This window comes from Drosophila simulans, chromosome 3R (genome assembly GCF_016746395.2).
Source record: "Drosophila simulans strain w501 chromosome 3R, Prin_Dsim_3.1, whole genome shotgun sequence".
In the NCBI taxonomy this organism is placed as follows: domain Eukaryota; kingdom Metazoa; phylum Arthropoda; class Insecta; order Diptera; family Drosophilidae; genus Drosophila; species Drosophila simulans.
The window spans coordinates 24160863-24275428 of NC_052523.2; the positions used below are offsets into that span (position 1 = coordinate 24160863).

The 114566-nt window shown below is 44.4% G+C and overlaps 1 protein-coding gene across 5 annotated transcripts; it reads left to right on the top strand.

Moving 5' to 3' along the window:
* The first annotated feature begins 9598 nt into the window (after window positions 1-9598).
* On the top strand, window positions 9599-67988 carry LOC6729912 (RNA-binding protein 208). Of its 5 annotated transcripts, none has more exons than XM_016177690.3 (10): window positions 9599-9879; window positions 13410-14324; window positions 26076-26265; window positions 52673-52760; window positions 55175-55250; window positions 55621-55717; window positions 59987-60176; window positions 60323-60715; window positions 61639-61792; window positions 64071-67988. In XM_016177690.3, exons 2-10 carry the CDS (start codon window positions 13599-13601, stop codon window positions 64110-64112), a joined length of 1956 nt encoding a protein of 651 aa, XP_016036669.1. In that variant the 5' UTR covers window positions 9599-9879; window positions 13410-13598; the 3' UTR covers window positions 64113-67988. The 5 variants fall into 5 exon arrangements, with proteins under 5 accessions (XP_016036669.1, XP_016036673.1, XP_016036672.1 ...); XM_016177694.3 differs by having other exon boundaries at window positions 9729-9879; window positions 62605-67988; XM_016177693.3 differs by having other exon boundaries at window positions 9730-9879; window positions 62584-67988.
* The last annotated feature ends 46578 nt before the right edge of the window (window positions 67989-114566 follow it).

The following is a 114566-nucleotide window of genomic DNA, read 5'->3' on the forward strand; positions in this document are numbered from 1 at the left end:
GGCGACGATGATGAACGGCGGCCGGTTCACGGGGCGTATGAGCAATGGCCGGGCATTAAAGCGCGTCCATGGGGCGTATACGCGTCCTTCGGCTGGACAGAAAATGAACAGAAGAAAAACAACCGCAGAGTGCCACAAATTTCGCACTGATTTCCTGCGGTCTTTGCTGACGGAAATGTTTTAGTTTTTCAAATTGTTTTCAGTAGCTGACCGCGTTGCATTTGCTTCTCTGCATGGTTCTTCTCATGTTTTGCTTGTTTTGGCCATTTTGTTAATTTTCTTCTATTTTTTATTTGCCACAGCAAATATTTTTATTAGTTATTGTTATTGTTTCGCCGGCCCTTGTTTGCCATTTATTTTTTTGTTGCTGCTGGTATGCTCGCGAGTTTCATGTTTGTATTATAGTTGCCGTCGTTGTGCAACAAAAGTTAATTAATTGAGTTTTGCAAACTTTTGGCTATAACATAAATTTAAATTGTACAACATAGTCGGAGTTCTGATTTCAGTCGGGTATGCGTGACTTTGCAATCGCAAAGGGTTTTCCACATCTGGGCAGTGTGTTAACGTCCTCGGCTTCTTTTCGTGCCCCGCCAACTGGCGAATTTATGCCCTCTGTTTATAAAATTGCAATTTCCGAACTCAAACTGTAGTGCAACTGCAGTCATTTACAGGATACTTGATGGGCCCTCATTCTCATTTGCTGGGCGCAAAAGTTTTGGGGGCCAAGGAGTTATGGCACTTGCGGTGGATATTTATGAGGCGTTGGCTCTTATAAGCACTTGACCACCGCCACCACCGACAAAAAGCTGAGCAAATCCGCAAACAAATTTGCGTTAACCGCATAATCATTGCGTCTTTCTGTGCCACGTGTGACATTGCTCATACGCCCCATCTGCCCGTCAACGGAAATCCTTATTTATAGCTTTCAATAAGTCGCCGCAGGCATGTCGGCAAAGAATGGGGTTCGCTCGAAATGCAAAAACCATTAAAGGCATTACGCGGCTGCCATTTTTTCTCAGTCCCGCCAACAGCCGACTCCTCTCGATATTTCGTTCTTGTTTTTATTTACTAGCCTCCTCTATGATTTTTTTTCGTCTCTTTGCGCTTGCGGCAAATTAAAAACGATAAATTTGCACTGCGCATACGAGTGCATCTCCCCGAGCTGCGACTTCCGGCTGCCATAGACAAATCCACGCGCATCAAGATCCGGCATACGGATCCCGAGGTCCTGCACTCAGAACAAACTGTAGTGCCTTCAAGTGCTACTACAAATATTTGAACATTATATGTCTATAAATGACATTCCTATCCAAAATAAACCTTTTTCATACTCTCTACTCTTAATACTGGAAATAGGATATTTTTCTTGTAATATTTAGGGTTAACTTTTTACGAGTGTGAGCTTGGCATGTGAGGTTGGTTGGAGGTTTCACAAACAAATGGCCAAATAAAAGCGAAGCTCCAGCGGCGGAAATTGCTTTGCATTGTCATGGCTGTCGGTGTTACACGGCCCGAGTTTCGAAGTCCTGCTCCTGTTTTCGGGGTCCTGGAAAGCCTGCGCGACAAATTTTTAAGTCATGACTGCACAATAACAATAAAACAAACGATGGCCGGCGGACAAAGTATTCTTAAGCCCGCCGTTCGTTCGACCAAACGGTTAGTGGTCAGCGAATGCGGGACATAAATTCGCGCGACTTTTGGGCCGACAAGTGCCACATAAATTCTAAATGCATCCGCCCGGGCCCAAGGAATTTCCGGGAAGTTCGAGGCCTTGCTCTGCGGAATTGCAATTGTAAAAACGACTGGCAAATTATTTCGGTGGGCTGACTTCGACCCGGCAAATTACACATCTTTATCCAATTTATATTCATATTTCCTTAATTGCCCGATTGCGGCTGGCAATAGATTTTTATGCCGGCCATAAGCAAGGCTTATCGCCCTGAGAGACCGAAAGTCGACTCGAATTTCCGGCTGTATTTCCATGTATTTGTAATTCCCTTATTGCATGGCACTGTGCAAATATTGATATATAAAAACATGGCTCATGGCATAGATTTAGCTAAAACCCCGGCCAGGCCGCAAAAAACGAAGCCAAATGCGTTGCCAACATGGCAATAACAACATGAACAGTGGGCCACAAAAAAAGACAACAGGCCAAACAAGGCAATTACAAAGTGCCAAAATGGCACAAGCCATAACAGTCTAAGCTCGCCCCCCAAACCCAAACCCAAACCCAAGCACAAGCCTCCTCCAAAAACCCAAAAACAAATAGCCAAAGCCATTTCAATGTATTTAGCCAGGGTCGGTCCACATATGCATACCCAAACCCATCGCCATCGACCCATGGACCCATGAACCCAGGGACCCATAGAAGCTGCTGCGGCTTTTGCAACTGACTCTGGCAAACTGTCATCAATTTGGCGACTCGCCGTCGCTGCAACTGTGTGCGTGTGTGCCGTGGTGTGTGTGCAGAGAGAGAAATATTTAAATATCAATAATTGCAAGATGTATATGAAAGATGGCTGTATATCGTTCTTGTGCCACTCAAGGACTTAAACAAATAATACGGAAGTATGAACTTTCAAAACTACAGATTACAATTTAAGTAAGGAAAACAACGATTTAGTTTTCCGCTTTTACTCATGATGCACGTCATTAAAATCAAAACTTTAAACATTTTTAAAATCTAATTACTTTTCAAATATATATCCTTTACTGTTCCTTTAGTAAATAATTTTATTATGATGCTTTCCCTTTGTAACTATGGATATATGAACTGCGCCAATTAATTCAGTAATTTTTTTGCTGATTTTCGCAGTGTGTTGGCCAATGGCCATATTGACAATATGTATTGAAACTCACTCAAGCTATTAATGCTGAAAGCTTTTACGGCCACTTCAGGCAGCCAGTGGCAACCATGGATCGCCCGCGGGGGCATGAGGGGGTGGTAGCCTGAGGGCGGCGATCAGGGGCGCCCCCCTCGAGGACGACCGCAGGCAGGCACCAGCTGGTGTCAAACTCAAAAGTGGTTTGTTCTCCTTTTTTCTCGGCCACTTTTTCTATTATTTTGTCCAGCACACTCGACTACTCGACTAGAAAAAACATTAGCCAAAATATAAACATGAACTTTACATTTGAAATATGAGAGTGTCGTGCATTTTGCGAGTGGTGGCTGCGATGTCGACAATCGCTTGAATTTTAAAGGACAATTTGTCCAGCCGTGTGTAAGGCTGCAGGACGACACGGCGACTGGCGGAGATAAGGCACGCAGCGAAAGGAACTGTCTACACAGGACGCACAGCTGGCAAAATAAGCGGAAAAACTGCGTTTAGCGGCAGACACGAGATTATGGGTCGACAGTCGGTAATGGGAGGAGTTTGTGATAGGGGGTAGGGGGGCTTTTGCAATTGCAAAGTTAACGTGTCAATGGCAACCATTGAAGCGTTTCGCCCCGCTTCGCCTTACATCCTTGCATACAGTTCCAGATCCCAGATCCCCACTTCAGCACAGATAAAGGCACGTAAAGAAAGGCGGCGGCAGCGTCTGGGAAAACTTCTTCAGAAAGTTTCACTTTAACTTGAACAATTGACTTTTTTCGCCAGGACCTTCGTGGGTGAGGAGTGTTGTTCCTGGACCCACGCCCGAAACACTTGACTTGCGGCCAAAGACAACCGGTTGCTCCAACATCCCCGGAAAACTGCTTTCCACATTACACTCAGATAAAAACCCAAACACTACCATTACTCAAATACCAATGATTTATGAAGACGGATATTAATACTCATTTACAGTTCTCTTCAAACTTAACATTCTACTAGTATCCTTTCTTTCAGTGCACAGATCTCATCCATCTATCTACTCTTTTGCTGCCCCGACAATTGGAACGTGGCTGAATCTTGGTATTGAAATGTTTGCAGCCAAGTTATTGTTATTGTTATGCGAATTGCTGCCACCGATGGTGGTTTCTGGGAATGGGTTGGGCCACGGTGGTGCTGCTGGCAGTTCGACGTCTTCGCCACTGGAGTGAAGCGATTGTTGCCCCGTGCCCATGAAACTGTAAGCGAAAAGTTTGCTTTACTTTTGTGTCATGCTCTGTTGCTTCCCGCGCCCCAAAGAACGAGAAGTCAAATTGAAAATGTTCTCATAATTTCTGGCCGTAAAAGATTTCAATCGTGAATCGCGAAACTTTGCGCCGCCAATTCGAGTTTACTTTTTACTGATTTCTCAATTGATTTTAATACACACTCACCACAGCGCTCCAGAAAGTTGTTGAAATCCTGTCGATTCAATCGTGCAACTAATTGAAATTTTTGTTAATGAAATTGTTTGGCAAAATGCGTATTAATTCTAGGTTTATTCATTTCAAGCGCCTCTTTGATTAGCATAATGTAAGGAAAGTCGTAAATGGCCAAAGCAAATTCTGACATTCCACTTAATCTACCGGAATCATGTCGGTCATGCGGTCAGAGGTGACAGCGCAAAAACAAAGGCGAGACCCTAATAAAGTCGTGTCGCAGACAGTCAAGCTGAGATTTCAATCCAAATCTGTGAAACCCAACTCAAACTTATCATACCCTGCACCCAAAAAAATGCGTGTACTTTCCTGGAATATATTGAATAAATTCAAATTTTGAAATATTGGTTATTAATATTTTTTTTTGTATATTTTTAAGAGCCATTCGATTAAGATAAGTAATCTTCTTTTTAGACTACAAAATTATTCTGAGTGTGCCAAATCTCACTGCAAACTGACTAATGAAGAGCCCTCAAAGTGCGTGGCATGGCAGTGTCGCTAAACTCCTGGAAAATGCTCTGATTAGCCGCCATTTGGGTTGGCAATTCAAGTGGCTGACAATGTGTGCAGGCGTGCGACATTCTGGCCCAAACAGCCAACTACCAACAGCCAACTGCCAACCGCTGATGAGCTCGGCTTTCGAACAATAACACAGTGAGATTTTCGGGGATTTATGATGTTTTCCGTCTGTCGAGCCTTTTGTTTTGGCCGCATTTCCCCGGAGTTTGTCCTGTCTTGCGATTTGTTTGCCCACAGTTTGTTGTTCCTTTTGCATGCAGACAATCAAACGGCCGCCGTTACTCATACGCCATGCTGTCCGCTCGTTAGCTGGTTACACCGATTGCCTACTGCGATTCGCCATTGTTGTTGCACAGGTCCCGACCACCCGCCCGCCTGTAACAATATTTATTCATGTTAATTAAATTGTGTGAATATCACAATTTTCCATATGACTGCGCACATTTATTGTCTTTCAATTTGCGGCTGTGGTTTCAGTTTCGCTCTAAGCGCTGCCGTTCGAATACCTCGTTATTGTGGGCGAAATAGTGATTCGAAGTAAAGGATCTTTGGTCTACTTGTAATTATAAAATGAATAATAAATTGTGCTAACATAGAAGATGAAGAATACTTTGGCAAATACTTTTTTTTCTGTTTATTGAGATAGATGTTTCGTATCTTTTGTTATTTTACAGGGTATTAGTGGGCTGCAATTTTCCCCTTTTTAATAGTTAAAGCAGCGTGGCATACCCAACACTTGCTCGGTTTTGATTTGGTTTACCTATGAGCACGGGCTTTCATTAGAGCTGGTTCCGCCCGGACAGAGACTCCGGCCGTAGTCCTCGCCGTAACCGTATGATTTCCCTCGCTCGACTTTTATTACTGTAATCCGGCGAGCGGCGAACCTGCAACGCATGCAGAAATAAGCAATAATAATCTGTGTTCAATTTCCACTCGCCTTGGCCGCAAATTGCACGCAAGTGACGACTGCGGACCGGAAACGAAGTGGAATTCGAACTGGAGACCCAGCGCCACCACGTTTCCGCAGCTGACAAAATAATTCGAAAGCAATTTCGAGCCCCGGAGGATGAAAAAAAAAGGGGAAGAAAAATATCCAAATGGGGAAAAAAATTGTCAAATTCGCACTTTGCCGGCTAGCGAATTTTCGGGCGCACTGCAATAATATTTCAATATGTAATTTGGCAAATTCAAATTTTTGGCCAGAAACTGCAGCCGAAGTCTCTGGCCCTCCGACAGCGATAATTTCCCACAAGAATGCAGCATTAACACGAGACACAGATGGCCAAAGGGCCAACCAAGGAGTGGATTAGATCGGAGTGCTCAGGGAGGAGACTTGGATTGGGATTGGGAAGGGTTATTCCGGACAATATAGCCGGGCTCGTACTGTGTGTTTGTCATATTTGCATGCGCAACTAAAAAGGTTTCTGGCTGCTGGCAAATTGATCCCAGCTCACTGGCTTATGAAGGACACGGGCTGTACTATTGTCTGGCTTTCCTTGGCAGGGGATGCGGATGCGGATGCGAATGCGGAGTGGGGCTGTGCGGATAATAAACGTTGCCGGAGCAAAAGAAGCTGGAGCTCTACAGCTCGAGCAGCCAGGCGAGCAACGCAAAAAGCCAACTCTCAAAGGACCTGTGACAGGATAATGCATGCTTGCATTTTAGATGACAATAATGCATTTTTGTTTTAAGGGTAATTTTGCAGAATGTTTTGCTGGCGGCACCGCCGCTGGGGGATTTCATTATGCGCAAATATATAAAGAAGTTTTGTTTATTCTCTGCGATTTGCAAATGTCTCTCCAACTTCGGTAAAGTACTGCCATCAAACGGTGGGCCCAACTCTTCCCTGCACAACAATTTAAAAATGTATTAAACTCGCCGAAAGTTAAAAGTACTTGAAACTTTTGCAGCCAATTAAATGTGCGAACATCGTCCTTACGCAGCTTACATATTTTATGGCACAATAATTTTTCAATTAGAGACAAAAACATTTTGTCTTCTCCTCGGAGCAATAAATGAAATATTGGGCACCAACTTAAAAGACATTTTTGAGTTTATGCTTTTAAGTATCTGCAAATTATGCCAACCACAACCTTTGGTTTTCGACGGGTAGCACAGTGCAGTCATTGAGATCCCCAGTTCATAAATTAACTAAATGTTTATTAATCTATAAACTTATGTCATTATTCCAAATATTTATAAATATAAGAACAATAATAAATAATATAAATTTTTCATTTATAAAGAACTTAAAATTTAAAAACAGTTAATAATATATTCTGTACTGTTCCGGTCTCGAAAACTCTTGCACTTTAAGAGCCCAGCTCATGAAATATTCAAGACTAACTTCTGGTCGTACATCAAGCCGGCAGACTTTAATTAAAGCCACTTTAAAGCCTTCCACTTGGCAGTTAATCGATTGGCGTTAGGTCTGTGTTATGGTTCTGTGCGGGATTAAGTGAAAAAGTCTATAAAAATATGCCGGAGTGGGCCGTGTCTGTTGTGCGTTTCCGCCGGACACGGTGACGGTGCTCGCCAGCTGCCGTGTCTGGGAGGCTAATCCTCGACAGAAGCACGTCCTCGTGCTCAACGGAAATCGCCATTCAAAAATTACAGGGGTTGGCCCGCTCACATGCCGCCAAATGTGGCACGGCAGCAGCTTTGTTTACTTTTCATTTCCTTCAAGCAGATGCCACATGCTCCTCATTCCGGTCGTTCGATGGGTAAATAAACGGCGGGTTCTGGGATTTCCCGTATCTCTGGGGGTCGCATTTTTTTCGTCACTGGCGGACTAATTTGCAAGACAATTAGAAGGTCTCTGGCCGAAGCAGACGACGGTCGCTAATGAAAGCGCGCGATAAGAAAACTTAACAAATGTCAAATGGCCGAAAGGAGCGATGGAGATTGCAAGTCGGAGGTTTAAGCGCCGCCGGGCCACGCTGTCTGCGCTGAAAAGTAAAGTAAATGTTTACTTGGGAAATCTGAAATTTGCATAATTTGCCAAAGAAGCAAGGAGGAGACTGTCTGCCACCGATAAAGTCGCAGTAATATTCATGGCCTTCTCGCCGGGATGGATGACAAAGTTTTGGGCCAACGATGCCACCGTTCGATTGTGTCACATGTGCCCCTCTGACCAGCGGGAGATAATGTCCGGAAAGTGTCAAACTGGACGCCGGTTTGACCATCGGCCTGCCAGGATGTCGTCGATGCCGGCTAGCAGGTGTCAGGTGCTCTGCCGAGTCCTGTCAGCTGATTCCTCGGGCCAGGCTCAACAGGATGCCACGTGCTCATACCACAGTTGTTGCTGGCTTGTATCGCAGTTCTGCAGCCGAGAGCGAGCCGAGGAAAATTGCGATACAAGGAGCACTAACTTTCGCTCTCGGTGAGCGACTCTTCGTGACTTGTATCGCATTTTCGCCGCCAGCCTGTTGTTGTATTGCGTCTCGCCAGCAAAACAACTCGTAAACAAAGCGCAGAGGCGTCGTTTTACCTGGGGGTTTTCACCGGAAATGATCTTTTTCGAAACTTTCTACGCTTAAATCATCCGCCATTTTGTCCTTTCTTTGGAATACTGAAGCTCTGTAGCGACTATATACTCTTGTTCGATGGCGCCTCCCCTTTGGATACATAAGGCTTTGTGACTTTTACATGACCAGCGTTCAGACTCCGCCTCTGTTTCGTACATGCATTTCCACTGGGCTGCGAGTGCATTGGTATTGGTGAGAATCCTTGCAGCATGCGGAGAGCTGAGAGAGCTCACGAAAACGTGGTGCTGCTCCTCGGTGGTGGATGCAGCCGAAGGACTTCAACGAATTCGGAAAGTGCGCTACAGTTAGTAGGATATGATATGATAGGTAAGAAACATAAAATACTAGTGAATGGTAAGCCATAAAATCCTTTGATTGTTGAAGATTACAATTAAGTTTTTATTTTTAGTTTAAAGATGCATTCAAATAAAAATTCAATGACTTAAAATATTTTGTAATTAAAAATGTTTTTGAAATCACTTAATATTATTTTAAAAGTATCCCTGCTCCGTAAGGTGGTGGAAATCTTGTTCTCGTCTTAAGCTCTAAATAATTAATGAAATCCCAGAGTGTGTCCATATGACAAAGTGCAGCTCATCAGGCAACTTAACCTGCTGCCACTCAGGACTCAGAACACGGGCGCTCTGAAGAGCCATCAAAACAGAGATACTCGTGAGCCACTTGGCCAGGAGCAAGGCAGCAGGACGAAGGAGTTGGCGATGAGCCGGCCCCGTTCAGCAGCTGGTCATACTCGCACCTTTGCGTCCTGGTGGTGGATGTCCTTGCTCTCTCTTTCTCTCTCCCTCTCCTTCTATCTAGCTCTCTCTATGAATATGTGCAAATTAGCATATCAAATGCCATAAATGGCGCTAAGGCAGATAGCCGTGTGTTAGTGACTGTGTGTGTGAGCCACTCTCCATTGTTACCCATACGCCACGTTGCACGAGCGAATGAGCGCACGAAGGGCGGTGCAAAAAGGACGGGGGGTGGGTGCACCTGCAGCTGTGTGTGTGTGCGTGTGATTTAGTTGCATGCGATAATGTCAACCACAGAGAAGAGCCGTTCGCCTTCATTCCGCTGCTTGGGTTGGCTCGCCTTACGTGCCCTGTATTGGTGGCACACGTGTGTGTGTGTGTGTGTGATGGGTCGCCTTCTTCTTCTTTTTTTTCGGTGGTGGTGCAGCGCTGCCACTTCAAAAGCTACTGAAACTGCTGGACGCCGACTTTGGCGACTGGGCTCTTCAGTGTCAATTCGTCGACACGAGGCGCTGCTTTTCGCTCAGAACTAATCGTTAATGTCTTGGGAAGGATATCCTTCCTGACTTCCCGGTTTTCACGGCTGCCACGTGCTCGTCCGCCTTCTCGTTTTTCCCATACTCATCCTGATTTGTGTTCCTGCCTCTCCGAGTCGCGAGTTTTGTTGTGCGGAAGTATAAAAATTCGATACAAGCCATCGAAAAGTGGGCCATTCGGGCGGTGTCCTGCCAGGACCTGCACTAGTGTGAGCGAGCACTGCACTTTGGCGGAAGAGAGAGAGAGTGTGAGTAGAAGGCGACCGCTCTCTTTATTGTGCTACGTGATTTGGCCTACGTGTTCTGACCTTGTTTACATTTTTTTTAATAACCGCAAAGGACAACAGCGGTTCAAAGGGTGCGCATGTGTACAAGAAAACAGATCCTTAAGTCAGATAAATATCTCGTGTCATATTGAGATGCTTTTGTGATCTTTTCCACGAAAATATAAAAAAGTTATTTAAAATTTCATCAAAGCAGAATATATATGGAAACTTTGCATCTGTTTCTTAGTATTTAGACTTTTATTTTTTAGAATTATATTACCACTACCGCTATTAATTTAAATTATTGTTCCATAAATTTCAACCAAAATGTATTAAAAAGGGATTATGTTAACCACCCCTCTTCACTGAAGTGTATTTTAATTACTTTAATGTTAACCTTACTATTTCAAAATCCAAATTGTAGTTCAATGGAATTTAGAAAGATTTTCCAATTTTCCGTTTCGTTCTAATGCATTTATAATCAGCCAAGGATTACACATTTAAATGCCAGATTTAAATCACAACCCTTCCCTCAAAAGCCCTCCCACATAATTTATGTAAAAACTTTATAATCCAGGAGAGGTTTTTTGTTGCAACGGCGCTTCATTAATTTATGAATATCAAAGTGCATTTTGACATTTGCCAACAAAAACTATTTAAAACTTGTCCCGGCCTGTGCCCGGCGCACAATGGACTTGGTCCCTGTCCCAGGACCTTTTCCAGGACCCCCATCCTGGCCATTTCTTCGCTTCCCCTGCCATTGGCGATTCGGTTTGATTGAAGCACCCGCATGTACAGAACATTTTAAATATTTACAAAGATATTTCAAAAAACGCTTTTGGCATGTTTTGTTTTTGTAGCCAGTTCCCTTTATAATTGTTGTTGCTGTTCTGCTGCCTGTTGTTGGTCTGTTTGTGTGTGTGTGTGTCCAGAGGTCCTCGGAGTTTTCCCCCCCGGTTGGTCGAGTGTTTTGCTCACTTTTCGGTCGCTGGGAAAAAAGGGAAAACGAACTTCAAATGTGGCATGAGGGCGGCTCTTGAGTTTGTGTGTGTGAATGTGTGTTTGTGGGCGGGGCACTTGAGGGCGCGTGTGTCCTTTTAGGAAAGTGTCAAAAACCGTTGGTCAAAAAACCGTATGGCAATTATTCAACACAATTGAATATGAAGTGTGGCGATGGCAAGGGCGGGCATGTGAGGCGCAAAAAAAAGTTGCAGCGCTGGGCAAATAATGAAAAATACACCCACATCAGTATTTTTCGGCTGTCTGCACTCAGGCGCACACACACCCACCCACTCACACATTTGCACCCTTTTCATGTCCTGCTGCTCCTGCCGCCGCTGCCGTTGTTGTTGCGCAGTTGCTGCCGCCTGGCAATTTTTCGGTGATAAAATATTTAAATTTAATTAAGGCCACCGACGAGCAACACGATTGCCGGGGCCAGCGGCCAAAAGGGAAGATGAAGTGGTGCCGTTCCTGGCCGGACCTTTGACCCTGCATTCCCGTTCCCAGGAAACAGGGGGGGAAACACGCGGGGCTGGGGGCTTTGGACTGGGGGTCCAGGTCCTTTTGCATTTGCGTATGGTGCGTTTTGCAGGCTTACGGCTCTGCTGGCCGGCAAGAAATTCATTAAAAATTTTTGCTTTGATGCTACCAAATTCTTTTTGTAAGTTTCTTTGTACTTCCAGCTTTGTATATCTCACGGACAACACAGGGCCACAAAACATACTTTCAAAGGACCTCGGCGGTCGGTCTGTGTCCTTGCCAGTGATTATGTGCTCGGACTAAACCCCTTTCGGTTTTTGTAATTAAGCTGCGAGCGCCACAATAGTTGCATATGCACGCGTTTCTTCCCAGATATTGTGCACACAAATTGAACACGATTACAGCGGAAAATTGTTGGCCAAAAAGCAAACTTTCCACATGCTGGCAACTTAATCGCCGGCAAGAAAAGTCAGAAAGTTGCTGTCTTGCTTGTCTAAACCCTGAAACTAAACTATTCCGGCTCTGCCACCAAACTTTTGATCTTGAGTTGTGCAAATATTTTTCATTATGCGGGCCAAGTATTTATGGAATTATGGAAATTTGTTTTCAAGATATTTGTTTCCGTTCTCCGCAAAATGGGAAGTTCAAACCTGTCAGATTCAAGAGCGGATTTCGGGACATAATCTGGTTCGATTCGGAGTCTGTTTGTTGTTTCTAAACACCTGAGGTAGTGCCTCTCTATTGATTATTTATTTTCAATAAATGTAATGCATATCAAAACAGTTTTACTCATTATGTTCTGATTTACAAAACTGAACTTCTTCTTAGATCAATACAAACTGTTCACATCGTTGACCGATTGCCAGGTCCCTGGAATTATCCCCGTATTCATTTCAGACCTGCAATTTTAGGAGTCCTCTGTCAAGTAGCCCATCGACTCCTGATTGATACTGGACGTATGTTGTAAAATGGGGATTTATGGCCTGCAGCCAGTCTGACAATTAACCATGGCCATTGCCAACTGGCTGAGGCGAATGCAAAGCTCCCAGCTCAGAAATTTGGCTACAGGCAGTTGCTACAATGGCTGGACACGTGCACCTGTTTTGTCACATCTAATATTCCATTGTTTGGTCTGTGGCAAGGACTCGTTGCTGGCCAAAATGCGTTTTGGAACATTCCAAGAAGCGAAGCCAACGGAGTCAACAATGCTCTATGGACAGAGGCATGCAAATTGGCCAGGAAAAGGGAATGGAATGAGGGCTGGCCAGAAGGAAAAAGGGCACAGGCCCAGCCAATTTTTCTTGCATTTACCTTCGAGTTTTTCGGTTTTTCCCGTGTTATTGTTACCCCTGCCCGTCCTGTTTGTCCAAGTTGCCATTTCAAGCGTGTTGCAATGAAAAGCAAACTTTCCATCGCACACGCAGTTCGGGTTAGGCATTCGGTCTTCTGTTTTCGGTCTCTGGGCTGTTGGGCTGTTGGGCTGCTTCTCTGCTGGACTCAACAGGCGAACACGGGGCGTATACGAAATTAAAATGCACTCAGCTGAAAAATTGGTTTTCTCGTTCTTGACAAACTTTGAGTGATTTCTGAAAGCCTCCGACGGATGCCAGCCCATGGAGGGCGAATCGGCAAACGAGGCGCCAAAACCCCACCCACAAGAAGATACTTTTTGAAAAGCCAGCGCCTCCTTACCTTGTTTTCTCAAAGATGTTTTAATAAGGCGTACATTTTAATCAAGCGTGCCGAAAATAACTCATAAATTATGGAAAGCCAAAGTAAGCAGATGCCGAGGCCAAAGGAATGATAACAAGAAGCCCGAAAATTGCTTGACTCATTAAAAATAAATGGTTTGGTATTTTAAGCCCTCTTCTGAACTTTACTGGCTGTTGCCCACTAAATGGCTGATTGATAATTTAATTGTTCATAAGTTCGCCATTTGATTTTAACTTAAAATATATTACCAAATGACGTCCTCTAACTGTAGTCATTAATGAGCATACATTTTTCTGATTTTGGTATTTTATTTTCAGTTAAATATAGCTGACCTTTCTGTCGAGGCCAAGATAGCGAACCTGTCGACCGGAGTATCGACCAGTCCCGCCTCGGGACTGGGAATCGTGGGCATCCTGCCCTGCTCGCTCCATTGGCAGCCGCCGGGCAAGGCGCCCAAGTTGCTGAGTTACTCCTCCGGTGCCCGTGCAACCAGTCAGCCCTATGCGATGTCCGCCTCCGGGAACAGTTGCTGCAGCACCAGGACACCAGGTTGCTGCCAGGACTGCAGTGGCTACCAGCAGGAGTACGAGCACTTGCCTGTTCCGCGTCTGCAGCACCAACAGCCGCCACCGCCGCTCTACCAAAATCAACAGCAGAAGCAGGAGCATCAACAAGGCAGCTGCCTTACCACCTTGCAGCAGACAACCACAGCTTCATCCAACTGTTCATACGGCAATTGTCTGATGCCAACAACTGCAACTACGAGCACTTATGTGAGCAATATTGGAACAGAGCAGCCGCTGTTGACTATGCAACATTGTCATTCTCATTGCAACATGCAACATTGCAACAGCACCTGCGGCAGCAACAAGGCACCTGCTATTTACAATAACATACCTGCCCAGTCGATGATCTTTGTACCCGTGATGTTGCCCATGCAACAGCAACATCCCCAACAGCAGCAGCATCATTTGCATACGCAACCTCCTCTGCCACCGCCGGAGGATTGCAAGCCATTGTTGCTGGCCAAGAGCGTACCACCGCCGCCACAGCCACCGCCTATGCTCACCCACTTCCAGGCGATGATGCAACCACCACCACTACCACCTTCACCGATGATGCCTCCACAACGTTTTCCCAGCAGGACTCCTACCACGCCCCCCCTGCCGGGTACCTACCGCGTTCAGAGCCTCAAATCCGCGGCTGCTGCGGCGGTCAGTGATTACCAGCGGGTAAGTACAAATTTAAACTATCTGAAAAATATGAGAAAAATTTAATTTAATTTCTAATTGTTAAACCAAAAATCGAATCAAAGTTTGGCCAAAATACCTGTAAGGTGTCTGACATTTATCCAAGGGGCTGGCTGTAAACCTAGAATATTTGTAGTACATCAGCGGCACTTAGTCAATGGATGCAAATCCTCCTGGGCTACTAAAATGTTGCAATTTGCGAAGCACAGCAGAGGCAGGGACAATGCCACGTATACTTAATATTTATGGGTGTACTGCTGCTGCTGCTGCTGCCAAACTTCAATTTACATAAACATAAAAGACAAGCAACATCGGAGGAGCTCTGTTTCTTCTCCTACCCCTTAGAATCTGCATGCATGTTGTTGGTGAGATTTAGCGCAGCGACAGGACACAAAAAATCAAAGCTACAGGGGAGGGGGTGGGGGCTCCAAATGCAAATCGGAACGAGCGGAAGTGAAAGCGCAGATATGGAAAGGTATATGGGGGGTTAAGGCGGGCTTACGGCGAGCACGAAAAACTAATGCATAACCTAGTAAGATCATCAACACGAAATTTTACAGCAAACTCATGTCCAAGGATGCGGAAATAAACTAGTTGTTTTTGTTACCAGGTCCGCTACCTCTGCCACCTCCTCGCCCGCCACCCTTCCCCTCCTTTAAGTTCCCCCTGCCACAGTGTTGTCCTGCGCTCAATGACTTTTGCATTTAATATGAGTAAAGAAGCGCAGGACAACAAGAGAAACGGGCAGCAGATAAATACACTGGAAAGATTCAGAGTTGCTACGATTATTCGAGCTTTAAGTTTTATTATATTTAATACTCAAAGACGTCTTAGAGTATATAAAAATATTTATCAGATTTTTAAATTTGTCCGTCATTTAAGTTCATCTGTTTTTATATATTTCTTATAGTGACCTTTTCTCTGTGCAGCGGTGAGCTAAAAGCTGAGCTGGACTTGAGGATTGGTCTTCGGCCCTTTACGGCGGGTTGAGTCCTGGCCAGCGACATGCAAAACGTGCTGTTTAAATTACGTTCCTGCCTGCAGATTTCTGATTTCGGATTTCAGGTGGGGCCGCCTGCAAGGACAAGCAGATATTGTCTGCTGTCCGTTCGGCTCCTGAGCTGCTGAGCTGCTCAGCTCCACAGCTCCTTCCTTGCCAATTCTTGGCCGTGTCCGACGATTCGTTTATTTGATAGCCTTGCTGTTGATGCTCCTGTATAGCGGATAAGTTGGTCCTGATTAAGAATCTGCAACAGAATAAAAGGGAAATCGCGGCGTCAAAGGTTCGGTGGTGGTCACCTGGCCATGTCCTCATGTCGTGGATAGGAGTCGCGGTAGAATTTCTTAGAAAAATGCATAAGTTCGCTGCCAGCAGTATGCTCTATTCACATTTTTGATGACAACTCTGTAGCATCTTATTTGCAGACCTTCTTCGAGTGATATTTATTTTACAGGCGAATTAAACATGAGAGAAATGCACATCATAGTCCTGCATCCTTAATGCTGTTCATTCACATGTGCTTAAGTAGTTTTATTTAGAAGGAGCACAATCGCACACAGAGGACTCTGGACTCTGTATCTGCACATTTGAATGTTAAATCTTTTATGAAATGCCATTTTTTTCGACAGTCCGTCTGTCTGTCCGTTTGTCCATATCTAATACATCCAGAAAACGCTGATGTGAGAGTGGTTTTGTATGGTCATGTGTGTGTGTGTGAGTGTGTGCGTCGGTTTGTTGTGGTCTTTCTGCAACTTAACAATACCTTTTCCTCACTTTTCCCAGCTTTTCTCCCGCCTTCCATCCGCCGGCATTCGCTTTCGTTTGTTTTTGCATTTCCTTCCCCTGCTTCTGGAAAACTGGGCGCGCTATCATGCACAAAGAAAGCATTTTATGTGCTGCCTTTAATGTTTGCACTAGCCCACAGTTATAATGTACTCTCACCCAGCGATGTATGGGTGCATATAGTACATGTGAGTCTGTATGGAAGAGCATAAATGGGCACTTGAAAAAATTACTACCCGTTTTCAAAAAAATTTTTATTTTAAACACATAGACACTTACTGTATGTTAACATTCCTTCTAATTGACATTGAAATCTACATTTTAGTACCCAATAACAGTTTAGTAAGATTATATCATATAATTGTTTTTTTTTTTTTTGTGCACTTTATCCACAATGATTTTGGTTCCTGGGCCCCTGCATTAGAAAGTTTTCTCGGATCTGTGGTGCATTCGGAATCACTTGAATCCTGGGAATCGTCTGGCTGTCTTTGGCCGCCCACTTGACCCCGCCCACGGCATTGTGTTGGAAAAACAGTTGGTTTCCATCTAATAATTGTTCTACTCATATTCCATATGCACTTGCGGAGTATTTCAAAGCGGATTTGGTTGTTGGGTTTTACTTGTTTTTATTTTCCTACTATTTTTTTTTGTTTTTGGTTATGATTTGCTATGCTGTGAGCTATTCCATGTTGTTTATTTGGGCTGCCGAAATTTCTTACTTAATTCCGCTCCCTGGAAACGATGTTTCGGGGAAGTGTTACTAAGTACTTATATCTTAAATATAAATACAGCCCAAAAAACAATTAATGCTAAATGAATGATAATGAAGCACAGAGTTTTTATTCTGGCGGGCTTGTGCACAATTTACTAAGAGGATTTGGGTAAGCCCACAATTATGCTCCGGATATTAGGCTGTGTCGGTTTTTCCTTTTACAACTCTAATAAATAAGCCAGGAAAAGAGTTTGGGACAGCTAGGCATATGGTAAATGTACATAACGCTTTAATCCATTGTATACTGTACTATGTATACCAGATTGACTTCACTATAAGAAGCTAGTGCCCAAGAAGTGTTAATTGCGAAAGAGTCACAGCTTCAGCCACTTGGATATTCCCTTAAAAGAGTGCAGTAGTGCTAAAAAAAAAGGATACGAAGTAGAGGGGCACTCCGAAATGGGAATCCTTCAGCCGACAGGAGCAGGAGCAATGGTGACTTAATGGCCTCGAAGGGTCGCGAGTGATGCGTAAGTGAATCCATATTTCATATGCCGCGTTAACGGGCCAGCAAAAAGCAGACACACAAAGTGAGGAACATATTTCGAGGAGTGCCAGAATGCGTTCACTTTATTGGAAGAAATCCAAGGAAAAAGTGGAAGATACCAACCAACGAGGCTGTCATTATTTCGCTCTCAGCAGTGGCAAAATGAAACTGAAACAAAACGAAATAAAAGCGGAGGAAGACGTCTAGCGGAGGAAAGTCGGCAGTGTCCTTCTTGTTGCTTAAGTATAAGAAATTTGATAGCTGCGCCAAAGGATGCGATATCAAAGGATTGCCTTGTGGCCAACGAGTGACAAACGGCGAAGGAAAGTCGGAGGAAACAGTTGACAGCCCCAAACAGCCAAACTGGCAAATTGGACAAGCGCTAGACAGGACGAAAAGAAAGGACCCTGCAGAAACCCGCAAAAAACGCACCCAAAAGCGCATATCCGAATCAGAACTTGGCCTTAAGGCCAGTTGTAGTTTCCACTCGCTGCCAAGCAGCCAAGTTGCGGCATTAACAGAATGTGGTGACTTTCTCGCCTTTCACAGAGCCTGTAAATGTGCTCCATTGCTCTCCAGAGGATGTGGCGTCCGCCCCCGGAATGGGAACTCTATGCCGATCTCACCATGAGAATCTTGGGTCCTCTGTTAATTCAATCTGCTGGCTGACTGGCCGCGAGATGGCGCCCCAAAGTGCCAGCCACTGCTGTTGAGTGGCCCGAATCTCACCGCATCTGATTGTGTGAGTGTCCGCCGCGTCCTTCATCCTTGGTCCTTCGTCCTTTCTCTTGTGCGCGCCTGTGTGTGCGAGTATGTCGCGCACTAGCTTGCCAGAAGGCGATTAACCCATTATGAGCTGGGAAGTTTAGTCTTACGGAGCTGTATATATAACTACTACTACAGCTCTGGATGAAAAGTATAAAGCGCATAGGAGCATGTATATTTTTTATTTGAGATTTACTTTGATGTTTCCCAAAAGTGCACAGTATATTACAAGGAGGTATAAAAATCAATTCAGCCAAAAAGATAGAATAATTAATCAAAGCAAAAAAAATCTGTTGCAAACGAATAAAAAAGTCGAATAAAGGCTGAAAAATCGAACAAAGCTGAATGGCTCTGGCCAAAAAATAAAAATGGGTTAATCCTCGCGAAGCAGATAAAAAGGACGCGGGCGTCAGGAGCAGCATCTCCCTTCTTGTTGTTGCTGCTGCCACTTGAAAGCTTTTACCACAATGCTTGTGTATCGGTGCGTGTGTCCGTGTATCCCTATGTGTGTGTGTGTGTGTGTGCCCATCAAGTGCTTCTTTGTTTCTTGCTGTATGTGCGAGGGCGCCAAATTTCAAAAGCAGCCGTGCAAAAGCTTTTTTCGCTGCCAAACGGTTTATTTTGCACGACACTCGACATGGTACGCATCCTTTGAAAGTGTAAACGCCGTCAGCAGCTTCACTTTCAATGGCAGCCCATGCGGCGTATACTTGATACTGGCTGCTACAGTTGAGGCGCGCTCAAGCTTCGTCCCTTAAAAACCCTGGCCAGTCCTAATTTAATTTATTGTAAATTCAGTTTTTCTTCTTCCACTCTTTTTTGTTTTGCTGTTGTGTGGCTCGCTAAGGTCAAACCGCCAGGAACAGGGCGAATTAAATGCAATTGACAGTTGCAATTTCCAACTGGCTGTCAGGCCAAATCCCACAGAAACTGCATTCGAAACAAGGGAGTGGCGCAGTGCTAAGTCCAAACTCGCTGTAACACAATAAAATGCAACCTCAACTGACACAAAGAAAATGTTTTACCGAATGTGAGCCAAGAAGGCGCTCGTGCAGGGACGAGGGCGGGCTCAGGTCCAAGGGGGCGTGGCTAAAAACAAAAAAAGGGAATAGACATCACGTAAGCGGAAAAACCAATGCCAAGCCAAGCCAAACCGCCGCGGCTGTCAAATTAGAGGCATTCAGGCAGGCACCTCGGAAACTTTGTAGGAATTTCTCATCAACTAGTCGTAGCCGATGTTTCCAATCCCACACCTATGTGTATGTGTTTCCGTTTCCGTTGGACAAATGAGGTGATACCCGGAGAATTTCCAGCATGAGACGACATAACTCGCATTGCAAGTGAGAAAATCACTGAAATGTATTCACAGATTATTGAATCAATCATTTTGGTTAAGTAAACAATTTGCACCAAAGGCGTTGATTCATATGCTACATAGTCCATGACCACTGTGATTTTACTGGCCAGCTCACATGTAATCATAATTGAAATACCCCGGCATTGTTTAAATTAAAGTTTTGCCAGCACTCGTCCTAAGTTGTAATTTAGTTTCGTTGCTCGACAGAAACAATAATGACCGACGCGTCGAAGTTGTTGTCGCAAATTTGCCTGCAGTAATGAATAGGCTGGCATGTCCTTACACCGATAGAAACGACATCCTTAATCAGGATTGATCAATCTCAATCGCACATTGTTTGTCATTGGGGAAAACAGCCATTTTAGGTCACTTAAATTCAACACATTATGTCCGAGTATTTTATTGCAAAACAGTAAAACTAATATTTGCTTTGACTTTGATAATAAGATTAATTGTTGGTACATTACCTGTATTGCATTTGATATTATAAATATTGTCAGCACATATTTTTGTTTTCAGTGCACCGAAAGTTAGGCAACTATCGATATCTGTCTCAGCTTACTGTTTGTAAAATACTTTCCGAAATTCTGTCCAAGCTTAGAATAAAATTTATTTAATGGCAAATATTTGCCGGGAAATTACCTAAGTTGAAATGAATGCGAGCGAGTAGGTAAATTGGAATGCAGACACAGGCAGGGACTTTAAATTTCATCTAATGACTGATGCATGTGAGTTGTTTGTTTCATCTCGATGCATTTTGTTGGTCAATTAATTTGCATGTCGTTGGTGGCCGTAACTAAGGATAACAGGGCTCGGAAGATCTTCGAGTGAACACGTCGTCCACTCCCAGGTGGTATTTCTTCATTAAATTAGTGTATGTGGTGACTTTGACAAAACGGCTGTCTGTCTGTTAGCTCATACCCTGCGCTTTTCCCTCGGTGTATCCTTGTTGGCAGTCCAGGAATGGATGGCCTTGTTTTGTTTGTCTTTTGCAACGTGTTCGGGCATCTTTATTTTCAATAACAAATAAAAATGCCCAAGTGGAACGTAAAATAAATTGCAGCCACGAGCCTGCTGTCTGCTGTTTGGGCCTCAGTTTGCAGACTGTCCTGGATTCCAGTCCATTATGTGTTTCCTCGCATTTCCTTTGCTTTTCGGCATTTAATTGGCCGTATAATTGATTGGAGTTGTTGCTGGTGCTGTTTGTTGTTGTGGCCACTTCCCGGCATTCGATCCCCTCATCTAACTCATTATTTGTGTGTGGACTGTGTGTGTGTGTGTGTTTGCAGCAAAACATTTCAAAATACCAGCCCAAGTGGCAAAGTTTTCTTTGGCCAACTATTGAATTGAATTGGCCCGTGGCACGAGCCTTTGATAGACTTCACAGCCCCTTGCCCCATTTTGCTGACTGGGCTTTCCGTTCCGACTGCCTCTATAAATTTGTATTGTGCCGGCTTGTTCTCTGCGGTGCGTAATTAATTATATTTGCTTCAGCCTCAAAATGTCAGTCGGTCTCTAATTATTATTATGCCAATAGGGGGAGAATGGCCATTGGCCTCCAGCCCCAAAAGCGATGCCAAGTCTGCATATCTTTTTCGGCCTGGCTCTCACAGGTTGCTTGACATTAATTGATTTATTTGCCTTTTACATAAATTAGGCGCTGAATATTTCGATTCGGTGCCGAAGTGCTCATGGGATGAGATCTAGTCTATGGCATCTGATTTCACTTGGTTTAAGCATTAAAGTATTTTCTATCTTACAGCAATTATTTATTGAAATAACTAGAAAACATATCTAGTACTATGTAAAAATGTAACGTTTTATTTAGTAATGTATACATTAAGTATTAATTGAGTAATGCCCATTAATAGCCCGTGTAATAAGGAAACACATTGTAAGGCAGAATGTGGCCAACACAATTGTTGTATCAAACTTTTGGCATTATGCCAGTTAGCCGTTTTGGAGCAGACCAAAGTCCGTCGCTTTTTGGCGTTCGATGAGCTGGAAAACGCGATCGAGGTGGGAAGCGGAAAAAAGGAAAACTTTTTGACAGCGCAACATGCAAAAACAAATTACCAAACAGTCAAACTGTCAATTACGGGGCAATTAGTTGGCTTCGATTAAATGGCAGTCGCCGTTGTAGTTGCTGTCGTCGCTTAAGCCGTTTTGGCCCCGTTTACAATGGCAGCACGTCGTCCGCACTACCAAGTCCCCAACTTCGAAACTCCCAGCTGGGAAGCAGTGCGCAAATATTTGTGGCTGAAAATTAATGTCCGACAAGCCAGCGGCATGGACAACTTTCTGTGATAATTGGCCCACTGCACTGGGCCCGCTTAAGTGGCCGGCCAGCAGTTTGATTTATTCCCGCTCCCTGGGCTGAGACTCCGGCACTCGATAGCCAGGTGCACGGATCGGATGCATCCCCGGTGGCCACTCAAACGGCAAATACACAACATTTACAATTGTGCCGGCCAAGCGTCCAGCAGTTGCACAATGCACTTTCGGGCCTGGCAACTGATAAGAAGATAAATGAGCCCGTTCGGCAGCCGGCAGGAGTTAAGTCCTGCACTCAGAAAAGGATATGCCGTGACTTATCGAATTTCGCAAGCAATAAACTTTTTGATAGCACTACCAAATGTGAAGAATGTTCGAAGGACTTTGTTTGCATTAATAAGTCGTTTCATTACTTTCCATTAAGAAAAATATGATTATATTTTCTCTGGAACTGCAGAACCTACAATTTGAATTAGAATTACCCACAGCTGGGTATTAAATTACAACCTTGAAGTCAAGCTTAAGATTCGCTTGAGTGTACATCTAATAAATACTTTCAGATGGCTATAAGAAATGGCATTTGAAAGTTTTATGATCGTATAAAACAGCGGAGGGCTGTCTCCCATTTAAGCAGCACAGCCCTGCCAGGATATGCCACAGGATATGCAAAGTGGAGCCGAGACGCTATACTTCCAAAAAGCCGCCACTCCTCTATCTTTGTTTGTTGGCTCAGACTGCCGTAGGCTGGCATATGCGAACTGGAAATTATGAGCGATAGCATGGCCCGTGCGTCTGAACGGAGTCTTGGGCTATATACCCCGATCCGGCCTTGGATCTGGCTCCTCTCCCGTGCATCGGCACATTTGGCATTGCTCATACGACGTGTGGTCGCAATATGCATTGTTGCGTGTCCTTCCGGAAACAGCTGTCAGTACACTGAAACTATTTTCAGTCTGGATTATACATTTTATAATCCTTAATATGCATTTCTGTATAATCTCATCTGAGTCTAACATTCATGTGATTTAAAAATGGCTGATACCGATAGTAGTTGAGATAGTAAAAAATAGTTGGTTCGCCAACTTTGCTCACATTTTTTCTCTGTACTGGATGTACGAAACTGCATGCTGCGAGTATCTACGGCACTGCACTCTTGCCGATTGATGCCTTTGGCATGCTTTTGTGTGTTGGCTCCAGCTGCAGTTTCGTATCCATCCTCATTCTCATCCGCATCCCCATCCGCATCTCCATCTCTTCCCAATGCCGCACCCTGAGTGATGTGGGGCCTAATTTATGGCCCGGTTTGCCTGCTGGCCCGTTCTGCATACCGAAATGGCAAACGGCCACTGTCAAAGCAGGAAAGCATCAGAAACTGCAGCGGCGACTGCAGAAAATTGCATGGCATTAGATCGCCGATTGCCCCCGCAACTGGGCTCCTATAAATTGCATTGCATACCTCGGCGCGCTGCTAATTATGCAATCCGAACCGACCCGACCCGCCCGCTCGATCCAATCCAATCCAATCCGATCCGATCCGTTTCATGCTGGTGCGGTCTCAGGAGAGCCAGCTGCTAGCCTCATAAATATGCATTACAGCATATACTTTCACCTGCCGCTGGACGCGACATCAATCAACGTCCATTAGGCCGAAGAAGTGCGCCAGGAAGCGGAAGTGTGGCACATATACGCACGTACGCAGGTGCCACTTGAAGGACGAGACACGCATGAAGGAAAAGTGGAAGTTTTGTTCGTAGTACTTACTTACCAAACAGAGAACAATTAAATTTATTTATTCCTTTATTTGTTCAGTACAACAGTTGATAATCTGTTTTTCCGATAAAAAATCCCTTGGTTTTAAAGCCTCTTGAGCTCATTTGCCATGCAGGAAGTTTCGCTGGAATCAAACGTAGCGTATTTAACATGTCTGCTGGTCATCAACTAACAAACAATCTGCCTCCGTTTCCTTGGGCTGCCCAGGAAGGCAGCCATGTCAACTGAGCCTGCTCCAAGCCTCCGAGTGAAAAGCGCACACACACACACACTCACACACACACATCGTCGTCCTGTCAGCGGCAACAACAAATGATAAAATGTTTGCGTCCAGCCAGCGACTTTCTCTTACTTTCATCTCCACGCGGAGTGAGGTTGGGGAAGGCGAAATAATTTAATTTCGCCTGCCATGTTCGCCGCAGGCCGTCGCCCGCTGAATTTGTTTTATTAAAAACTGTGCACTATACGCTGGCTGGCAAATGAAAGAAATGAAATCAAATACTCAAAAATGAGCAAATAAGGCGAAACGAAGGCGGCGACAACGCAACGAGAAAACAGAAACAAAAATGTACAAAATATGTACCCGATGGGGCTTGGCAATTTTGTAATTTCTTGGGGTAAATCGCGAAACGCTTTGTTTTGCAGATTTCCTTTGACGGTTTGACGGTTATTTAATTTGCTCGCCCCCAGAAATTGGGCCACGAAATCTACGTAATCCCCAGTTCCATGACAAAATAGCAGGCGGCGGAGGGTTCGCGGAGTTGATGCTAATGCTATAAATGCTCGCCCATCATTTGTCTTCATTCATCTTTGGCAATTGTCCACCCATTCGAGTTTCGAACGCCACTCGAAATCATTAATTTCAAATATTATCCCCGACTGACTGAAAGCCCCACAGTGAATGGTAAATTGTAATACGAGCGGCATATTCATAAATATGAAATAACTTCGGTGCCATTTAGCGGCAAATAATTTGCTAGGGCCGCGCCCACTTTTCAGTGCGGGAAAGTGTTGCTACACAGGGAAAAATTCTGGTACCTCTCTGCCTGATTTGTATGATTTTATAAGATATCTTAAACCAAAATTTGATAAGCAAGTTGTTATATAATTTGCCTTGGAGAAATGATTTCTTTCAGCGGAAATTAGATTGCATTTTGCTTAGCTTAACAGCAATCAATATTTAGTACTTTTGTTTTCTTTTTCTTAGAGTGCCTGGTCCTTTTTTCATATTTATCGTCGCTTTCCCCAGTTCTTTATTAAGCAAACTAATCATGACCCTTTGTGGCCGACACGTGGCTGATAAAAGCGAACCCGGGGACAGCAAATAATGTGCGCTCTGATGGTCGGAATGGGCCCAGGATAACCGGCTACAGGACTATAGGATCCTTCGCAACAGCCTCTGAATTCGGCATTCCCATAACGCCGAGCATATTCAAGGTTCGCCCAGGCAAATCCTTTAAGTGTCATTCGGTGGCCCCCTGAATTCGGTTGCATCGTTTGCTCTAGTTTTTCCTCGGGTTTTTCCTCTTTTTTTGCCCAGCATTTTTGGCCGAGTTGTTTGCTCACTTTTTATGCGTTTGGATTTGCACATTTGGACACTAGTTAATTATGTTCTTAGTCCCTTTTATGTCACAATTTTCATTTGGCAACATCAAATAAACTAAATGTCCGGCAGGGGCTCGGCCGGAAAATGCCGCCCGATTTCGGGGGAAAACTGTCTACCGCAATTGTCGTGGCAAGGTAAACAAATATGCGTGTACGGCTGGCTGGCTAACTACATTGCCCATTGGCTGCAGTCCTGATCCCGGGGTTCCTGGGGTTCCTCGTGTTCTCCGGGTTCCAAGTGGGGTGGCTTGGGATGGCTTTGGGGTGGAACAAATGTGCCTATTTGTAGGTGGTGTGGGGTCCTTTGGTGCGGTCGTCTGCTATAAAATTCTGTGCGGAATGGACATTCGGACTTTTAATATGCTCGAGTAATGTCTGCATTAACAGAATTCATTTGCAGGACATGGCCAGCAGCCAGGACAACCCCATCCATGTGTGCTTGTGTGTGTGTGTATCTGTGTGCGTTCGCATGTTGTGTTGGTGTGGAGGAAACAAATTTATGTCGTGCTACTTGCTGAAATTGGATTTCTGGCCGCTGCTCCCCTTGGTTGTTATTGTTGTCGTCACATCGTTGCTTTTTAGTCACCGAAATGAGCGGAGAACCCAAGGAGAAATACAAAACTTAACCCACAGGACAGGGGTTGGGGTGAAGTTTGTTTCCATTCCTGGTTTTAGTACGTGTAATCCTTTTTCATGATTTGCACGCCACTTCAGAGGACATTTGTCGGCCTTGGCATTAGTCTCAGGTTAGTCGTTTGTCCTCAGCTCAGCTCTCCCAGTCGTAATCAAGTTGAATGCCTCAATTAGGGTCCTGTCTCTACCTCGAAATTGGAATGACCTGGCACGTGTTTTTATTTTCATCTTTATCTATTTATTGTCTAATTTTAATGGTCCATCGCTTCGTTCGCTCTCCGTTGCAGAATGGCAAATTGCCCAGGAACCTGCCCGCCCTGCGTGCCATGGAAATGGCGTTGCGTACCAACTCCTTTGCCACGCCCCCTCCACCGCTCCCTGTCCCACTACCACCGCCTCACGCAGCAAGGACCGAAGGAGGCGGACAGGACATGGAGGACTCTGACGAGGAAATGGAGTACATGCCGCCGCTGCACAGTGAGTACAGTTGCAATGCTGCAAACTTAATATAGAAAAAAGAAAACAATTAATATGTATTGTTAAAAATAAGTACGAGTTTTATATATTTTACAATTTAAATAATTTTTTTCATATTTCATATCATAAAAAATATCATATTGATGAGAATGTGAATCATATGCCAATTATTTCTCTAGGAAAAGTATGTGATGTTTTTGAGTTATAAGCTTACACCTTTAAGCCAGCAATCTGTCAATATTTTCTCGCGGTGTAAGAGAACCTTCCCTGTCCAGTGGCAAATTCAATTAAAAATTTTTGAAACTGCTCCACCTGCACGTGCGTGACGAGCTTCTGACGTCCGGCAATGATGGTCGGGAGCAGCAGCACCTGGCCATCGTGGCCATCCATTGGTCCTTTGGTCCAGTGGTCCACTGGCTCAGTGGTTCACTGCTCCGTTGTCAGAGGCACTGTCAGGCGTTTCAATTTACTTTTATGTCTCGCAGCCTTATCGCGGCGCAAATTGAAATGAAATCTTGACACAATCAGCATGCCCATGCCACCGGCAGCTCGGATTCCCACATACAATTAAGTTAAACGCTGACCATCAATTATGGGACGGGCTCTAAGGCAGCTGGGTGCCGGTGTGTTCCGCAATGGGGCAAAAGTTTGCAGCCCAAATATATATCTCTGTATATTTATCCCAGGGTGGTAAATAGACAAGCAGGACTGGAAAAAAGCCAAGTCAGAGCGGCAAAAAATTGTCAACTTATGAGAAGTCCGCTCCCTTTTCACCCCAACTTGCCGGGATGTTTCGCCATAGATAATATCAAAAACTTTGCTGGGCAAACAAAAGCCTTGGTAGCACTGGCAAATCGTACCGAAATCTCCTCCAAACCCGCCTGTTTATTTATATTAATATTTTTATCATTTTATGACGACTCTACAAATGCGAAAGACGACGTTCTGACCACCTTGAGCCGGGATTGTGGCCGAAACTTTCTGCAACTTAAATTCACTTTATTTGCTCGTTGTGTGTTGAGCAAGCGTATTAATCCGCTGCCAGAGCACCATTTACATTTCATTTGTGCGCCACGCCCGTGAATATGATAGAATAATGAATATATAAATCAAACGAAACTTTCTCCGTTACGCCTTGTGTAGTTGGTGTTTAGCATTTTGTGTAATAAATCAATTGTGGGATATATACTGTTGTACGGTTTGGGAACGTGCTAGATTTAACTCTTTTCTCTCAAGGATTATGGTGTAGTTTGGTGTATGCAGCGATTTCTTTATGACCAGTTATGTTTTAGGTCATTTAATTAACCTACTTAAGTAACAGAACTGTATAAATATGGTTAAACAAATGCAGTGTTTTTTCATTGCGATCAAATTAAGAGAGCTCAAATTCAAGGGGATATTAACATCAGCTGGCTTTCGTCTTCTCCTATTTTTTACCTCCTTTAAAAAGCCCGCGGCAGCAGCTGTAAGTGCTTCGCTTTGCAGCTGTTCCAATTTTTAGTGTAAATAACCCCGGCAGCAGCAGCAGAAGCAGCAGCCTTGTTTTTGTCCCCTGCTTGAGTTTTACCAGCCACCCGCCAACCCATCGCCATCCGCCCACCCATTTTCCACTTTCCACGCTTTCCCTCTTCGGCACACTTGTCAATATGAAAATGTTGCTGCTCCTGCTGCTGGGCCGCTGATGTTGCCGGTGGCGCTGCCGTTGCTGCTGCATTTTTTCGCTCACCTGAATGTTTGTTCAGTCAGAAAGTTTTGATTTATTTACGGCGCAAGTTTTACATTTTACACGACACTCGCCTCCAATTACACGCCGCTGCCACTGGCACAGCCAGCAACCCTTCCAACTGAACTCATTTGCACCTCAGCAACCCTCGGCTGCAGCCCTAAAAAAGTGAAAAAATGCAAAATAAAAAAAGGGAAAACTGAAATGCTTTCCTTCAGATTTTAATCGCTCACGTGAGTCCTGCGAGTGTGAGTGTGTGTGTGAGCGCGCAGTTGCTGTTTGTGTTCTTACATATTTAGTCGCAGGATAATATGTCGCCAGGCTGCTATCGCTATCGCTGTTGCTGTGTTACTTTCTGATTTTCCTGCTCATGTTGCTGTTGCCGCCAACTTTCCATCATTGTCGTCACGGCGCACTTGGTCATTTGCATATGGCAGTCAGACGTGGACTAGTATGCCTGAAATAGGTCTATGCTAATCAAGCATTCGATGGCCTATATATAATATAATAAATTATATTTACAAAAATATCTTATATCACAAATTAGCTGTTTCCTTACATTTCAAATAATTTGTTTGTTGTTTCATGCAATACACCCAGCTAAAAGTTTATTTATAACATTTAAGTTATGCGTGCGACAAGTTTCTAACTTTTTGTTCGCTTTTCCCAAGCTTAACCCCTTCTTTCATGAAGGTTTTTCCACTGGTGTTGCATGCAATGCAGCCGATATCTGTTACACCATCGACGTCATTTCGTCCTCGTTTGTGTTTGTGTTTGTGCCTGGCCCATGAATATGCAACGCAGAGTTTGCCTCGTTATTCCGCCTTGTAAGATTGGTATGGGTATCCGTATCCGTTTCCGCTTTGCGGGAAATCGATCAGGGGTCGCTTTGAGATACCGAAAACAAGATTGTCGCTTTGGAGGCTCGTCTCGAAATTACAGGGAAGCTTACTTAAATCGAACCAATGTGGTAATATTATGTGTTAGTACTAGTAGTCTGATAAAATCCTTACTATTTATATTACCCTCAACCTCTCTAGGAAAGTGAGGAAACATTCCGTTTGCCTTATGAACTTAAGAAGTTCTCCCGTATTCATGGTCTTAAGTGACCTTGAAGGCGGTGGAAAGGAATATTTCAGCGGCAGTCTCTTTGCCTTTCGTCTGACCAAAAACCAGAGCCATTTGCGACTTAGACTCATCTTGGCCACTTTTCCCCCCACATGGCCGCAAACGCCGCCCAGACTTTTGGGCCCAACGTCTTTGGAGGTCTGCGTCTAATACGCTCTCGGCGAAGAGTAACAGTTGCTAAAATGTTTTCCATTGTTTTCACGCTCAACAAAAGGCAGACAATTAGTTTTCTTAAACGACAAATCAAGTAGAAATTAAGTGGTGGCGGGCAAGGGCAAAAGCAAAAGCAGCCGCAACGAGCTGAGTGCTGCGGGTGGTTGGGTGGTGGGTGGTTTACTGGGTGGCTGGGGAGTGATAACAAAACAAAAGTGGATTATTGGCTCTCGAGCGCATAAACAATGGCATGTGGGCCTGTGTGTGTCTGGGCCTTTGTTTGTTTGCCTAGTGTAAAGCGTTTAAGAACACTCCACTCACGACTGTGCGGCTTTTGCATAATGAGTAAAAAGGCGCTAATGTAATCGGCACTCGAAAACGCTGTTAGAACTAGACCTTATTAAGAAATATGATAAGGCAGATTAACAGAGTGGTTTCGTATAACACACAAGTATGCCATAATAGTCAGGAAAAGTAGGGAAATTTTCCTAAGAGTTAGCACAAGGAAAATCGCGGAAAATCTTTAGTCAGTACAGCAACCGTTTCGAAATTCCACATGCGCATGCCTGGGAGAAAGATTTTCCCAACAGGACTTCGGCCGTCGCTCGGGACTTTTCCTTTTGGCCAGCACGAATGGCAAGCATTCGGCAAGGATGGAAGATTTTCGGAGCGGCAGCGACGCCGGCAGAATAACGGTAAACGACCGGAGCGGTACGATGTGTTGACTATTTGTGAGGCGGACGAAGGCGCTTCGCTTTCAGTTTGAATTGTGTCCTCGTTAAGAAAGGATATTCGTTACATTGTTGTTAAGTTGTTATTATAATTTCACAAACAAACCAACCAACCAACCAAAAGCAAACCGAAAGCCAACTGCTCGCTAAAGAGAATTCAAAATAAAAACCGAAAAGTAAGAAAAAGCGAGAAAAAGGAAAATCCAGCAATCGACGAAGTGATACAAACGAAAGCCGAACAAACGAAAAACTAACTATGAATTTAATAAAATATAAATTTGCAAAAATAAATATTAAAGCTTGGAAATGAACGAAAATACTTATAAATTAATTATTTAGTAACAAGTTTTTTAGTTTTATTGTGCTGGCTGTTATAGTGTTTCAAAAAGATATATGATTTCGTGTTTCTGGTTTTTCAAAAGACTTTTGTTGCATAAACGTTCCAAGTGTTTCGAACTTAAAAAATATCTGTGAATCGGAATTTAATAAGTGTGATTTAGAGACAGGATTTTTTTTGTACAGCTTTTAAAAGTCCCTTAAACTTTGGAAATGATTTTTCTAGAAAATCTATTTGAGTTGTGCATTTTTGAAAACGCCTAACCCGTTTTGAGTTCCTTGGCTCCGTTGTCACCTAGGCGAGCATCGATTTTGGCCATATTTACATAGCCAGCCAGAACGCTTTTTGCGTGCATGTATTTTGTTGTGCCTGTTGTGTTTTTGGCCATATCCACATTATGTACAACTACAGGCGTCTGGCACTTCGGCTTGTGGGCCACATAAACCGACAACGAGCAGCCAATAAATGCTGCCTGCCTGCCGACTGGGTTCCTATATAAAAAGGACACTGCAGCTGTGTGTGATTCATACTCTCATACACACTCGCACACACACAGAAATACACTCGCCCGCCTGAATAAAAATGAAGGAAATGCTGGGTGTCGTATGTATTTTGTATTTTTGGTGTGGCCCTTGCACTCGTCCTGGTTTTTTCTTCGTTTTATCCTTGCGGCCGCGAGTGCTTCCGTGTGTCCTGGGCCCCCAAATAAACATAAAAATATAAGTTTATATTTATATTTATACATAGCATTTGTCTGTCCGTCCGTCCCTCCGCCTGACTGTCCTCCTCGTGCGCGAGATATAAAAACCGGAAGCGTCTGATCCTGACACTTGCCAACACTTGGGGCGTACAGGGTGTCAGGACTCAGGACTCGCTTTGTTTGGGCTGCTGGGAATGCCATCTTTCGGGGTCCTGTCGTAAAAGCCCAGCTCGGTTCCTTGTGCGTGTTTTTTGGCACTTGTATTCCGCTGCTTTTATTATTATTGTTATAATTTTTTTTTCGGCTGGGAGCTGACTGAGCTGGCTGAGCTGTCTGTTTCTGCTTTTGGCACTTAGACATTGCGTTACGCGCATAACTTTTTATTTTTTGTTGGCTCATGTTTCGCTTTGTATGCGTATGCCGGAGCACACAAATCGTAAAATATTAAATTTAATTTTTCAAATGATGTGTGAATGGCTTAGTCTTGATATATGATAATGGTTGTGCGCGCTGCCAATAAAAACAGGGCGAGTCGTCAGTTTTATTTACTTTTCTTATGCTTCGAAGGACTTTGATCACACTAGCAGCCAGGCGAAGTTAATTATCCTTGTTTGTTCGTTTGTACTTATGATTTACAGCTTGCGGAATAATTTCATTTTTCGTTTGCAAATATTTCGTCAAGCTAAAGAATTGTGTGCTTTAATATTTCCATAGAAAAATATAACCAAGGGAATCCGCTTGCCTTGAGTGCTGGGGATTCTGCCTGGAAACATAATTCAAAAACCAAATGAACTTTTCGAAAACAAAATTCATTGGTCTGTGATAAGTGAAGGTCAAGCAAAGAGGAAATTTTTTATAAAAACTAAAAAACTAAAACCAACCACAAACAACACGAAGCGGAACAAACGTCAAGGAAAACCACAAAAAAGGCAGCATTTTCCAAATTAGCAAAATTGTAGAAATTATTTAATGCATCAAATCGTTTGACCAAACAACAAGCAGCAGCATCACAACAACGCTGCGGTTTCACACAAAAAGGCGGCCATTCAAATAAAAACCCGAACGTAGCCAAATTATAACACAATTTATTTATATCATCAACTGCAAGGCGCCAGGCACTTCATTAAGCATTAAAGCGAGCTGCGTTTAACCGCAGAACGTGCAAATTTCGCACCGCAAAAGTACCAGCACCACTGAGCCAGCCGGAAAATGTTGGCCATGCCCACGCTGATGATGCCAGCCACCGCCCAGATGACGCTCAGCGCCGCCCACGGAAAGCCCTACGAGACAAAGCTGCTGGCCATCCACCAGACGCACCTCCAGCAGCAGCAGCAGCAACAGGCACCCGCCCCCCCGCAGCAGCAGCAGCAGGTGCAGCAGTCGCAGCAGCAGGCGCCCAACGGCAAGCAGCAGTCGCAGCAGATGACCATTGTCACCACCCAGCAGCAGCAGCAACAGCAGCATCCCCAGTCGCAGTCGCCGCACCAGCAGCAGCAGTCGCAGCAGCAGGCCGCCGCAGCAGCCGCCGCTGCAGCCGCAGCAGCCCACCATCAGCAGCAGCAGGCGGTGGCCGCCGCAGTCTGTGCCGCCCAGCAGCAGGCGGTGGTGGTGCAGCAGCAGCAGCAGTACCAGATCCACTCGCAGCAGCAGTCGCCGCAGCAGCAGCAGGTGCTCTGCATCTCGCCCAAGCAGGGTAAGCCAAAGAATCAGCTAATATTTCGAATGGAATCTCCACCCTTTCTGCATCATTATGTTCTAAGACTAATGGCAGCATTAATATTAGTGCTTCCTGTGCGTAATTGTCATAATCGATATGTTGATGGGCCAGCTAATAAATTCGTACCCCAAAACTGGGCAGCTCCCTTGACGATTCCCTGATGGATGAACGTTACCCATTGAGGTGTGGGCTCGTCCCATTTGTTTACGAGGACCACCAACACTTTGGGCACTTATCGATTGGCTTTTATTGCCTGCCTACGCCTATGGCCGTACTCCATGCCCATTCCCAGTCCCAATTTGAGTCGCAGGTCCATACAAATTTCACGAGTTTTACGAGCAGCTTGAGCTGTTCAAGTAATGCTTTTTATGGTCTTCGTCGTAAAAGTCGGCCAAGCCTCTAATAGCTGTCTAATGTTATTTGGCCCCAGAACGAGGGCCGCGTGTTTGTCAAAGTTTACGTTTTCACTTAGCCTCTAAATATAAAGAAAAGCAGCCACACACATCCACCTATAGGTATCACTATCACAATTATAGAAGCAAAGGTGTTTGTCTGCCTTTGTTGCCCAGCTAAATCAAATAGAAATCAATTTGAAATTATTGACAATTTCCACACTGGCATTGGCTCAGTCAATCGACTCGACTCGATTCGATTCGATTTTGATTTGGACTCCCTGATTCTTCGATTTTGTCATAGTTGGCATTCTGACTAAACGAAAGGCAAACACACTCGTGGCAAAAGCAAACAGACGGCGTGGGTGGCAATGTAAATACCAGGATGGGGCGTGGCACTTGTCTGTCTGCTGCTCTTGTTTCTTCGCTTCTTTTTTTTGTAGACTCACAGTCAGAGGAAAAAGTGCAAGGCAAGACGAGCCAGTGAAGTGCGGCGGACAACGCGGCGTATACGTAACATTTAAACGCACGTCCACACTTGACCAGCTTTTCCGAGACAGGGAATTGAAAATCGAACTGGCGAACTGTGGAGCTGTGCAGCTGTAGTGGGAACTGTAGAAAGAAAAGTTTCTTTCGCAAGTTTGCTGGCGTTGCTTTGCGGCAAATTTGTTTTTAAATTTGCCGAGTGTCTGCCGAAATTTTCAATTGAATCCGTTGTTGGATGCAGAAACAAATTGCCAAAAGCGAACGACGACACAAGAATGTGCAACTCGAAAGTTGTAAGCAAACAGACAAAGGCAGCGTTGAATTTGGCTTATAAAGTGGCTACTCTTTTTGTCTGAGTGTCGCAACCGGCAAATGTCGTCCTTTGTTAAGGACGGTAAGGACGTTGACTGATGCGTTGGCACAGCTGCCAAGTAGCCTGGCCATTGTTGTGCTCCCAGTTTTCTTTTTTGATTTTTTTCCCCTGGCTTGGGTGGGCCAACTTTAAACAGGTGATCGATTTTTCACTTTGTCGCCATGGCGCTTTTCGCGTTGGCCGAGCGAAAATTTAATAAAATGTGGCGGGTCGAAATTTAATCCGCTTGCAGGCGGCTTGCGACACCTATCGTATATTAAATATGGCATATTTAAATTATAAAATAAAGTGAAATAAAATTGAGCGCGCCGAGCTGGGCAGATTATGCCTGAATTTGAAGCCCATTTAGCTGTTGCCGCTGCCATAATGCAAATTATTTATATTATTTTATCTACCAATTTTTTCCTAGCTCTCCATCGATTTGCATATTCATGTTCCTGGCTGCAGCGATAGTTTTTGCACACTCTTGCGCCTGAATGTAATTGAATAAATAAGCATATTAAATGTTTACCGACAGCCAACATACATTTTTTATAATTACAGCTTAAGCCGGGCTCCTTTTTGCTGGGCAGACCTTGAATATATTGGAAAACACTATAAATTCCGTTGGAGAAGCCATTAAGAGCCCCGTAATTAGGCTGATGAATTCAGAGACGCAATTCGGAATAACAATTGGTGGGCGGGAAAGCACCCTTAAAGTGGAGAATAAATTCAGTTCGGCGTCTGCCGCTGAGTTAATGCATTTTCCGCTTCCATAGGCAGACACAAAGACCGATTCGTGTGCAAAAGTCGAATGTCCTTTGGCTGCTCCTGCTGCTACTGCTGCTCCCTAATGATAATGATGATGATGATTACGATTATTATTGGCAGGCAGTGCATTGCATGCCGAGTGCATTTTGTCAACCTGCTCAGTGCTCACTGCTCGCTAACTCATCGGCCATTATCGTCATTATTGTGGCCGTTAAGTACGTTTGCCGCCATTATCATTCCGCAATGTCCTGGCATGTCCTTGCTTGCAGTTATTATGCTTTAAATATGCCAGCTGCGTGCTACGTATATCTTGGGCATTTTTTCTGCCACAACGCCTCGCCGTTGCAGCTGCTCAATGGTTTTTAAAATTGAAAACTATATATCAATTGTGCCTAGGCCAAGGGGATAGTTTGTCGTCTGGACCGGAGGCATTGGCATTGCCATCGCCATCTCGTCCTTTGTCTGGCTCCATTTTTTCCACCCAGCTTCTGCGAGCTGCTCTGCTTTCTCCTTATGGGCTTTCATTTATTTGCTATTAACCTGTCATTGTTCATTTTTATTATTGTGTGGTTTTTATGCTCGCTTTTTGCGCTTTGTCCTCGCCATTTGTTGTTGCAATCGTGTCTCGCGGCATTTTCTTGCACGTGTATGTGTGGCTGTTATATGTGTGTGTGTGTGCAATAAATTGTTATTATCGCCGCGTTGCAGCATGTCGTCGTCGTCCTTTTGGAAGGACTTCGCCTTGTCCTCCGCAGACCATGCCGAAAGATTTATAACTTTTATTATTATTGAAGCTTATTTGCCGCTTTATCTGGCGCCCCCGACTTTGGTTCACAGCTCAGCCATAGTTTACGACTGGAAAATCAATCATACGCCATGTTTGACGCCAAGCCAAGTCAGCTGACCATCACCTGCCAGTTTGCAGAAGGAAATGGAGTCCCCAGGGATACCCCTTTGTTTTCCCCGGTTGTCAACGTCGTTTTGTATTAATTTTTCACCGCCACCCGACACTCATTGATGTTGGCTGTCATTAATGTCTTTGCCCTGCTGTCCATTCGCTGTCCACTTTGGCAGCGACTTTGTCTGGCTGCCAGGAAGGTGCTGGAATGCAGCAAAGAATACCCAATACCCAAAGGGTGCACTCGCAAAAATTGCACTTTAATAAATGAAAAATTTCTTTAAATATTTAAAAATTGGTAAAACAGGTTGAGTCAGAAGTTCACACATCTATTAAAGCTTTTCATAATATGATATGATGATCCATATAAGTTAACCATTAGTAGGCGGCTTTCCGCCTACTCACACTTTCCTACCTCACACTTTTCTCCGTGTGACAGGATATAGAATACAACATATGGCATCCCATATACATAGTAGAGAATGGGACATTTCTTTACGGGCTGCTCTCTTAATTCAGTGGGCGGTGCAAGTGGGCAATGGATTAGTATGCCAAGTGACGTCCAGCGGCTGATGCCTTGTTATTAAGTGGACGCTGCAGTTCCACTTCCACTTGCAACCGGCTGGACAGAGGGAAAACTTTTTAACAAACGTCACTCCTGTCCAGAGCTCCCTGGCATTCCGCCTGATTTTCCGCCTCGCTTTCCTCGTCCTTTCTTGGCTCCTTTGCTTTTGTTTTTTTTGCTAAATGCCAGCAAACAACAAAAGCAGCATAAGGCAGTTTGGACAGCCGGGATGAGCATACAACTACGTAGCTAATACTTTAGCAGCCGGATTAGGTTCAATTGGAGCGGGCAGCGGGATGAAGCGGAGAACGGGGCGTAGAAAAAGAGACATCCCGGCTGGAAAAAAATCTCAAGCCCACACACACACACACACCCACCAACCAACACTCACATGCAACAAGGACTAAAAGAGAAAAGGAGGAAGGAATAAAAACTGTTGTAGCAGGCATTAAAGTTTAAACGTTGGTAAATTCCTACAGCTTCCGCTTTGTTGGACTTCATGACAGTCACAGCGGGGACAATGGACCGCTTGACTGGACAAGGCCAGGTGGTGGCGGTGAAGGCGGTGGTGGGGTGGGGCAGGTGAGGTCCTGTGGTCTGGTCAGGTGCGTCGTGTGCGTGATGGGTGCAAATTAAAGGACGATTACAAATATCGATCAAGTAGCCTTTGAAGGCAAGCCAAGGCAGTAAGTCGAATATCGTGTAACATCTTTGTCTTCTCTTGTATGCGGGAAAACCGAGCTGGGAATGATTAAAAGCTTTAATGTTCTTTAGTTTAAGTCATAAGGGGATAGCAGACCTTTAAACCATCATATATTCCGATATCCAAAACTTTTTAAGGACCCCATGCTGCTTTGTTTCCGCACAATATCCCAGTGACCGCTCTCAGTCGAGTCTGCCAAAAATCACATAAAACGTGAATACTTTCCCCAGGAGCGGCGTTGCACACTTTTGTGCGCTGCGGTCGCAGATAAAAATGTTTGGCGGGCCATCATAACACGCACATGCACAAATACAAGCTCATATGGTGGCAGCATTGTGCTTGTTATCCTGCGGGCACAGCATCCACATGCGCATCCCAGTGCTCGTAATTTCGCAATCGTCAATCATGATCAATGTTTTATACACAGCATTTTAAATGTCCGCCAGACTCACATGCAAAATGTCTGGTCCTCTTCCTGTTTGGAAAAATCGATGCCGTTGAGCCGTTCCGTCTGGCAGCGGCTTTAAAGTCCGCTTGGCTTGGGTCTGAGGTCAGCCGGGGGTCAGCTGGGCAGCCATTTTGCCAACCGGGTGGCTGGGCGCCTTTGTCTTTGTCTTTGGCGCCTGTTTGGAGGCTGTCGCAGCCACAGGAACTGGACGCAGCAACAGAAACATGCCATGTCCGTGGCACCGGGCACAATGCAGCCAGCAGTCAACGCATTTGACAATGTCAGCCGGGTAGGCATGGTTACCATTCAGTTTTGGCTTAAAGGGGCTTCCCTTGGGGATCTGTGATGAGCTTGGGGGTGCTGCAGATGGAGTTGAAAGTTCAATGGGCATGTTGGCAATGGGAATATTTAACTTATTTCTGGCTACCGTAATTTAGTCAATTTTAATTTAATTCTCGTCCCAACTTTAACAGCACTTTTTTAACCCCTTTTGAAACAGCCCCAACCAATACACCCCTGTTTGCCTTCGGCTGCTGCTTGTGTTGGCCATGCGATGGTGCTATCTTGGTCATCCTCCGGCCATGACCATCGTCAACAGGATTCTCCTCGAATGACTAACAGCAGCTGCGGTGCCTGACGTCAACTGAGGCAGAGACAGAGGCAGCGACCGCACAAAAGCCACAAAGCCACATCCGTCTGTGCGCCGCTTGGGTCACTCGCTGCTCTGCTCCTGGGTCGTGGCATGGCCTTTTGTTCTGCAGCTGCCGCGTGACCAGCCAAACAAGCAGCACCACCCCAGCGCCAACCCAGCACCACCCACTGCTCCTCCATGCTCCCCTGACTTTGTGGCATCCGCGACACTTCCCTGTTCGCTGATTTGTATATTTCGTGGCAGCATAATTTATTGATTGAGTGTTTGGCCAGTCCACAGCAACCACCCTGTGCCGCACAACCACCAAACCACACGCCACCAGGCCACCCATGACCCTGCACCACCTTGCACACCCACCCACTTTCAATTCCGACTTTCAATTGTCATTGCGAATATTTCAGCTCGTTCTTTTTGCAGCGTTTTGTTTTGCTGGCCCTGTCGGTTTGATTTTGTCAGCTACGCTTTGTTGCGCTTTTCGCCAGCTCCGTCTGTCCCGCTTTTCCTGATTTTCCACGCTTTTCCCCATCTTCATTCCCGTTAACTTGGTTTTTGCATCCAAACTAACACCAACCGCCGATCCACCGACTTCGCTGAAAATTTAAATTGGTTTGTTTTGTACTGCGGCGGCTTCTGGTGCACTGGCAGAAAAGTGCCACCACTTCAACAATAAGTTAATTATCAAAATGTTTAATTTTATATTTATTGCTGTCCAAATATTTATAGGTATGGAGTAAAAAAGTTATTCGTTGATGCATATATTCAGACTATGACTTTAAATATAAATTGGACATATTTGATGTTAAGGGAATTCTTTTAGTCTGCTTAATGGCATTTGCATAATTGACATAAAAGGACACTTTTCCCAGTGTCGTACTGCCACTGTTTCCAACAGCGCTGCCATAAAATTGCAAATTGCAATTCGCTGGCAGGTCTTGGTCTTTTTCCACTTCCCTCCCCGGACTTTTCCGCCCGCTTTTCCCCGCACTCAAGATGTCTGGCAGACATCAGCGTCATGTTGCGCATCGTTGACAAAGTTACGAGAAACTGTGGTAAATTTTATTTGAATTTCCAATGCATCTGCTGCCGCTTTCCTCCCTTTTCCCCCCAGCACCAAGCAGCAGCTGCTCGTTGCGGTTGGCAAGCGTTGATGAATGGAATGCAGTTAGCACCCGAAAAGCATGGAGCTTTCTTTTGATTTCACTCCTTCGCCCCTCGCTGCCGTTCTGTATTTTAGCCACCAATTAATCATGGCCCTGGGCAATCACTTTCTGCTTCATTAATGATCGCAGCCAGCCGCAAAAGATAAGCCCTGGCAGAGCAATTTTTAATCATAATGGGATCTCGGATCCGGGGCTCATCCCCAGTGCCATGTCAAACTTGTTGAGGCCGCCTGCAGCCGAGGAGCCAGCCCGCATCATCGGTGGTATTGGAGGCCGAGGGCCAAGACAAAGACAACATGTCGAACAAGAGGGGAGGTGGCACGCTTTAATGATAACAATAAAACAGCTCACACAGCGCGCGGAGGCATCAATGTCACACATGAGGAGCGGGAAATGCGGAAAAGCACCAGCACAACTTTCAACTTTTACAGCAGGGCAACAAAAATGAAAGCATGAGGGTGTTTTTCATTTGTTTTTCTTTTTTTTTGAAAAATTACCACACCAGCAGCAGCAGGAGGAGCATCTTCTGCGTTAAATCAAAAAATTATATAGTCATATAGTCGGGCGCACACACACACACATCGGCGACATGAGCAACACATGGCCCGGAACAGGAGCAACATGCTCGGTATTTAGGTGCGGGCCCACTGCGAGTGATAAAGGCGATAAGGATGGCAAGGAAAAGCCACGGCTGGCAGAAATTAATTTATAATAGGCATCCTTTACGAGATGACAAGGCTGCTGAATGAGATAATGGCATCAAAAGGCGTGGCTCGTCGGGATTTGTGGCCCGAACCGGTCTCGCATGTTTGGCAAATAACGAAATTACTTAACGCTGGAAAATGGGATGGCGCTTGTAAGCTGTTGCTAATAAATATTTAAAAATGTTTGTGTGCAAAATGGGAAAATGTGATTTTGAGCAGTGGAAGAGAGGAAAATACTTCCCTAGTCAACTGGCAATTAATTATGCAAGTCGAGACGCGGCAAATAGCAAATGACGTGGTCGAAAGGTTGGTCAGTGAACCCAGGAGCGCCTAATTTGGGTTTTATACCTGTCTCGTCTAACGCTATCTCTGCAGCAGATCCTGTCATTAACTGTCGCTCATCGGCATTAGCTCACTGGAGCTGCACAAACACCATGAATCCTTGAATCCAAACTGATGGCTGATACAGGGCGCGCGCAATAAAGTGTATTTTATGGGCAAATTATGTTTATTAGTGTGTCGACAAAATACGTATTAAAAAGCACATATAAAAATGAAATATGAAGCCTCAGACACAGGGCCATAAAAGTATGGCTTTTTCGGCAGCCAATTTCGAGAGTAAGGTAATTTCGGAGCACCAGCTTAAAGGAACCGCAAGCCACACAACAAAGTGCCGGTCAAAGGGCGGCAAAGGCCAAAGGGCGAAAAAGGACGAGATGCAGGACGAGACTGCAGGCATTGTAATGCGGCCTTGTCCGTTGTCTACATTGTGGCAGCAGATATAATTCGATTTGCAAGCTATTCCCAACCCGCACGAGCACACGATTCGAATATGAAAATGAAAATCATCGTAAAATTTCTTCAAGAGAAAAACCTTGAGCGATCACTGAAAGTAAAGTGCAGCAACGTTAGTAAATTACTTGCAGAAAGTTATCATAAGCATAAATACAGGTTGTTATTTAACTTACAGCTCCTTAAATTACAGAGTGTTCTATGGTTTTATTCTCATGATTATTGTCGGACTTTTGTTGCCAAACGCAGACTCTTCTTTAGTTTTTCTAAGTGTAAGCCAACGAACCGGGCAGCAACAAACAGATTACAACAATGGGCGGGCAACATTGTTGCATCAGAGAACGCGCCGCGATGCATGCTAAAAGTAATGCACAATGACAAACGCTCGTCCCAAACCACCACCATTACCACCACCACTACCACCGCTACCACCACTGGCACCGTGGCACCACCGAATCCGGCTAAAAACCCCCGGGGCGAGTGCCACAAAGACTGGGCCAGCATATAAAAATAGTGGCTGGCAAGATGGAGGAGGAGCGAGTGCCTTTGCCTTTGCTTTTGCCCCTGCGATTGCGATTGCAGCCCACGCAGGATGGCCAACGCGCATGACGCGCTCCTCCAACCGCCGCAAACTCACTGGCTGTTCCGCTGACCCACCGCCCCACCAGGAGCCACCAGGAACCGCCGAGAAGCGCCCCGACCACCCAACCGCCCACCAGCGGAAGCTGACGAAATGTTGCCGATGAGCATTGCTAACGATGTGGGCAAGAACAACACAACGCCTACGAGGACGAAGCGATGACGATGACGAGGACAAAGCCAGGACGAAAGCAGGACGAAGTCGGCAGCAACAAAATTGCAGCTAGCCACTTTCTTCCTGGGCGGGAATTGCATTATCTGCGCGCGTGTGTGTGTGTGTGTGTGTCTGTGTTTGTTGCGTTTTTATTTGCCGTCTATGTCTGTGTCTATGTCTTTGTTGCTATTTTCTATTTTCCAGCTTCGGCTGCCTTCATTTTCCGCCCACTTTTTGTTTTTGGCCCGCTCGTTGCTCGTCGTCGGCGGTTGGGCGTAAAACTTTTAAATTAGAAATTTTTGTTAGTTGCAGCAATCGAGGGTGGGGTAGGGCAAAAGTGAAGTGTTGGGACGCCAGCACTCAATAGTTTTTTACACTTTGTTAGTCGGTTAGTTTTTGTTGCGCAGCTCTTGTTGTTCTTTTTATTTTGTATTTTTTGTGTGTTCCTAGTTGTGCGCTGCATTGTGGTTTCCATTGGCACTCGACAGTTGCTATTAATTTTTAATTTTTTCTTTCGGCTTTGCCTTCTGCGTTTTTTTCCCCTTGTGAGGTCAAAGTTTTAATGCAATTTCGGCGTGGGTGTTGAATAAGGAACAGCCTAAATGATTTGAAAACAATCAACGGCTTATGGGTATATGATGAATTTAAAGGGAGAGATTGTGGATTTTATTCCTTTCTGTTACCTCTTTTTTGCTAACAATAAAACCCATTAACATTGTGCGCCCACAAAAGTAGGCAATACTTTCTGTGGGCTTCCTTTGTGCGCCACCCCCGTCAACTTGTTATTGCCTATTTGCCCAGGTCTGGAGTTTAACAAAAGATGAGGTGATTGAAATTTCGCTCCACAAAAGAAAAAGCAAGAAAGCCAGAGATAATTTCAGCAATAGGCGTCACCTAATGGCATTCCGCAAATTGTTTGTTGAATTCACAGGCAAGGGCAAACGCCTGTCAAAACGACTGAGATTCAGGACTTCGGGACTTATTTCCTCCTTTCAGCCAGCCCCTCGTCCGGATGGAATGGCATAAAAAAAGGTTGTCATGCTGCCAAGAAGCGGCGAAGACGATGACAAAAAACAACAACTTAATACCCAGCTGATGCCTATTAAGCACAGCATTTGTGGCACCACCAACACCCGCCACCCACGAGTCGAGTCCCACCCACTGTGCAGCGCTGCGTGTGTCTTGCTCTGATTTTGTGGCTGTGATATTTTCATTTGCTTGATTTGTTTTGGCATAATTCTGCCATCTTACTGACTTTTTTTCTTTGGTAAATTATTGGGAATTTCGTTGTGGTTGCGGAACTCGCATCGTTTGGGTATTGGCAAACCGCAAATCAGCAGTTTTCTGTTTTTTCCCCCAATTTTTCCCTTTAGCCTCGCATTAAGCATTCGCCATGGTGGCCTGGGCTCCACTAATTTGGGCTTGCCAAGTGACGATGCACACGTAGCAGCAATAATTTCGGCTAATTGCTCTCTGAACAGCAATTTAAATGCGAAATGAATTCAGTGTGGGCCACACGCCCACAAAAGAGGGCCAGAAAATAGTTTCATTTGAAGCTTCTGCTGCAGTTGTAATAATATAACGCATACGCTGTGTGCGCCCACTGCAGTCTGAATATTAAAAACGAGTTTTGCCGTTTGGCCAGACAACCGGACTAGACCGACCTACCGACCACGACCCACTGGAATCCGGAATCCGGTATCTGGATATCTCGTCTCGTCATACATACATGTCGAGTATGACTTTCATTGCAATGCATATCTGAGCGCAGACATCGCTCGGAAAATGGCAGAAATTAAATTCGTCTCTCGACTGACAAATGTCCCCCGAGTGGGCAAAACCAGAAAAGTACTTGACGATACGTAAAAGTCAAGTCAAATTGCAGGGGACTCGCCCGAACGCACCCCCTTTTTCATAAGTCAGCTTGTAATGTTGTTAAGCATCCAAAGATACTGTCAGTGTAGTGGCCACAGAATGCAGGGGGGAGTGTCCTGTGGGGCACGACTCTTCTGGCTGTATCTGCAGCATTGTATCTTTAGTGCTGCCGCCGGAGTCGGCAACTTCAACTTGGTCCGGGTTTTTGCCTCTGCTTCTGGTCGTCGGTTTGGCTTGGTTTGGCTTGGGTGGCTGAAGAGCAGCTGATGTTGATGATGATACACACTCAAGTGCGCTTTGGGTACAGCAGTTGAGCAAATACACAAACAGGACTCACACACACGTGGGCAGGGAGAGGACTGCCCTCAAACTCACCAACACACACACACACTCACACGGGCACACGCGTCGTATGCGCAATATGGCGACGTCTAAGTTGACTTTGGCGCTGTTGCCGCTTTTACTTATTTATGCCAATTTTTGGCCTGCGTGTGCGAGAGTGCGATGTGCCAGCCGGATTGTGGCTCGTTTGTTATTGTTGATTTTCGGCTGGCATTGCTTCTATTTAAGCATTTAAAGCAAGATGCTACGTGAGTTGAATGCCGAGCCTGGAACACCCCCAGCCTACACTGCAAGAAGTCTGCGCTAATTTGGGAATTAAGCATTGCAAGATAGCAAGACTAGAGAACAATAATAAAATGCTTTAAGTGCCTAGTATATAAATTATCGAAAAATCAATTTTTACATTAAATACACATTATTTATTTAAAATTCGTTCGATTCATATTCTGTCTAACTTGTTCATTTTAAAATCCTCACCGCTGCGACTGAGTAATCCCCCCTATTAGCCATCTAACATGACCCACTCCCAACTGGGATATGTTTAAATTCCACCCCTTAACCCACTGACTCCCCAGGGACATTAAAGACCTCTAAACCAAACCAAACGAAACCGAACCCAGTCAACCAACGAACCAAGCAGCCGGCACAAATTTAACCAACTGAAGCCACTTGGGAATCGCTCTGACATCGCTCGCGCATTGGTTTTATTTCATTAGTTCTGCGCCAATTTAAATATTTAACGAACATTGCGAGTTGATAGCATTTGCCGGCAGCTTTAAATTGACAAAAGCGAAACAGAGCGAGATCGAAAAAAGAAGTGGGCAAATGAACGCGACTGTGGCATAGATTAAATTTCCGCTCTTATGAATGCGCGTAGCTAATAGAAACGGTGGTGCAGGATGGGTGGTGCTGCCTGTTTGGGTGGTTGGCCGTTTGGACGGTTAGGAGGCTGCGACAGCATGGTAGCTGCATATATTTTGAGCTAGGTCCCTGCTGATGCCGCACATCCGTGGTCCCCGGTCGGCGTTCGTCAGTTTCAAATGTCCGAAAAAAGAAATCCAATTTGCTCGGCGCTGGTCCGCGTTGGCAATGCCCCATGGACATGCGTTAATAAAAAAAAGAAAGAGCTCAAAAAAAAAAAAAAAAAAAAAGATGGAATACGTCGGGCCAAAACAACACAGGCACAAAAAACTGGCCAACTGGCGACGGCTGCAGCCGGCCATCCAAATCCAAAACTGGGGGCCACGGCCATGGGAACGTGTAGAAAATAAAAATTTCTATTTAAATGGCAAAAATCAACAAATGCAACGCAAAACAATCTAAAACACAAATCGAAATTAAATGACCGCACTTGCACACAAAAGCGGGCTCCACAGAAAGCGCCCAAGCACACACACACACACAGTGTGCACAGTGAAAAAAGGGGGGAACATGGCAAAAACAAGCCACTCGTGGCCAACAAAAAAAGAGCGGGAGTTTTGGGAAAAAAATGGAAAGCAAGTGACTGAAATAAAGTGCAGCAGCTGCGCAGCGTTCTAAAAAAAAGGTAACAAGGTTGGTAAGAGTCTGTGAGTGAGGGGTGGAGTATGGAAAGGGGAAGGGGTGTCGGTCAGCTTGCCGGCCGCTTTTCCATGTATGTGTTAGCCAAATGCTAGACGCGGGTTGTGCAATTTCAACATTTCATTCAGCGACGATTTTTGAATTTCCAGTTCGTCGTCTTGTGCAAACCGTCTGTGATGCATTTTTTGTTTTTTTTTTTTAAACAAGGGAAATGCATCAACATCGCTGTGATTTAAGCCAGAATTTAAAGTAATACTACACCTTTCACCTTTTTAACCTTTCACCTTTTTAATAATTTTAATATAATGAAACTGAAGTTCATGGTTATTATGCATTAATTTATTTATATGGCCACCCCTTGAAATGATCTCATTTGGCACCCACTTCAACACCTTTCGGCCAGATTAATTAACTGCAAACGTGCGAGACTAAATGAAGTCACTTGCCCAGTTTTTCCAGAACAGAACCACATACACTTTACAATTAACACTCCAACGCCCAGAGAACCCGATTCGTAGGGTACGCTACCATCCCATCCTATTCCAGCCTAACCCATATGTACAAGTCATGTTGGAGCTGGGGAAAAAAGGAGTATCACTGCCACTATTACGATACTATAACCACGACAGCGATTCGGGTGCCTAACGAGTGACACTACGAAATAAAGGGAAATGCCCCGTAAGTGTGGATATATCAACACCTACCGTATACAACCGCCCACAGCACAAACAAAAATTGGAACTGGCCAAGTGTAATGAAAGCGGAAGAGAGACGAAAGACCGGTAACGGCGGAAAATAAAAACGGTAACCGCAATTTGACCCAGGTTTTTACTTGCTTTACATTTCGTGGCGCCCGACAAATATGCAGATTGGCACACGGGGCTGCTCCCACTGTACCCCCGCCAGCGACGCGTTTACCTCTAACATGTGCTACCAACGACGACAGATACATTTTCCGGGTGCTGGTTTGGTTTGTTTCCATCCCCCTGCGCCCAATCCCAACGCAGCCCAACCCAACCCGTTCCACCCCCTTTGACAAACGCTTACAGCAGCGTTAAATGTTCACCGGGGGTGGCTGGCGGGGATGTTGTCTACAACCATGCAGTGCGTTTGTGTGCGTGGGATATAACTAACCCGGACCCAAATGCAAACACATGGGCTACCAAACAGCACGGACAAAAATTATTTCAAATATTTATAAAAAGAGTGAAGTTTATTTTGAAGCTTGAAATCAAACAATATCAAACATAGATGATTTGGGAAATGATATCACTTTAAATGAAATCTCCTAATGATATAATCAATTGACAAATGATTATTTACACATTTTGTTACAATACTTCTTAAAATATTATCTGATAAGATGGTAACCTTCAGCTGTTTAGCAAGCTGCCAAATTTCCTTGCTGTGTACTGCCTGGATTCTTTAAGCCAAGTTTGTTTTGTTTCGGCCAGAGCTGCTTTTGTTGTTTCTAGGCCGGAACACACGCAATTTCCATTTCGCAGTGGCTCTGTGTGTGAGATTTCCAAGTTATAAGGCAACATGTTCTTGGCACTCGGCACTCAGGACTACGGACTTTAGACTCAACCTTGCTGCATTTCTTGGCCCGTCCTGCCTTTTTTCGATTCCTGGCTACGCAAATTCGTTGTCGTCTCCGGTTTTCCGAGCGCTGCTGCTGCATTGTCGCCCCACACGATTGTCAACCCCATGAAGTTGGAAAATCGGAAAAATACCCGTAGTAGGCAGTAGGCTGTAGGCTACTGGCATTTAAATGCGAATTTTGCACGCGATCTGCAAACGGAATGTGGGACCCTGCCACATTTAAATCAAATTATTGACATTTGCTTAAAGGCCGGGCGCTTGAGTCGCATACAAATGATTTAAGTTTCGGTCGGCACTTAAAGTCGAGCACTCGCAGAGTCAGCACTAAAAAGGACTTGAGTTGAGGTCCTGATAAGAGTCGGGAATTGCCGGGCTTGCTGATGACGCCGGTGGTTGGGAGGGATTGAGTGGGGCTGGGCTGGGGTTTTTGTGGCCCCGGGGGCAGCAACCCTTTTGCCGCATTTGCGTTTGCCTTCGCTTCTGTCATGTTTTGTTTTTAATAGTTACTGAATCTCATTAGAATTTAGATGAGTCTTAATGAGTCATTGTTTTACACGTTAGACGAGCGCAGAAGACGCCGCCGCCGGTGGCAACACAAACAACAATACGACTGTAGTGCACTGCTCCCAAAAGTTTCCAAAGCCAGTCACGAAAACATGAAAAGGTGGCGAATTTCCGCGCAAATTTTCTCAGCACCCGCGAAAACACAGACACAAAGACAGGAAAAGCGAGTCACAACACAATGAAATTTTCATTTGATCTGCGCGACGCGACAACTTGATGAGGCTGCACCACCCACTCTCCTTTTTTTCCAAGCCAAGGATGGGGCCACCTGAATTACACAGAGAGAAATACTTAAAGGAATCTTTTTAAACAACTTAAGACGAAGCTAAAAATCTAGCTAAGCTATCTGAAAATATCATTCACAACGCAATAGTTATCATATTTATTATGTAAATTTTGCACTTGTATTTTCTCAGTGCACTTACACAATACAAACGACTGGGGCTCATTTAAGTGGCAACTTAAATGCCACGCACACTTGCGGAAATGATGCTGACTCGGAGAGCTCGGTTATCAAAGATTCGTGGGTAGAATGGGCACAAAAAGGTGGCAAAGGATTGCGGCCTGGCAGCTTGTGGTAATCAGCATTAAAAATCAGCATTATCATTGGCGAGGCGGCAACGGCGTCTAATGGCATCAAAGAGACAGCGGGCTGGGAGTTTGGAATCCTTAAAGTGACTGGCGTTTCATTAGCGAGTCAAGTTGATTGGCTTTCGAGTTGGTAGCTTTCAGTTGCGAGTTTGCTGCACAAACAGGCGTTGCAGCTGCAGCGCGAGGACGTAATCAAGATGAAATTAAAGCACAAAGTTTGCTTTAAGTCGACTCGTGCAGTGGCCGACGCTAATTAGATTTTTTAGTTCCACTTAGCAGCAGGCCAGGGTCCACTGGCTGCTTTCTTTGCTCGCATTTCATGCAAATGAATGAAATTAAAAGCACATTATACTTTATAATGCGCCCTGATTTGCCCCCCAAAGCAAATTTAATTTAAAGATTTGCCGAGCCACCCATACAAATGGCCGTGTATATGTATACTTATCAGGACTTAGGCAGTCCCAAGATAACCGCAGTGCCAAATTGTGGGCATAAGTGACTCTCGAGAGCACATAAATGCGGCCGGGATCCCATTGATTGGGTTTTAGGGGACGGCCTTGATCAAAGTCATAAGTCAGCGGCATACAAATCTCCATGTAAATATCCTTTCACAGTTGAGTTGTCCTTTTCGGACATCCCGGGATGGCACAGCACGTCTAAGCAACTGGATTATTAACATTTCAATATAATTTGTGGGCCTACCATGGTTCATATTCACAGGACGAGGACGAAGATGGGGAAGGGGAAGGGGAAGGGCAGCCCTAACTTTTCCTGCTGACGTCTGGGAAAATTAACGCGCCTCAGGACTTTGATCCTTTTTTTTATATATGTATACATGGCAGTGGGAACCCGCTGCGTGTTGGGCCCCGTATTTGCTTACATATTCATCAATTTTTGGGTTAAGTTGTGGGCGGGCTCAGGGTATCCGGGTGGGCGGGTATCCGGGTATCCGGGTTGGGTTCATATGTATCTGAATGTGGATGGATGCTGGGGCGGCCAGCACGTTTTGCGGTTGTTGGCGTCAAATTGTTTTGCTTGTTTGGGGCTTTCACTGTCACAGCGGGACGGTATCAGTGCGCAGTCGGTCAGCTGGTGGTTTTTTGACCGCCGGCTAAACGCTTTTAGCTTTAATGCACTGCCCACTTAGTTTGGGCCAGTTCATAATTGCCATTACGCATACGCCGTGTGGTCGCTTACAAAGTGAATTGCGAAATGAGATTGTCGGGCCGGTCAATAAAACATTAGGGCCCACGGATCGATGCGACTGGGACACATACATCTTGGCAAGGCCGTGGGCAGAAACTCGCTCCCTGGGGGCTGATCAACCAGCCATCCACATCCTGCCCGGAATCGTGTCCTCGATGGGGTTGCGTGTAATTAAGCGCTGCAGCTTATGTAAGACAAACAGGAAATAAGGTTTAGCACAAACGCATAAATAACAACGGCAAATCAGTAAAGCAAGGCAGCAGGCAGTGGGTAACATAAATAAAGGCATACAAACAATGAAAGCGGATAACATAAAATTTACAACAACTAAAGCCAACAAAACAGGAGCCAGCCGAAGCAAGCAAGACAAGTAAGAGTGGATAGTTGTGCACTGGGAGAAATAAATACAAGCTCTGTTCACAAAATCATGTAATGATTGTAACCACTTATCCCAGCTATACATGTTCATCCGCCTAATAATTGGCTTTCTGGGGAAGCATATGAAACGAATTTGTATATGATTTTTATCAGTGTTCCAATGCCTCACACACATGGACGCTGGTGTACGCCCTGAGTAGCTTCCGTCTTTAATCAAATGGTAAAAGGAGGTGTGGCAGGAGGCACTGCTGACACACTTAGTCCACAGGCGACTCACAATCCCCGCCAGCTGAATCACCTGGCTCACGACGATGTTAACGCTCTCGCCCTGAAAGTCAGGGAGGTTGATAGGTGAAGCAAGGCAGGAAGCCAGGAGGCCAGGAGGCCAGGTGAACGGAAAGGGACAGGTGCGTCCTCGGCAAATATACAAAACACTTGTAACTGCCGTGCAGCTAGCAAGGATTTATGATTAATTTATGGGCACGTGTGTGAAAGACAACGACAACGGCAACGACAACGACAGTGGGCGACTGTAACGATGGCAAAAACTTAATTAACTCATTACATACGCACCGTTTTAATCAGCAAACGAGCCGAGCCGAGCTGAGGCGGCGGAAGCGGGCGAAAGAAATGAAAAGCTGCCATCGCGCTTGACATGCTGACACCGAAGGCGGCTGACAGCTGGTGGGGAGGGGGCGTGGCAGCGGGGGCAAGAACTGCCAATCGAGCCCGCGGCTCAGTGCAAATTTAAAGCGGCCTTTGACTGCAATTAGTGGCTGCCTCGTTTGTCTGTCTCGCACACATACGGGCGAGAGTTACGCCACGTACACTTGGCAAGTTGCGTGCCGGTGTTTTTCGCCTTTTTGGCCAACCAGGCGAAAGCATTTCACCTTTGAGCCAGCCAAGTGCGCAAAGGGGCGAAAGCAATAACGCGAGAGCCGCCGGAACGAGCCCCCACGATTGATTTACAATAACCCCAACTACTCGAGCCGAGTCAAGCCGCCTCAATGTACTAAGCCGCGCTCGGCTCCGCCACTGCGATTACAATGGGCTCATTAACGGTGGCGTATACGCAATTTCCAATTAAATAAAAAGTGGCCACGTACACACAAACGCAGGCACTGCGGGAAAAACCTTTTATCATAAGGTATTACTTTAAAATGTTTCAAGATGAACAATGAACTTTCCAATGAACTCATTTTTTGTTTAATTCATCTAATTTCTTCTAATATTTTATAAAATCAAACAGAGTTTTGCTTATTTCTCGCAGTGTTTCCCTCCCTTGGTATATTTGTACACGTGAACACGCAGAGATTTACTCGTTTGGTTTGTGTTTTTAAAAGGCCAACAGGCCGCAGTCAGAACGAATCTACTTATTCAGCCCGCCCAGGATCCCGCGCCTTAACGTTTCACCATCAGTTCCGCTGGCTCTGGGAAATTCCTTTTAATATTTATTTAACACAAAAGCTTTCCGCATTTCGCATTTTGCCTTCGCTGCGGCCGCGACGACGACGTTGCCGTTAATTTTTCGCTTTGCTTTTCATTTTCGCAAAATTACCGGAAATGTTAATTTCTGCACGTGCAGCAGACAAGGCCGTAGGGTGGTGGGCAGTGGGTGATGGGAGGGTCTGGGCCACGCCCAGCGGCGTTGTCAGCCTCGAATGTTGTCGTCGTCGCAGTCGTCAGTGGGCCCCAGCTGAATAGTGCTAATTATTTAGGGTAAGAATTCACTGTGTGTTTGTGTTTGTTTGTGCGAATGGGAAGGGGCGTTGTTGGGTTGACCCCCGAAAAAAAAAATACCCGTTGCATTGGCCCTTAACCCATTACCACCCCACGTGCGTCGCTGCGATGGCACTGCCTTTGCTTTCGCCAAGTCTTGGCTATGAGTCTCGCTGCTGAGCGCTGAGCTGGGCTCAAGCGAACTGAGCTGACACAAGAGCGCACGAAGGACAACGGCAATGGCAGCGACAACGAGCACCAGCAGAACCACCAGGACTAACTAAGCCACCCAGATGCCAGCCCACTTGGATTTGCCATTCGCCTACTTTCCTTCGCACTCGCGACTTTTTTCTGTGCCAAAGAGACAAAGCACACAAAAATAATAATAAATGATTGCGATTTGTGCTAGTGTGGGTGTGTTTGCTTTGCATGTGAGCTTCTTATTGTATAAGCGTACACTCGGAAATATCTGCTCGTGCATTTGATAGCAATAGAAATTCCCAATATATATATATATTAGCGGTTAAGAAGAATTTAAATTCATTGACATATATATTATTTGAATTAATACATGCAGTCTGCTTGAAAAAGTATAATCTTTTCCGAGAGTTAAGATTGCAGAAAGTTGTTCAATGCTCAAAGTTTCTTGTCTGTTAGATCCTCAAGCTCTTATAGTGTTTTGCGGTGCAGAGATAGGTGGGTTGGCTGGCAGATGGGTGGTTGGTCGCACCACCCACTGCACTTGTGTTTGTGCAGCCTGCATGACAGCGAATGGCTTTGAGTTTGTGCATGTGTACACGATGTTTGGCCTGATGATGGGGCCAGAAGATTCGAGCGTGGAAAGTTTACTTAGATGAATGGGTTAATTAGTATTAATGGGGACGTTCTTCAGGGGGCGAGTGGGCGTGGCAGCAGAAGAAGAGATACACAGTGGGCAAAGTTTTCCGCGACGTATCTGATAAACTAATACAGTGTGGGTGGTTGGGGACTCGGGAACTTTTGTCATCGCCTTCGCCCAGCCATTTGAACCCATCAATCTGCGCGGCTCCTTTGTGATTTCAATTAACTTATCTCTGCTTATGCAGCATAAAATTATATATGAGAAAGTTCTGCTTCTTAGAGTTTTTGCGCACTTTTTTATGAATATGCATTAAAGCACAACGTCAGCGTTGGCAATAAATTGCGAAATAAAAGCGCATGACTTGGGTTTCTCTTTTGATTTGCGTTTTTATCTGGCGCATATTTTGTGCGATTCACGATGCGCCAGCGGCATCAACCCTTTCCTCAAAAGTCCCAGTGAAAATCTGTGAAAATCTGCAAAAAAACCGATACTCAACTTGACACTCTCCCGCTCTTTTTTTGCAGAACAATTCCACATCTTTGTCGGCGACTTGAGCTCAGAAATTGAAACTCAGCAATTGCGCGAAGCATTCACACCATTCGGCGAAATCTCGTAAGTATTAAAATGCAAATTTTCCATTTGCCAGTTAACTCGGAATTGCCTTTTTCCCATTTTCCAAAATTCTGCAGCTTTTATTTCGCCTTTTCCCCCTTTTTTTGCGACAATTTTCCTGTCACACATTCTCTGATTATTGGCAGGCGCGTGTGGAGGAGGCTCGCAACTCGCTACTCCATAAAAAATTCATAACTGAACGGCAAAAAATGAATTTATGCAAATGCCACTTTGGCCAAACTCTTTTCGCTGTCTGTAAGTGTCGCCTCGAGGAGCCCGTGGCGAGGGAGGGTGAGGCAAAAAGTCGGGGGCATTCAAATATTTAAGTTGCTATTTTTCGGCATGAAAAGGCAAAGTCACTAGCCACCCACAACCACTTACCACCCGCGAGCCACCTCCTCTCCCGTGGCAACGACAGCATCAAAAACTTGGCTTAATTAACTTCTGTTTAATCGCAAAGTTTCGAGTCAAAATGTTAGTCCGTCTCCTGGGAGGAGCGGCTCCTCCACTGCCTCCACCTCCTGCCTCTTCCATCCACAAAAAGAGGCCCTGCGGCGGCTTATCAAAAATTACGCCAAAGTATTTGATTTTCGGATTTGCCGCTTGTTTGAACCGCGAAACGGAGGATTCAGTCAGCCAATCTATCAGCAAATCTGCTCTGCTCATCTTCCGGCCGATGGCCAATTTAAATTTTAATAATTTGAAAATCATTCTAATGACTCTGGCCTGATTGGGTTAAAGGGTTCTCTGATTCGCTAATGAGCTGGTCATGTCTTTCATCAAAGTTGACAGTGTTGTGTTTCACTCACTTAAATATGAAATTTAGGGAAGTGTTTAAAAGTATCATATAATTCCAATTCAGAATTCCGAGTAAGCACGCTTATTCCCTACTCTTAGGCACCTTTAAATAGAACAAATAAAACACATTTACAAGTTAACCTCAGTCAGGAATAGAAAAGCGATACCACTCCCAATCACTGCCTGTTGACAACCGTATCGATGGCTACGCATTTCAGTCCCATTGAACAATCGTTTGGCACCTTTGTGATAGCTATCGCTGACATCATTATCGCCGATACTCCCCGAAAACCCATCCCACATCGCCAGCTGATTATCTTCGAAGGATGTTGCAGGTTGGGTGATAGATGGTGAGGTAGAGAGCCTGGGTTGGTATGGGACCGGCTTAAAGAACTTTATTTCTTATGGCTTTTCCTTGGGAGCCGAGTCGATCTGCTAGCCAACATGTCAAAACGCTTAACGCACAAAGTCGCCGGGATTCGGTCGTGCGGCTCCCAAGGATCAAGATGTCCCCTCTCCGGCTGTCAAAACTTTTATGCGTGCCTGGCGTTGTTTGCCCTTTTTTTTGGCTTTGTTTTTCTGTTTTTTTTTTTTCGGGGCATTGTTGCCCGGCTTGGTGTTGCCTGGTTTTGGCATTATATTTTTTTTTTTTTCGTCGGAGGTCCCAGCGCATTTTGTTTCGTTTTGTTAAATGCGCGGCGCGTGTGAATATTTAATAAGACCTGGCAACAAGCCCCAGAAGCCAAAGCCCAAAACAAAGTCAAAGCCTGGCCGAAAAGCCCGACGGGTTCTCGCTAGCTCGGCGTTTTACTTATAATAATCATAAAAAAAAGTTGCCGGCCAGCGTCGCTAACTTCGCCGCCGCTGTGGTTTATGCTTCATAAATGAAAAGTAAACTGCCGGACCGGGGGTAATTGCCAAAGTTTCCTGGCAGCCCGCTTTAGTGCGGTGTCGAGGCCCCAATTGTCCAAATGAGAAGTCGTACAGCCGCTGGGGGAAATCAATTTGGGCCCCCGAGTCGGAAGTTGGCCAATTGGCACAAGTGCCGGGTCACTAGTGTAAGTGACCAAAACGAGCAGGTCCTTTTATCCAGCAACTGTAATGAGCGCAGTTCGATTTGGTATAAGGGAATGATGAATCGGGATGGGGGAAAATCACGGTTCGGAAGGCAGAAATTCATCAAAAACTTTATCGTTATCTTAAAGCCCAGCGATGAGAAGATGACCGTACTGGCTTCTTGGCAGCTCAAATCCGAAAGCTTCCCTTCGCAAACTGCAAGATAAATAAAAAGTTTGCAGCATGAGGTCAGATTTCTAATTTCCGAATTACAAGGGGCCACGCCCACTTCCACGCCCACGCCGGCAAACACAGACTGAATATATTTGTATTTTGTACTCGAACGGAAATATTTGAACACGTCGGCCAGACGAAGACGCAGGCGGAGTCCTCGAGAGATGTCTTTATTAGGAATTTGCATAAATTTTAAAGTTTGCCAGGACTTCCGTTTGGCTGAAAAGCAGAGGAGGGTGCAGAAATATATATATTTAAGACTTAGTGAACTCTGTTCGGGACTTTAATGTTTACATTTCGTGTTATTTTCTCTCATTTTCTTGCAGCGACTGTCGCGTGGTGCGCGATCCACAAACCTTGAAGTCGAAGGGCTATGGCTTTGTGTCCTTCATCAAGAAATCGGTAAGAGCCGCCAGTGGCATTAGCATATTTAAGTGCATATTTATGCAGTCGTGCGCAGGCTCTTTCTTTGAATTCGCCAATGCACGCTGACAAAAATATCAAAAAATTATATATTACGAAAAATAACATTTTGAATAATGCTGAAGATATCTCAAAAAGATTTTCATTTATAAAATCATTACTAACTAATTTAAAGATAATTTATTTACTATTTTACATATCCTTCTTAGTTTACCAATTTATTTTTATTACCGCTTAAATTTGAAACTTTGAGATTGAGATGACTTTATTCAAGTGATATTTTTCACCGTGTCCTTCTTACCCCGATTCTGCTTCTGACCGTGTCTCTGTCTTCATTATCGCCCCGCAGGAAGCCGAAAGCGCCATTACGGCCATGAATGGCCAGTGGCTTGGCTCCCGCTCAATTCGCACGAATTGGGCCACACGGAAACCGCCGGCGAGTAAAGGTAAGGAAATCATGAGTGTCACTCCAGTCGGCAGGCCAACAAAGTTTCCGGTGTGCGTACACTCCGGACTTTCGACTACCGACTACGGACTTGGGACCCGGACCCGGACCCGTACTCGAACTGAAACTCAAACTCGAACCGAAACTCCGGCCAGACGACGCGTCGTTCTTATTACAGGAAATTATGGCAATGAATGCCAAAGGTAGAGCGACACAGGCACAATGCCAGGACCAAATGTGATGCTGGGAAATGGCTGGGAAAATCGGGGGAAGGCGACGGCATTCAGGAAAACCGCTCGCTATTTATAAGCGTCGCACAAATTTTCTGCCAGATTATGTTTTCTTAATATTTTTGTCCCTTCTGAACCGCACGCGTTTAATTTCCGTAATGGCCTGTACCCAATTTGGTTTTAACTTTTTCAATTAGTCGACCCAGAAATAAGTACTGAAGCTACTAAGCAAGAAAGAAAAAAAACCCCATTCAATTAGGCCCCGGCAAATCAATTTTCATTTGGGCCCAGCGACACGCCCACCAATTTATGGCCACGGATCGTTGTCAACCGCACAGACTTCCCAGGACCTTAACCGTAACTATATCCTTAGGCCGGGGCGTAATCATTATTAACAGCGGACAAACATGCGCGGGGCTTCCCCCGCCGTTCGGCTCTCATAAATCAAAACTTAACGCATATTTGCATGTTTTAACATAATTTTTATTTGTTAGACATACATAGGCCGTGAGTGGAGTGGAGTCGGAGGGAATCAGATAAATAAATTTTGCCAACACGAAACTATTATCATAAAGGACTCACACACACACACACACACCACCCACATCAGGCGCACAAGGCAAACAGGGTTACACAACGAATATTTGGGGAAAATAGTTGGAGTCAAGGTGGAATTTATCGTGCAAAGGCCCGAAAACTGTTGAAGGGTTCGGAAAATGTGAAGGAAGACGGAACGGACGGGACTTTTCCGAATATAAGATTTTCCCTTTGCATTTATATTGTTGTCATAAAAAACGCCTATGAAAGCTTAAGCGTATTTTTATTGGTCTCATTGTTTATTTGACTCTGTCACGGTTTTGTCTGCTCCACTCTATCTGCCGCTCTATGGGGTGAAGTGGAGTAAAGCCAAATTACCGAGCGGTAGTTGGGGGCATCCTGTAATACAAGTTATTATTAGCAATTTGACAGCGAAATAATTTTGATTTTTTGATCGCCTCGATGGGCTGAGTCGGCACTAGAAAAGTGAGTAGCATACGATACACAATCGCTAAAGGCTTTTTATGTCCCGCTCACATATGCAAGGGTTGAAAAATTGTATATGGGGGCATCTGGGTGTATGTATGGGTGTATAGGTTTTATGGTCCGCCTAGCGACTGCTGGCGAAACTTTACGATTTGTAGCACTCAACTCATTTCGCATTTGGCATTCGCATTACTTCATGTTTTACGCAGCCACTTTGCCCGATTCTTTTGGCAATCCCATCCAGTTGGCCCGGCATTTTTATGTTTTAAGCAGGCTGCACATTTCACGTCCGTCCGCGTTTAGTGGGCCACTCATGTGTCTGCCCCATTGTTGCTAAAGATTTACGATCCGGCGCAATTGCGCATTTTACAGTTGTGACAATTTTGGCGACGCTTTGCAATTTCGTCCTGGCTAAGAGTTTACCAGCACCTCCCCCCTCGTCCCTTTTCTTCACCGGGTTTATAACAAACGCATTTGCCGCGAACCTTTTTTATGGCCCTTCCCCGAGAAGAAAGGGAAAGTTGCCGCAAAGTTTTTACCTTTGTCAAACAAGAAGCGAGTCTCTAGTCCGCTGCAAGCCCATAAATAAGGACCGAAATACCTGCAAGCTCATTATGGTAATAACTTAATTAACCAGAAACAATATGCCGACGACAAAAGACGACAGAGTTGCCGTATGACAAATTTCTTTGCCGAAACTATTTGACTTTTGACCCGGCTGTGTGGGCGGTAGTTTATTGGCCAACTCGCAGGAAAATATTCGCAAAAGTTTTAGTTACATGAACTCGTTACAGTCAATTGCTAGTTGACGCAATAAATCAACATTTTATGCAGAGTTGCGCACAATTAAGTAAAAGTTTAAATGCCTCAATGCGTTCGGTATGGGGACCTAAATAAAGATATTCATGGGAGGAGTTAAGGTAGAAAGCGGTAGAGTTCTTAATATATTTAATATGAATTGTTGCAAATATCGATTAGGTATTTTTTTGGTGGAAACCAAAGTGCGTCCCAATTAGCATACTTGCCACGCCCACGCCAGACGCCCCTTGGCAGAGCTCTGGAAAAAAAACCAAGCATTTCCATGCATATTAATTACTTTTGAATTTGCTCAAGTGTTTGCCACGTCCTCCAGGCTCGTGTTGTTTTTGCCGCGTGTAAAAATGTGAATTATTTATGTTAATGATTCGGTGATTATTTCATGATTTAGTTTTACATGCCTATAATTGCTCATTAAAATTTCAAATCGCCGGCGAAAATGGGAGCACCTGCCCGCTGGCCGTTGGCATTCGCATTCTGGCCATTTGGTCCCATAATAGCCATTGGGCTGACCAGACTCCAATTATTTGTGTCTGGCCCACGACGCCCACGGATTGAAAATGGGAAAATGGGGAAATGGGAATGCACATGGTTTGTCGTAGACAAAAATGTGCGATAATTATGGCCATGCCGGGCTGAAAGCGCTTTAATTTGCTGCTGACATGAAACTTGGCCAAGTTAACTCAGCGCCAAGGCTCCGGTCACGTAGGGCGTGTGCGAATGTGTGAGGCTCGTTGGTTGAAGTTTTCAAAATTTAATTACACCTATTTAAAAGCGTAAAAAAGAAATTAGAGAAAACAAAAAGTGGAAATAAGAAGGGCCGAAATGCAGGCGCACACAAACACAAAGCAAAGTGCAAATTAGTGAAACATGGCGCTCTAAAGTATGCAATGTTTCTTATACGAGGGCACTGAGAAAAATTGCATAATCAATATGTAAATGAAAATATTGAATGACCTAGTTATTTGAGCTAATTTTTCTCAGTGCTCCCGCTCTGATTTGCGTGTGTGTGCGTGGCGAAAGCGCATACGTTTGTGGCAAAAGCTTTCGAAAGTATTTGCGAGCTTGTTAGTTTTCCGTGTTTTTCGGCTGCACCCTCGGTTAGGAGCCGTGATTGTTGTTGTTTGGTGGCGTGTGTGTGCAGCAATCCTGTTGCATGTCATTGAGCCATATTTTTGTGTTTTCTTCGGCATGTTCGCTGCGCAGTCGGAGGCAAAACAAAAAGCAGTCGCACACATACACATACACAGAAATCCAGACATCCTGCAATGGCATTTTGAGTGGTCGAAATGGAGGGAGTTGGGCAGCAGTTGCCTGCCATTAACAGACCATGTTAAGTAGGCCTGGATCCTGAAAGTCCTTGCAGCCAGCTTGCTGCTCGTAACGGAGTTCTATATCTGTGGGCCAACCCTTCGATCTGTGGAAGTGTCATTAGGACTATAGCCACCCCCACAATAGAATGCGTGGAAATCCCAGCGAAAAACTAAACAAAGACATAAACACGCAAGGCAGGCATTATTTTTAAAAGTGCAAATTTAGTTTTAACCTCAAAGGAAGTAATTAGTGTAGCTTTGCATATAAATACGTGCATTCATGGCGTATACGGAACAACAATCAGGGCAACGACAACGACAATGTGGGGTTGTTTCAGACCATTACTATACATATATATGTGGTGTATATTGTGCAGGGCGTACAGTGAGTGCAAAAAGCATGGCGACAATAAAACGGCATACGAAAAATGTATATCCACAAAATACGTATAATAAAAAATGCAATAACAACCGCAACAATTTTAAATATGCACCGGCAACAACAAGAAAGCAACGATAAATGGTGTTGCAGCACCGCCCCCCTGCAGCCCACACTCACACATTTACACTTGCTCACACACACTCACGCGCTCGGTGGAGCACATGCATATAGGAACCGCACACACACAAGCATATTGACTAAGTGCATGCGGTTATTTTAATTACCAAAACGTTGCCGAGGCTGCTCTCTCGTTGCGTTGCTGCCGTTGTTGCGGGTAAATCCGTTAATTAATTTGCATATTAATCATGCAGCTGGCGAATAAAAAACCGACTCGAACAGAAAAACAGCCTTCCATAAATTGTCGTTTGAGGCGGCAACATTAAATCCAGATCCATCACAACAACACACGCCGAGTAACACTTGCATCCCCATTTCATCACCCGCAGAGAACATCAAGCCGTTGACCTTCGACGAGGTCTACAATCAGAGCAGTCCCTCCAATTGCACCGTTTACGTGGGCGGCGTCAACAGCGCCCTCACCGCCCTCAGCGAGGAGGTCCTCCAGAAGACCTTCGCCCCCTACGGCGCGATACAGGAGATTCGCGTCTTCAAGGACAAGGGATACGCTTTCGTGCGGTAAGCCAAGTCATCTTAAATATTTATTTAATTTTAAAGAATTCCCCGATATACTTGACTGTCAACTATCCATCATTAACCCTCTCTATCATACTTATTTCCATTATTTTCAAATATCTTATTAATTTCTGGCATTTATCCGACAGCTTCTCCACCAAGGAGGCGGCCACCCACGCCATCGTGGGCGTACACAACACCGAGATCAACGCCCAGCCGGTGAAGTGCTCGTGGGGCAAGGAGAGTGGTGACCCCAACAATGCGCAGACCATCGCCACCCAGGCGCTGAACAGTGCCGCCGCCGCTGCCGCCGGTTTCCCGTACGGAGTGGGCGCGGCTGCCGCCGCCGCCGCCTACGGACAGCAGCTGGCCGCCACGGGCTGCTGGTACTCGCCCACGCCCACCTACCCGGCCTCCTCGGCCACCGCCGCAGCGGTGACCCCAGCGGCGGCCAGTGCAGCCGCCGTGCAGAACCAGTTCCTGCAGGGCATCCAGGGCTATCACTTCGGCCAGTACGGCGGATATCAGCAGGGATACATGGGGTGAGTGGAAGTGGTGGTGTGGAGGTGGGGCTTGGGATTAGGGACTCCATGGCGGATGGTCAGGGTTGTCAGGGTGGTCATCCATTGTCATTGGATTTGCGCGCAATAATTTTATTGGCTGATTTGTCTGTTTGGAACAGAGCCACAAAGTTGCACGGAAAGAAACAAATAATCTGAATAACCACATATATAGCAAATAATTTTTAGAATTCAATTAACTTCAAGATTGTAGAGTCCATTAAAATGTATCGTGTGGCTAACGTTCGAAATATAAAGTTTAACACGAAATATATCTGTGAAAGTACCCATATTTTCTTTCCGTGCGTGGATGCAAATCCAAAAGCTGCCCGTTCCATCCGTGTACTTTGTGCAATGATTGAACCGCCACCAGGGATCGGGTACAACAACAAGAACAGCCACGGAGACGACACCAACAACGACAACATGACGGATGGGTGAATTCATTTGCTAATTGCGAAAGTTTTTCATTTGCACCCTCCTCGGTCTGCGGCCGTATGAAATACATTTCCGCGTCCGTCGGGCTGTCAACATAACGTGCTATTTGCATCGCAGTCGCGTAAATTTTGTTTTCCGCCGTACCCCCAACTCGCCGACCCTTTGGTTGCGAATCCCTTTGCCATCCGGCGACTATGCTACCCGTGATAATTGTGGCGCACACCACGCTCCGGGGACTTTAACCAGCGGATCAGCAAATGCAGCAGCTCTACACTGGAAGAAATATAAAAGGGATAGGAAAAAGTATACCTTTTAATACCTCATTGATTGAGAAATATTTAAATGAGTTCAAGCTATCTCTAACATTCTCTACAAATAATTAGGGAAGAAAAATATCTACTGGATACTATTTATCTATATTTTCTCTGCGTGTACTTATGTTTGCAAACTCCCTACTATCGTTGCAGCATGGGAGTGCAGATTCCGGCCACCTGGCAAGGCGTCACCCAGGCGCAGATCTCACCTGCCCAGCAGCTGGCAACGGGCGTGGCCGGCACCGCCATTCCGCAGGCCGCCGGCGTGGTGGCCTATCCGATACAGCAGTTCCAAGTGAGCCCCCAGGTAGGTGACTCCCACTCAGATACAGATACAGATACATAGACAGATACACTCGTTGCCCGACACATTGAAACATTTTTCGTGCATCTCTACTACGTTTGTTGAAAGTTCTGAATGTGTTTTGGATGCCATTGTAGTCCGCTCGATTCGTTTCGATTCGACTCGATTCGATTGAATTCGATGCGATTCGATGGGATTCGTTCGGTTCGTTAGGGTGTGCGATGGGTTGTTTGCTCGGCAGCTGTGTGTGCACTCGAAATGCGTACATATTTCTGGCTGCTATCAAAATATTCCATCGCCATTCGAATGCCTTTGCCTGCTAATGTTATTCTTTTGCATTTGAATATCGAATGTGGACAGAGACAATTGTAATCTGTCAATATGCATGCATGCTTTTGATTAAATAACATTATACCGAATAGTCGGGGTTGTAAAACAATTGAACACAAAATATATTGAATATTAAAATAAACATTTGGATAATAAATATTGGAGCCGTTTCTGGTGAAATATGCATGGTACTCTTTTGCATGTATTGCTTAGTAATCTTGCCATAAACCATTTGTGGTATTTGTGCTATCTTTTTTAAGTGTAATATATATTTGCCAATTAGCTGGTACGCTTATTTGTTTATTTCGTGAGCTCAAATAGTTCGAACAATTTCCAACAATTAATTATGCATATGAAATTTGAGTGTTGTATTGAGAAAATAGCCACGTTTTTGCATTACAATTACTTTTATTCCGTCTACTACTTTTTTCCAATTCTTACTAACACCCATATTATTTTTTAAGGTTTATCCTCTACTCTTGCAGGCACAGTAAACGCCAAAAGCCAAAAACCGAAAATCCAAGCAAAATTTTTAAGTACAGCCGCAATTTTCTGAACAGAAACAAAACCAAACTGAGCTGTAAATAAAATGCGAAGCGCAGAACACACAAATTACAAAACAATTGATGGCATCTTGAAGTTTGGCGATTTTAGAGAGCTGCACCCCAGAAACAAAAAGCAAGCGCGAATGCAAAATCCGAAATCCCACACCCACATAAATATATATATATCTTTATATATATATATAAAACTAGAGCATAATTATCTGTCAACGCCCGTTGAAAAAGCTTCGCGGGAAGCAAACAATTATTATGTATATGCAAACAAAAAAAAAAAAAGAAAATGAAAAGAAAGCGAACATATTTTTAACCCTAGTTGCTTACACCACCACACACACAAACACACCTCGAACCACATATTTTAATGCTTTATGTAATTGTGTTGGAGCACGGCGCGCATAAAAAAATAACAACAATTATTAATTTAATAAGGCAGCGGGAGAAATTGGGGGCCAGGATTACAATTTGGTCGAAGGAAAACATAAATCGAGTGGGTTGTTGCAGCCTAAATCAAACATAGTCGCGGCATTAAATTAAAGTAAACATAATTAAAAATGTGTTAAAATTAATTACGCGCACACAGACAGGCCGACACACGAATTCAAGCAAATATGTATGTGTGTGCGTGTACGCAAACAGTCCTTAACCCCACATCCTCCGGATGAAGCATCCCTCTCACAGCAGGACCCGCATCATTTTGCATTGCCTACTTTTGTGCGCAGTTTGGTTTTAGCTTAGCACAGACACACACCTTTACACTACCTTTGCTGGGCGAGTGAAAGTCGTTTCCTATTCATCCAGCTTTTGCCCACTAATAAGTGATTAGTGTGTGAAATTAAAATGGAATCAAAAGAAAAGAGAATTTAGAGGGAGAGCAACTTTCACTCACCCGCTCACACTTAGCACTAGTGCCTATAAACTATGATAGATGATACTGCTTAGAAATAACTGCCAGTTATCGGGCCAAGTGCAGTTGATTGGCCAACTAGCTCGTCATGTCCTGCTAAATATCATTTCCTATATAGAATGCAACTGAAAGTTCACGCACTCACACCGATTTGTGATCGATCAGCAATCGAAAGACAGGTTCCTACACACGCACACTCACACGGTCTCACCAGCACTCGCAGTTCGAAGTATCTGAATATAAAATAATCATATAAAGTACAGGAACGTCCAGCCCAGCCCATCCCGGCCTAGTCCATAAATTGCTTAAAAGTTCACATCCTAATTCATTATGACTTTTCGCTTCACTTTCAACAAGCGCTTCAGGAGAGCCATGTACAAAGCAGCCGCAAAAATGTTTCAAACTCCCTCCAAACAACTTACTCTTGAAAACACGCCAGTACTAATCCATGTTTGTACATGTTACGTTTATGGTTTTATTTCAGTTGCCAGATGAGGAGTGGCTAGCTGCAAATTTGTTGTGTTAGTTCTCTGTTGTTTAGGCCAAACGAAAGCGATAAGGAAACCCAAAGCAAATCAAGTCAAATCGAATCAAACCAAACAAAACCAAACCAAACCGAAACCGAACCGATAACCAAACAGAATATCCAAGTAGCTAAAAATATGTATGTGGTATGAGAATGAGTAAAATATAGAAAGATAGAGAGAGCAGAACTCCCCTACACAAGTAAAATATATTGAAAACAATCAAAGTATGCCATCGAATGATATTAATTGATATTAGCTAATCGAGCATAGCCGTAATAAAGTAGATATTATCGCCTAATCATATAAGCCAATAAACACACTTGCAGCCCAAAAACAGAGACAGTTTCGCAGGACATAGGACAAGATATCCCAGAGGCAAGCATTAATCAACTTATAGACAACACGACACACTCACACGAAGCTATAGGGATCGAGAATACATAGCATAACATGAATGTGAAACATAAAAATAGTCATATGGTAAATACAACTAAAAGTGTAGAGTATATTAATGTAAAGTGGTAAAGTCTAGACTTAGAGTTGGTTGATAAGTACATAGAGTATACAGCATATGCATTAAACAAACATGCTTATATAACATATATATACATATATATATATATATATACAAGCCGTATAGAGAACACTCACACTACAGCGCCCACTCACACAGAAACATGCATACACTCACACGGTGTTTACATATAGAGAAGAAAAACTAGATGCGAGCAACGTATGGTAAATGATATTTATTGTTTATTGTGTTGTGTGCGTTGGATGATAAATCACAAATAGATGTTCAAAATGAAAACCAATTAAAACGATGACAACAAGAACAACAGGCAGAAATCCCAAGTACTAGAAATAGCAATACGCATACGTAACGTAATCGCAATCGCATCGCATCGCCATACGTATCGGACAATTAAGCTGCAAAGGACGACAGGACGAAGGGACGAGGCTTGATTTGCATTTGACACGCCCCAATCCCCAGCGAATTGTAGCGTGGAATTTGTTATGTCATTTTTTAGTGGAATTTTTGCAACAAACGGAGCAGAGCATTTAGTTACACACGCGGGTGTGGCCCTAGCACCACTAAATGTCTATCGATAATACCCACACACGGCTATACACAAATACAGATGTGTATTCATAGGATGCGCTCACTCAGTACGATAAGATGGGTCGGGGATTTTAGCCAAGGATCTGAGGATCAGCAGGACACACAGTCCTACGGGGCAATCGTACTGTATATTTAAATGTTTTTAGCACTAGAATCTAGAGAAACTACGAGGCGCATGGCATGCGACTTAGATGTAGATGTGATTTTAAAGTGGGCGGGATTGGGCCGGATTAATAATGCAAGCAAAGTGAAGCTGACAAATGCATTTTTTGTTGTTATTTTATTTTCTAGAATTTTGTTAAGTATAACGAAAATGCGAGAACAAAAATTTGAAACGTTGTTGACCAAACGAAAAATATAATAATCTTAATAACAGTTTTGCAGAAAACAAAAATTTGGCTAGGAAAACAAAGAAATTAAAAACATTTATAAGTGAACAAGTTTATAGTTAAGACGAAAAATACAAAAAAAAATATTATCGGTTTGTTTGTTAATGTTTGCGCTACATATCAGTAAAGAGTTAAAATGGGTAGTTGGCACGTAGAAATAGTGAAGAGTTGGAAACTAAATAAGAATTAACTGTGGATGGTAATAAGCATAAAACAAGCTGACAAAGACGACGAACTAAATAATATACAAACATAAAACAAAAGCATTAAAATATATTAATAACAGCTGTAACTGTATGTATTTATGTTGTGTAACTATAAACTGTGCTAAGTCATTTATATACGTCTATATATATATATATATGAACATATACAAAGTATTTATACACATGGCAGCCCACGTCACATATACAGCAGAGAGGTACTAATCCTGGCAAAAGGATTTGCCCATCCAAAAACAGAAACAAAAAGAGAAAGAAAAGCACTACAAGGATACTGTGTAGCTGCACTATATTGCCGCATGATTATTATTATTAATATTATTCATCGACTCAGGTTCTGTTCCGATCATAGCCCGTTTCCACCATTAGTCGAGCATAATTCAATTCCGAGTCCTTCGCTTTGAGTTACTAATTCGGTTTGGGTTCAAAGCCAACTACACACTGAAACGATTGCAGTTATTAACCATAAACTACAATTACCAATTAGTCAATTCGAAGTGTAATTAACTGGAGTGCTGAAACAGGAGCAGTTAGCGAAATTTACCACACGCGATGCATATGGAAGCACATAGCATAAATTAAACTAAACGGGGGGAGAACAAATTTTAACGAGATCCAATTGCAGCAAGGCGAAACCGAAAATCAATCAAATAAAAGTATTATCTAAGCTACAAACAATTATATATATTTACATGCAGGCAGACCCTTCAACGTGAATGGCAGTGCATACTATTATCCCAGTTCTGAGTGTGTGTTTCCGTAAGTTTAATTACACACCAGCAAGGATAAGGCAGGAGAATATGATTTGCGGATACAACCGAATGCAAAGCACATATATTATAGTAAACGTACTAGCCACGAGAGCAGTAGTTGGAACCAAATCAAAATCAGCATCTAAACTCAGCAGGCAAACAGGATATTTTTGTTCAATAAAGCAGACGGAATGAAGGGCATGTTATGCAATTAAAATTACACTAAGATTGTAAACAAATCAAATGCAAATGTAGAAAAAATCAAACGATGAGCAAACAACCAAAAGCTGCTAACAAAACAAACATCAAAAGGAGAACAAAAGCTAAAACCGAAAAAGTTTTGAAAGCCATTCGACACAAGGACAGAACACACTCACAGATACAGATACGGATACAGCTACAGATACAGATACAAACGCAAACATAGATATCGATATTATACGAACAATATATATATATATATACATATATATATACAGACGTAAAATATGATAAGTAAATAGCAAATAACTAAAGTAAACAAAGTATAGATATCGACTGCAGTATTGCAAATATTTTGTAGAAATTTAAGCATGTTTGAGTGTGTTTTAGGACAAGGAAAACACAAAGGCGTAGGGCAAACAGGATGAAAAAATCGAAAACATTGTAGCGGAATATAAGGGCCGAAAACATAAGCAAACAACCAAAACAACCAAACAAAACAAGAACAAAGCCGAAAATTGGAAACCTAATGCATAAGCTAAGTATTAAATATACACTAAAACAGAAATATATATACAATTTAAATACGGCATCACCAGTCACACGGACATACACACATAAGAACGGCATTTGCATAAGAAAACACACAAGTGAAACAACGTAACGAATATTAAAAGAGTTAATCAAATTAAGCATAACAAGAAATTCAAAGGAAAAATATTTATAGTTGAAAACAAAACAAACAAATAAAAACCCGGACAATTTGGTTGCGTATTTGTATACCAACGCGCCAAAGAAACCCGAATAACCCGGCAGCGAAATGCAAGCAAAATATTTTACAACAATGTCAGCGAGGAGCGGAGGTCACCACCTCATCGCAGCAGAGGTGACCCCGACCAGTGGGGTAAGGTTTTAGAGCTAGACGCTGGATTGCCATAAGAGGCGAAATGCATAGAGAAATTATACTTAGGTGACAGCAAAAATGAGAAGAAAAAAAAAACAAAATACAAAATAACACAGAAACAAGAGTGTAATAACAGGCGGGATGGAAAACAAAGAACAACTGCAACATAGAAATGATGAAAATAAGTAAATATACCGAATAAACAACAAAAATTATATTATGTATACATAAATATATTGAAAGAAAACAAATAAAAACGAACAAAAAAATTTTGTAAAAATAAAACATCTGGACTGCGTTTTTATTTCTCAGAGTTTTAGCATTTATTTGTTCATTTTTGTTAATTGAAGCTTAAGTTAAATTTCTATTTAATTTTATTAGATTTGAAAATTAAGTATATTTTCTGTTATTTAAGGACCACATTTTGTACGCCGCTGAGCATTTGAATTATCGGTTCCCAGAGTACTTTTTACTGCCATAAAATTCAGTCGAGATGATTTTGCATTATGTTGTTCTGCTGCCTTATGATCTCTGCATATGGCAGTTTCCCTGGCTGGTTGCTCATTTCCCCCGAGGCTTTTGGCCATCGCTATCTGCTGTTGTTTTTCATCTTCCCTGCTTTTTCCTCGTTGAGGAGCGCTGCTTTTCCATTTACACAGGTGACATGAAGAAGACGTTCTGCTACTTATGCGTATGCCTCACAGGTGAGTTCGTTAAAAACATTTATGCCCCGGATGGGGCACACACGCAGGGATCGGCGGCACCTGCTTCGCAGTTGGGCCGCCAAGGATGGATTGGCATAACAAAGGCAAAGGACAACACGTGCAACAATAACAAATCAAAAATTTACAAAAACAGAACAACGACAAAATGCTGAAGGGAAAGCTGCGGAAAAGGATGGCGGAAAATGCAAAGCGGAGAAAAATGTTTAAAACATATTTTTGCGCCAATTCTTTTTGTTGTTTGCTCGTCCTTTTTTTGCCGTCGCGACTGCTGGCTCTTGTTTCACATTTTTGCCGCAGGTTAAAACCAGCAGACTCACACTCACGCATACGAGCCCCCATTTATATTTATTGCGTGCGTGTGAGTGTGTCTATTATCACAAAGATTTCGAGCACCGTCACACACACACAGACACGCAAGGACGCAGAGATGGCTGCATTTTTAAACAACATATGCGTTACTTTCACTTTCGCCCGACTTGCGTGTGTGTGTGTAAGACCTCACAAAGTAATGGCGCTATGTTTGATTTGCATTGCAAATCGGCGTAATTTTGCAAAATGTCTTCCTATAAGAGAAACAATATGTTTTATTTACTTACATTTGACTTTGATTTCACTGTGTCATCCGCAACCCTCGTCTGATTCCGTTCGCAGGCGTGCAGATGTTGGCCCGAGTTTCCTTTGCCTAAAAAAATACAGAAGCATAAAAAGTGAAATCCAAGCCATTGCTTATTTTAACTTGGCTCTGGATATATGTGTGTAGATGGGGGCGAGGGAAAAAATAGATTGTTTGACTAGGAAATGCTGTGTACATAGGGATAAGTACATTTGGCTGGCGAAGTTTTTCCATGGATATATTTAGAATCGTACGAAAAATAGCAGCTGTATTTTAGAAGGGCTTTGCTTATTTACAGACTTCAATGCGTAAATAATATTGTTTAAAGGCAGGCAAATTGTGGCTAACCATGGGAAGATGAGAACGTAGGCACCTTCAATAAACAGGAACAAGGTGTAGAAATAAAATAGTATATAAGAAGGATATCGGTAGAATAGCATAAAAATCTATACAAGTATAGAGCTACCTCATATTCATAAGGCTGCAAGCTCGTTTTCGAAATGCCACAGCTTAGCCTTCCACGCCTCTCGACGGCATGTTTAGTTAATAATTCCCATGGCTGAAAGCCTGTCGCCTCCACTAAGACGACACGGCAGCAAGAAGCATTTTCTGCATAACAGGATATTTGCAGAATATAAAGAATGTATCAGCAGCAGCTGCAGCCGGATGCCAGGGCGAGGGGCTGGGCGAAGGTAGGAGGAGGGGCTCAACAGGACGTGCAGCTGTGCGACGGAAACCGGAAATGCGCAAATAGCAGGGCACTGAGGATTTTTACGCTCAGCACGATTCCGCACGGCATCGGGGCTGTGGCCGCATGCAGAGCTCAATGCCAGCTGAGTGGCTCCATCTACATCTCCATAGCATATATCCCTATATCCTCGTGCCAGCAGATTAGACACTCAACAGGACGAACGGGAACGGAGCAACAATGCAGCTGGCAGGCGACAATGCCACTTGACAGCAGATATGCATTTGTGTTTTGTCTCTCTGCTCAGATGTCGTGACACATCCTGCCCCCCAAACTACGCCAGCCTTTAATTGGGTCACCCGCAAAACGGTTGAGCGGTGAAGAGTGGGCAAAAGTTTTCAATTCACGAAATCATTAACATACACAGCACCCTGTAATTTATGGCCAAAAAGTTCTTCTTTTTTTGGCATATTACCGGACGGCTATGACTGCTAACTGATACAGATGCCACCCCAAGGAAAACACGTGCCCTCCTTTGCGTCCGTCGGACAACCACGATTCGGGACATAATAAAGCAAACAGTTTTCGCAGAGGAAGCAGGTCCTGCCCACCAATGTCCTGCATCGGTACAAGTAGCCGAATATCCTCGGCTCATAACACAAAACAGAACAAATGTCCTCTGCTGATAAAGCCTCATAATAAATGTCGACCTTTCGTTTTTCCATTTATATTATCAACTCAGGGGGAACGCCGAAACGAGGACTTTTCGGACAGCCACAAGGATAAAAAGCGGCAGAGCCTTGTTGTTGCCGCCCATCCCTGTCTGGCCGAAGTGGAAAGGGGGCGTGGTCTCATTGTGGCTGCTACTGCTGCCGTGCTACCTGCAACATGCTTACATATATACTTAGTATATTAAAATTTATAACAAACAATGCGACCTGCAAAAAATAAGCAAACAACCAGCTGAACTTCGACCAGAAACTTTTTCATACCCTAATAATAAAATGATTAACAGCAATTTACTGTTTAGACTGTTTATTTCAAATAAGATGAGAGTTTATTTAAATAAAAAATTAATTTAAAACTAGATAAAAAAGCTTATTATTAATATTTTACGCTTTCGTTATTTGCTAATAAATAAAATGCATAAGAGCATCGGACAATCAGCTTACATTCGTCTACTTTTTAGAGCTGCTCTTTTTATAGACCCTGGGCAAATCAAAGCCCTTCAAACTGAAGGACACACGCAGAGGGAACGGTGGTGCAATTTATGTTATTTCCCCATTCGCCGCCATATCAGATGAGCTAATAAAAAATATTATAATTACATATATCTGACGGCGGTGACCAGCGCACGGTGAATGGTCCGCAGCGCCTTGGGTCCTGCGCAGCTGGAGCGAAGTAAGCCATAAGGACAATTTAGACTTTGAAGTGCCATTGCCATGCGAACTTATTTTAATTAGACGCGCGCACATAAATGCTTAACGCCCTCGCCGCAGAGCAGTTTCACCTGGGAGACAATGCGGCCGCCACATAAAAACAGGTGCCCATCCCCGAGGGGTGAAAGGTGAATGGTGGGCGGTGGGGCGGCGGTAGGTCGTCGCATGGAAGGTGTGCGGCAAGTGCCGTGTCGTGTAACTCACATTAACCGATGCCATGCAATGCAGCCATAATAAGAGGCGAGCGCAAGTTTAATTAGTGCACCCAGTAAGGCCAACGGAAAGCGGAAGCCTGTGGCCACCGTTGCGTATGAGCAATGTGTGTTCGTGTGATAAAACGGCCCGGCCGCATCAAGGTCCCCGTGTCTGTGGGTACTTTTATTGCTGTCATCCATCTGAGGAGTAAAACTCTTATGGCCATAAAACTCTAGAACGCACGGGGCAAAAACAAAGCCAAGCCCGACCGAAAACGGGTAAGAAAAAAACACAAAAACCAGAGCGGAGCCACCGCAAAAAATGCCAGAGTGCTGAACTAATAATGGCACCTGTCAAAATTCGTTAGCCCCAAGCGGGCCAGAAGGGGGCAGGGGTGCTGGATAGGATAGGGGGGGTTGAGGTACCACTGGGGCATAGAGTTTGAGGGGGAACAACTTTGGTCCGAACGACGAAACTCAGGCGACATTCATAGTGATTTGGTTTGGCAGTTTTGTGTCATTTGTTAGATCAACCGATGGCACACATGACTGAAACGGTACAGAGCAAAATACTAGTGGTAAGTTTAGGTAATTAACATGCTTAGAATCATAGAAGAACAAAATAAAAGGCACATTTCAGTGTTAAAAACCGTGCGCAGTGTATTTTAGTTTTAAGGTTTAATCATATGAAAAATTTTATGCAGCTTGGTGTGCACTTATAAAGAAGTTTTCCGCTGTGCACAATGCCAAATCCTGACCTGGTGATGATGCCGTGGCGAGGGCCTCAAGTCGCTCACTCGGATAGCTCCTGCTGATATGGCTTGAAGGACGCAGATGAATGGCGAAAAAAACGGGGATCATATAGCAGAAGCATCAGCAGCAGCAGCAGCACTAGCGAAGACAATGAAATTTATCACCCAACCGCAAAGCCACAAAACTACAGATACAACAACAAACACGTGACATCTAATAAAGGCCACGAGATGGAGAAGGGGCTTCTGCGGGCGGGGACGGAGGCATGCAACACCATTGTGCACCTATGAATGCGAAGTATAAGACTGCGCTTTAGTTATGCATTTTATGGGGGACCTTGCAGCAATTTGATGGCCCTCGGTGGCCGTGTTCTCCGCCTCCCCGTTGGGATTATGGTCGTAATGCGTGGCATAAAAACCAGCCCGACCCTGGCCACTACGTATATCTCTAATGGTGATGATCATCAGACCTTTTCGGTTTCTCGAAAAAGTTTAATCGCCCTCAACGGCAGCCGGCTCCCGGTGACCGTCCTCCATCAGTTTAAGTTGATGTCGTGGTGGGATGTCGCTGTTGTCCGACAAAGCCGCAAACACTTCATGAAACTCAACAACATGCAGCTGGAAAGGAACAGGAGCGGCAGGACTGCAGCAGTAGCAGTAGCAGTAGCAGGCGTCGCAGGAGGAGCTCCTGGAGCTGGACACGACATGTGTGGCATGTGCCACACGCATGCGTTGCATGCCAATGCTGCCTGCCATATAAACAGAATAAGAAACTGCATAGAATTTGCAATGGCAATGGGAAAAGTGGAGCAAGGCAGTAGGGAAGCGGCTGCACAGTGAGAAAACATACCTCTGTCTACATTAAACGTATATATTTCAGGCTATTGACAAATCGAGAAAGTGAAGCACTTGTATTTGTTTATCTAAAAAATAAATATATATTTGATTGAGATAAATTTTTGTTTGCGGTGTACAGAAGCCAAGCGGCAGCTGGCCAAAGTCGAAGGAAGTTGGTTGGCTGCCATGTCAACGGCTAAATGACACTGGCACTGGGAATGGAAATAGGAATAGGAATAGGAATGGTCTTAGTATTGGAACTGAGTGTGGCACTGTGTGTGTGCTGTGCGGTTGTGTGCCACTTCCGGTGACAATGTGCAACCGTGGCAAAAGGAATGAATACGACGACGTGCAAGTGAACGAGCCGGATGAATGGTCAGTGGCAATGCACAAAGGCCGGCGACTCGATTTGGGATTGCAACAGGAATAGGAATACGAGTGCGGACAGGGATAGGGATAGGGATTGGGATATGGCCGGGATTCGGAACAAGAAAGGGCCAGGGACTTGGATTCGGACTCGCAGTGTTTGCCGTTGCATCCGAAACACTTGCAGTGCAGCCAATACCAAAAGTGGATGTGAATATTCCCCAGCTTCTTTATCCGCCCAAATTCATATCTGTCCGTGCGATATGATTTATGACGAAGGGACATGTGTAATTTAAAGCTCATAAATTTGTCGTTGAACTGTGAAAATAACTGTCAACCGTTGACCAAGTTGCTGGCCTGCCAACTTTTAATCAAACCATGTACTTTCCTAAAAAATCTGCATATTAATATACAATATTCTGTGTACCTACTTTTTCCTTCAAATATATTATATATTTTTGAGATTCCCCATCCAATTACAATCTACTATGCAAACATTACATTTGTGTCACTTTTTTTGGGGAATGGGATACATTTAGGGCCCCTAACTGCAGCGATAAATTCAATTAATTGCATTTTATTTCGATTATCCCGGTCGCAGGCGGCTTCGCCACATAAATGTCAATTGCGGTCATTGAATACTTGAGTGGTAGTATCTGTATCTGTATCTGTATCTGCTCTTCAACCATCTAATGTCTAATTTTTGCTCATTAATTCCATTCAACATTTTTATGCACTGTCATAAAATTCATTTTACGAGAGGCAGGCATTTCATATGTGTGTATATATGGTATATCCTGCGATGTTTGTTGTTCGCCTAATTAGATTAGTTAGTTGCGCATTCTTTGGGGGCAAAGATTCGGCTTGTCATAGAAGGATGATTTAGGTTTTGGGCGTCCGGAGATTGACTTTGGCTCGAATGGCAGGTCCTAATTGGTCGTTTTTGTGGGCTTTATTTGCCAAACTTTCTTCGTTTAATTGCTGCATTTTGCAAGCTGCATTTTGCCGAAACTTCTTTCGATAAATTCTGAATGCTTTGTTAATTAATTAAATGGCAACAACAGAGCCTGTTGTTTGTGCTCGTTAAAAACGATGCAGGCAGTCTGTGATATCATTGTAAGCCAGTCGCATCCAGGGGCTGCTGCATAAGGGATCCAGCTGATATCTGCCAGCTGAAATCAACCCATATTCGTAGACTCGTCAATCCACACCTATGCAATTGCCATGGAGGCTGGAATTTTTGCATTTGCAACTGCAGCAACCGAGATATTTCCACTCTCGAACTTTGTTCTGCTCGAAACGCAGTGGCACACACTGAAGAGAAGAGAAATGTGCTAGAATGGTATGTTATCGGTGCGTATACTTGATTTTTATACGCACACTTAAGCAAATAACTACGGGCATTATTTCAAAATTCGAAAATTAAAAGCAAACAACAGAGAAAGAGAAAGCAAAGCTATCGCAGATGGCCGTAAGAAAAATACACACACGCACACTTGGAGAAAGAAAAAAGGAGAAAGGCGGGGCAGAGTTTTGATGTAGAGTGATGCGAAATGTTTTCCTTGCGAATCTACCTTCAATTTATGCATTTATGAATATGTAAGCACAATCGAGGGAGCCGTATGAATGTGTGTGTGTGTGTGTGTGTGAGTGCAGTCGAGTGGCACAGGCACATCCACATGCGCACACACTGATTAATAAAACGCATTTGGCTAAGAAGTTTTGTGCTCTGCCAAAAAGCATTCGCATTGCTCAGCCCCAAGACATTTCGTCATGCGAAAGGAGGCAACATGAAATATGTATGGATTAATGTTTTATTTAGCCCGTAGAGCAGCCAGAGCCAGGGCAAAAAATACAGAAACAAAAACTAAAATTGTCTGGCCATGTGCGAAATTACGTATTTTGAAATGCAAGCGCAAATTTTCGTTTTGACCCCAGGAGCTGTGTTGTGTTGTTGTGGCCAAGGATTTAATTTGGGTTATTTTTTTTTCTCTGGTAAACAGATTGTTGACTTGTTTACCATGTATTTACATGCGGATAACTATGCGGACTCGGATTTGGCATGCAAGTGAACTTTGGCCAGTCGAAAACAATTTCAAATCAAAGTTAATCAATTACGAGCCCAGTCACAAAGTGTCATGAATTTAACATGACAGCAATGTCGAATTGTCTGCACGAAACTCGCTCGTCCGCCCCCAAAAAAAACAATCAGTGCAAAGGCCCTCGGCCACGCCCACATGTTCCACAATTAGCGTGACAATTTGAAAACGCCGAAAGCCACCTTTGTCGAGCGTCAATCAATCCCATTTTCGTTACCAATATGTGCGGCTATTAAATTGCGTATACGCGACGTGGGCGTGCCAGTCTTTAACGCGGCACAAGGAACCCTTTTTATGGGCCGACGTCACTTACTCATTACGCAAAACGGCGCCCAAGAGAAATTCTATATCAGTTTTACCGACTGTAAAACGTTTCGTAGCCTGGCCTCGTAAAACAAATAAACTTCCTCGTTGACATTTCTTTACGACAATCAATTTATGACATTTATGATAGGCAAATGGCACGCGCTAATCAATGCGTCGTCAACTTGCTGCTGCTGCTCCTCCTCATTGCCGTTGGCCTCGTCCTGTTGGAAGGACGACAAACTTCCGTTACGCACTGTTTGCCAGGACAATGGGGCACTGGCACTCGTTACATCGGCTAATAGTCATTTGCCACGATATGGAAAACGAGTCGTGTTGAAAAATTAAACGAGCATCGAGACAATTGCCAAACAAGTGGAAAAAAGTTTATGGACAATTTTACGACCGACACAGCCCTCGGCCAAGGATCAGTCAACTTTTATTGGGTGAAGGCAGTAATCAATTTCTGGAGACTGTGAAATGACAAAACCATTAAATTCAAATAGTTTATGAAATCATGTCTATTTACGTAGCAGCCATGGATGATTACCGCACGAGAATATGCCAGCGAAATTAGTTGTATTTTATTCAAAGTCCATTAAACTGGGGGAAACTTGTGGGTTTTATTGCTTGCCTATTGGTATGCAAATTACTTGTTAAAATAGTTTATGGCTCTCTTTGAGGCCGATCAAGAGCAACTCAAATCGCTCTGCAATCTGTAATGATTTTTTAAATGCTAAATTAATATGATATAATATAATTCTTTAAGAATGTAGACTCGGATTTTCAATTCTAGATATTTTTATAATCCCCCATTAGGGGTCATAAGAATTACTGACTGATTGTTTATTCTTTTGCGTGAATCAAGAGAAATATGAGTCCCCTTAGCAAATCTAATAGCAACAATATCCATAAGCGCCGAGTGCACTGTTACACGCACTTCAACTGCAATTAAAGGAAGGAAAAGCGAGGAAATTCCGATGCATATATGTATAGGGGAGCTACTGGGCGTGTGTATGTGTGCGTATTCCATAAATAAATTAGAAAGTGGCAAAAGCGAAAAACGTTGAAATGTCAGTCGAGTCGACGGAGCTTTCATTCTCGAGCTCGTTTTCACACTGCCACGAAAATGGGGCGGGAAAAACAACAACGATGCCGACGCACTGCGACATAATGGCGTCCACTTTGCGTTTTTATGCTTAATTTACTTAAAAGGACGGCCTGCAACTCGGAGCCAAAGTGCACTGATACATGGCAGCCCTGGATGGTGGGGCACATAGGAAATGGAGGGAAACGTTCAGGACGACGCACCCCAAACAGTTATGACTTAGGCACAGAATGGGGCGACTCTCGATCCGAGCAGGACACGCACGCAATGCAATGTCAGGATAACTATATGGCTGGGATGTATGGCAGGCGAGGGGGCGAACTGTCCGAGTCTATGGGTGTACTTTACATTTCACGCACAATTTTCCATGGCACGCAATTTGCCGCTTATGGCAGGCAGCGGCAGCGTGGAGCGGCGTTTTACTATTTTAAAACGTTCCCCCATACTGCGAGCGAATACAGTGGCTCCTCATAACACATGCACGGCGACACATGCAGGCGACAGCTTAGCGAGCGCTGAGCAAGTCCTCCTGATAGTCGCATATTACATATTACATCACTCGCCGAGTGACTGAACCCAATCCAGTTCATACCACTTGCCCTTTTCTTCAGCCATGTCACGTTGTTGTTAGCATTCCCCATGTGCGAGGGTTGGGGCCGCTGCACTGTGGGAAAAACTATGCCAAATCAATCACTGTTTTGTCGTCTATTTGAAGGGCTTTCTTCATTAAATCCAAGCTACCAAGGAAAGATGTTCGTACTTTCAAATGGGTTCCGTGCATAGCTGTAGTAAGGTAGAAAGTATCTAAATGATTTGTATCTTTATATTTAAGTTATCAACATATGCACGGTACTTTTGCGCTGTGGAAAACTTTGGAGAGCGGTTCGCTTCGAGGACTTGTGCGTGGCAAAATAGTTGAAATAGTTGATGCGCACTTTTCAGCGGTTTCGAATTGGGCTTGGCCTTTGAACCCCGCCCAAAGTCATTTCTTTTCTATGCGGGGGATGAGATGGCCCGTTGAATTGTTAATAACATTTTGGGACTCACGCATTTAAATGAGGCTCACGTACGCGGACGATTTGTCACAAAATAATTTTTACGACTTTGCGACTTCATTGCTAGTGACCAAGCGCTCCACTCCACTCACTCCCCCTGAAAGACCCGCCCCCCATTTTTCCGCCGGATAATTGTTGTCTTTGGCCAACGACGACGACGATGACTGCGAAAAACGTGGCATCATTCGATTGCCGCTAAAAGTGTCGCATACTTTTCTTCGCCACGGGCGGTGTCCTCAAGGTTGGCGTGTCGTCCCCACTTAAACCCTTAACGTCATTTCCCTCGGCATTAGGTGGCAACTGTAGATCATGATCATTATACCCCCTGCACAGCACATAGGGCACACTCGCACTCAGAACTTGTTTGTGCCCGGCTTATGCCTGATTGCATTTACTCTGATGGCACGAAGAAGCTCAGCCTTGTCGCCGTCTCAATAACAACTGCAAATGGAACGGGCCAACTTCGCCTCAGTCGAGTCAAATCAAGCGGACACGATTGGCGGCTGCCTCGACTGCTTTTTATGGAAGCTGCTGGCTTGGAGCTGGAACTGCGGTTGCCAAGCAGCGAGAGCCGCAAATGAAATTAAACGCATTGCCACCACCGCAGCTGTCGATGTCTTATCCGCGGCTGCGATACACAGGCCAACATAGATACACAAGTACAGTGAACTCAAAAGTTATATGAATAATAGGAATAAAACCTATCAAAACAACAAGGATACACCAGGGTGGCCACCTGCAAGGACAAGCAATATCTCACGCAATAGAGATCATGGCCGACATTCTGTTTCCTACGGTTTACATTGCGAGTGATCACTGTATCGCACTGACAATGTCGAATTTAAATGACGTGCGAAACAAGAATTTAATTTTCTACTTGCGCTAGCAACATGAAAGCCTCCCGGAACTTGCTACCCAAAACCCAACCCCTGTGCCCACCATGCCCCGCCAATGTCAGGCTGTTCCGCTCGCTATTCAATTTTTATTTGCTTCCCGTTCTAGTAGTTGGTTTCGGTTCTCTGCTTTTTTTTCGTTTTTCCGGCCTGAGTCGGCTGCTAAAACTCGTCCTCGTCGATGTCGTCGGTTACTAACTCACATCGCTAGACGTTTGGCAAAATGACAAATTTGCAGCGCATGTTGTCTCTCACAAGGGGCGGCGATGGCATGAGGAATGCCACGGCACCGGCCAGGGGGAAGGGGACGGGCAGCAAGGATCCGGGGCGTAGGCCGTGGAGGGTAAGGACATCAGGACATCAGGACATCAGCCAATGGCGCGGCAGTGGGTTTTAGTTTCAGTTACCCTCCCCGTTAGCCGTTTGTGTGCCAAAATGCGTTGCCTACTTTCGGGCCTGGCATAATGAAATTCCAACTTTTGACTTATTGACGACGACAGCGAGGACGAAAACGGAACGAGGACGCCGCCTGCTCCGCTTGTTGTGGTTACCGCTGCCGGCGTCACAGCGACGCTTGCGCCATGTCCTAACCATCCCCAGCTACTATGGCAACATTCTTGCCAATCATGTCAGATCATAGACCGGGGCTCACACCGACCGTAGGTGTGTGAAATCTCTGACATCTACACCTGCGGATATCTTAAACGTCCGCTTATCGTTTAAGGCTAGCGTCTAAAATAACTTCTGTGCTAGTGGCTTTCAGAAATGTCGCGCTCATCAAGCTGCGCGCAGTTTTAATTACAAGCGCATTGGCGAGCAAACGGCAAAAGCTTATTAGTTAGCATAATGCTATCATTTGCACAAAAGGCAACTGGAGCCCCAGTCGAGATGAAAATTCCATCGATACTTGTCAGATCCAACTGAACCGGGAACAAAAGTGGCTGCGAGGCAGCTGGGCGCTCGCCTTTCAAACGAAACTCAAAACTGAGTCTCCATGATCCAGTTGCATGTTAATTAAGTACATTTTTCCGGTGCGGACCGAGCGGGGGGAAAAGCCAACAACAAAGGGTTGACACAACAACAACGGGAACAAGCCGGGAGCCGAAGCAGAAGCAGAACCAAGCTGATAATTAAGGCCTGAAGAAGTCCCTTTTGTCTACGGCAAATTAGTTGCATTTACAAATAACTTTAAATTGGCCAGGGCCAAAAAGCGAACTCTGGCCATGTTCAACTCAGAATCAGATTCAGATTCGGATTCGTTTCGTTTCCTTTCCGTTTTTGGCTTAGTCGGTCTAAGCGGCTCAGCACTGCAGTAATAATAACTGGCTGTGCAACTAATTTGGTTGCGATTCCCCAATGTCCTGCTGGCCAGGACTCGACTTTTAATGAATGTGCGAGAGCCAGAGCGAGGCGGAAAAGTGAGTGAGTGAGTGAGTGCGAGAGTATTGTGCATAAATTCGTGTTTCTCGTATCTGCAGGCGCAGGAAATTGCGCAATTTTCTAGATGTTTTCACCCAGAAATTTTTCCGAATTTTCCTTTTTGCACCTCCTTTTTCGGCTCTTTTGTCTTGCAGTCCACGGGCTGCAGGACTTACGCCTCAGTGCGTCGCACCTCCGCCTCGCTTGGCATTCAATGAAAATTAATTTTAATTGACTTTCGCTGAGCGAGTGGGCGCTGGAGGCAGGTGCGGGGGCGTGGGCAGCTGGCTCTGGGCCATGTCAATATTTACATGCCACGCATAAATTATCTACACATTTAGGCACACGCATTAGCCACCACAATGGCCAATTTCCGAGGCGAGCTGCCGACTGACCCGCTACCCGGCCAGGAGTATATACGATATAGTTGGCCAGCTTATTAACAGGCCAACTCGCACGCACATTCGGAGCGGCCAAAAAGCGCAGGCAATCAAAATTATCCCGACCGCCCAGGACCACGCCCACTATGCCGGGCAAAGCCATCGAACTTTTACGCATTGTTTATGTTAACAAAATGTAAATAAATGAGCCGTACAAACGACAACGACGAAAGCGACAACAAAGGGCAATTAAATTCCGGGCCACGCAGGACGATGTCGCAAAGTAGCTCCTAAGGACAACAACAGGTGTTCAGGTTTACAGGGTTGGCTTGGCCAACAAAAGCACGAATAACAAAATAAAAACCTAAACGTACGAACAAAAAAAATAACAGAAACGAGAAGGAAAAAAACAAAACCAAATAAATCAAACCGGAGGCAGACAGGCGCACACGCACTCCCCAAACCGCCCGCATAATCCTCCGGATTTTGGTGTGAGTAAGTAGCCAGGACTCGCTTGACCGGCGGCGGCAGGACATTGTGTATCGAACGTTTTATCGCTTATGCAGCCACTTGGTCGTCGTCATCGCCATCGCCATCGCCATTGCCGCTGTTTGCTCAAGTGGCTCGCGTGTTAATTGTCGTGGAATGTGCATAACACGGCGATAACAATGAACTCCTAGAGCTACTTTTCCACCTCAGTCCCCTCAGCACGCTCAGCCACCCGCTGCGATTCCAGGCGGTTCGAGGCTAACGTGCTCGGTGACAATTCAAAATTAACTGTCCAAGTGGCGCTGGAAAAGCAGCGCATAATGAAACGGAGCGGGAAACGCATAAATAAGGCCAAAAAGCCGCAAGGAAAAGCGAGCCAGCGGAAGTGCGACTTTGCCACGCAGTGACCCATAGGCAATTTCGCAATAAGTCTGATAAATATTATTGATAAAGCTTTTTCAGATGTAGAGGAATGCAGTTAGATATGCATTTTCATACAAGCGTTTAACTCAAATAAATAACTTTATGTCCATATTATGCCTAAGTCTACAATATCATTCATTATAGAAATGAGTCTATTTATAAGTATTCAAAGTATTCATTTTCAGAGCATTGCCGTAAAGACTTAAAGCGTGCTATATTTTTAAATTCCCGCCAAAGCATTTTTTATGACTTATCTAAGCGGCGTTCCACTAAATGCCCTGTGCCATTAAAGTCGCTTTCCTTTATTTTTATCGCTTTTAATTGCATTTATTTTCGGGCGTCGCTCCTTGGGCATTGTCTATTTTCCATTTTACTTCCGCCCGTTTTGCGGTTTGCTCATTTGTCGCCGTGTGTTTGCTCGTTTATTTTATTTAGCAATTTATTTCACACATTGCCATTTCCCTAGCGGTCGCTTCGTCTTCTGGTGGTTACTGTTTTTAATTTTTGGCCATTATGAGCGGACGGCCGTAAGGAGATCGAGAAGCCATGCCCTCCGTATCCGGTATTCTGAAGTTGGGGGCTGTGGTCCCAGTTCCACTTTCAGTCCCTGGCAGGCAGGCAGGTCAAAATTATGGCCACACATATAAATTGTCAAGCGACCATTCATCTTGCAGAATAAATGTTGCAATTTGTTGGCTTTTGCTTGGTGCGGCGGACCCGAATGAAGATGGCCCCCACCAGATAGCCCAATCGCACGCCGAGCATAAAGTCCGCTCTGCCCCACTCCTCGTATCCTCGTACGCACAACAGTATGCTACGTTTTTTATTCGGCTTGCCCATCCGTTCGAGTTTATGTGTCGCACCTTTGCTGACCGCGGGTCGTCGGGGCTGCGACCCCAAAACGAGGGCTGTAAATTCTATTGCTCCGTATGCGATTGTGTGTTTGTGTGCGTTTCGGGGCGACACAAATAACTCACAGTTTGCACTGGCTGCGCTAGTGGCGCCCGAGCAGGGACCTTTCATTAGACGGAAATGGAAGTGGAACTGAAACTGACTTTGGCCTGCCTCCGCTGACCATTTGCGGGCATATATTTGCGCACAATTAATTATTATAAATGTCGTGGTCGCCGGGAAACACGAGCCGGAATTCGTAGAGTCAGCGGAGGAAGCAAGAGTCGGACGACTGCAGGCAAGCAAAATTGTTTATGAAAATTTATGATTACAATATTAGTATGTCGCAGTGAATCTTTTCTGACCCCCCAACCAAAGGCCATGGCCTTTGTCTTTTAAATTATGGTTGCATGCATTTTATTTATTCGTTTGCCGGATTCCCTTCTGCAATTGCATTCCATGCATCCCACAACCCCTGGGAAATTTCTGCAAATACCCAATGGCAGGTGTACACCTTTTGGTTGAACAAGCACACACAAATTCCTGTGTGTGTGCATGTGCGGCAAGCTGATTATGATTATCGCCTCTTTATCCCATCAATGTTTGCCAGCAAAACACATGTGGCCCGAGCAAGAGTGTTTGGATTGGTATTGATACCCTGTTTACAATTGATTTCACACGACTTCATTCACGTTTATTCACAAGAAAAAGTTTTTAATGCCTTCAAGTGCAAACAAGCGAGCGATGAAAGCACACAGACACCCCCAAACACACACACAGATACGTACTCAGATGACAACAATAAAAGGTCGCAACATTTTCCTTTTTTCATTCCGTTTTCCTTTCACCGATTGCGCCCTCTCTCTGATTTGTATTTGCTTAAATGATTTTTTATTTATTTACTTAACGATTTCTGATTTATTTATTCGTTTCCTTGGCTCTGATGTGGAAAGTTTCGAGGTGTGGGATAACTTAATGGTTACTCGGGTGCTTGGAGCTTTAAGAAATGAGGCGTCCTCTGAAATGCTAATTCCCTAGAAGCAGCAGCAGGAACATTATTTCCACATTTATCATCGCAGACATTTTTCTCTCGAACACTAATTTGGCCACCTCGACTTCGTCCTAGCCCCTCTGTCAAACTTCATGCAGCTAATTATGCGCTAAGTAGACACAGCGTAACACACAGAACACAGCAAGCCGGGGGAATGGGGATAGCCGTAATTTATGGCCGCGATTGCAGCCAAAAATCCTTTGTCGAAAAGTTGCAAATACCTGGAACTTAATGTTGGACTTTGAACTGGCGCGTAACGTTGCAGCAGGCATCCCCGAATTTGATAAATGTTGTGCGGAAGCCGGCGACCGACAGACCAACAGACAGGCAGGACCCCCATCCACCTTAACCCACGATGGCCAAGAGGGCAATGTCGATACGCGAATATGCGAGCCATCGCCGAATGGCAGCGGAATTTCGACAGTGTTGCAATTGCGGAATCTATGGGCCAGGATTTGGCCATCTCGACCATTTCGACCACTGGCATTGTGCGTGTGCTAATGCAGCAGATAAACACTGCCAAATGCCATGAAAATCTTCGGTTATTTGTCACAACGGGTGGCCTGAGTCTGAGCCTCTGTGTCCTTGTGTGTGGGTGGTAAATTAAAGACGCGCCTGCAGCGAGGAAATTGAATCATAATGAGCCTGGCATGCAGCTATCCGTTTGTACAAGCGGCCAACCAACCAGCCAGCAGTCGTTACTTGGTTTTCGGCTGCTTTTCACACGCTGCCAAAACGTTTCCGTTTCCGCTGGCAGTCTCAACAGCAACTTTGTGTGGACACACATATCCCTCCTATATTTTTTTGAAGGACTGAAAAGTTTTCGCGCTCGCCCAGAAGCGTTGACATTTCAGAGACTGGCCAAAACAGAAATTTCGCGACTGGCGTAATTCAACTTTCGCTGGCAGTTCAGCCAGCAACCAACATCCTGCAGCCAGGACAAACGAGCCGGAAACATGCGGCCACACCGCAGTTCCACTCCGCAAGAGCTTTACTATCGAAAATTATAAAAAGAAATAACTGCAAACAATATATAACGAATTTATTGCACACCAGAACTCAAATTAGTTTGTATCTAACTCAAAGTCGTTTGATTTATTAGCACCTTGAAATTAATCTCAAAACGCATATATTTTAATTGCTAAGCTGTGTTGCCACTTAATTTAATTTGAAGAAAAGAAAGTTTTGGGTGCTCTTAAAACATCACCTTTTCAATTTTGAACTGAAAACCTGGCTAACGACTTATTAACCCTTTCGGATCACAGCGAATCATCCTTTTTTCAAACCTTTGCCCTCAATCAAAGGAAATGTATTTAATTACATTTAATTGACGTTTTTTCCTTGACAGCTTCAAGGAGTATTAACTTCTTGCTTTGATATTTCAGTCGTTGGGGCTGGCACACATTTTAGGAATCACACTTTTGTGGGCCACTCCTCCATTTGCCACATTATCTCGCGGTTGTCGTGGTGCCAAAGTTCGGAATTTGCCTGCAAAATATGCACTCGGCACGAACCTTTCTGCGATCCCAACTCGCTCAGACATTCGTGCTACTCGAACTCATTTGGAATTTTTTTTCTAATTACTTTAGGGATTAATTTGGAACAGCCAGCAAAGTGCACACACATACATGCGCACAGCGGCACACACGGGCACTCACACTCGCGCAGATATTTACATGTATTACGTGCAACACGTTTCTTTACTTTTAATTTCAATTACTTTCATTACGCGAGCCAAATGCGTTCAAATGAAGCAAAACAGGCAGCGAAAGCAACAAAATATGAAAGAAGTGAAAATATAAATATTCCCCGGAATATTATAGGTACGTATACACTTTCGTACTTTTACACATGAGCGCAATAAAAAGTGTACCGGGGATGAGTCGGGCGTAGAAAAAGTTAACTTATTAATTTTCATAAGAGTAATTTTGTGTATTTTACGTTTGATGTGTGCGTGTGCGTCTGTGTGTGGATAAGTGTAAGCCTGAGAGTCGGGCCAAGACAAACAAACAAAAATACGTACGAGGAGCAACCGCAGCAATAAATGATGCGTTGGTGTGGGTGAGCCGGGCGCCGTTAAACGGTTAAGGACATGCAAAAAGGGCGCGCTCTGATGAGTTGATGAAGTGTTCAACGCCTGGCTGGCTCCACGGGACACAGAATGGGCGGCAGTGGGTTAAGGGGGCACCGGCAGGGGTTAAGGGGCTCCGAGGGGGACAACCCGCGGCGCAAATAAAAAGTCAGGTTTTTAACTAAATGACTTTTTGTTGTTGTGCACACGCATTGCTACACACAAACGCACTCAGTGCGGCAACAACATGCATGTCGAGCCCTGTATCGTAATTATTTTGATGGCGGCAACCTTTTTTACCCACAAACATTCGTGCACAATTAAGGGTACAACAACAATCTACTTAAGAATAAAAATAAATCCAATTTTATATTTTATGTTTGAGATAGACATGAGATCTTAATAGCTTAAAATAAAAGATATGCACTATCGTATATGAGTATAAGATTAACATTTAGTGAAAAATCCTAGTTATCTTACCACAACTGTGCATGCATAGTGGCCTGAATGTGTGGCAGCGTTAAGTAAAATGGTCAGGACCTCACCTTTCCTTCGGTGACCCACTGCCCCACGACTTCCACCAACCGAGAACCGCCCATCGTTGGGGGTGTGAGTATGTATTGCGGCTGTCTCGTTGATTATGCGCTGATAACAAATTATTCACTTGGGAGCACACTCCAGCCGACTTTGGCAAACACACACACGCACACTCGTACTCGAGCCCACACACACCAACACACCTACGGGCACATGAGACGCGTGGGTTTTGGCCAGGATTACATGAGACGACCATTGGCTTGGGAGGACTTTCGAGCCGCTCTACCAGTATGTACTCACGCCTCACGCCCCCTTCCGGTCAGAACCCCCTGCCCACCAGCGACCCTGCGTGCCGAAAATTAATGAAAAGCCACCAGCGACACCGCTGACGTTGCCTATTTGTGTTTGCTTTTTGTATATTCGATTTTGCTTTTTGTTTTGGGTCCCGGTGACATTGTGATAACAATCAGCGACTTTTTAGTGGCATTAGGGCCGGCATTATGCATACGCAGTGTGGCCATTGAGAATGTGGCATATGAAAGGACCTCGTTGAGTGCGTAACTGGGCAATACCCGGCCAGATCCGCTGATTAAGCCACAATCAATATATCGACTGGTATGAAAATATAAATATACTCGGGCCAAGCAAACATGAATCGAAAGAGTTGACAGATAAAAGGGCGGCCTATCATAATATTTTCGATGGAAGGAAAGGGCCATTCAATCTTTAAATTAATTGAACATTAAATATCAATTAACTAACGAGGCTTTACCTTTTCCACGAATGTAAGGCAGCTTACTCTCTTTGTAATATTTCATACACGGAAAGTGCACAAGTAGGTTAATGGACAATTCCACATATAAATAACATTAGGATAACTGTAAATTGAAAGCAATTCGAGAAGCGCAGTTAAAATCGATTTCGGGATATACATATGGAGTTTTTGGCAACCCACTAGAGTTTTCGATGGTTAAGCTATTGCCACCAGCACAGCACTTAAATCCGTTCCAGTTTCCCATGAAAAGGTAGAGTTACAGTGGGCCGGCTCATAAAAATAACAATTCCGAAATCAAACGCTGGCGGAAATAGACAGCACAACTTCCGGGCCGAGTGCCGCTGATGGGCCAATAAAAAGGACACAACTGGCCAAACGCCCCCAGGAGGCTGGATGGCCCGATTACTCCCGCTTCTTGGCCAACCCACTGTTGTTTTATTATGCGAAACAAGCGAAGGAACAAACAAGAGGAATGCCGGCAAATTCGTGTTTAAAAAATAACAACTACACAGGAACTGGGGGATAGAATGGGGCGGCTGGGCGGCAGGGGGCGTGGCAGCTGCGACAGCCGAAGAACGAGTCGCCATTTATCTTAATCTACCTTTTAACTTATCTCGTTGCCTGGTCTGGAACTTCTTTTCTTTCCTCGGGACTCGAGAGCGTCCAGCCATCCTGACCATCTTTGCTTTTGTTGCAACAAAAATCAATTAATTATTTATCACTTAAACTCTCCGCCACTTGTCATTATGTCATTGTTTACTCATTGCCCGCGGGGGCCTCAAGGGTGCCACAAGGGGGAAGACCGGGGATAAACCGGGGGAAAACGAGCTCTGGCCTTCCTCGACTTTATCAATACTCGATTGAGATGGGGATGGAGCATTAGCTGACCCCATTGATGTTTGTGCGCTTAACTTCTTGCCGGCAGTTTGTCTCAGCGGGCCTCTGTCGTGGCGGAATCTTTCCGAGCGCCGTCGTATCTCCTCCTACTTTATTTTACTTACTACTTATCCTGGCAGCTTTTTTCCATTCCCGGATTCTAGATTCTCCGGCAATGTCGTCGCTTTGGCCTCTTGCAACAATCGAAATCCCCAATTGACAAAAAGAAAACCAATTTAGCAGACAACGACAACTGTTGTGGTTGTGTTGGCTGCCACTGCTCCTCCTCCTTCTCCTCCTGCTCCTGCTCCTGCGCCCCGACAGAGTACTCATTCCCAGCTGTGATAAATTCATCAGGTGAATGCCGAGGCATGGCGCAAATATGCTGCTCCGCTGGCAGTCCCGTCCTCAAGGCCCGGCCACTATGCCCCTGGTGCCCCTTGATGTGGCTGACTTCGGTTTGCTGCGGCTGGGCTGTCGCCGCATCAAACGACAATTGAATTTGCCATGTTGAAAACTTGGTCGGCCGACGCCACAATATCGACTCGAAGCCAACAAGGTCCCCGCTCTCACAGTGCATGTACACTGCAAGAAAAGGTAGCTTGCTTATCAGAACTAAGTGAAAGAGGTGATAGTTCGATGTTTTAACGTTTTTAAACAAGCACTTGTAAATGGTAAAGTAAGTTTGTCGCTAAAACACAAAAATTTCTCTATATAGTATTTTCTAATAAATTGTATACCTTTTAAATAATAATATATTTATATATATTTTTCCAGTGCCTGGACAAGCACCGAAGCAGGAACTCCAGCCAGGACATGCAGCATTCCACATGCCTGGCCGCACATTCCTTGGCCAGTCGTTGTTATTTATTTAGTTTTGTTTGCCGTTGGCATGCCTTCAATTAATGTCAATTCGTTTTTAAGTAAGATATCGATAGCAGGTCGAAGCCCCTCCCCCTTCAGATGGCTAACAACGGAACGCATCCAACGAAATGAGAACGTATGGGCCAAGCAATTTGTCTATATTTGGGGGGTCATCACTAATATACCCAATATGCCAGGTGGAAGGCAGGTCGGTGTGGGCAGGTGGGCAGGTGATCAGGCTCTATCATCAGGACAGTTGATGTGTGGATATAAACTTAATGCTAATGTCTTGTCCTCGTCATCGTCGAGTCCCCGTCTAATGGAAGGGTAGCAAAAATATTTTCCATTATGTTTGAATGCAATAAATTACCGGTAGAGGCAGAGGCAAAAACCGCACACACACTTGTACAGGGGAGTAAAAGGATATAGGATGTGGTGGGGTTCGGGGCAAAGATCTACGCACATTAATTTACTTTTGTTGTCACTTTGCCAGTGGGCCACATTCGAAGTGCGCTGCCGGCATGGAAATAAAACAAATACAAATGACAAAGCCGAGACAGAGTCCTGGCTGAAAGATGGAGCAGCAGGACACTCGGAAAAGGTGGCCCAAAGTGTGAAAGAGAGACGAAAGCCACCGGACGAAGGCTCCTTGCTAGCCGGGATATGTAAATGTGTAGCGCACACATTTCGGGCCGAGTGTAATGGAATTGTATGACATTACTTTTAATTAAAAGCGCACAACATTTTTGGCCAGCCCGCCGGTTGAGTGCCAGGCTTTCAGTCCCTGACGCTCGGTGAAAAGGCTTTTCCTCTCTCACTCTTATTTTGGCAGCTAGGTGTGAAGTGTTTTCCATTTGGGACGACGGCCAGTGGACACTGGACGCTAGACACCGGACATCGAGCATTGGGCATTGGACATTTGGCATCAAGGGGTTAAGCCGGCCAGCAGCAGCACTCATTGTTAGACAGCTGCCAAGTCACAAAGAAGCCCTCAACACTCAACACTGGGACAACGTATTTATCAATTGTATTAAATCTGAGAGCACCAGCGGAAATTGCATGCAATTCAATTGCAATCAAGGGAAATGGTCAAGCACTGGCAAAGAAATAGAACAAAGTCCTTGGACTCGTCCTGGTCCAACGCAATTACAAGAGGAGCGCGCATCAAGTGGATAGCAGATAAATCAGGAGTTTAGCGGATAAAACAGCTCGAGGATGTGGCGTGTGTGTGCGCTATCTCATTTATGAAATGAACGAAATTACTTCATATGTTGCCTTTTCCAGGAGCCTTAGAAGAGTCCAAAACCTTGAAATAGGGCAAAAGGTCTTAACAACAAGACAACATTTTTTGCATTTTTACACAAAAAAAATTAAGCGAAATTATTATTTTTGAATTAAGACTGACAACCTTAGCCTTTTTGCACAACATTTAAGATTTCACTTTTACAGGACGACAATTTTCCAATGTTATTAATGAATAAATACATTATATTCGGACATTATGATATTAGATAGTTCTGCAAAGGTTTTCCCTGAGTGTAATTAAATGGCAAGATAACTTTATCAACGCTCCTGTGGCATTTCATACTTTTCTGATTACATAAATGACAAAGCCAAAGATCGCATACTGAAATTGCAATAAGACTGGATTTTTGAGTTCTAAAAGAACCGAGGGATATTAGAGGCCCACCCTTCGATTCTGTGGTTTAAATAAAAACAATATCGAATGGCAGGCAGGCAGCAACCCATTCTATCCGCGTAAACGCACTTTATGAGGGCCGCGTAAAAACCCAAAATTGCAAATAATGCGAATCACGTGGCTCACTGTGACCCAAAGCGCAAAAAACACCGAGGAGTGTGTTTTTTGGGAGGGTTTTCGGAGTACAATGAGTGCAAAGAGCAGGGATCCTATCGCACAATCAACCATTACCGAACGCGATTCCAGTTGGGCACGAGAACATTTCGATTCGCAGGCAAATCATAAAAACGAATGAGTAAAATCAAATGGAAAATCAATGAAGCCAGCCATCAATTGCGTTCCGGGTGGTTTTTTTGGGCCTCGTCACCCGCGGTTTGCATAAATTCCGCTCCGCTCCGTCCGTTCCGTTTTGCCGGCGGGCCGAAAGGATACAGGATACAGGATGCCCGAAATGCAGCCCTCGAATTATTATTTTTATTTCGAAACGTTTTCCGAACGCTTTTAATTGGGCTGCATGGGGCATCATCGCATCAGCTCCGGGTACTTTATGCAAAATCAACAATGGCGGTGCCATAAAAGCGAGTAGGTGGATGGTGCGGGAAAATGGATGGAAAAACATTTCCCCGGAGCGGGCTGGGTAGTTGGGTAGCTGGGCGGTTTTGGCTCGCTTTCCATTCGACCGCTGAACCCAAAATAATTAAAAGTATTTGGCGTCTGTAAAGTAATTTTTAATTAAGTTGAAGTGCGCCAAAAGTGCGTGGGTGGGTTGGTATTTTTGGGGTGGACCAAAGCGGCTGCCGGTTTTTGTAGGTTGCTTATTACCGTGCATAAACATAAACAATTTTAGAAATTAAATGATAATTTCGGAATATTTACATAATTTTATGCATTATCTCGACAGCTGGGGGGTAAATATGGCAGGTTTGTTGTTTTGCTTTTTGCCGGCTTTCATTTTCACGCCGCCAAATAAAGATAGATTTCGGTGGACTTCGAAATGAGTGCTCAGTTTTTTTTTGCTTCTTCCATCTATATTTCTTGGCAAGTATTTGGGCTTCGAAATTTCATTGTTTTTGGCCGCTGTCGGGAACGTTTTCTTAATCTCCATCCAAGTGATGGCTATCATCAGCCACCAAATTGATTCTAGTTTCATTTACGTTTCCTGCCTTTTTTGCACCGTGCGATCCGATCGGATTGTCCTGCCTTTTGCTGCAGTTGGCAGGACCTTCGCATATATTTTTTTATGACGAGCCAGGGGGCGTGGCATTCTTGCCAGGATATTGGATGGCGGCCAAGTGCAATGAAATTCTATTTGTGCCCTCGAAGAGTGGATATTTCTTTTGCTGCTCTTTCAAGTTTTAATTAAGTGCAAATTAGAGGGGTGCACCATTTTTTCTGCAGACTCAAGAAACTGCCAACTCTGAATATCTGGGATATATACGAATGTATATAGAAGTTAAACTATTTAAGAGCGTGTTCACATTAGTGCCCCCCGACTGCTGAAAACGCGAAAACTTAATTAGCAAACATTTTTAATGGCACCAGCAGTAGCAGTAGCAGTAGCTGAAAATTGTAATGTTCCCGGCAATTTGGTTATAAATTACAACTATTATTTTAATATTTTCACACATTTTTGTTCGCAGCTAAATGGCAAAAGGGAAAGCGAGTGTCTGGCTGTGAGTAACATTATTTGCACCTCCATGAAATGAAACTCGCGAGCAGCCGGCAATTATTGAAATAAATTTACGAGCCCGAAACGAATTATGGCAAGGAAATGGGAACAATCCCCGACCTCAGAGCGAGAGTTCGGCTAATGAGGGACTGGAAAGGAAAGGAGTTGGAGGTGGAGGACAAGGCGGTTGCCACCACATTGTTGGGAAACTTTGCATATGAATGATAATAAAAAGGGGTGACTTCGGGGAAGAGCACATTAATATGCTGCATAATTATGCGATAACCCCGCTCCGAGTGGGTGGCAAGGATCTGTTCCAATCTTTCGTCTCCCTCCGAATATGGCAAAATATAACATAACGCTACACGGCGTTAACGCTAATGATGCCCCAGCAAAACAGGGAAACAGCAAAGCAGCTAACAGGCAACAACGATGGATGTACGGGTGTTTGGGTGTGTGGGTGTGTGGACCAGGTGTGCGTGTGGGTGTAAGTATTGGGTGTTACACGCTGCCAAGTACTCCCCAAAGTGCCCCTAAATGCAAGAAATGACAGTCATTTCATATTTGTTGTCCTCCAAGGGCCGCACACTCTCTGTCCCCGTCTGCGACCTGCTCAAAGGATCTCGTGTCATAAAATTAAATACTTCACTGGAGAATTAAATGCAGTAAAAAGTGGGCGTGACCCCGTACAAAACACACCTTCCACGCCAGGTATTAGATGGGGGTTAACTAGGACACACAACAAGTCCTTGCAAATGCCAGGGGCGTTGCTCCGGCTGACAACTGTAAAATAAAGCTAATAATAAGTTAAAAGCTGAAAGTGCTTTCTGTATTACGATTATTACGGATTGCCCTGCTCTTTCCCCTCCCCCGTCCCTTTTCATTTCAGACTGGAAACATGATCCTTGCCCCTTTCTGTCCAGGATTTGCTGGCCGAGCTACGAAATGCCAGTAATAAATACATAAACTGCAAGTGCCGAACAACAAGCGACTGCCATTAGCCGTCAGATATCCTGCGAGATCCCTTAGTCGCTCGTAAAGTATTGTAAAGGTGCATTAGCCAGTGCTGGTAGTGCTTTAAGCCAAATCATTTGCGTGATTTGACCGCAAACACCGGAAATTCTGCTCTTCAGGTGCCAAATGACTGTCAAATGTTAAGAATTGATAGGGCTGGTCAACCATTTCGATTAGATGAATATCCAAAGTATTTGCTCTTTGTTATTCAAGCAAGTGAAAGTGAATGCAGTGAATGTCCCTCATATAGGCCACCAAGATTGCATGCCCTCGATAAGCTTGGCCATTTTAAGCCGATTTGATTTGGGCAGCAGCTTATCCCGCCGAATAGCTATTCATTGGATGTCCGTGAAGAGCGAGCCTGAGGATAACACATCCATAGTGAGCCATTCTGCCATGCATCCATCCATCAGTCCCTCCAACGCGTCCTCGCGTCCAATCATTTATCGCTTGAGCCGCCACTGCAACCGCATGGCCAATCCCAATCCCAATCCCAATTGCAATCCCATTCCCATTCGAATCGACTCGCACATCGAATTGCATTTGCCCGGAAATTGCATGAGCCCGATTGCTATAATTAAAACTAACTAGCGTTGATTTAGCCAAGATGTTCCACTGAGGTCGGCGGTTTTGCCGGATCCGTTGGCCGTCCGCCGCAGCCTTTCCTGTGCTCCTTGTGATCCTTTCACTCCTTGTCTTGTCTTGCGCAGGCGGCGATGCGGTTTTGTTAAAATTACATTTGCTAAAGTTTTATCGCAGCTGCGGCAGTGGCGAAGGCAGTGCCATGATATCAGCGCTGTAATTAATTGCGGCCGCTGCATTTCTGGGTGGCCATGGCAATTGTGGCGTGCAAATTAAAAGCCAGCAGGCAAAAGCTTGTTCTGCGAAAAAGTTGAGGAAAACAAACACTTTGAAACCGAAACAGAACAGAAAAACAAAACCCTGGAAAAATCGGGGGAAAACCACAAAATAAAAAGGCTGCCAAGCCAATGACAGCCAAGCGGGGGCTGGCAAAGGGGAAAAGTGTTTGATCAGGGTGGTGGGGGTGGCAAATAAACAGCAACAGAGCAACAGAAACAGGGGCAACGCAAATGGAAAAGGGGAGCAGGCGGCAGGCAGCTGTAACCAGATCCAGACCCATCGATGGAAGACGAATAAAAATAGGAGTACGTATAATAATAAAAAACGGGCAAGCCGCGAAATATCCTGTTGGCAATTTACGGTTGGCAAAACCAGCGCCAGCACTGAGAAAAATTGGGAGGTTATATATACAAGTTATCTATTCAGTATATTTTATCGGAAATCTAAGCATATGATGTGTGTATGTTTCTCATAACCTTTATTTTTTGGCATTTGAAATTCGTTAAAAAAGTTCTTAGGAAAGTATGTTTCCATATTTGTTTCCAGTGCATGGCCGCAGGCCTAGCGAAATGTCTTCGATTTCAAAGTGCTGCTCGCACTGCGGTGGCTGCAGCCACTAATGGTGGTGCGGTGTGCTGCGGCATGGAGCAGCTTGGAGCTGAGTGGTGCGGTGGTGCGGCCGTGGGGCGCTTGAAGTGTTGCCGCTGACAACAACAATTGGAACAACAACTGGAAAGCGAGAGGACAAAGCAGCCTAAAAGTGTCGCTGCAAATTGAGTGGGAAAGGCAACAAATCACATCAAAAACATATTTGAATATTTGCCGTCACTTAGCTTTCAGTTGGGGGCCAGTGTTTGCAGCAGTGTGAGTGGCGTGTCGGCGTGGGCGTGGACGTGTGTCTCTGTGTGTGTCCGTGTGCATCCGCGTGAGTATCTGTGGCATGGTGTGAGTCTGCCTTGGGTCGTGTTGCTTGGTGTCGATGTCGCTGCCAGTGTTTGACTAAGAGCCACGAAGGCGCAGTCGATGAAACTGACACTTTTCCAGCATGCAAGTAGCGAAGAAGCTGCCAGCCTATGTACAGTGAAAAATATAAAAAATATATTAACTAAAAACATTTTACAAATATATCATGCTCGTATACAAACACCAACGAGAATTTATGCCATCATTTAATGTGTTAAGTTAGATTACCAATAAAATGCACTAACCTTTTATATTTAATTCCACATACTTCCTCAAATCATTTCTCTCAGTGAGCTGGCGGACAAGTACTGCCTGATAAAGAGGTGAAATCTGTACAGTTTACTTTTGGCCGAGGCTGTCTCTCATTTTTCGGTAAGCAAAGCTTAACGGTTAGCTGACACTTTGCATACAGTGGGCTAGGGTGTGAGTGGGTGATGGGTGGAGCAAGTAGCAGAGCCTATCCACCTGCCACCAAATAGGTTTGTGTGTGTGTGTGTGCGTGCGAGTGCGGTGTTTACATGTGTATTGTAAGTAAAATGCCTTGGGTAAAAGTGTACATTACGAAGTTTTAAATTACATACAAACATGGAAAGTACAGAGAGAGAAAGGATAAGGAGGGTGGATGGGAGGTGAAAAGTGGAAATGGCGGGAGAACCGCAAGGATATGCGGTGGACTCTGCGATTCGGGCTCAGGCTCCTTCGCCGCCTTTTCACTCAGTACACTCAAATATTTCTCGACATAATGTTCATCAAGAATTGAACTACTATATTTAAAAAAAAAAAGCTTATAAGAAAAGAAAACAATCAAGGAATTGAAATATTACAAAATAAGAAGACAACTACTTTCACCATTTTCCGCTTTTTAGCACAGAATTCTCTCAGTGCAGCAGTGTACATACAAACGGGTTTGGTAATGGAATGAAATGGGTGGCTTAGCGACGATGGGGGAGTGAGTCCTGTGGGGTCTTGTATCAATGGCAACGCCGGGATTGGTGGCTGCACGTGTCAAAATTTGCGCAAAGGATATACAAAGTAACTCATGCTAATTTCGCCATTGTTGCAGGGCGGTGAGGGGTGGCAAAAGTGAAAGACAGAGGAGGAGCAGGATATTCATCGCCATCGATTTGCGTTCGCGTGTGTAAGGCTTTTGTGCAAATCATAAAGTGGTGTGCGAGTCTGTTGTAATGCTTAATGGTTAAGTGGAGTGGAATTGTAATTTCTCTTTAAAAAAGTTGCCTATCTGGGCATAGAGAACGCAAGAGGTTTTCCATTAAAGAGACGCCTCCGGAACTGATTGGGTCGTCAATCAATATTAGCAAAAGTATCCAATGAAATTCCATTTCGATATTCGGTCGTTGTAGCTCTGTCATTACGGGATGTTATCAGCTCGGGGTCCAAAAACACAGGACCACAAAGGGATCGACCTTTTCACTCTGCCGAATCCTTACTGGGTCAGCTGGGCACCGGCTTAAGCTTTAATTTCAGCTAAGCAAGCACATTGACAACCGTAAATGGTACACACTTGCCAGATGTCCTTACACTGAAACAATTTCTAGTGGAAGCTGCAAAATAAGTTTAATGTAACATATCCATGTTCTTGGCTTCATTGTGCATGTTTAGTTTATAATCACACGAAACATGATCCTAATGTGAAATACCTTAAGTTTGTGGCAACTGAAATTCGATTGAATGCTTGTATTGTTCCAAGTGCAGGCTTTGCATATTTGCATGTAAATACGTGAAGCCCTCACATTTGGGGATGCACATGCACACACATTCGGCACTGCAATTCTCGGAGAAAATTGCAATTTCGGGTTTTATTTTATCTCATTTGGAAAGCTGACTTCTAGTTACGCCAGTGACAGCAAATATCAGCCAGGCAACTGCTAATTGACTGGCCTATGTCGAGACCTTTGACTTTCGAAGGTTGAAAGCTGCCACCCCCTCACTCGACCCTTGTCACCTGCCAGTGGGTAAATACCATTTGCGGCTAGCAGTTTGCACAGGCCTACATAATTTGACCACACTTAAAGTGCACAACTATTTTTAAATGCCAAATGACGCACACGTGCAGCTGGTGCAAGTGCAACTCAAGCTGCCACACACACACTGTCAACTAATTGCGAGTGGCAAGCGCTGATAATTGAGCCCGATTGCCGCTCATAATTATTGGGCGCCACATCAAGAGCACTGCCCCAAATTCTCGAGCGTTGGCATTTGATGGCCTCTCGGGCTACCAAGAGCTCCCAAGAATTTCCACTGGCAACAGCTGCTAACTGCTGGCAATTGCATCGCTATTTCCACCCCGTGACCCCGTCGGGCAATTCATTTCCATTATCATTATCAAAACTTTTCCGCTTTCCTCCGCTGCATGTGATGGGATTTTGTACCTCTCTTGCGTCGATTCGGGTATTTGCTATTTGCTCGAAAATAAGCATTTGTTTGAGTTTGAAGTTTTATTCAAGATATGAGCAAGATGTGGTAATTCACTTAGCAGCTAAAGTTCTACAAAGGAAAACTATGGTTTAAATAAATGAACGGATACATTTTTGACTATTATAAATTAGATAAGGCACGAACATGGTTGCCCTACATTATTGTGGCCACGTCACGGGGACCTCTTAAAAGTCTTTAATAAGATCCTTGACAGGTACTTTGCAGTCGATTCTCCAGATGGAATCCCCTCATTTGTTTTCTGTCTTCCCCTGCCATGTGGGTGTGATTTACGCGACCTAGTGTGTGGCAGGATTGTGGGTATCTGCGAATGTCTTAGATGGCAGCATCATCATCAGGAGCAGCAGCAGCAGGAGCCGCCGCACTTCTTAAAAAAGCAATTACATTAAAAAGGATATGCTTGTGGCAGCCCTTTTTTCTGCTGGCTCGCTGGCTGGCTGGCTGGCTGCTCACATTACGTATACGTAATCGCAATGCCCGCTTACGTGCCGCCGCTGCAGGAGAACCAGGACGATGTCTTGCGAGAAAGCGAGTGTGTCTCTTAAATGTTCATTAAATTGGATTTTTAGTGCGCATCGTAAAAAATTCAAAGCGTCCATTTAATTCGCCCGCCAACAGCAATAGCAACAAGAACAACAGAAGCTCCCAAAAAGTTGGGCAGCTGGGCAGAAGGTGCCGCTTGGTCAGCACTTCAATTCCGTAGGGGTCATAAAAGCGCTACAGTCGCAGGTCGTGAGTGGGGCCGAGTGCTTGAAGACGTCAATTGAAATTGAAATATTTTGCAATCCTATTGATTTTTCGCTTAATGATGCACTGCATTTTAAATGGTCAATGCAGCAGCAAGTGCAGGGCATTACGAAAAACAGCTTCCCAGCTTCCTGGCTTTCTGGCTTGCCAACTGCAACTCCATTCCATCCACTCCGTTGTCATTATGTGAGGGGTTTTCCATTTTCTTATTTTTGCCCGCTCGGCGAGTGTCGTGGAAAAAACCTTTTTACGGCAAATTGTGCTGCATTTTAAGCGGAAATGATGGGCATCCTGCGGCATCACATCCTGGCCACAAAATGGCCACCCCCTTTGTTTTTCTTTCACCGAAAAATATTTGCATATTCATCTCAAAAACAAAACACCAACTTCCAGCCGGGAAAGACAAACGGCAAACTACAAATGGCATAAAAAATAAAATAAACATTTGAAAGAAGAAAGCGGCAGCCGCAGCAGCAGGAAGGAGCAAAGTTTAATGGCCAACATGGCCATGACCAGAGCGATGCACAGGAAAAAAACATGCTGTCATATCGTTATCAGTCCCATTATGGCTAAAGAGTTTTTGTCTAAGGAAGCCTCAAAGTTAGTCTCAGAACCATCGGATAACAATCTTTTATTTCACGATCGTAGAAAATATTAATTTGTTTGGAAAATGTTCGTATATTTCGTAGATTTCGAAGGACTTGTACAGCAGCAGCTGATTTTGGCCAGCAGCCGCAGTTCATGCCAGTCCGTTTCGTACTTTTTCGATTCTGGACACACACATCACTCTTGTAATTGCTGTTCACAGTATTCAGGGATAATGGAGCTTACTTATGCCACCTAAAATAATTATTTGGGAGATCTAAAATCACTTTGTTCCCTACTAAGTACATACGCTTCCCTTGCAGAGCTATTAACGTGTTTTATCTGTAACTTGGTCAAATTAGATCTGATAACTAAGAAATAGACAGTTCTGTACAGCTAAAAACCTAAGCTAACAATCCATATCACATCTAAGAAGTTTTAAAATTTTTTTTATTTTTTTGAATTTTTCCACTTTTTTTAAATTTTCCAAAAATGACCAAAAATTAAATATTTTTTTTATGAAATTCCAGTGATGCCAATTAATAAGAAATAAAGAGAGCAGCATAAAAATGTATCACTTTTTACATTTGCATAATTTTTTCGCTTGCTATGGCCAAAATACTGATTATTTTATTGGCAAAAATTAAATTTTTATATCAGTATTTGCCTATAACTTGCTCAAATTATTTTTTACACTTAGGAAAAATTCTGTATTAATTAAATTTTGTTTAATGAAATTAAAAAAGATTTTAAATTAAGCTGCGAGTTGAGAAATGCATGGCATCCCAGGTTTGATCAAGCTTTCCATTATTTATGGACAAAAAGCGAAATAATTTTTTGTTGTAGACATTACTTAGAATTTTTTATATTAGAGAAATTGTTAAGGGCAAGGCAATTACTTTTTTTGAGTGTTTGGTGCGTGGGCGCTGGGACGGGTTGTCTGGTGGGCGTGGCAGCCAGCTATCTCCAGTCAATGAAAGTGGCCCATTAAGCGGCCGCCTCGGCGTTTCAAAAGGTCTGCGGCGCATTGCGAAAAAAGGAAATTCGAAATAATTGACACCAACAGCGCTGTCTGATCTGATGGCATCAGCGGGATAGGGGCTGGCATCAAGGGGTTAGATCGGTAGAGGGGGTAGTTCTGTTTTTTTCGGTGCACCGGCGCTGCGTCAGCGGACGATGCGATGTATTTTCTAATTGCCTTATCGCTTTCAGCGTTGACGGGCGCTCGAGCGCGAGGACTCAAAGTCCTTTGACGATGAGAGGACACTTTTGGAGTTGGGTCAGTGCGAAAAAAATGGGGGAGAAGAAGCAGTGTTAATTGCAATTTGCCTTGGTATTCGTGTTTTGGCGCACACTTTGAACAGTGTTTGCATTCCGAAATGGATTTTGGCCCTGCGTCTGCAGCAGAAATATTTCATAAGCGCTGGCCAAAAGGATCAATTAATGTCAACCGCCACGCAAATCGGCAAACCGACAAACTGTTTGACATCGAATTTGGCGGATATGCCGGGATTGCAGCTTCCCATTTGCCTAATTGCAGGCCATCGAAACCGGAGCAAAAACATAAAGAAGTACCGTACCGGAGGTTAATTGAAAGCCATGGCAAGAAGAACCATAATAAGTGTGGGCCACTTTTTCAAATAAGAAAAGACGAGACTCACCTCGCATGCAAACTTTCGAGCACTTTGCCGGCTTGAAAGATGAGGCCAAACTTGCGGATATATCCTGCAGGATGCGCAGGAGGCACAGGGACGGTGCGGTCCACTTGACAGAGGCAGGACAGCAAATTTATGGCATTGACCACAGAATGTGTTAGTGAGTCGAGCTCCCACATGTGAGTGCCACACTGCTGCTGCTTCTGCTGCTGCAGCTGAAACTTCACTTTGTAAGTAACTTTTGGGCAAAGTCTAGCAAGTGCGCTACTAAATAAAAATTTATGGATACCGAGAAGGGGTAGTGGGCAGTGGAAGTATTGCCCAGACACTTGACCACTTCCACACTTATGCAATTATGAAATTGCCATAGAAAGTGACACTTTTATTCGTCATCCTGCTGCCATTGTCCTGTGGGTGGGGGCTATAGCAGGGTTGGCAGGCTGAATAAGGAAAATTGCGCAACGAAAACTCTTAACAAAGTCATTTGGTCCAGATGCTGCCAGTTAAGTTAGTGAGAGCTCCAGACTCCGACCCTGTCGCCCTTTCGATTTTCCCCATTCGCCCACCGACAAACATCGGTCGCTTTTCCGGGGCAAGGAGTTTCCCAAGCTAGCTGGGCCAAGCACATGTGGTTTAGGTTGGTCAAGTGGACTTCGAAGGGTTAAGCGAGCGGCTGGAATTTCGGCAAAGTGAGCTACTTAAGGACGAGTGGACGGGTGGTGTTCTAGACCCACCCACTCAACCACCCACCCACACGCACTTCGGCCACTTACTGTAATTGTCTCTGCCCCAGCGGGAAACTAAGGCGTCGCAAATTAAGTGCAGAAGACGATTACCCTACTGAAAGGACACTGGGTATAAAATACCCAAATGGTCATTTGATTTTATTTACCAAATCAACAAAAACAACTCCAGTATTTCAGATATTGTAATTGACAGAACTATTACATAGATCGTTAGTTAAAGTTAAAATATGAGTTCTTGCGAGTAATTTTTCTTTGTGCAAAGTAGAGCAAGGCAGTTTGCAAGTGTCGCAGTTGTAACATCAGGGTCAAGGCGCAGCGTTTGATGAACTTGTGGGAAGAGTCCTTGGCAGGATGGGCGGTCCAGCTCGAGGATGGTAACTCTATAACCATAACTTTGGCACAATATGCTGCGTAACTTCGCAGCTGAACTTCATCCGAAATTCGGTTAGACATTTACTTATATAGTCGGACACGTGGCCAGCAATTGTCTGTGGCGATTGGAACAAGTGGAAAACTCCAGAAGCTAGTCGATTTTTCCACTCTTTCTCAACAGGCGCTATAAATTTTCCGCTGTTCGCTTTCAATTTGTTGTTCCTGTTGCTGCATTGTCAACGCTGGAATTTTCATTGCATTTTGCTTGGTTTTTGGCAGTACAAGGCGCCTTCTTCTCTCCAGTACATAACTATTCATTTGTTTGATTTCAGCAACATTTTCCGAGCTCTACTTATCAAGTGCAGTTGCCTCCTTGAATTTCCCCCTTATGAGCAACTCTAACCAATGCCACTTGGCTTCTACGGACATGTTAGCGATGTCTTCTTTATTCTTAGATTTTGCGGCAGAAGGAGTCCAGCTGGCAAGCGGAAACTCACAAGAATAATGCAACACTTGGCAACGCATTTCTCGGCAAACGGAAAAGTGGCTGCGTTGCACGTGTTTTGGTGTCGCGTCCATAGGCACAGGCAAAAATACTAAAATATCCTTTTTATATGGGAATTACCCATACGTTTTGATGGCGATTTTTTCTTGCCATCAAATGATTTCTTTAAAAATATGTTTATATCACGTATCAAGGAATCGATTTTGATACTTTTCCAAAGGACTCTTATTTTTCGTAGTGAGTATGCAATTTGTGTGGCAAGGCGACAAGCAGGATCTGCTTTTCCGAGGCACCCTGCTGCTCCTTCTTTAGTTGCTGTCGCATCCCGGCAGCTTGGCTCATCCTCAGCTGCGCTGCCATTTGCGTCTTCACTCGGCAATTTCCACTTGCTGCTCTGGCAACTTTCGGGCATCGTCTCCTTGGCTGCGTCCTTTATTGTTTCAAATTTTATTGCTGCATCAGTTTGTGGCAGACGCAGCAGCTCAAAGGGATCTGGGCACATCCTCTGGCATTTTTCCTGATGCCTGTCCAAGTGCTCCACTTTCCCTGCTCGCATTTTATGGCCAGCAAGTTGGTCACTTCACAGTCAGCAGCCGCAGCAGTTTCTAATCTTTTGATTATGTACGACAGACGCAACTACGAGTCGAGTTTTGTGCATATGGCATTTCGAACTTGCATTTGTGCTCCATTGTTTATGGCTCTATCAATAAAAAATAGAAATTATGGTTATTGTTGTTCCTCAACTGCAAGTGCAATTGATGTTGATGTTGCTGCGGCTGCTGTTGTTGCTGCTTCTGCTGCTGCTGCTGATGTGTATTGAAAATCGCCCATCGTGCAAAGGTCAGTCAGCAATTGTTGTTGCGGCTCTATTTGCGCATCTCGTTCTTCCCCGTGATGTCCTGCCAGTGGCAATGGGATTCGTGTTGGTATTGGGATCCTACCATGACCACACGTGCAACCGCCAATGTTTGTTCATGGCGCTGCTGCTGCTGCTGCCGCTGCTTCTGTTGCTGCTTTTGGACTTTCTGCTGCAGTTGCAGCGGCAGCATCAGCCGTTTGTTGACTCGGTTTTCTGTGTGTTTGCAGCGCTTATGCAGCCTGCCTTGCCAATAACAGCAACAACAACAGCATCGGCGGAAGCTGTAGCTGCGCTCATGTCCATACAAAGCGGTTTATGTTTGCCTTTAATTTGCGTTCGCCGCCTTGGCGTATGCAGCGCTTTTTCTGTTTGCCGCGAACAATGCCGTGGGGCACAAAGAGTGTGCCACCCTAACTTAAGCTTGAGTAACCAATGGTATTCGATCTCGATTGATTGCAGCAGTCTGCTGGTAATGATGATTCACTTTAAACAGAAGAAATCTATAAAACCTAATATGTAATTTTCAACCTGACAGCCAGAGGGATACATTCAAAAGTAATTAAAATAAAATTCATTACATCCGAATGGAATTCCTCAACCACCGCCTTATTCGGCTTACTGATTTTTTCCATTTTGCGAAAGTAAAGCTTATGTCGGGAGGGATTGATTGAAAATCAAACCGAAACCCTCCAAGCTTTTTAGCATGTTTGAGTTATGCTGAATGCATTGTACCATAAATATAAACACAAACAGAAATACACTCCACCCACACACACAGGCACACACACCAGCACGACCATACAAATGCATCAAAGAAAAGTCAGTGGGGCGGGCGATCCTTTGGAATTTCCAACTATAAAACAGAAAACAGAACAGGAGCAAAATGTTTGCAAAAGAAATGTAAAAGCAGGAACAAAAAACACAAAAAATTGCATATTAATTATGTTTTTCTGGCACAGTTCCACAAGTCGATGGTGCGAGCAGGGGAAAGTGTTTGGAGGGGGCCGTGCAGGACGAAGGCAAAGGGCAGGATATTTTTTACTTTGAACGTTCGGGGCGTGGCATGTGTTGAACAACAAAAACTAGTTCGGCTTGTGTATTGGGGGCGCGCAAAGTGTTCTGCCGCTATCCACTGCGAAAAATCCAACAATCTTATGTTAATACAACCAAATAGGAATTTACTTGGCTAATTGCCGATAATTATAGTAGCACCAAAGTGCTAAGCTGATTGAGAAATGCAGCTTATTTTTCGCAGTGCACCCATACCTGTGCCTGACTTTTATAAATACACTCACTCACACACTCGCCAGTGCACCCCTTGCGCCAAGTCGGTGTCTGCGTGAGTGAGTGTGTGTGCGTCTCTCAAAGGTGTTTGTGTTTAGCCGCATTCTGTTTGTTTACAGTTTTTGCATGGCTTTCAACACACACACACACGTACGCAGCTCATTCTCCTGATGTTTGCCATTATCTTACATAGCGCTGGGTCCTCAGCACTTCTTTTTGCCCGCCGTGCCGTTGCCACCTCCTTCCTGCGCCAGGACTCTTATCCCCCATCCTTCGGCAATGGCTGGCAACTAAAAATGGAAAATTGAACAACAACTTCTGCTCGTTTTGCTGCCCGAGCGAGCGGAAGTCCACAGTGGATGTGCCTGTGCCTCAGCCCAGTTTTCCACGCAGTGTTTTCCTTTTGCCGCACACACTCAAGCCCTATACATGGGCGGCGCTGGGGTTGCAGGCGGCTATCAAACTGCAAGGTTAAGCCATAATGAAAGTAAAATGATGTACAAAATTGTTGCCCCTGCTGGTCCAATGAGAAAAAAATGCGCTTCGTTGGAAGCGGAAACGGGGGAACAGCCAGCAACATCGTCACACATTCGCAATGCCATCAAAAGGGGTGTGGAGCCAAAGCAGGAAAAGTGGGTGGCGAGGTCGCTGTGTGCCAAGGTGTCTACTGGCCAACTTTACTTTGTCTTTGATTAAGCGAACAGAAATCGCGTATACACCGAACTACAAATCGTCATTTTGCTTCATGCCAAGTTTATATAATATTTCAAACGATTAAATTTTTCTTTTAAAGGTTCCCCGTTCAGCTACAGGTAAGCGACTCACCTGCAGGACTAATAGCGAAATCATTGCGAAACGAACTACGGTCACTCCCAATTAAATCTGGTAACTGCAACTCGCTTCTTGCCTCGTCCTTCTGCAAATTAATTACATAAAAATATGCCGCAACACTTTGGGCCGGCATTTTTCGTTTTTGGCTTTTATTTCGCCATATTTTTCGGTGGCGTGTAAGGGGAATGGGCAGCAGGAAGGGTGCGATGGGTGTGCCGCATGTGGCAGGCTTCCAAGGATGTTGGCGTTGCAGTGTCAAGAGTGCGGTATGTGTGTGCGGCATAAATGCCCCATGTACGTATCCTGGGCTAAATGTGTGTGCGTGAGTTATGTGTTCCGATCCGTCCATTGCCTTTATTTGCCTTCATGCGTTTATCGTGGCTCCGTCAGCAGCAAGAACAACAAGACAAGAGGTTCGGAGGGCGATGGGAGAAGCGGAAGGGGCAGCGGCATGCTGATGCTGCGTGCAGTTGTTTGTCTTTAATTATGTTTGGACGCGATGCCATTTTTGCGCTGCCCAGGACCTACTTATGTGCATCCCGAGCCTGCCAAGCAGCCAAGCGGAGTGAAGCGTTGTCCCGTCGGATCCACTCCTGTTCCCACACTCTGCGAAAATCATGGTAAGAAACATTCATTGAAAACCATTTAATCATCAGCAATCTTATTCCAAAGAACGAAAAACTTCCGATGCCAAGATATAACAAAAAAAATGTATGCGTATCACGTAATTTTCAAAATTCTAATGTATTCACCAAATTAAATTGAAAACTTCAAGAAACATTACATTTACGTTTCAACTTCAACTAAATTCCGAAAACTTGTATTACCATAAAAGGTCAGTAGAGCACGTGCAGTGCTGGCAGTGAAGCCAACAGATTTAGCAGATTTTGACGAAATTGATTGACTCATATACCTGGAAAGAAAATCAGAAGCGTTTTGTGTGAGTGCAGCAGTTCCTTGTGCTCCGCACACGCTCGCAGTTATTATGCAGTGGCGCCAATGGCGAAAATAAAATTAAACGATAACATTTCCTTTTCATTTGCGCACGCATAAAATTCCAGTGAACCCATCATCAACGCAGCGCGTCGCACACTCGAAGACTGATGCCTTTCGGCCCAGACGGGCTAATACGAGATACGGGCTGAAGCCAAGGAGTGCAACATTTTCCATGTCAAACGCATGGAATTAATTAAAGCAAGCCACCGGAAGTATTGATTGGTCGAACATGGGGCAATATGGAAAGCGGTGCGCTATGGCTGGTAATTTTAATTGGCAGCCCAAGCAGCAGTGCCGCACTTCATTGCAAGCAAATTTACTCCGGGCTTCAGGATGAGTCCCAGTGCCAGGACGAAACAGGACGAAGCCGGACGAAGCGGGCCCAGGACAAGCCGCACTGGACAGCTTCATTTCGCGACACTGCATGTCAAAGTGAAATATTGGCTGGAGACATGTAATAAATTTTAAAATTTTTTATTATGCGCTGCAGCAAAAATGCGGGCAAGTTGGCAGGGGACAAGCCAACGCATTGCCGCCAAAGTGGTTTGCACGGCTGCCTGCGCGTCTGTCATGCGTGTCCTCACCACACATACACGCACACACGCACAAGCACATATATCCTCAAAAACGCACACACTAGCGCACCCTTGTAGTGCCGGCGTATTCATCCAGCGGCTCCTCAGTGTGGCGTGAATCGTAAATCAACGATTTAGGCGCACATGCAGCGACTGAGGGAAATTTTTTAACCATTTTTTTGTTCTCCGTCGCCCTTCTCGCCATTTGACATTTTTGGCCGCTCTACAATTGAGGCTATTGCAGTTGGCAATGCCCTGCAAAAAGTTGGGAAAGTCAAACTATAAATGTATCTATTTGGATCTTTAATAACGTTGCTACTTGTCAATTAGTCTAAAATTACATATCGGTATTAATATATGGATGCATATATTCATTATTAAGCTCTTAAGGATCTCCAATTTTTATTCTTATCTTAAAACATCCTTATTTTAATAATCTTGCATTTAATTTAGTTACTAAAACAATGTAATATTAATAACTAGTTTGGGAAGCTCATTACAGCGCCATTGCAGACCCAAGCGATTGCTCATTTGCAGGAAGCACAACATTGCGTATACGCAATAACGCGTTATTCACTCACACGAGCACACATTCATACAGGAGGCAACACCGTCAACACATCAGCATGATACTGTTTCCGTTGCCGCAGCATCGTGGCACGGCGGCACGGGGGCAGCTCCTCTCATGACATATTGATTTGATGCCCCGGCTATGTCGAGAATTTCCATTAAATTCGCCTCCCAAAAGGTCGGCGAGCATATACCACCATCGGCGATAGCCTATAAGCCTGCTGGCACAACAACAACAGCAAAAAACAGAAAAGTACGAGGGGACGTGGAAATAGGGAAGTTTTACAGGCATTTGCCATTAGAAGCGATGCAGCCCCTCACTGGCGCTCCCTCCAATGTGTTTTTGCAATTGCAAATCGCGCGAAAAATTGCGACGCACATCAATCAGGGGACAGCGGAACAAGGACGACGACGAACGGCGGCTGGGTAAAATATTAAATTGGCCATTGTTGCCTAATTGAAAACATAATTAGCCTTAATTTATTAGCTGGCCACGCACAGCGTCGTTCAAAGCGAAAGGTGTCAGGGCTGTCGATGGCCGTCCGTTCGTGGAAAAGCGCGTCAAGAAAATCCAAACGACATATCGATGACCGGGCAAAGGGTTCGACGGGAGAAAAGCTGCGCGACAGCGTCCTAATTTAATTAATCCCTAAGGAGACGCACAGCTACACTGGTCTATTTGGAACATGTTTCAATAATAATAGTAAAGGTGTTACAAAATAATTACGCTGATATGTTTCGCAAATTGTTAAATATCGATTTTATTTCCACAAATCTAGCAGGATTACATTAAGTGAAATGGCACCTTAGCCTGGTTGCATAGTGTGGCTGCCGTTGATGTAGCGGCTGCTAATACCTTAACTAAATATATAATGTTGCAGCCGCCTCTGGCCGCGATCCTGGGTAAACTTGAGAGCTGAGCTGGCGTCCTGGCGTCCTGCCTCGTGTCCTTGGCATCCTCGGCGTTGTTGTCGTTGTTGTGGTGTCGCTTGCAGGCGCAGTTAGTTAATGCTGCACATTATTTCGACAAGAACAACAATCTCGGATACTTTTTCCTGCCAGCTTCGCTTGGCAGTTTTCTTTGGCTGCCGCTGCTGCTTCTTCGCCGAGGCTCCTGTCGCTGCCAGAAGGACTAACTAGGTTTTTTGACAAGCTCATGCATGTGACTTTGTCGTTTATAACTGCCATCCGCCGTGCACATGTATTGGCATCCTCTGTTCGCGCTTAAGTGTGTGTGTAAGATGGCGCTTGTAAATGTCTGCTGGTGCAAAAGTCTTGTATCCCTTCTTTCAGCTCCGTGCATTCATTTTAATTTTGAAACTTGTACTTTCCGGCATTCCTCACAGACACACCAGCGCACACTCACATACGAAAAGGCTCTGCCTTTCTGTACAAGTGTGCCAAGCCTGTCAATGTGTGTGTGTTTGGGTGAGTGTGTGTGCCATCCATATTACTTCCGGTGCACGTTACGTATACGCCAAATGTTCCGCTGCCTGTTTCCTTCTCTTTGCCACACAACTAATTATTTTTCGCTTGACAATGAAAATGTTTAAGTTTAATTAAATGCATCTTGCGCTGCTTTCTTTCTGTCTGTTCGATGTCCTTGTTGTTGCTCCTGCTCCTGATGCTGCATTTGCTGCTTCTGGTGCACCTGATGCCGCCTGCGTGTGTCCCCAAGGCAACAATGGCGAAAGCAACTTTTGCTGCAGTGGCTGGCAGTAAATTTATGCTGCCTGTTTCCATTTGGAGCGTGTTAAACGAACTCGGGATTGCCGGTTCCATGTTCGGAGATGGCCGTTCCTTTGCCTCCTTCCGTGCAATAAAGTTGCCACTGGGAGGCGCAACGTGAAATGCGCAGCTAATTGCAGGCGCTCCGATCGAACATTAAAGAAAACAGTTAAAGTATCTATAATAGCAATCTATCTCACTTGTTGCCTGTTATCTGTAGAATTTTTTGAATTTCTCGAAGTTTAAGTGTTCACCTATTTTAGAAAGTATTTTAAATATTCATATTTAAATAGCAATTTCTGGGAATTTGTAGAAATACTTAAGAATGAACACATTTTCCTTCATTCTTTCCCAAAAAGTCTGTCTATCGAACCCTTTTAACCCAGCTATCGGCAGCCTATTCTTTTTTGATCTCTTCAAGGCATTGACTAAAATAGCTGAATGGCTAAAATTTATGCGTTTTCAGCTCTGCACAAACCCACCTGCCGCCGAAAATATGCTTTGACAAACTAAACTATTTGTCTTCGCATGACTTGGGGCAAAAGTTGCCACCAGGCCGTTCCGAATCAATAGACGTTAAAAAGCCTGAAAAACGATGCGGCAGGCAGTGGCATTTTTTTTTGGGGGGAATTCAAGGGTTGCCTTGCGGCCACACTCGTCATGCCGCTTATAAATTTTTAAGCGCGTTCTAAACACTTTCTAAGCACAACTCATGCAGTTTATGCCCGCACACACAATTGCAAACTCACTTTGAAGGCAGGAAAAAATTATTCTAAAATTCTTGCACACAACTTCGTAGAACTGGGCCAGATCCTTGCCACCACTTGGAACATCCTTTTCGTCGAGTGTGTGCGTTTGGCAACTTGCTGACTTTGTGGGTGACGCTTTTTAGGCATAGCATACATTTGTAAATATACACGGAGAAAATATATAAAACCTGCGCAGTCTACTTTCATAATATAATGCGTAAACTATAATTGCATCTTCTTAAACTTTTGATTTCCTTTTTTACAGTGCAGCCTCCTCCATGTTTGCCAACGTGTTTTTCGGTTTCGCGTCCATGTCGGCGTGCTAATGTTTATAAATGCTGCGTGGCGGAGAGTCCTTTGAATATTTTAATATGATTTAATATTAAACATCAGGGGCAGGGGGAGCGAGATCAAGATAACAAAGGCATACAGAACGCTTTCATTGCCTCGCCAGGCGCCGCTTGCCCGAGATGCGAATATTAAGTAAATGTTTTGAATAGTTATCCGCCAAGTTATTTGGGTTAAGATTTTTTCGCCACGCCCCCCGAAAAGCTGGCCGAAATACCCATACATATATGCCTGGGCCCAATTGCCATTTGCTGGTGTGTGAAGAGCTCAAATAAACGCATTTTAATTCAAAGTTTTTGGCTTGTCCTTTGTGCGGGAGGGACATGCCCGTCGGAAGCATGGATCCATGGAACCCTTAACCCCCGGCAGCCCGCCTTAACCCATGCTCGTGTGTTTGCGTTCGCCATTTTGTGTGCGGTTGAGCGTGTTTGTTAAAAGCTTTGAAAAGATTTGCCATGTAATCGCATGCGGCAGAGGGACACGGGCAGGACATGGCGCGCCAACATGCTAAATCGCTTTGATGACATTGTTAATTTGACATACTTGGGTTTCTTTCTCGCTTCTCGCTCTTTGAAGCTCCCTGCCCGCCGCTGTATCACTTGACTCCGGCCTGTTTGCACAGGCTTTGATTGCCACATAAAAGGCCCATATAAAATATGAATAAAAACTTTTGTAGTGCTGCCGCACAATGAGAGCGATAAGTTAGACGCATGACAGCACCAAAAGCATTTCCCATACTCGGCCGAATGGGATATCAGAATGCATAATCACTGTGGTCGCTGGTCCTCCTGCTCCTCCAAAAGGATCCAATAAAACGGGAATAGTTACATAACGCCAATTGGCATTCCGCGCAAGAAGTGCCCGAGATCACTGAGATTAAACACTGACAGTACATGTTGTAAACTTAAGTCCACAAGCCGCTTGCCAGCCAAATATTAGTCAGAAAACAATCTGATAGTAAATAATCATAAAACAATCTGCAAACTAAAATATAAAACTTTCAGAATTTACCTTTGGCCAACAGTAATTTCCATTTATTCAAACAAAACACAAATATGCAAGAGCTTTTAATTATTTTCTTTAATTCTTTATAGCATAAGGATATTTTTAAATTACCTCGAACTTTGTAAATTAAGTGAAAAAATAAGCTTGCATTGCGTTTGCCCTTTCTGACGTCCTCAACCTTATTCAATCTCGACGTGATGTGGTAAGTAAGTGGAAAAAGTGTGTGAAATGTATAAATGAGGCGCATACGCACCGTTGTCCCCTGCACACATGTGTGTGTAAGTAGATGAGTACATGTCAGCTACATATGTCTGGGTACATCCCCGGCAACTGCAAATGCAACTGCAGACAAGAAGACGAAATGTAGACAAGTTGTCGTCATGTTGGCATCCTTTGCAGAATGGCGACGCCGGCGGCAGGTGACAACCGACGCCTTGCCATAGGCAGTAGCTCAGATTCCCATCTGAAGGATGAGAATCTGCGCCGCCAAGAATCCCAGAATCGCAGTGCCCACCATCCAGTTGCCAGTACCCAGTGCTCAAAGTCCTGGCTGCAAGTGCAACTGCCGTCTGTCTGCCGAGCGGCGAAAGGGGCGCAATCACACATGCTTTCACTTGTCGCCCGGCAGGCATTGCGTTCGTTGTCTTGTCTTGTCTTTGGCAGTGTCTGTTCATTATGTCTGCTGCAGTATGTGTGGTGGGTACACTGGAAAAAATAAGGCCAAAGTAAGCACTTACTGATAGCACTTACTTCTTTTAGTTTGGAATAAATCGCGGTTAAGTGATTCTTGCAATTTTTGTTACAAAATTACATTATTTTTGTTTTCTTCGAGCACTAAGTCAATTTAGGTGTATTTTTTCCTCGAATGCTGCAGACATATGTATACGTAATGGCAGCTGCTTATTCGGCAACAAGTTCCACTCGCCTCATTTTTTTTGGACGCCTCAGCTAGCCAGAAGCTGCGGCGCTCGTGCGCTGAATTCTTCTTAATGAGCGACATCAAGTGTTGTATTAAATGTCAGTTCTGTGCTTATGTGCAGTATCTCTATCTTGCTAGTGGGTGTGGGCATAAGTGTGTGTGCTTTAGACCCCCCCAAATGCCAGGATACCAGGGTATGAGAATACCAGAATAGCAGGCCCGCAGCCTTGCCGTTGGGTGAGTGCCGGGCAAGTATCTGTAATAAAATTTGTAATGAGTTGCAGGCACGGAAAAAGGATTTTTGAGTGCAATTTATTTTATTTCAGCGCTTTTATTTTTATTTCCTCTTTCGCTTTGGCTCGCTTTCCTTTTGGCATATTTTTATGGCACTCGCACAGCACAGAGCGGCATCTACATCTACAAGCTACAGATGCAGATACAGATACAGATACGAATACAGCTACAGCTGCGGAGATGGAGAGCTGCAGCTGCTTTTATGCTCTCGGCTATGGCATGTTTATTTCTGTTTGTATTCCATTTCTTATGATTTTTAATTACGCCCCCCGATTCAAGCCCCGATGCCCAGGCCCTTCCTTTTTCGCCCATAAAACGTTGCATACTTTACGGCGCTGCAGGGGCTGGGGATTTCGATGCCGAATCTGGGCACTGCAACTGAAACTGAAACTGAAACAGAAACCGAGCTGAGCTGAGCTCCACTGCAGCTGGGCAACTTCATAGAGTTGCAAATTTATCGAATGGCCAAAAAGACAATTCATTACATGCTTAGCCATGGCCATCTCCCCTCGAATTCGAGCCAAGCAAAGCATTTGCATTTCAGATAATTGCCGCAGCGTTTTGTATGCATAGCCGTTGGCAGTTACCAGCTACCATCTACCAGCTCCACTTTTGGCCAAGCCCCCTGTCCCCTTTACCCTTTTCCGGACTTTTGGCTGGACAAGTGCGTCATGAGCTGGGCCATAAATTCAGGCCCGCATGTGCAGGGGTCACTCTCTGCCCCCCACATCCTTCCGCATGCTCGTGCTCCTATCCTGCTCTCTTTGGGCCAGTCTGTTTACAGTCATTGCTACAAATTGACAAATTCGCTGTCGCCTGTCACCCGCTTTGGATACTCTGTAATCACGGACAGTTTTGAGTATGTGGCATTCGTCTTACGTTAGCAATAAGTTACAAACGTTGTCTAGTAGTATCCAATAATGAAATGAATCTGTGGACTTCCATAATATTATGTATATTGTTGTATATTTTAAGCACCCTTAACATTTCATTCCATTATAAAATTCCTTATTTATTGTCTTTTATTATCAATGTTTGTTACAAGGAATCAACTTCTGAAACCGACTCCGATTGCAAAAGTACCGGGTATCTTGTAGTCGTGACTACATACTTCTTTCCGTGTTTCCTCAGGGATGGGAAGTCCCGTCCAAGCTGGAAATTCTGGGGGACATAAATGATAACAGTCGCAAAGCGCTGATTCATTTACTAAATATTTGCATAGGCGGCCTTGTCAATGCTGCTGGTTCGTTCTTTTGGCTCTCGAGCGTTTGAGCGGACAAAGCGACGCCGTCGGCCATTTTTTTGTATTTTCCTTTTTTTGTCTTTTTGGCCATGCGTGCTAGGAGTCCTGGATACAGCCTTAACCCCCTCTGGACACACTGGACATTGGACAAACATTGCTCAGATATGTTGGCCAAGATTTACGATTGGCGCATGTCAAAGGCTTAATGCCTGGCCTCCCAGCGTTCCAATCCGGTTTTCTGACCATCTATTTACTCAGCTTTATTAAAACGCCGACCCAGTTCGTTTCCAGCCCCAACCCCGCTGCTCCACCCATGATCGCGGTTGCCCGGCGGTTTCTTCATTAATTAAATGCGTTGTCCATCGGAGTTGTTTCGTATGCCGAACGCTGACAAAGAGCATAAATATTGTAAAGCATAAAAATAAATAATAATGCCGTACGCGTATATAAGAAAGTGATTGTTTAAGCACTCAGGGAAATACCAATAAATAAATAATGTTATAAAACTATAGAAGCTTTACCTAGTCAATCGTAGAAGTCCGAAACATGTACATCATTATTTTATTTAAAAAAACTTAAATATATATTTACGCAATTAATCAATTATTATTAATAGGCAGTTTTTTCAGTGCATCTGCGTTTGTTTTCCGCATACAAATTGCTCGCACATGTCACCCATTGAGAAATGTTCGGGGAAATGGTAAAAATGGATTTTCTTGTTCGCTTCTTAAATTTGATTGTATGCAAATTTGGACCGCGGCAGGCATTTAATTAACATGTTTGCAGTTGGACAGTCGTGTTGCGTGATTGAGCCATTTAATTGCCATTATTGTGAGTGGAAGAAGCCTTGAAAATCTCCATTCGCCATCGAATCGCAACGTAATCGCATCTTTTGAGCACTCCTCATTAGAGAAAGCTCGCCAAAGTCACAGTTTTGTGTAACAGATTTCTGCCGCTTTGCCGTTCTGCCGTTTGCCATCCATCCATGCCAAGGACACACGTTCCGAATTTCAGCTCATTAAATACTTCAACCTTAGCTGCACACAAAACCACCCACACACGTACCCGTCAAAGGCCACAAAAAGTGGAGGAGCAGAGAATAAAAGTGGCAAACATTTTGAGGCAATTTCATTTCCCCCGAAGCGGCAGCAGCAGCAGCAGAAGCAGCAGCATCAAAATCCCCACAGTCACTGATCACGGCAACAAAGTAACGAAATGTGGAAAAAAAGCAAAAGTTAACCACGTTGTCATGTTGCCATGCTTAAATTATAATGAAAAGGACTCGGGCCAGAAGCAGGCTGCTCACGCACACACACACACACTAGCGCATTGGCTGTGTAACCT

Bases quoted from the DNA above. Each gene is read 5' to 3' on its own strand.
- LOC6729912 (XM_016177690.3), top strand. From the start codon at position 13,599: ATGTCCGCCTCCGGGAACAGTTGCTGCAGCACCAGGACACCAGGTTGC. The intron at 14,325-26,075 runs GTAAGTACAAAT...TCTCCGTTGCAG, and splicing joins CGGTCAGTGATTACCAGCGG to AATGGCAAATTGCCCAGGAA. The intron at 26,266-52,672 runs GTGAGTACAGTT...CTTTTTTTGCAG, and splicing joins GTACATGCCGCCGCTGCACA to AACAATTCCACATCTTTGTC.